The 118,364-nt window shown below is 43.5% G+C and overlaps 1 protein-coding gene across 1 annotated transcript; it reads left to right on the forward strand.

Annotated features, from left to right (window-relative positions):
• Positions 1-960: 960 nt before the first annotated feature.
• On the forward strand, positions 961-99,553 carry LOC121623035 (chemokine-like protein TAFA-1). The gene is made up of 5 exons (XM_041960160.1): positions 961-1,049; positions 3,452-3,588; positions 86,652-86,792; positions 98,046-98,170; positions 99,494-99,553. The coding sequence occupies exons 2-5, from the start codon at positions 3,465-3,467 to the stop codon at positions 99,518-99,520; spliced, it is 417 nt and encodes a 138-aa protein (XP_041816094.1). The 5' UTR covers positions 961-1,049; positions 3,452-3,464; the 3' UTR covers positions 99,521-99,553.
• Positions 99,554-118,364: the final 18,811 nt, after the last annotated feature.

The raw sequence follows: 118,364 nt of genomic DNA on the forward strand, positions 1-118,364 counted from the left end.
CCACGAAAACAGGTAGAGAGAGCACAGCCGGCTCGTAATGGATAATATGGTGATTGCAGGGCTGTGATGAGGCACTCTGCCTTCTATTAAAAGTGCTGCGCTCGGAGCACATTTCACTTTCAACCCTCAAATGCTGGAAGGCGATGACTAAAAGAGGCACATTCAGTCATCCTCCCTTCACACCCTCTCCAACTCTCTCTCTCTCACACACACACGATGAACTCAGACACACTGAAAGTGAGCTGAGGGCTATGCTCGTGCGTGTCTCCTGACGTTCTGGATGGGAGGTTGGGATGTAGGGGTGGGGGGGTTAATAAAACATGCTTCATTTGCTGATGAAGTCTTGATGCAGAAGTGGGCAGTCTTGCTTTAAGACATGTGATCTGACTCTGACTCTCTCTCTCTCTCTCTCTCTCTCTCTCTCTCTCTCTCTCTATCCAGCTGGGCTACATTGTAACACACACACACGCACGCTTACTCGCGCACACTCGCTCTGCCTCTCTGACACAGACTCTCTACTTAGCGCGCTGGAGAGAGGACTGAGGCTCACACTATCAGCACAGCTTCTCAATGGGGGGACGCAGCCAAGAGCAGACAGAGCAGTCATTCCACTGGAGCCTTCCGCTGCGCGCGTGAGAAGGACACGACAAGTGAGGAGGAGGAGGAGGAGGGGGGGTAAATTAGCTCCCTGTCACCACAACATAGAGGAGTCCTACTGACGGAGAAGACGCACGGGCGTGAGGAGGGACAGGACAGGAGATCTGCTCGTCTGTGGCTGACACAGCAGTGACATGATCAGCCTCCCGTCCCTCAAATCCCGGCCAGCTTGTGACTTAGACCCCCGGGTGTTTTGCGTTTGGTGACTGTGGTGCCACAGTTGCGTCTTAGTCCCTTTTGCGCTGTGTTCGGCTTACCTGCTGCTGGAATTTCAGGCGGGAACCCCTGGCTTCAAAGTATGGATGGATTTAAGACGGAGGAGTGAGTCTGCTGGGCAGGCAGGCAGGCGGTGATTCTGACTGAGCTCTTTTCCTCCTGAACGCACCGCTCAGGTAAGGGTGTGGGACTTTCGAGGAATGCCTCTGGTGTTCTGGGACGGGGTGGGTGGGTGTTGATTTCCTGAGACAAGCGTGTATTGGGGTGCTCAGAAAATACTGATCGTTGAATAATGTGGAGTAAACATGAAATGTCTGGGCTCTCATCGTATGCAAGTAGAGAAATAAGAAGAAAAATGGCTCCCATTAAAAACCTAATATTACACTTCCTTTTGACCAACATGTTCTGTAAGTTTCAAACATGTTTTCATGGGGCGCATGTGTTGCATTTCTCTTATAAAAACCACCAGCAGGATTCCGCGCACAGGCTGAAACCCACACTTGAAGTACGTGTTTTTAGTGCAGTTCTGTTGAGATGCATTCACGAGACAGGAGCCGGCATCATCTCGATCATCCCGCGTGGCTGACTCCTGTTCTGTGACAGTGGGACTCGCGTTTTGGGAGTCATCACTGAAGTTGTCGCCGCAGGAAACAAAGCGAGCGTAATTTTCTGAGATGAGCGTTGCGCGCAGGTGCATCAGTCGCTCTGCGCCTGCAGGTGTGTCTGCTTTCTGTTCCTCGACCGCATCTCACGATGGACTCGCCAATTACGCACAGAGGAGCTGTCGTCCCTCGTTGTATGTGCCACTGCAAAGCAGAGCAAACTGCTCTCTTTTTGGATGGACATTTATGTAATAAAAAGCTCTGTTGCGCCGTGAAAATAAGGCTGCGCGGCTACTGTAAGAGTTTGGTTCAGTTTTCTTGAGAGCTGCTTTCCCTTCCCCTGAACTTCCCTTTAAATGATGCCCATGCTTGTTCGTTTTGCTCCCAAGTCCGCCGTGCGTCTTCAGCTCTGGCAAAAGCGCTGCTGGTGAGAACCACATTTTATTTTCTGCAAGAATAGCTCCCGATAACCGGGAGGAACTCGGAGTCTCTATGCAATATGCAGTTAACCACGCGAGCGCAACGATCCTTTTGAATATGCAGCCAGATTGGCGAGCAGAAATATTGTGTGGTTAAAAAAAGAAGTGGAAAACATACCCATGGGACCTGTTCACATTTCCACAAAACCGGGGATTATGCTGGATTTAGTGCAGGGGTGGGGATTTAACAATCTGCTGTTCATAATTATATGCTTAATTTTTTTTTGCTGAATGTTAAGCAGCCTCAATGTCACTGAGGGCGCAGAACACGCGGGCAACATTTAGTAGCCTAATGGCTTTAATCTCAGACGCACATCAAAACACACAAGTGGTCTAGTTGGAGGAAGCAAGCAAGCAAGCAAGCAGTGGCTTTGGTGCTGGATCAGGCCTGCTTTCATGCCACTTTGTTCAGGCATTTGAAACATTTATGTCTATGCTACAGACTCCTTATTTAAATGTGAAACTTCGCTGGTTTGAAGCTCACATTGAAGAGGCTCCCTGGGGCTCCTAGTCTTTATATTCTCTTGTGTATGAAGATATGGCAGAATCAAACATTAAAGGACTATTAGATTGACACTGCTACATTAGAGCATCAGATTCAAGCCCCCACCTCAGTGGAAAATGACAAATGTAAAACAGCCTGCGATAGAAATATATTCCTCTTGAAGCTAATGATCAGACCAAGGGCTGTTCATTTTTTTCCACACATACATCAACAGTCTGGCTGAAGAGGACGTGTTCAGCAGGGAGCCTAAACGCGCTAAGCCACGGTTTGGTTTGGAGGAGGTGGGATGATGCTTTTCTCTCCCACTTCAGGGTCCTGAATGGAGAGAGGCGCTAATAACACCTGGAAAGGAGGAGAGCCTCATTATTCAATGAGGGCTAAGGCGTGTCTCCATATGCTGGCCCTCAGCAGCCATTAGGCAGTCGCTGAACAGATCTGCACGAGGGCTGTTTGTGCTTCGAAACACAGACTTTTCTACATTTCTAGAATATTCAATCAAGGCTTCGCTGTTGCTGTAAAGACTAGACTCATTATACAATTATTAGGGTTTGACAAAGAGATTGCAGCAGGTTTTTCTGCTTGTGCGTGTCATTATTTATACCGGAGTGCTAAATCTTTTTTCAGACTATGGCAGGTTTGGACCAGACAGATATGGACAAGGTTAACTTGATGTTTGATTATTTGTTGGAGTCTCTAGTCTGCAGGGTTTTTCCTTGAAACCTTGATCTCCTCTTTTTCTTCTCATCGTTATTATAAGAAAATACCCATGCACACACCCTTTGGATAAATCATACTAATAGATGTGTTGGTCTAAATCCTTCAAGGTGATATCAGTGCATCAGAAGATATGTCTGTACCTTTATTTGTCCCTTTTGTTTGGCACATTGAAGTGAACACAACCTTTGCATTGCAGATATGTATGCATACATGCCGTAATACAACTCTGTCCCTGTTTTCCTGTTGTTCCTCCCCCGCTGTGTGCCGTCCTGCAGACTCGGCCTTACCATGTCCTGGTTGTTGGCCATGTGGATTAGCTTCGGCTTCCTGCTGTTGTGCCAGGCCACGCTCTACCAGACCATCCAGCAGCACCACGTGGCCCGTCCCGGTCGCACCGACATCCTCACCCTGGGTACGTGCACCTCTTTGTCAGCCATCGGCTCCGCAGCACAGCGTTGCCCTCGCGATGGGGCAGGAGTTCTCGTCTTTAGCTGTTTGAAAGCAACAGCAAGAAGCTGCTGCAGTATGTCAGAACGATTTGCCACGGTGCCGTACTGTAACATGATGATTCACTGTGCTCACAGTCATACAGGATGAGCAAAGAGGAAGACTGCTAATGGTGCTTCTAATTACAGGTCACATACTTATATTTATTCCTACACAAATCTGTCTCCCCGTATACATTTTGTGCTATTAATAGAAAAAAAAATGTAGATTGTACTTCTTGTTAGACTCTTCTTTTTAAATCTGAACATGGAAACCCTGTTACACAAAGAGCATCTTCAAACACTGGGAGTTCAGTGGTGGGGGAGATGATTCTTGACTACTACACCCTGAATCTTGCTGGCAGAGTGTTACGAGTAGGACAAGCTGTAGGCAAAAATCCCCATTACTGCGCTGGTAGCCAAGGGAGCTTTGATCACTGTGGCTTAGATGGAAATGACAATTATGTTTCCCTCTTTTGCACTGGAAACGTTTGGCAATTAAGCCCGACGCCTTGTGCACTGTAGGGGCAAAAGGGGAGGGTAGACGCCGAGGCGGATCTAATTCTCTGATTATGGAAAAGCTTACCAACATTGCTTATGGTGTATGTGGGGGTGTTACAGGGAAGGCAAAGGTTTTTTAGAGCAAAGCAAAGGCTTTCTTTAAGCTTCTAACAATGAGTGTGACTCCCATGCTGAACCCTCACAGAGAGTGTGGCTCTCTCCAGAAGCCAAGCGGCTGTTAAACATTGATGCTATCTTCTGCTTGGTTCCCTTTGTGTGTGTGTTGCATTGCCAGACAAAAAGGCAGTAATTGAAGCACAGCAAGAGGAAGAAAAAAAAAAAAACAGCATTGAATTCTCCATGCTTGTGTTGAGCATTTGTGACTTTAAGCAGTTGGAGAATTGGCTTACTTTTACTGTGGAACAGCTGACACATGAAGATCCCGGCTATGATAGATAGAAAGTTCTCAAAGTATCCCGGTCCCATTAATTGGAACAAGAGGGTGAGGGATGAGCGACAGAGAGCTCTGAATGAATTTTTAAAGGCTGGCTTCCAGTTTTCTGTTGTTTTTTTTTTTTCTTTTTGACTGGTTGGCAAGTCGAGCTTGGTGCCAAAGATGTACAAGGAAGTGCAAGGCTCAGTAAGTGTCTCTTGAATAATGCAGTGGTCTCAAAGGGGAAGAAGGGAAAAAAATTAGAACCCCCCCCCCCCACCACCACCACCACCACCAACACAACCATATCCAGGGGAATCATTCAGGCAAAGGATAGTTATGGTTGTGAGTTCTCTGGAAGGCTTCCTGTCACACACATCAGCTCACACACTCCCTGCATACAGCACTGAGCACGGTGTGGACATGGACGCGCTCACACATTCACACACCATCTTCCATTTTTTGACCATTATGGTGTGGCATTTTAACGGGTCCTCTGGAGCTGCGTTCAGGCCGGAGAGGATGCAAGCTTGCACCGCAGAGGCGCATGACAAACTCGCACTCTGTCGATTTGACCCGATCCCTGATCTCCTTTACATTATGAGACTGATGTAGACGCTCAATTTTGAATAACGTCGCCCTGAGGTAACCAAAAGGGAGATGTTGTACAGGACTCGCCAGCGTTCACACTGTTATTTCAACACAAGCACTCTCCAGAGAACTTTTAAAATCAAACAAACTGTGATGGATGACAGTCATAATTGGTGCTGACAATCATAATCTGAGGGCATGTTGTGATGTTTTACTGTCCTAATCAGCAGGCTTCCCAGGGATAATGGTCTATCACAACTGGCCACTCGAAGAGAACATATCTCCGCCTGTTTTTCCTCTGCTGCTCGGCAACTGTACAATTTACTGTATATCATGTTTTTTTAAGAGGATTAAACTGACATCAATCTTACTCAGCCGTGGAGTGGCGTTAACCGATCTACCCAGAACTGCTCTCTCAGAATTGAAATGCTATGATGAATATTTGAATTAGAATTGATTTTATAATTTGAGAAGCTCTCTGGTTTCATTGAGGCCAGAACCCTCAGATATAAATAGATATGGCTATGTAGGACGGAGCAAAAAAGAGATGTCTTGCCTTGAAAAATCCATTGGCTTTCATGCTATGCTGTTTAATCAAGTAATATTTCTGTGTTTCTAAAGGACGAGGAAAAGATGTGTGATATACCGTCTGCCATATGGAAAATGAAGTTGTAAAATGGTTTCGTTAATGAAGCGTGAGAAGTACAGGATTCAAACTGATTGATAGCAATTCTGTTTCATCTTAGACGCACACATGCCGTCCATTTGCTGAGATTATCGATTCTTTGGTGCTGTTGTCTTTTGGACAGTCATAAACTGGGTCTTGAAGTGAAACAGGGGGTTGGTATTTTGTAAGAAACCATGTCCTGAAATAAATTCTCGTGGGTCTTGGCATGCAGCCCGGCTGACTGTCTGAGAGTGCTACAAAAACTCACTAACCGTCCGACATAGACAAAGATACGCAGACAAGGGGCCGTGTGGGTATCTGAGGAGGGGAAGTGAAGGTCACGTTGAGCTAGGTGCAGATGGGATCCTCCGGCCTGTTGAAGCATCCAACAATGTTTGAGAAATCATCTTATCTGCCATCTGCAACAGCGAGCTGACAGCGCACACCAAAAAAAAAAGGGTGACTGCTGAGATAAAGTTTCAAGATTGCATATATTTATTTCTTCCGAATGTTTCTGCGACATATCGGCACAGTCACCGCCGAGGCGGAGATTGAGTAACGAGTTGCCTGACTGCTCCGTCACCTGCTCAGGAAGCTGCGGCGCTCTCTTTCCCATGAGCCCCTGCTCCACGCTGCCTCCTCTGCGTCCTGCTAGTGCCGCTGAAGATTGATGGTGGCCTGATTCTGGGCAGCCAATTCTGGTCTCTCAAGAAATAATCCACTACATTGACAGATGAGCTGAATGTGACATGACACACACAAGCCCGGCTCTGCACCCCCCCCCCCCCAACCTGCCGACACAGCGAGCTCTTGCCAAGATTGCTGCTGCACAAACCAAGCTACTCCTGACAGCACATAGTATTGGACTCCATCACAAGTCAGTAAAAGTGTGACCAATTTCCATCAGCAGTGCATTGCTGGCAGCAGCGGTTGTAGCTCCGGCGTCTTCTAAAGTTAAACTGAAAGTGCTCCCTAATGCGCCGTCTGCTCAGTGTGCTTTCATTAAGTCACGCTGAGCAGGTATTGCATTTATTTACCCTTGTTTAGATGAGGCATGCATACAGTAGTCATGCTATGTATCAACACCCAGAGGGGCAGTCTGAATAGAACAACACTTAAGCTGCTGCTTTGCTTTATTATGACTCTGACAGGGCAGTTTAAGAGAGTCTCAGATCTAATAGCACACCATGATTCTTCTTCCAGGTGCAGCTGTAAAACTAACTCCACCAGCCTGTTACTCTTTGATAGCAGTCTCTTGCTGACGTTTTGTTGGACCGTCAGCCAAGATGACAAAGCAGTGCAGTGTATATTACACTATTACAGAACCGTACCTCATATATGATTAAACCCCTTATTATACAAGTTGCCTGCTGTTCTTTTGATGGAATAACGGAATCAAAAGGTGAAATGATTCAGCTGTGAGAGGCATGCTGAAGAAGCTACAGCATGCGTTTTCCCCGTTGATTTGAAATGTCTTGATGATTATGATCCGAAGGTATTCCAATGAGTGGACCGCTCGGTGCGTCGTAGTGCTCTCTGTGTGGAAAACACGTAATTGCTTTGATAAGCCGAGATGCATCGCACGGTCAAAAAAGAGCAACAGCGTGATCATAGGCAAGTTTGGTAAATTAAGAAATGCATCCACGGCTTTAAGAGCACAACCTGTCAAAACACTGTAGCGCCCAGCTTTAGCTTTATGTATCTGTTGAAGCTCCTTTTTAACTTGAGATCTGAGGTTTGGGGTTTTCTGGGGAGAGGAAAGTCTGACAAGATACAGGGTGCTGAAATAAAGCTTGAACTTGATTTAGGATAGCTGTCTTTTGGTAAATGAGGACGGGGCAGAAGTCTGAGAGCTATACATACACTCAGTATGAATTGATTATTTTTTTTTTCCTATTTTTCTTTCTTTCCATTTCCGAACGGATGGCTGCTTCAGAAGATTGATGATTTTTCTGTCAGTGTTTGGGGATGTAAGAAATTAGCTTCACTGGCTCACAAGCTGAACGCACACACCGTTTTCAGCTCATTTCCATACTTGTTTCCTCATTGCAATAGCTCACCGTTAGCAGGGGAAACACAAAAGTGAAGGTGCACCTTTTTTTTTTTTTTTCCCTTGCGCAGTCATCTTCAAAGTGTAATCTTGCTGCTTCACTTCATCTGTGGGGGTGTTAGCGGCTTCATGGACGGAGGATCCATCCACACTGACAGGAGCGGCTTTCCATATAGGCTCTCTGGGTTTTTGTTTTGCCATTAAATCAGCTTTATTTACATCCCCGTTAAACTGTGGGGACTAATTAGAGTCAGAACTGATGATGAAAGAAAATTCAATTAAACTACAGTCACTTGAATGGATGATGCCTGAGTCACGTAAGTGGATGAAAAGCAATTGTTTGATCTGGCTGGCAGCATTGGCTAACGTGGAAATACGGCAGCATACGGTGCAAACCACAAAACACACACACACACACACACACAGGCAGTCATTACTGTCCATGGTTTGTGGAATAACCTTTTAAGTGGTTGCAGTAGACATGTTTTCCACCATGCTAGCTTCTTTTACCAAATATTCACTCTTGCGTGCATCATGCAAAGCCACCTCTTTAAGAGCCAAATGAAACCAGAGGGTGATGAAAATCATACATTATTTATGACACAAATTTAATTGCAAACATTCATTTTTTTGAACATGGCATCTGCAAATCCTGCCTTTTGCCAACAGAGGAACTAAAATCCTATAATGTACCTCCACGTGGGATTATAATTGCTTTGAAAACTGTGGGCTTAGGTAGGGAGCTCATCAGCGCTTTGCGATCCCGCTTTCTATCACACAGCATGCCCTTCGAGGTAATGAAAGCAACCTTTCTAAAAACTAGGCAATAACTGCCTGATCATTCAGGTGCCGAGCAGCACTCTCTCCGCGCCTGGCCTCCTCCCCCAGCTCTCCATCCTCTTGTCCCCCACCCCCGCCTCCCATCTCCTCGTCTCTATCGGCCCCTCAGACGATTTGTCATGGATCAGATGAGACAATTTGTCATGGATTAGTGCACTTAAATGTCTGTGTGATAGTGGAAGCAGTCACTGGAAAAGCTTAGGAATCCTATTACACTGCGTTTTATGGCTGGCGAGAGGGGAGGGAAGAGTGGAGGTTGAATTGGCACTTTCTGCAGCCTGTGTGCCAATTCTTGATTTTTTCCTCCACACACAATCAGATATTCACTTATAGGTGAGCTCCACCGATTTGTCTAAACTGGGAAAGTGGACCAGAAGCTACATATTCTTTCTTGCTTCACCACTTGCTGCATATGCTGCTGCTTAATTCATCGTTTCGTGGTGAGTCCAGCTATGCTGTTGTTAATAGGCCTACTGTCAAGCTTTCTGCTCTCGCACATCTTGTACAGTAACAGCGGCAGATGCACCATTAAAAATCCGTAGCCATTTTTGAAACGAAATAAAAATTGTATTTCTAACTGACTATCTTGGATTTTGTTGTCTCACTTTTTAAGTTGAATGAAATTAAATGATTTGTTTTAAAACAAGAACCCTGTGAGGGACTGTTAAATGTTGTTAGTCTAGTATTAGCATTTTAGCATTTTGGGATGTTCCAGTCCTGAACAGGCATTCTTCCAACGTTGCCTGAAACCCCATAAAATATTAGTTGCTGACACGTCCTGGCTTTTGGAAATAACCCAAGGTTGCTACTGTAGGTGGTAAGCTAGTTAGCCAGGCATGCTAACGTCTGCTGCCTGCGTCAGAGCAGACAAACACACAGTTTAGTTAGTTCAGACTCATGCCTTTGCTCTTCTCTTCTGGCCTTTGAAAAAACACCGCTACCCAGTGGTGCACAGTATAGCTTTAGATTAGATTAGAGGCCTTAAGGCTTGACAGGCCTGTCCTGTCTGGTTATGGTCTAAGCTGTGATTAGGATGTTATTCAATTAGGAATGTGGATGTTCAATTAGGATTGCACCTCAGAAGGTGCTTGAGTCAATTAGGATGTTACTTGCCTTTTGAGGCTGCTACAGCGCAAACTTTCCCCCTACTGTACCTTCTAATTTCACCGCATTAGTGATTCATTTGTAGTTAAATGTGAGCCGCCTGTATCTCGAGTGCCACTTACAGCTATGAATGAGTCGCTGTGAAATAATCTATGTTTCTCTCATATTCTGCATCTGCAAACAGATTCTGATTCACCTGTGGCAACGTTGCCATGTCATTAGTATTTATTTGCTCAGCGGTCTTTCTCATTTCAAGCCTTTAGCGGCATATACTCCGGTGCATTCTCTCCCGCCTTGAGTGAGATTAGATGGTAGCAGATTAGATCCTGTTCTTCACTGATGTCAAATGATTGTCTCAGACACAGGGTACAGGTGCTATTTAACACAGGTGGCTCATTCCCCCAGTTATTTCCAATAAATGGAGGAATGCGAAGATAGACACAGCAGTCACACAGTGCAGACAAATCATCTGTCTAGCAACACCTCGGGATTCACGTCTGTGTCTCACAGTAAGTCTATTTCCAGCTGTCTGTTTTAAATAGTTCTGCTTGTGTACTTCTTTCTCTCAGGTTTTATTCACTCCAGCCCCTCGCAGAACATCCATTTTATTTATACGAAACAGAGCCGCAGAAAAGTTACTTCATCATAAATCATTATCATCTCTATTCACACAATATCTTCTGCAGCTTCTCCATCACCTCTAGGCCCCTCAAGCCCCTCATGTAGCGTCTCGCTGAAGTGAAATAGCTTGCTTATGTTAATGGGGCAAGGAGACACACTGCCAGGTAATTGTGATGCAGCAGAGCTACTTCATGGCATCATTTAGAACTACTGCGGGGGACAAATGTTGCTCGTTGAGTGTTTTGTTTGCAGAGGATTCACTTTGCCCCAGAAACTCATTTACCCAGTGGCAGTCAAATTAAGTTGTCTTAACCATACTACTAATTTACTTTCTAAAACACTTTTTTTGCAATCAATTTTGTGTAAGACTTTAGGGAGACATATAGAACAGATCATTTTCATTGATCTTTAGTCACAATTCACCACATGTGAACAGACATCCAGCAGAATCCAAACATAACTTGCTGACACTTATTGTCTTAACCATGCTGCTCATTACAAAAGCACCAAGAGCAAGTGAATATTTTAGCCATGTTGTTCTCTTCTCTGGCTTCACTTTTGTGGAGAAAGACAGAACCATTGTTTCTGAATTTCAGCTTTTGCCTCGGGATTGATCAGTTCCTTCTTCTCTGACGTTTTAGCCTCTGAAATAGAGTTAAAAATCTGTACGGCTATGATAAATATATGTATATTAAGAGTGGATCTTGTGACTCCTTGCATGTGAAAGGGGTTGCTCGTAGTGACAAACCCACAGACAATTGTTACCCAATTACCCAGTTTTACAGCCAATAGCTATGTGCATAGTAAACATAGTGGAGTATTTAAAAGTTAAAGGGTCACATATTTCTTAAGGAGTTGGTGGAGAACAAAAACAGAGCTAAAAGGACTCCAAATGAATGCTAATGTTGCTCCATATCTGCTGGATAAGCATTGTGTTTGCAGCTCATTCCCACGGTGGCCAGGTGTAAGGGCTGTGTCTTTTTTTCTCCCTTACCCCTCTAAATGTACACGCACCTCACTTACATGCACTCGGAAAATGTGCGAAAACCACCTCCTCTTTGCACCTTCTGTCTTTCAGGATTGTTTTCACACTCCCAATAACGTGAATTTTGAGAGCCATATATTCAATTTGTTGCCAAGGTGACTTGCTTTCTGAGCTCGGCCCAGTGGCTCATTCATTTGAGCGCTGACAGGGGACAAAAATTGATTATGGGGTTTGGAATTATGGAAACAGAAATCCTCTTGCTTGAATATGTCCCCACTTGTCAAAGGAATGATTGAAAGTCTGTCTAAATTTTCCACCGCGGGTGCTCTGTCAGCATTAGCTCAGGTCTATTTGTCTTGTCTGATGTGTCTGAATGAATCCATGTGGCTGCTGTGCCGAGGCAGGACCGCATTGTCTTATCACAGCTTTATCTGACAGCAGCCGTCTAATAATGGAACTTGAGATGTCACAGTTAACTGTTCGTCACTGCTATACCGAACGCGACACACGTGATGGACACAGTCAAACACCTGACTAAACAGGCAGAAAATCTTGTTTGGTTTTCACAATATTGTGTATCTTACATTAAATGTGTCAGTCACTTGTACTGTAAGAGAACGGTTCCAGACTGTTTAAAATGTAGGGGACAATTAGTGTCCACTGGCCCTGCAATGTATCTTCATTTGCCACAGTATCTCCAGCACATGTCAGGTTCACTGAACATAGCTCGATGCCCTCATACCTTCCTGTCCGGCGCCTGCTGGCCAGCAGAGTGAGAGAATGAAGGATGAGGTGGCACCTGCATGTGTCTGTCTGTAGCCTAATGACCCAGAGGAGCTCTCTCTCTCTCTCAGACACACACACACTGTCTCTCATTTCACTTTTATGCTCTTTATCTTAGTTGTTCTCCGGACACCTCCTCTGCCTATCAGCCGCGCAGCTCATCTGCCTCGGGTCTTATCCTAATCTTATTCTCTTACTCACATTCTCCTCTATACATCAGTTTCCTCTGTGGCCTTGCCAAAAAAGACACGTTTAACTTCAATTATCCTGGGAAACTGAGCAAAGCTGGCAGCGCGTATTTGCAAGGAAATATTATTTAGAACCTCAGGCAGCCAGGCAGGCTGTGTAGGATTTCCTCTTCCTCGTCTCGCATCCCAGAGGTTTAAGTGGTAGGAGCTCCTGCGCTTTTCCAACAAAAAGACCTTTTGACCTGCTTTCTGTAAGTTTTGTGAGTTGAGTTTAAATGAGGATTAACGCCCGCTCTAAGGAACTTGTTCAACCCTTTCCCTGAAGGCACCGGCAAAAGTATGAGGATGGCATACATGTGTACAAAATAAGAGTGTTATTGGAACTGAGCTGACAGGACTGAATACCTTTCCACATGCCGTCTTTGATCATAACATCTTTTCCTCGTCCTTGTGGATTTCAGTCGTCTCCGAGGCATAAACTGCGAAGCACACATGCATGCTAAATAAAGAGCGCTGGAACTGTACTGATGTATAACTGGATCCCTCACCTCATCTTTTATCATAATATTTTCTTCTCTGTCCTTGTGGAGTTGAATCGAGGCCCGTGAGCTTAAGCTCCTTCATGAAAGACAAACAAAAACATCACTTTTTATAATCTCGCCACTGAGCTTTTACATTTTGTACGATATTGGGGCTAAATCAGAGCACAAAATTATTTCATCCCTCGCATCCACACAGGGGAGGTGTGGGGAGCTGCAACGGCATGTCTGTGGGCAACATAAGGCCCAAAAGCAAACTGTGCAGGTTAACATATACAAATGTAAAAGCAGGAAAATCAATGCACCGGATATTCATGTTTGCTGCTGTTTAATATTTTACCTGTTTTATGCTTTAAAAATGATTTCCTCAGACAAGCTAAATGCTGCTTTTTTTCTTCTGTTCTGACAAGCCCCTTGCTTTCCCATTGACGGCCTACGTTCCCGCGAATGTGTGTGTGACTTGGGCGTCAGCGTGTAATGAAAAGTCTACTCAGAGCTGAGCCAATGCGCTCTGCTCTCCTCGGGATCAAGGGCTTTAGTTTCGCTCTGAGCAGATGCAAGGAAGCACAGTAACAGTGTGATGTATCGCTGAGCAGAGAAGATGTACCTCTGGCTCACTTACTGTATATTAGCTTTTAGTATTACATTCCACCTCTTCCCCTGTTTTGCTGAGTGCGAGCCTCGCATAGAGCTGCTGCTGCTCACATCCCGACACGACTCCCCCTCTTTTCTTAGGTGCAATCAAAGCCGAAGTCTTTGATTTAACCATGAATAAAATACAGAAATGTTTTGTGATACATTCACTGGAGTCTTGCAAGCTTCTTTTTTTTCTCTTTTTTTTTTTGCAGAATGCATGTCAGGCAGAGAGCTGGCAGACAGAAGAAACTGGCTCCGTCTCAGCCCTCCTATTAGTCACAGTCACCGGCATTATTCATTCACTATTTTTACCACTTATGTCACAGTTCCACACCTTCATCTTCCGCCTGATTTGTGGGATGGATATGCTCACACATGCTATCCCTATTCCTATATATGATGGAGCGTCACCTTAACGTAAAGCGTGGCTTCAGCGGGAGTTGTTGGGATACAGAGGAAGTGTGTGCACCCTGTCAGGGAAGTCACACCAGCTGTCTGTGCAGCAGCATGTTGCTGAAGTGATGTTATTACAGTTTTGGATGATTCACATGAGAGGGCAGGCAGGCAGACAGCATCGCATTTTGTTTTTTTTCTCGACTCTTCAGCAAATGAGAAATGTCACCCACAGCTGCAGCTGGGGCAGGCTTGAGGGGGCACACATTCAAGAGCTTTAACTATTTGTTCGCCTGGCCTGATGCAGTTGGATGTGTACACTGGAGGGTGGAGGAATACGTACTGAGAAGGAACACAAAGGAGAAGAAGAGGGAGGGCAGGGCGGTGAAGAGGATGGAAACCGCTGAACAAGGTTCACTAGATGCTGGAAATATGAGTTTGGAGAATATCTGTTACTGACAGCTTTCTCTCTGCTCTGACAACGTGACAGCCACCCCACCAAAGTTTATAATGCTGTGTGTGTGTGTGTGTGTGTGTGTGTGTGTGTGTGTGTGTGTTGTGTTTGTGCATGGAACTTTTTGTGCCTTCACTTTAGATGTGCAAATGGAAAAGGTATCATTTCCACTCAAGCACCTTCTGAGGTGCAATTGTGTCAAATTTACAATCTTGAACCTTCTGTTAGATTGTACCTCAGCCTTTTGATAACTTGGTGTTAGATTTGTGTTTTACAGCTTCCAGTCCACAAAATACTGCCAGACATCCGTACTTTTGTTGGCTGAAGTGTCACAGTAGCATGCCACTTACTTCGGTTTGTGTCTAGTTTACATTACAGCGCGCATCGTGCTCTTATCTAATGCTGTGTCATTACTTTTATTGGCTTATCTTAAATTGCTTTTACAGGACAAACTTTACAATGTCAAATCAATCTTGAAATTAACTGCTGTTCGGCCTCACAAAGGGATGAATAAAGGGATGTGGGAATAAAGTTTATGGCAGCATGTTTGAGAAGGGTTATTGCTTGTGGAGACTATGTCCTCCTATGAGATACAGTGTACAGTGTAACACAATTACTAAAGATGTCAATGGTAACAGTGTACAGTTTCGATCTGCTCGGACCCCAGCATTACGGCCAGGGTGGGCTCTGATTAATCTAATCTGATGTTCCACTGTCTGTCTTATTCATTTTTTATTATTGGACTTCTTCTTTTCAATCAGAGAAACGCAGTTAGGGAGTTACTACTGTATATAATGTATACAGTAGTTATATACTACTGTATATAATGTATACAGTAGTAACATTTAATCAGACCTTATGCAAACACCACCAGGAATAATGCAGGTGTTAGAGCCAAACTTGCAAATGTTCAGCTGAAAACATGAGTCGATCAATCGATAAGTGGATCGACAGACAATTAACCAGCAACTGATTCGATAAACAGTTAATTGTTTTGATAATTTGTCAAGAAACACTGCATTTCATGGGCCTTGCTCCTCAAAATGTGAGAATAAATCGGATCGGATAAATCAGATAAATGAAGAAACTTGAACTTCTCACCTCGGGCTCTGGGAAATTAATAAGATTGTTGTTGTTTGCTATATTTGATATTCATACACAAAACTATGAATGAATTAATCAGGAAAATAATCAGTAGGTTAATTGACAATGAAAATCATTAATTGCAACCCTAATTGGCCTTTAGAAGTAGTGACAGAAGTAACTGTTTTTACACTTTAATATGAAATGCACACCTCCTTTCAACCTTTCTGTCACTGCTTGAGTCTTTTTAAGTGTGAAGAATCTCAACCATCCATCCAAGTATGTGACACGCTAACCTATTGAGCCAGACATTTGATTGTATCAGTGTTCCTAAAGGATGGGAATCATCTTCTCAGTGTCAAAAAGTCAACGGTTTCTAAGATAAATATTTCACCTACCGCCGCCAGAACAGGAGGAAGATGCCTGTAATTAACTTGAGCACCACTTCAGCGCTGAATCAATGAGGGGAGATTTTCTGCAGCCTGAGGAGATGAAAGCGCCACAGTTGTGCCGAACAGATGTTATCCAACACCAGCGCTGGAGATGCAGTGTGCTAATGTTAGTAGTATTGGTGATATTGGAGGGTGAGTACGAGCCCCTCGTAAGGTCTTACAGGCTCTCGTGAACATGCCATCTCATCCTGAGGTGAATTGGATGAGAGGCGGGTACAGATCTCGTAAGCCCCCTCTCGGAGCCACGGCTCTCTCTGCAAGGGCACTTGTAATGGGTGTCTTACACATGGGACAGCAGCGATAAAACACCCTCACATTCCTTTTCATGAGGAAAAGGGGATTATGTAGTCTTAGAGGAGGAATGCGACTATCAAACTGTGCATGTGAAAGACACAAATCAACACTAAATAAAATGTAGGCTCGTATTAGTAATAGTGTAAAACATAGGAATCACAAGGTAATGACTAATCTTGCCAATCTCGTATTATTAGCCAGGGAGAATGCCTGTGCCTATGCTTTGTGTGCGAGAGTGAAGACAATTAGATTTCTGTTTTCTGTGAATGTGTGGATCCCGTTCAGGCCTCGCTGCCAGTTGGAAGAGGCAGCAATGCATTTGAACAGTGAGAAAATTTGGCCGATCAATCTCGAGTCCCCTGTCCAACGACTAGACCACCATCGGTCATCATTTACCCGTTACATCTCATTCCCAGCAAGATGCTAGATGCGGTTTCCTCAGGACATTTGCATGTCTGGCTGGATTCACCTGTTTGTGTGCTCATGAACAAGAGCGAGGAAAGAGAATGAGCTCATGTGTATGTAAAAGAACAAGCTCGGATGTGTCTGTCTGGGCCAGCCAACCAGCTCGCCGCGGCGCTGTCGCTGAAGCCTGTCCAGACAGATGGCCGGTCCATTTGATCAGGGAGATGCTGTAATGACGGGCCAGGAGCGGCTGAGAGAGGCTGTTATTTGGTCTTCATGAGCAGGTCATACATCCCGTCTGCCAAGCAGCGAAAAACTTTAACCTTTTTTAAAAGCTTACCTTCTTTTCCCCCTCTGCTCCACTGATGTGTCGGCTGATGTGCCAGATCGTTAGCGAGACTTTCTCAGAGCTCGCATTGTTCATCAGTGTTTGCACGTAGGCACGTCAGTGTGTCCACACTTTAAAGGCGCTAGTCGATGGTGGTGTCATGTAATCTTTTTACTGTTATCCACAAGACCTGTATGAGACTAAAATCAGCATGAATTTATGTAGACATTTGTCTGTTTCGCCACAATATGATGCAAGTCATGGCCCTATGCCATGATGGGAATGCCATTAGTTCTGCAGGTTTATGTCCATAAAACACAGCATTGTAAAATTTTTAATTTTGACCTGATGATGGAGCTGCATGAAACCTTCAGTGATGAAAATAAATGTGTGCACCAAATTTCATGTGATGCATCCAATAGTGATGAGGTAGATATTCACTAACTTCACTAAAAACCCAAAATGTAAACCTCGTGGTGGCGCAACATGCAAAGTGAGAGGATCACCTACAGTAAGCCAGTTGAATGCATACTCTGGAGACTGTTGGTACAAAATTTAATGGCAATCCATCCAATATTTTAAAAAGATTTCAGTCTGGACCAAAGCGGTGGACTGACTGACACTGCCGTAGACCCACACAGATAAAAAAAAAAATATTAGAAGACAATAAAATAGTCATATTTCTTGTGAGATGGCCAGTTTAAATTGTTGCCAAACATCTCTGTGACTGTTGGCCAGATATTACTGAACATGCTCAAAGACGTGGTTTTCTGTTTATACTGCTGAAAAGAATGGACCATGCTGGGAGTAGTCATTGTAATACAGAAACAGACTGTGGCTCTTCAGAGAATGCATACTGCCTCGGTCTTTATGGAATTTCTCGACAATAAGAAAATGATAAATAACGCCAGGCTTATCCTTCAGATATGGGGCCATACTACTGTATGTGCTACAATAGGGAGCTCATGATGAGCTCCAACCTATGGCTGTGACTGACAAACAGATTTAAAGAGAACAATTCATTTCTCTGTAAAAGTGAGATGTCAGCTATAGTGTTGTCTGCCAATGTCACCCAAACAAGCTCGTTCTCACTGTTTTCCAGCTTATACAGATGGTGTCCTGCTGCTTTTAAAGGTTTTAGATTTTAATGGGAGCAGCTTTGTGCTGCAATGTCAAAACAGTTTGCAGTACTTCAGCCCAACACAGAACATAGTCTATGATAGGTTCACAGAGCGCTAATTTTCCTTGTACACACATTTGATGTTGGATGTAAGGCGACATCTTAAGCTCGCAGTGTGTGTAATTTTGCTGTGAACACTGCGATTGTCTCCCCTTCTTTTCCTCTCGGTTACATGTCACGGGGCGGAGACATTTTCAGGATCACATTCGGCCCTTATCTCGTCACACTTGCAAATCCATTTTTAAAAGGTTAGGCGTTAATGGCAAGAATCCCCTCCTTCTTTCCTCGTCCTCGGCCTCCCACTTCTCAGATATGAGATTGCACATTTCACCCTGAGCAGCAGACAGAAACTAATCCGCGGTCCATGTGAGATATTAGGCCTATGCTCGCCGTGTGGCTGACAGCTCTGCAGGGCCAAGTTGTGATATTGGGCATTAAAGAGGGCACTGTAAAAATCCAGCTGCACTTAGGCACTGAACCACACACAGATGCATGCGCACGCACACCCCAGCACACTTCTTTTTGCACCATCCATATGCTTTCACAAAAAATGTTTCATCCTGAAAAACTATATAGGGTGATTTAATGTATAGCAAATGTTAGATAGCAAGATAGGCACTGGGCCTATCAGAGCAAGTGTAAGTGTCCCATTAAGTGCCCTACAGCTTGCACTTTCTTTCTGAATCAGTGGATCCTAAGTGGAGAAATTAATATTTAATGCCTTTGGTAGAGTGCTACAGACACTTCCTGGGTGATTGCATCAAAGTCACAGCAGGATTGACAGTATCAGACCCACCTTTTGACTTGGCTTTTTCAGCAGTTGGCTTATCTTAAAACTGGAGATGTGTTTAGAACCAGCGTTCCCTTTGTTTTCAGTGTGCGCACACATACACTGCATATATTTACTTTACACTTGCATGCCCGCTTTTCTTCATATATGTGAGAGGCGTGCTGTGAAAGATGAACACTTTTGTTACACAGAATATTTGGGCTTGTTGAAAGTTAAGCTACTTAGTCCTGGAAACAAACACTTAAGTGCCTGCTTTCAATAGTTCTGCATTCAGCAATATTCACAGTTTGAGTTGTAATGAGTGAAAGAAGGGTCATGCTGATAGGAAACGTTACCAATGAACCAGAGTAGAAATATTTAGGAAAACTGTTTGAAACAGGAATTAATTCCAGTTGTTTGTAATTAATATTATTCATCAGGCGGTGTAGAAATCCACGGGAAGTGTGGGCAGTTTTTCCATTGGCTTGTACTTTACAACACTAACAATGGCAGCAGTTTCAAACACATCCGCAGTGCTTGAATATGAGTAACTACTGTTTACTCTGTTTAGATGAAAGACAGACTGGACTGCAGTTTTAAGAGCCAGGGGGGCATTTACTCAGCATTCATCATGGGTGTCCAATTCATTAGCTTCTAGTGCTTTATAAGGGTACGATAAATCTCAGATCTGAATTTTAACATCAAGGTTTTAGGCTTGTTATTAATTACCACCACATGATTTGGATCAGTCTGAGCCCAAAATTTCCGTGGTGTGAATAAATCAGCGGAGGGTCTTGAAGCGTGGCACGTCTTTGCGTTGGCTGAGGGCGTGAGCGCCTCATGACTCCACGTGTCGATGTGTGCTTTCTGTGGTAAACCACCCAGCGGGGTCTGACGCTGATTTATTTATTTTTTCTAATCCTTCTGCCATGTTTTTAGTCTGACTTGGAAGCAAACAAGGCTTGTTGACTTGTCTCAACAGAAACGGCAAAAATTCAAAATTGAAGCACGCACTCGTTGTTTTTTCCGTCTCAGTATTTTTCCCCTCATCACTTGCTATACTCAAGCATAGATCAGTTCTTGAGCTTAGATTAGAAGCTGCTCGCCAGATCATACATGATCATATTAGCGACACAACACAAGTTTTGACGTCTGTGGACATGTTTCTTTGAGGCCCCATCATTCAGTACCACATTGATGAGATTAAAGTGTCTTTTGTCTCAATAAAGAACAGCATGCTCCCTGCACAGCCCTGTGTACAGCGCAGAATAGATGCCAGTTGATAGACAGCCAATTTTCTATTGTGCTTCTTACAGCCGTGAGCCCTGGACCACGTTAATGAGTTACTGTATGTGTGCCTGAGACACACGCCAACACCGAGCCAAAGCTATTCACGGAGTTGCAAAGGCGTGTGGGGAGTGGGGGCTGTCAGTTTGTGTGCTTAGACCCTCCATTCACACCAGTGTGCTGGTCTAAATCCAATTCATCAGCCCTTAATGGACTGCACAAATTGTCTCTCTAGGATCTTAACTCAAGGAGTGGAGGGGCTAAACAGGAGTGGAGCGAGTGCATATGGTGCATAGTGTTGAGCACAGCATAAAGGGTTATGGCTGCAGAATTAATCATTAATATGTAAGAACATCAAAGTTTTTCTATCTGTAATTCAATTTAAATTTTGTTGGGGTTTTTTTTTCCAGAAAGAAGGGAGATCCAGGCAGAAGAATTACCGGCTTAGAAATCAAACACTCTCTCTGGATTCCCTCTCTGTCTCTGGATCACACTGAGCAGCAATACAAAATCAATTAGCGTCAAGTCTTTTCCTCAAGTGCTGAAAGTCTCAAAAAAGGTGTGTCTGCAGTGTGCTACTGTCACACCTTCCGCTGCAATCACAGTTTGCAAGGGTTGAACGAATGTGTGCACCGTGCCTGAGTGTCACTGCGCGCATTTCCAGCGTGCATGCACCTGCAACTCAAATTATAGATGGCGTGTTTCAGTCGCAATGAGGATCTGTCACAGAGCGATGCCCGTTGGCTGGTGGATTCAGCTGTGAGCGGTGTTTTGGAGGCGTGAGAGCTATCCTTCCTCCTAAAATCCATTTGCTCCCTCAATTTCCCTGCGTTTGAACACGATCACACAGCTCACAGGGCTCAACAGCAGCAGCAACAACAACAACACTGGTAAATTGTCAGTCATTTACTCAGGGGCAGCGACACTTCGCTCACATCATGCCTTTGATCCCATTTGTGAATGGCGTGTAGTTATGTATGTGTTTATGAGCATCATAGACAGCAAAAAAAAAAAGTTGTACAAAAAAATTCAGCCCAGGGTTCTCCTGAAAAGGCCAATATTATCAGGGCTTTTGCAAACAGGAGCATTCATTGTAGAAATGCACCTTTAACCCTTTCACCCCCACTGTTTTATTTTTTGTTTCTCAGCTCGGTTGGTCTGCACTCTATCCAGCAGTCAAATTACCACCCATCAGGCTTGTTTCACCAAAACCGATTACTTAGTACAATTTGGAAAGGAGAGTGGCACAGGTGGTAGACTGTCTCACTTTATCTCTTTTACTTGTTTTAAATGGAAAGGTGAGCCGGAGAGAATGAACCCATCTGCACCAAAATGATTCATCAGCCCTTCCTCATGGTTGATAACGCCCCTCAACAATCTGGGAACGCAAACGGTCCCGCAGCCACTGCTGCTACAGCATCACCTGTGTCAGACAGCGTGCAGCCGAATCCGGCCTGCACCACCTGTCAACACTCCAGCTCAGTGACGAAGCTTTTTCTGTCTTGAGAAAACACCTCAGCCCTTATTAGACTCTTGGATAATTATATATTGTATATTTCTCAGTTGTTGTGAACTTCCAGCTGCCTTGCTGTAGGCTCAGTGAGTTTTTCCTCTTTAAAGTGATGGAGCCTTCGCTGCTTTGAATGAGGAACTTCTCTCCTCACCCCCCCCTTCTCTTCGCTGCGCTCTTACATGCGGCTCTCCTGACCTTACTTCACGCTCCGCTTGGCAGGAACACTTAAAGACTTCCCTCCATCCATATACTCCCTCTCCCTCTCTCACACCTTCCCTCTCCCCAGCCGTGACACAACCGAGGGGATCGACTCTTCATGATTATTTAATATCTCCCACATCTTGGGTCTCCGTGGCCGAGGTGAAGAGTGTTTTGTGTGATCAATGTTTTCCAGGCTCTACATCGTGTTTTAATCACGATATCATCTCCCTGCTCCGGCCTGCCGAGACACATGTGCCCTCTCCTTTTCGCTTTCCCTCTATCACCTTTTGTCTTGCACTCCACCCCCCACCTCCTCCTCTCTGGAGTGTGAGCATGTTATTTAAGTCTTCTCTGTGAGAGGACTCCCCAGGGCAAAGGTAGGGAGAAGGTGCGTGGTGCGAAAAGAAGGAGAGCTTTGACTCAGAGGTCGGTTGCGTGATGCGGAGTGGAGGGTAAGGACAGGGCAATGCACATTGATCGAGCCGAGCAAATCCTGTCCAGAAATATAAATCATGGCCGTATCACAACTTCAGCTTTATTTAACCTTGTGGATTTATTTGTCATTCTGTGACACACCCTAAAGGAGACTTTGACACCTGTGAACAAAGGCATGTGGTTCCGGATGCTAAAATAAATGACGTAAGTGTGAGATTTGAGTTTATGTCACAGTATGCTGCTGCAACACCTCACTTAAGGTGCAAGGCTGTCAAATTAGCTCTGTGCCAACAATTCTGTGGCGTATAAAACAAACAAACTTTGCTCCAAATCATATCATAAAGCATGGTGCTGCATTGGAAGCTCAAGCTAAAACTCCTCTGTAGATTTTTGTTTCTCCCCTTTTCCTGCAGTAATAGTAGTAGCTTAGATTTTTGCTTTTTGCGGATTCTCTTTGAGGTAAATATTGTCATTTTAGGGATCAGAGTGGCAAATCGTGTACTGTACAGTCTATCAGAGGCTTTTTACCTCTCCGGGTCTCTTCGTGCTTTGGTGTGGGTTGGATCAAAAGCGCAGATCAGATCAGAAGGATGCCAGAGCAGGCCTGAACCTGCACCGCAAAGGTCACGGTCCACTCCATTATTCATCAGGTTCCCATGCTAAAGCCTGGGGAGTGTTAAGAAAGAGAAGAGGCGGGAGAGAGATATCGAGAGATTGATTTAGAGAGGCATCCCTCTTTCTATATGTCTCCTCCCACAGAGACCCCTGCCAAAAGTCCTCCTTCACTATTCCAAAAGGCTCAGCTCTTCTGTGGATAAGGAGCAAAGGGTGGAGGCAAAATGAAGGAGGGAGCAGCAGAAAGAGGACTCCCTTCTTGTGTGGCCCAACCTGCTATCCCTTCTTTTTATTTAGCCACCTCTCCAGTCTCCCACCCTGCGAGATCACAGACCAAAACAGAAAGACGCCCTTCATCTCCCCAAATATGACACCCACAATGGCACCTTGATGTCAGCAGCTCCCATCGCTGTTTGCTCCGAGAACCTCGACCACTGATGAGTCGAGTTTCCAAGAACAGAGGGAATATTAATTTTGAAGGCTTCCCTGAAATGCTCCAGCCTCCCCCCCGTAACCTGCAGCATCAGCAGCAGCTCAGCACCCAACGATCATCGTGTCATCTCGCCCCTTTCAGCATACCTGTTATTCTCTGTAAAGGATCGAAAGAGATGAAAACACAAAGCTGGGATGAGGTGAAGAACGAACAAAAAAACGTTCACTCTTTCTCTGTAATATCTAAATACATCTGGGGCCCTTTTTGTACATTCTGTTCAGTTATTGTATTCCCCGCGGAGCATATGTGCTGTAGCTGTTCCGGGTTGTTTTATTCATTCATTTTTTCTGCAGCGACATGGGCTTAGCGCTGGCCGTCAGCAGAGCTCTCTCTAAACAGTGACCCCCACAATACAGCCTCTCTAGAAACCCTGACGTCCTCGCAACCCAGGGGAATGTTTCAGGAAAGAGGTGAGATCTATAACTGTGCACATATCACTTTCTTCTCCCCGTCCGCCCCCGCGATCCCTCCTATCCCGTCAACACGCGTGCACACACACACACACACCACCTCCGCAGAACAATGAGAGAATCCTGTGATCCCCTGTTGTGCAAAAAAAAAAAAAAAGCTCACTGCTCCACTCAACTTTTTTTTTTTTTTTTTTTTTTTAATAGCAGCATACAGTATCAGCAGAATTACTGCGGCTCGGCTTCGACGCTGCTGCAGCCTTGCTAGAGTGTGTCAAGCCCAGAGGGGTTTATGGCTTTGATCTAACGCACAATAACCAGTGTGTTAGGGGGGGGAAAGTGTGCATACGTGCGCACACGCCCGTACGCAAATGAGCACGCTCGCCCGCAAACGCTCGTACGAACACGCACACACACCTCTGCAGGCACAAACACACACATCCCCTTTGATATAGTTCCAGGCTTTTAGTGGGTGATTAGGAGAGGCGACCCAGCTAAGGTCTAGAGTGATAGGAGGAAGCAGGAGTCTGCTGCTCTTTAGTTAGAGGAAACCAATACTCTGTCTGTAGATAGAGGAGTAATTATGCTCAAGGGTTGAGGGGAGAGAGGAGAGAGCATTTCGGAGTAGAAGCCAATGAGGGGAGGAGGATTAGGGTGAGGGTGGGAGAGGAAGACTGTGCTGGGGGGTTGATTTCAGATTCCCCACTGTGTCACCCCAGACAGCAATTAGAATTCCTCCAGAGGGAGGGGAGAGGAGAGTTTATTGTATATATATGTACGTGTGTGTGTGTGTGTTAGAGGCTAAGAATATGTGTATTTACATTATGGTGCAGGGTGCGCTTGCAGCACTGAAGTCATCCAGTGCTGCATAAATGCAGACGGGGTTGCTGCTGCGGTGCATGCACGCATGTGTGTGAGTGTGCGCACGCCTGTTTACTGAATCCACTCCGACACTTGTTGGTGGTCTTAGGGCTATGAAATATTAATGCCCCCTCTCTCTTAATGATTCATAAATTGTATTCCAATACTCGCCACTCTGCTTCTCCTCGCAACTTTCCACTCCCTATAATTGGACCGTTGGCTTGGTTAAAAAAAAAAAAAAAAAAGTGTGAGAGATGAGTGTGGAGCATGAGGTGAAAATCAAGTTTTCCTCCCTGCTCACACATTTCAGCAAGCCACATGCAAGTGCTGAGGGATAATAATGTCAGTAAATAGTATTCATGAACAAATGCTCTCCCAGGGAATGTGTTTTTAGCATTCACACCAGCACTGAGCCGCGCTGTGTGTTTGGCTGGGAAACCGCAGCAGACTGCCAGTGACACCTTACAAAGTATCAGCTTTAGCAGACAGGAAACGAGGGAATGCCTTATTTACTGTAATAAACCCTCCATTATCGGCAGGACGTTCATATCTTTTTCTCTCTCTCCCTCTCTCTCTCTCTCTCTCCTCACATGAAGATATGCCGAGGCTTCACTCTAATGTGTGCTAATCTAAAAGAAACACATTCGCATTATGTTTGTTTTATTTATTTATTACCCGGCATCGATCTGAGCCGCGAAATCACCACTCAGGACTAAATGAAAAGAAAATAAGCTTTGCACTCTATAGCTTCTTTATCTGCCGTTTCTCTCGGTCCCAAAGCCTTTACCTTGCTCTCTTTTTGATTCAATAACACTTTGTAAGATGGGCACATTAACATTAGGATGGGAGAAAATCTCCAGCGGGATGAGATTGGCTGCTTTCGATGCTCTTTCTCACCACCTCACTGTGTCTTTAACTCTCTCATACACCTAAACACACACACGCACACACTCACACAAGGGCATAAGTGGCTCATCTGCAGGACCAGTTGGATATCTGCTTACAATAAGAGGTGAAGTAATAAAAGGTGGACCGCTACTTATTTGCCTGTCTCATTGTAACTCATAGAGGTGATTGGCCTTCGATGATGACATGTCTACGCTCAGTGAGGCTGTGCATTTGTGCTTTAGATGAGCTTCAACGTAATCTCCCTCATTACGCACACACACACACACACACACACAAACACACACACGTAATGAGGGATAATCTGCTAAGGCTTTTGTTACAGGTGGGTTGCCATTCTTGCACAAGCAGAAGAATCAAACAAACATAAATTTGGCATGACAAAACAGATGACTGTGACTTGCACAACTGCAGAGCCCCTTGTGGATTAGATGCAAGGGCACATATAAAGTCTCACACGTGTATGTTCAGTCACGCTCACCTTAGTTCAAGGATTCGTCAGGAATTATCAGTACGGCTGTAATTCCCCCCTGTATGGCTCTCATGAATAGAGAATGCAGTGAATATTGCTGATCGTGAATCATTTACATACTAGAATCTAAATGGAGTCTCATCATCCATGTCTCTGATATATCAGAGACATGGAATGCAGCTGCATCTAATTGTGATTTTTGGAAAAAGGGAGCAACTGAACAATGGGCTTTAGGATTTAGCAAGAAGCACTCAATAAACCAGGGCCAAGTGGCTCCTCAATCACCACCCAAGCCCTACTGACTACAGCAAAGGTCAGTTCCTCTGAGAATCCATCGAAATAAGTGGTCCTAGACACCTTTGCTGGTGGCAGGAGCCTCTGTTTTCTCTCTGCCCGAACCCACACTGACCAATGACTAATGAAGATTGATCCAGTATATTATGGGCATAACAACTTCCAGGAGCTAATAAATCCAGCCAGTGCTGTTGTACAGACAGACAGAGACAAAGGGACAGAAAGACAGCTAGGAAAAGAGAAAAATGTGTGGGTAAAGAGAGCAGTAGGGTTGCTGATGCACCCTTTCCCCCGCCTCATGCAGCAGATGTTTTCCTTCAGGATGGCATGGAGCTATGTGGGCCAGAGGCCAGGACTGGGGTGATGTGTGATGTAAGACCGTGATAGTACTCGCTCCAGGGTTGGAAATGCAATAAATTTCCCAAAGAAAAAAAATAGCGGAAAGAAACAATGACATGTACTGGCATGTGGCATCCGCACACATGATCGCTATAACGAGCGCATCACCAGTCTATCATCACGCTACACATCAGCGAAGGCGGAGTAGCCTCCCCCACGACAAGGCTGAGTGGCCACTGTAGGTGATGTAAAAGTAACTACTAACATTGCACATTAAACATACAGCAGAAAGGGGAAGTTAAAGGTCCAGTGTGGAGGATTTAAGGGCACCTAGTGGCGAGGTTGCGCATTGCAACCAACCAAATACCCCTCGCCTTACCCCTCCCTTTCCTGGCGTGTAAGAAAAACATGTTGGATGAGGACCCGCCCCCTCTGTAGATATAAAGAGCTTACTCTAAGGTAACGGAAACACATAGTTCTTATTTTCAGGTGATTATATGCAAATGAAAAATGAATTCTCTCCAGCACTGGGCACGGACACAAACACGCGCTCACAAAAATATTCTTCATTTACACAGTATTGTCTTTTTTAAACTTTATTTGATTATAATTATTTTTAATGAGGCTAACAGAACAGAGTCTGGCAAAGAGAGGGAATGGGTAGCTAGCAGGGAAAGCTTTTTATCACTGGGACAAAAGTAAAGGTTGGCTGGCCACCAGCGTGATGCAACATAGTGACACTTTTATCATCCGTCCTTACGTAAGCTCTTCCTGAATACAGTAGGTACAGTGCTGTTGTACTTTTCTTTTCTTTCTTTCTTTTTTTGCACTGCCACACAAAGAAACTCAACCACACCAAGGGTACAGCACTGAGAACATGCAAGTCATTAACTACCCCCATGTTTCCCATCATTTCCTCCCAAAATGAGACACAATACATTCTGAGGCGTGCAACCACCTCCCTTCTTTTCCATCCAAGTGATGTATTAGGGCCAGCAGCAACCCCGCCCCCTCACTTCGTCTTTTCACCCACTCTGGGGTATGTTGTGATGGGTGGAGACATGCGGCGCTCAATGCCCCCGGGCTCCTCCACATCTGGAGCCTGCCACTGCCGCTCTGTTCCAGCAGGCTTGCGAACTGCACTGATGACCACCACAGGCCACCCCTCATCCCGTGTCCCTGTCACTCCCAGCTCCTCTGGGTGGGTGGGGGTACACCTCCGCCAGCTGACATGGATGCTGAGCATGTTTATGTATCTGCTGATTCTCATAATGTTCCACTTCATTTACGTGCCAGGCCAGACAGTGGTAGACCACCGTAATTCGACTTGTCTTGCACTCTGACTTGCCTGTCTGCTACATTTCTGTACTGCCAGCACAGGCGTTGACTGAGCATTGTCTGAGCATTGTCTGTTTATTCGCTCGCCTCGGGCTGTAAATGCTTCCCTAACGTTCCTGTCGCTTCCTCCCACTTCCACCCGTGTCAATATGTCATATTTATAGCATGCGCCGCACAGCATAATAGCAAGTGCTAGCTTTTGATTAGGTTGATGTGTCACGGTAATCCACTTTGATGCGACGTATAGAGGGGGAACCGAAAGTCTGGTCCATGTTTAAGGTAGCAGAGGAGAGCAGAGAGGGAAGGAGAGGTGAGGGGCAGGGAGGAGTGGAAACCCTCCTATATAATAGTGAGGGATGGTTCTGTGACGCAGCCCTACAGAGAGAGATAGCCCTCCATCTCACTTATCTCCTGTTTGCTCAATTTCCTCTGTGTGCCACAGTGCACCTGGGGTCTGGCTGTAGCCTCCCAATGCTCCTCAGCGGCAGCCCCCGCGAGATAATAGCCAATCCCGCTCTCCCCACTCCCAAATCAGGCAGGGCCAAAAGACCTTGTGCTTTGTTTAAGATGTCCAATGAACAAACCCGTGTCCCTGTGGCAGCAAGCCATTACAAAACCAGACAGACTTATATCAGACTCCTTTTTGCTCTGCTAATAGTGCAGAGGAAAAAAAAAAAAACGAAAGCTCTTTGGTCTCAGACAGAGGTCGTGTCAACTAAAAGGGGCTATTTGGCTATTGTGTGCTACAGGATGATTACTCAGTTGATGATAAAGAAAAGTATTCCACTATGATTACCTCTGAGTCGTCACCTCAAATCAGAGCCTTACTTACAGCATGAATGGCTGCTAATAGGCGTGGATTGTGTGAGCGACACGCCGCACTGATAACAGCAATAGCAAAGCACCCTGCGTACAGCGGTGCAGAGCTGCCACTAGTGCTTTGATGTCCTCTACCATTATCTTCCCACCCGACACCTTGTCGTCCTTTTGTTTGTTGAAGGAGTCAGATGCAGTTATCAGATGCTCGCGGCTGTGTCAATCACTCTCCTGTCTCCTAGACACCGATTCCACTTTCAACATGAACGTCATTTCTGTCGTTATTAAAAACACAACAGCTGCCTTTGATGAAAGGTAGTCATGCTTCTCATTCGAGCCTTTCAAATTCATGCGACTGCTGCAGACCTCTAAGTTTGCAAAAGACTACAGAAAATAGCTGGTAATTGGATATTTTTTGTAGCATTTATATCCAGAACGTTTGTGAACTGCTGAACTGATGAAAGCGTGAATTCTGAATTAGTTTCCTTTCTTGAAATGTTCAGAAAGCAGTTTTGTCACATTGGATCTATGTTTGCAGCGCTGGCCTGGATCTTTTTATTGGTAGATATAAAATGCTGATGCCCGTTGTGCCTGTTGGCGTTCCCGTGGGGAACCGGGCTGATACTGTGTGTAGACAGATCTGTACTTTACAGTGTCCGGGAGTGTCTCAGCCTCACTGCAGCAAAGATGTGCCAAACAGTTACAGCATACAGTAACATCCCAAGGGTGCGCTCTTTCTGGTCAAAGAGGAAAAGAACCGCAGGTGAATCGTTAGGAAATCCAAACCCTCAAAAACCCAAGCACAAATCAATGAGCAGAGCTGCCTGTAAGGAGCGCGCAAACCCAACAGCCTTCGACTTCCCGATTGCCGCACTATCAACATTTCATGTTGATGTGACGGGATCAGCGGCGCGCTGGGAAAACCGCTTGGGCCCCGTCCGTCATGGTCGAGACATACGAGCTGCTAAGGCCCCTTAGAGATGAAAACACAGATATTACCTCCACGCGCTCAGGCACACAGTCCCACAAACAGTCATGCTCGCTCACACATATTATGAGCAACAGAGCTATCAGAGCTTGTAAGCTGCAAATCCATTTGATATGAGAGATCCGAACAGAACAACAGGATAATCAGCAACACCCCGATACGCAGCTCCTCTTTCACTGCTCGACAGCACTTCCACATTTTCTTCCCCTGCTCCTTAGTTGTCTACAATAAGCCTCACTCTAAAGGAATCCAATCTTAATATGTAGCATACTTGTGAGGGCTTTTAATGTCTCCTGTTTCTGCACTCTAAAATGCCAAATCATTGCTAACCTACTTAACCCAGCACCTCCGGAAAGGATGAGAGATTACAGCAGACTTTTATCCCTCTAGTAAAAAACCACACTTGCCAGGGAGAGGATCGGGTGAGGTGGTTCTTTCTTAATAGGCCCCTCTCTAAGTAATGCTCTTAAATGATAGATTAAACAAGGAGACACTTGGTGGTACAGAGGGTGTTGGGGAGATCCAAGAGATCCGTGATTGAAATCAGAATTAGAGACACATGATGGGAGGGAGAGGGAGACAAGGCGGAGTAGGAAATGCTGAGCGGAGTCTCAACACAGGATTCATTCAACGCACGGACTCTAAATAATGTATGTTCAGACACACAAACCCCCCATAATGTTAACTGAAATGCTTTAACACACGCGGCTCTCTTGCTGATCAGTTGCTGTTTATGGGATGAACCAACGGGCCAATTGAGAGCTCACTGCTTATTTAAGAAAGATAACAGATGTGAAGAATATGTTAAGTGTAATTTCCCCAAAAGTCAGACACCACTCTGTGCGCAGTTGATGTGCGGTGTATCACCGGTGCATACTGAGCCAGCAAGATGCAGAGGTGTGATTGAAGATGAAAGAGAGAATGTGAATATTTGTGAGTTAAATGAGGCGGAGAGCAAAATTCATTTTCGACTGCCCTTTAGATCATGATTTATGACAAATATTGCTTAAAAAAAGTTCATGTTCCTAATTTAGATTTGATAGGTATGGAGCCTCAATGGAACACTTTTTTTCAGATGTTTCTGCATTCTCAGAATATCCCACTGAAGCATGGGATATGAGGAGCAACATATGATAAATAAATTCCTCAGACTCTATTCTACATGGATTCCAGACTATTGGTTTATGAAGCGGATCAAATATACAGTGTCTGGCACTAATGCATGCAGATGTAGTTTTTGTCTTGTTTGGCTCTGTGTATTGTGTCTTGTGCTTGGAGGGGGGGGGTTGTGTTTGTGTGTCTGTATTTTTGTGGTATTTCCACCGTGGGATATCTCCTGGAGCGTTATTTGTGGGAGGTTTATGTTTCCGGTCGGATGATGTTGATGTGTTGTGCTGTTAGATGGCGGTGGGTCGGCGCGCCGGGATGTTCGGTTTGTTGTTAGTTAATGTGTCTGATTAATTCCGTGGGGGACGGGTCATGTAAATGACCAGACACAAAAATAAATTATTCATTCATTCATTCATTCAGGCAGGTTGGGTATAATGGGAGACAGTTTAAGCCTTTTATGGTACAGTGGATGTGGTTCTTTAAAAGTAAGGCTTCAGTTTCAGAGTTGTCTCTGGAGAGCTGCCATTAGGAAGGAAGCGAAAGGAGGTTGTGAGTTAGACACAATCAAACCAGGGATAATAAAGAAACAGATGGTGCTAGGCTGCCTGTTTACACTACTAGTCTTAACTGCTGAGACATTAAACACACCCACACTGGTATACTCACAATCACTCACATTAGCATGACTCAGACAAGAGAATTGGGCAATGTCAAGAGAAAGTCAAGAATGCTTGTTAGCGTTAATGGAATGTCTGGCGCCATTGTAAAATGCGGCAGCCTATCATTTAATGCTTTTCTTCCTGCCGCTGCTGAGACTCAGCTCAGAGATGCTGCCGTCACCGCCTCTCGTATCTTTTATGACAGCCGCGAGGTGTAAGTTAACTTTTCCAATTGACGAGAGGCACTTAGCATCGATGTGTGCATGCTGGTTTGTTTACTCGCGAGCGGGCATGCTGTGCTCGCTCTCACGTGATGCCGCACGTTGGTGGTGTGTGTGTGCAGATGCATTTTCATGTTAAATGTACTTATTTGCATACTCGCACATGCATCCTTTGTAACTGCGTCTTTTCGGCGCAGGACTCTGGTTACGAACACTTCCCCCCAACCTCCGAACGCGTGTTCAGTTCAGTTCAGTTCAGTCGGCGATACTCTGTTTGTCTGCGCCTCCCAGCTCATTAGTCTCAGTCTCTTTTGCCTCACAAGTACCGTTATCTTAGAGATGAGCAAACACACAAATAGTGACTCATCCACATGTAATTATGTCAGATTATTGTAACATTACAGTTATTGCATTTGATCTCCAGCCTCCTCCTCGTCATATGCAATCTATACAAAACCCCCATAACTGTCCTCCCACTATCACTTCTAGAAGGCATGTGCTCCAACATGTTATATACAATTAGATATAATTGGTGCTGTTTCATGAAGACCTTCTCCTCTCGAGCAGCCTGATGATTACTTATTGAGATATACATCTCTTGCATCGCCCCGCCACTGTGCCTGAGTGTCACAATTTATTAGTCAGCCGAGTAGTCACACTGACTATCCTCATACTCAAAAATGCACATGTAACTCTCGATTATCCAGAGAGGATACTGTGAATTTTCTGATTATGCTCCATTCCATTATGCTGCGAGGAGCCCTGTCAGAAACGAGGAAGCTCACGTGTTATTTGCTTTTAAAGTGTTGTCCAGGGCGGATTATAAGAGCGAAAAATTATTGGACACCATGGTGAAACAGAAAACCTGATGATGAAAAGAGAGACAGGACAGAGGAAATAAAGAGACCAGGGTTGGTAGAGTGGACTCTATAAATGTTTCAGAACAACTGATATTGATATTGATCAAAAGCTTCCTCGCCGATGTCAGATAAAAGTCAGCAGTGGTTCTGGGTTTCGACGCGAACCGTCCTGCACGTGTCACCTACTTCAGACCCTACACATATTCAGCATCAACACTATGAATGCTCAACATCTAATGTAGTGTTCAACACAACTGCACCTGTGTGCTGGGTAAGGAGCTAACAACATGTCACCTTTTATACCTCTTGAAAAAATGTAAAAACACCCTGACTTCGCTCTGCTTTTGTATTAATGGGCTCAGTTAAAAATAATACTTTGGCAAACAAAAGTGTTATTACTCCCTACTATGGTTTTTAAAAGGACATATGTGCCTCAGAGGGCAGACTGCAGCTTTTGTGATAGTTAAAAACGAAAATCTATTAGACAGCCAGGCCTTGGAAGTGTAATTAGGCAGCTACCTGGCAAAATTCTCTCTGATGCCAAAGTTTTCAAAGCCCACCCTGCTTCAAAGCAAAGGACCCCTGAAGAAAGGAATCAATTAATTCATTATTTATTATTTACTGACTATACACTGGGATAAACAAAATCTTTTTTAAGCACCTAATGCAACCTCTAAGCTAGGCTCCTCGGAGAGTAAACAATGGCTGGTTTTAGCCTTCCATTGCCGCATCCAGTCTCTGCATTTCTTTGCCATTGTGTTTTCTGCTCGCTGCACTCTGTATGCTAGTTAGGTAAAAGCAATGTGTTGCAAAGCAAAGGACATTTTCAGCCGCTCGCAATTATATGATTTAGCCATGTGAATGTGAGAAGAAGAGTGGATTGGAGGGAGACAGGTGAAAAGCGTAAATGAGTGACTGAGACTTGCCGCCATAGTAACAAATGGCAGCTTTGACTCTGACTCACCTTTGGGCAAGGGCCTGGCGGCCATTGGGTGATGCTAATGTTGAGTGACACAGCAGCCCATTGGCTAATAGGAGCTAAACAAAGCATCCCCCTCACACACTTAGTGACCGGGCTGAAGCCAAAATCTTTCTGTGTCTCAGCTTGCATCCTCTGTCACACAAATATTTATAATTCCATAAAGAATCTCATTTGATGGGGCATGCATTGCAGCACATCGCAGCTTTGCGATAAATTAGTTTTTCTGTCTTAATATTTTCAAACCTATCTGTGCATAAATGTTACAGTGGCAAACTCTATGTGCAAATAATGAGGTGGCTTAATGTGATTATTGTGATGTCAACATGATGAATGTGTTTTTGTTTAAGTTTAGAAATATTAGATGTTCCACTAGCCATCTTAAATGTCTGTTCTATTAGAACATAACACAATAGATTAGAACAATACGGGAAATAACGAGAGGAAAAAACAAAACCACAAAATGATACAGAGGCAGAGCATTGAGCCAGTGTCATCTAGGGTGAGGCAAACTTTGCCTTCTGACTTTGCAATAAGTAAAGTGAAGTCTTTTAACTCAATCAGCCCTCTCTCAGCGCATATTTGTTAGTCTGTTTGAAGATTCAGCTGAATTAAGTCATATGCAACAAGCAGCAAGCAAGTGTGTTTAAGACTTAAGGCACATACACAGTACTGAGACTCCCCTGATCACTTTCCGTGCAGAGCGGATGAGGCTATGCAGGAGATTTGCACGTATGGCTGTGTCCGTCCGTGGGGAACTCCTTTCATTTCACACTGTAATTCAATGATTGACTGCACATGGAAATCGCATGAGTGCTATATGGAGTATGAGCACGCCTTCACAAATGTGTGTTCTGAAGCCAGCAGGCTCTGACATGATTTTTATCAGCTCGCACAGTAGAGGAGCTGCAGCAGCAGACACTGAGGAGTAAATCACTCCGCGCAGATGATTCACAGATCATAGATTAAGTATTCAACATCTCAGGGTGAGTGCTGTTATTGTAAATAATGACCCTATCAACCTCCCGCGTTATGCACAAAACCTGTTCTTCAAACATTACAGCATGACCAGTGTTGTTATTCAACATCAGTGCTGCTGTCACGCTGCCTCGCCAGAAGTAAAGCCTCCTTTGACAGCTGTGCCCTTATTGCCTAACACTTAATTAGCGAGAATCTTTTGTCTGCCGTCTGATTTCAGCAGCTATTGAGCAGTGAATATTTTCAGAGGAGCATCCTTGGACTTGCGCAAACACTGCACAACTACCCCAAGAGGTCTTCACCCAATGAATTGGCAAGCTAGAATCAGAGCAGGGTCCAGTGTCACACAACTTGAATGTGAAAGTGTGAAAATAATAGTTACTCTTTATTTAAGTGACCCTGAACATTAGACAACTTCTCATCCTTCCAGCATCACTTGTTATAATTGTTGCTCTTAGATGCTGGGAACCATGCAATGCTATGCAATGCTGCGGATTCTATGCACAAGGGTTGAGGGTTGCTATGGAGACAGCTATCTGGACTACCTAAGTTATGATTTATCAAAACACCCTCAGGTATGTAGCCTAGATACTTGAGGCTCTCAGAGAAAGAAAGTCGGCCACACAAAGCATGGGGTCAGTCAGGAATGTGTGTCTGTCACTGACACAATGATGGTTTTAAAGTCGGCTTTTGAGACACTTTGCATCGCGGGAATCGAAATGAAGACGACATCTTGGCTTTTGTGAGCCGCGCAGCTCGCCATGTTCTTGGCGTGTACATGCTCAGCTGGCTGAGTTATGCCAGCAGTGTGAAATCAGAGCAATAATAGGAGCAAAATCAGTCACGACTTTCCGAGTTTGAGTCGGCTCAGGGGCTGTAACCCAAGTGAACTGGAATCATTACGACCTCTTGAACCTGGCTCAGCAGAAATAAAGCTCCGTGCTCAGAGCTGAGGGAAAGGAGGTCAGGGGCCAAATGGTGGCTGGGGAGCGGGTCAGTGATTACAGTAAGAGGCCCGGGCCGCTCATCGATCCCTCGGCTCAGGGTAGAGCCGGGTGAGCGACTGGTGCTCTCGCAGACACTCAGAGACCAAAATGGAGCTGATGCGAGGAAACAGGAAGAGATGGGGGCCAAGGAGAGGCCAGGGACACTGAGAAGCAGAGGCACGCACTATGAAGCCTTTCCAAATGAGAGCAGGAAGGGCCGTGTCAGCGAGTGTTGTGTAGAGACAACACGAAATGTGTGAAGTGAACCTGAACTGAGCACCCCTGGAGAAATGCTCTGTTCTTGGTGTAGTGGTAAACTCAAAAAATAACTTCAGTGTATTCAGTTTGCCTCTCAGAGTATTTGTGTGCAGATGCACAACCTAGAAACATAAGATCTACCTTGACACGCAAAATACTTTTGACTGCACCAAAACTTTAATTACTTTCAAACACGGCTGTGATTATCTAGCTTGCAACCATTTCTTACTGAGAATCAGGGACTAATGTAGTCCAGTAATCACAGTGAGTAGGGCTTATTGAAAAGCTAATTGCCTATTAGGCTCAACTTGTTGCCTTGTATTTTCCTACCCCAGTTATGAGGCTGAGGACTAAAGGGCTTGAGAAAAACGCGAGGCGATGTTTTCAAACTTCAGAGAGAAGCTGTCAAGCTGTAATGGAAAATGCCAAGTTCTGCAATGACGGTTTTACACAGCCAGAGCAACAGAAAATATTTATAAACTTCGAGTCATTCCATCACGCTCTGCCTGTGTGAAAAGACTGTAATAGAACAAAAGTACTTTCTAAAAATGTTAATATTAAAAAAAAACATCAGTATTGCATAATATGCATTTGAATTTACATACAAATACATTAAAAAGCAGTCCATGTGAAATATGCTGGTAGTTAAGAAGAATTTGTTGTATTTAAGCTATTTTTTTGCGTTCAGTTGGCTTTCTCATACTGGCTCATTCTGCAGGACAAACAGGTTTACACCGTCTATACATGCTAAAAGAAAGAGCAAAGTTCTAGTGAGAAGCACACACATACGCACACAAAGTGGACAATCTCATCAAATTGTCCGCCCACTCCCTCAGCCAGTTCCACTTCTTCTCTGCACTGTTATTTTGTTTTCTGAGCCCTCTTCATCCGAGTCCCCAAGCAGCCCTCACAGTCATTTTACCCCCGCTGAGTTAATCAGAGGTGGAGGCTACAGCAGCATGCCTGCGGAGTATACACCAGTGATCGCCAGATCCGGCCTGCCAGAGCCTCCCATCCACCCGCAGAATATGAATGAATTCAGAAATAGTCCCCAGTGGAAGAGGCCCAGTCTGTCCTGACAGTGATCATGCATTAGCTTGGTAACCCCTGGCGACGAGCCAAAAAAAAGTCCCCAATTCCTGGTTCACCTGTTCTACAGAACCAAGCCATTCTCCAGCTCCATCCACTCTGCTCTGTGGACCCACCGTCAAACTCCCAGGCTGCACATTCCCTGGAGCCGGCAGCATTAAGCTCCTCTAGTGGACAGACACAAGAGGCGTCACATGGGTTTATTTTCTGTTGTACTAAGTCTCAAAGTGAGTAGTTTTGTGCGCTCCTGGGATCCTGAAGAGGCCTTTTGTTGAGATAAGGACTCATTCATTGGTAGCTGAACTCTGGGTTTTGTATTGAGTGCTGACTGCCTACTTGGAGGTCTGAGAGCATTTTCTACTTAAGTATCTGGTTATTATTATGGATTTTCCATGGTTTTTAGGAGTCTGTTCACACTGAAAGAGGCTCATAAAAATTACATTAATTTTGTAACAAAGTGAAAATATTAAACAATAATTGGCTAATTAGGCCTAAATAAATTGAAAGTTTAGCCCCCACAGTGTCTCCTTCTGGCACTTTGACAAATCTAGTTGAGGACCACTGGTATATACTATACTCTGTCTAAACACACACATGCAGCACACACACACATACACACACACACACACACACACACACACACACACACACACACACACACGCTGCACCTGTACTTGAATAGGGTGTAATCAGGCTGCTTGGCTCTCTCCTGGTGTGAGTAGAAGAGAAGACTGGACCAGGCAGCACTGATGGTGGCCTGAGTGGTAATCACTTCCCAATGGTACTAAAGGGGCCCATTCAGGCCTCGGCTCATGGCCCCTACACCCCACTGCCGGATACATATTATACCCCCCAACCACATCCATCATAAAAATGCAAATTGATGTATTTCGTGCTTCATTCAGCTCTTTTTTATTTTCATCTCACATGCGGGGAGATCTCTGCTATTTGTTTCGGTGTCACTTGAGGACAAGTGAAGCGATTCCCGAAATTGTCGATTACCATGCCTGTCGAATGATGGTGTTTAAAAACAGCAACTACCAATGTTTCATCCCAGTGTTCACAGAAAGCAACACGAGTTTGAGCCAGAGCCACCCCCAACTGAATGCTCATGGGGATACTAAATATAGAAACCATTTTCCATATTTCTTTTCATCAACACCACGGCCATTGCCCGGCATATCATTTTCTCATCATGTAAATTGGCAGAAACTTGTACCAATTGCGTTGTTCATGTATTTGGCAGATACAGCCTGTTCACTTAATGCGACAATGTCACAAAGCTAACGGGAGGTTTTTGCTTGTTTATTTGACTTCAGTGCATATGTAGCGGAAACTGAAATGTGTGAAAGTGAGAGAAGTTTGGAAGTGTGATTTGATCTGCTGATGCATATTTATGAACTTAATGGTGCAGTGGCATGTGAAGAGTGGAAGAGAATACAACTTCCTGAGTCTAAATTAAAATGGAGACAATATGTCCTGCTGGGTAAAAACTGTCTTTGTGATGAGAATATGAACAAAACTGCAAAAGATCCAACTTGAACAATTATTATAAACCACACAAGTCCGCTGCCCCTCATTGTTTCTGGGTGGGAGATACTCTAACTTTTAAATCTGTAAATAATTCATGCTTCGGCTTCAACAATATCCAAAATACTTATATATTCATTTTGTGGAAAGAAGACAAACTCCAGCCAAAGTGCCAGAGGCAGTGAAAAGTGTTTGTATGCACAGTGTGGATACTGTTAAGAAAATATAAATAAAGAAGAGGCTGATGAAAATAGTATGATAGGCATAAAAATGCAATAAGAAGAGGAGTGTAGGTGCTGTTGGCAGGATGTGGCAGAGTGCAGGAGGATAGAAAAAGGCATTGAGGTGGTAGCAACAGAAACTCTTAGCTTTCTAATGCATCAGATCTATTGCCACTAGCTGCTCCGCTGCTGTCACCATCACTTGTCTTTAAACCTTTAAGGAGGGCAAATGTGGCCAAGAAAATCTGGGGGATACACCTCAGAACACACACACAAGTTTTTTTGCTCTCTGAAAGCTTTGAGGTTGCATGCTTCGGCCACTCTTTTTAAGAAAAGAGCACTAAATGTTATAAAGATAAGGCAAACGTATCACTAGGGATGAGCTGCAGCTGCGCTTTAATAATGGTTCAGTCAGTTCAAACCTGGGTCGTGTGCTGTAGTGTGGGAACAGCATGGCCACCTGCTGAACATTCACAAATCTGCGCTTTAATGGCGGTTTTCATGTCTCATTTTCATACATTTTATATGTTTTGACTTGATTTGTTGATATTGGAAAAGCGGTGCTGGTCGAGAATGCTTCCTGAAGTCAAAGAAGCAATAACACAGCTCAGAATGCTGTGTTACAAATAAAGTCATGCACTTACTCAAGTGCATGACTATAAATAAAGCATCAAGCAGCATAAAATGGAAATATTTATCAAACACCGCAGATTTGTACTTAAGTAGTTACACTCTGGCAACAAGGTGACACCACCTTTTCTTATTAGCTTTACTACACCTAAGCATTCTGTGAAATAAAGCTTCATCAACTGATGTGCCTGACAAATTTTTAATCAGATTTTTTTTCCTCATCTAACAATTGATTCGGATGCTAATTGAGTGGCAATTTGCTGCTAATTATTTCACAGAAATGAAATTTAAGAAATGAATTTACTCTGATTAATTATGTCTTTGGTGTGATGGGCTGTACCAGCAGGATGATTGAAAGAATATGTGGTATATCAGGTACGTCGTAAGTGATAGGTAAATGATAGAAAAGTAAAAATGGGTGACAGATGTTTCATTTTCATCAAGAAATCTTAAACAATAAGTAACTGTGTCATCATCATAAGTAACTGTGTCATCATCCGCTGACATCACTCCGGAGTGACTGCTGTGTCAGTTTCAGATATCTGAGATAACTGACGCTCAGTAGAACACTTGCAGAAGTTGTCTGTAACTTTTTCAGTCGGGCACAGGTTTTTGATATCTAAAGATGTCAATAGCATAAATAGTGAAAGCCCTTTGACCAAGAACAAAATTTTATTCAGACTCACATCTTGGACTACTTTGCTATTCCCCACAGCAGCACACTTTTTACAAATGTTTGTGAGTTTCAAAAAATGCAGGATCAAAATCTTAAGTGAGATTTTTTTTTCCCCAGCAACTTTTTTTCACCTTTTTTTTTTGACATGGGTAAAGTTGCCACAAACATCCAGACTTTCGGTTCTAGAAATTCCAGCGTAGAAAGGCACTTGTGTGTGCTTAAGGGGAGAAAAAAATGTCTCCAGGCATATTTTTGTGAGGTGAATGATAAATGTTGCCCACAGGAAACAATAGAGTTGCATAGTGAGCAGAAATTACACTTAAATTCAAGCAAACTTATGTCTCTCTTCCTGGTGGGGGGGGGGCTAGGCACTCGTCTGACACTTAATCCACAGTGATATGTGTGCCTTTCAACATATTTCCACTCCTGCATGGCTCTCCTGATCACCTCCAGCTAAAAGGCTTGTGGAACTGTCTTTCATATGTGACCATAAAGGCGAGCAGCACGTCCCTCTCCACGTCTTCACTCTTAATTACTTGTGATCGCTCGCCTCATTTCTAAGAGCATCTATTCGCAGCACCGCAGCTTGACAACGACAACAACACAGATGATGCTCTTATTGCAGGGATGGAGGAGAGAGGGAGGGGGAGGCGTGTGAGCGTGTATGTGGTATGTCAAGTCAAATTGTTTTTACATTTCATCTTGTTGGCTCCTTATCTATTCAGCTGTTTATCTGCATCTCTGCTGGGGTATGTGCAAGCTCCTGGCGTGCGTCTCCGTGTGTGTTTGTGTGGAGCAACTGCCAAAGTAAGGAGGCAGACAGCTTGCTGTGTCGAGGGCTGTGGGGGGATTGTTCAAACCCCAGTCAGCGGGGGATTGTGTGTGAAATACAGATGTTAGGAATGGCTCGACTGTTTGCCTATAGTTATCACTGCTCTTTGGCTAAGACAAGAACAGTCTTGGGTTTTGACTTGACAAGGGAGAAACAGAATGATAAATTGTCCCACCAGCTTTCATCCAATCCGCCGCCCCCACCCTTCTCCATGCACCTCCGCCCCGCCCTGCTGTAGATAGAAAGAAAAAAACAACAGATTACAAAGTAATACACAGGCAGCGACACAATGAGGAGAGGAGATAGGAGTCCCCACCCTCTTGTCTCACCAGCTGCCACACAGGAAAACAGGACATGTGTTAATAAGGCAAAAAGAGAGTTACAAATGCTTTTGTGTTGTTGTTGTTTATTTTAAATGAGTGATTTCTGGGGGCTGGGTTGGGAGAAAACAGCGAGATTGACATTTAGAAACAAAGAAAGTTCAGCACAGTTATGTGTATATAGCTAAAAATCTGCATGTGTCATGATGAAATTAAGACATTACAGTTATGCAGAGTGGAGTGCTGTGTAAAATAATCATGCATTCTGAGATTTAGGCTCCTTGTGATAATGATTTTTACAACACTTGTTTTCCACTAGTGTTGCATATGCATACTAATTAGCCAGAAGAAGAAAAAAGTCAACTATCTGCTCTCCCCCGCCGAACGCTGACGATGGGCAGTTTGGCTACAGCAGTAATTAAGTCCAGTTGCTCAGCAAAGTAACATGTAGTGTTCCCCTGTAAATGAGGTGTTTTTTAAAGAAAAGGCTACACACAAACAACACACATTAAGTTCAGACACATCTTTAGCAGATATGTCACCGTTGCAGCAGTTTGTGTGGCCCCTGTGCAGGCTGACGCTGCATAAAAGAGGAGATAACAAAACAAAACAAACATGTTTGGGAGTAAAAATAGCATAGAACAGAAAGCCTGTTGGCTAATTAAAGGACTGGCACGTAACAAGAACAAAGTTAGCTGTTAGTCTGAAGGTGGGAATGTCTATGCGCTAATTAATCTGCAGAGACCAGGACATGGCGTTAGCCAGGGCTGCTCATACTGTTAGTCCATGCATTATCAGGCAGGCCTATATTAACATATGCAGATGCTCTTATAATGTGCCAAACTTTCCGAATAAAGTAACAGTTAATAAACTCTGTGTGAAAATTGGACATATTCCTGAGACCTTTAACCCTGTAATATACCATAACCCCCGCATGTACAGCACACTGTACAGTCCTAGCCATTCCCCTCCCACTCACACAAACACGTAGCTGCCAACCCACCATCCACCTACCCAAAGGAAAAGGAAAAGATCTACATTTCTCCAGCCTGAGCTGCAGGAGCACTCTGGCTGATGTGTAACATTAATTTCCCATGATGTCAGTCAGCATTCATCAGCGTTAAACTTTATCATACCCACAAGATGACCGTCCGGGACAGACGTGGGAAGCCACCGGAGGGGCTATGTGAGCTGATGACTGTCCCCTTTGCTCCGGTGGCAGAACACCCCCACCCCGCTCTGAACTGAAAAAAATAGAGGAAGAAGAAAAGGTGAAACTTATACATTTTAATATCTTCTGCCTGGATGCCTCTCCCTAGCTGCATGGTCATGTTTCCCAGAATGCCTTCACTGGCTTTCCAATTACAGTAGAGAACCAAACAGGAGAACAAAAGTGTGTGATGGAAACACACACTGCCTGGGTGTGTGCGGGTGAATGACTTGGTGTGGGTGTGTGTCTTGGCTGCGTGGTCAGTGCTATATCCAGGTTTCTCGGTGCAGTATTTAGATACACTGTTATATAAAAGCCTTGCGTTATGTAAATTGGAACAGTTGATATTTAAACTGGGATCCTCTTACAGCATGCACCATTGTTTTAACACACGATGTAAAGAGCGGAAAGATGGTTGTAAATGTGTGCATTTGGCCTCTGTGTGTGAGGTTGGTGCGAGCGCGTTAAGGCCTCGACCACTGCTCTTCATTGCTCGCAAGAAAACGCGATGCGTCAGAATATTCAACTGATGTTCGGCGTGTGTGATGAAGCATGCGAGCTGGCTGCCGCTTTGCAGCGAGAACACTCTCTTCCAGGCTCAATCATGGCCGGCTTTATTCCTTTGCAGAGGAGTTGGGGCTACAGTGACACAGAATTTGACCTCGTGCTGTAGGTAGCCGATAGCTCCCGCAGGAACGGGCCAAGGAATCATTAACCAATAGCGATGGGGTGGATGGAACTTAAGATGCTGTCTGCAGAGCTTAGCAGCTTCCTCTCCTCACAGCCTTGGTGGGCAGAGCAGTGTTTCCATCCATCATGCATCACCTTTCCATGATAGCATAGCTTCCAGCCAGCTAGTTTTACATTATGTATTGTGAGCCAAGTGGTCTTATGCAGGCTTACTGCCACTAAAGGAACAGCCAGCGCCTCTCTTACTAAAAGGATTTTTTTTTTGTCTGTCTCACTTGTTTGCCTTTTTGCATTTCTATGGAGAGGAAGAGGCTTTTAATGTAGCACATGCTCTTGGTACAGAGAGAAAGACCTTCACTTTTCTACTTTATCATTGGCTCAACTAATCCTATTGGCCATGGCTAGACAGGAGCAGAAACATGTCTGTGTTATCTTACAGTGTTTTGAGCTCTAAACTTCAATGATTTCTTTCTGGCTTGTGGAGGAGAGTGTGCTTTCATCTACCCCAGTGATAGTATTGGTTTATTAAGAGCCTTGAATAATCCTTGAAATCATTCCCAAGTGCCCTGTCCCCCAAAAATGGGAGGACGGTAAAAAATGTAAAAAGTTACTCTTTTTTTCAGTTGCTGGATTTTGTGTTACTCTCAGTTCACAGTCAAAAAACTACCAATGAGCGATACATAGTGGAGAAAAACTCTATTTGTTTCAGGCTGCTGTCAACAAACTATGCTATGGCACAGAGGAAAAGAAAAGAATCTCACACAGTTTCAGCGAATGACTCAGTAAAACGTGCTTCACCACGCAGCGTATAAATATTCAGTCGTCGTGCACTCCCCATAGGGATCTATGTGGACTATCAATATGATGGATTAGTCTTTGCCTACTGGAGAAAAAAAATAATTACTCAAAGTAATAATTACACCAGCCCCATGCTGAATTGCACAACGCTCAGCCAGTAGATAAGATTTCGTTTTGCTGAAGTGAATAACATACAACTTGAAGGACAAGCAGAGTCAGCAGACTTCACAGGTTATATGGAGCTTGGGTTAACCCCCAATCCTTACCCGATTCTACCGAAAACATCGGATTTCGGATCGCCTTTAGAATATCCAAGAAACTAGCCAATCACAGGACTCCTCAGAGTACACATCAACGCCCCGGCCTCCGGTTTCCCCATCTCCCTGCTGAAGTGGATGGTTTCCATGGCTGTGCGGCAGCAAACGCTACCAACGCAAATCATCTTTCCTGTAATTAGAGCCGGATCTTTTGCATCAGCCCTTAATTTCAGTCAAAGCTGTCAGCAGGCAGTTACTGCTGTTAGATAAGTGAGTAAAAAATGTGAGTGATTTCTGATTGCTGTGCCACGTCCTCCAGCGCATTCCTCTGGCGAGCTGTTGGACTGCCGTGCCTGTTAACGGTCACCTGGCTTGTGTTTTCATGCAGTGCACAAACAGCTCTGTTGTTGCATGTTCATGGAATCACTGAAGTCAACACCACTAGCAGATTCAGCACTTTAAGAAAAGCTTTAATGGTACAGAAAGCGATTTGATTGGGACTTTCCAGCTGGGGTTGGCTGGTGCTTTGGACCTGTGTACATCCTGTGTGTTCAGGTATGCACGCATGCAAGTTCATTGTATGGTGGAGATAAGTCTGTAGCTGGGGAAGACACAAGCAGTGCTCCAGTAATTAATTTATCACTGAGTGACAGTTAAGCTGTGGGGCAGAAGCTCGCCTGTCCTTGATAAACAGATAGGAGTTGATTTATGCAGAAGTCCAGGGCATGTGCGTTTATCTGTGTGTGCTTCTCTGTCTGCTTGCTTCATTTTGGCTGACATGCATGTGTGCGTGTTTATACATAATGCAGTCACTGCAGTTGCTGCCTCAAGCTGTGTTTTTATTTATATTCGTAAGGGCTTCGGAGTCTTCCGAAAGTTGTTTCATAGTGAGGAGATCCATCAAGCAGGAAAAACAACAGAGGAGCAGAGGTCAATTGAGAGCGCGGTGCAAACAATGGTTGCTGAATTATTGAGTCCTTCCTGTCCCATCAGCCATTTGTCCCAGGCCTAATGGGTTTCTTTCTCTAAAAGGCGATGTGAGATTTGTTTTTTTCTGAGGTAAAGAAAAGGCAAAACTGGGCTTTCCTTCTAAAGACAGCAGCGTCCTACCTCAGGTTGTTTAAAAAAAAAAAAAAGCTGCATTCAAAATCAGCTCTTTCACTTTCTCTTTGGATTACCACATTTCTTCAGTCTAATTACATTCACATTTTGACTGCATCATTTATTCAGAGTAACAGTGCCTGATGTGGTCTGATACAGCCCCCGTGGTGCACGAGCAGGAGGGAGAGGGTGTTTTCGATACACACTCACGTACACACAGATATGTATTGAAAAAGAGGCATTGACTGACCAGCTGTCTGGCTGGTGCTGTCTGCAGCCATAGAGGAATCTGTCTGCCGGCTTCTTCGATTAATCCACACTTCCCCGGGCTGCTTAGATTTAACTCTCATCAGTCGATATGAGCTCAGCGCACACAAACATACACGGCACTGCACGCACGCATCAGAAACGTGTCCAGCGACACAGACGGGCAGCTGGTAGACACACAGTCAGACGCACACACACACAGCCTTCACACCTTTCCGGAGCATGTGTGCACTCCTGTGGCTTTTATTGGGTGGGCCGCCATCCAGCCATGAGTTCAGGAATCCGGTCTGTCAGCTTGCAGTCAGGACTCGGCAGGTGTCTCCTCAGCACAAAAGCGAAGTCAAGGGCCAATAAAGAACCACAGCAGGAGAACTTGGAGAACTCTGGGCCAAATCAATAGCAAGACCATGTATTCTCCCCGCACTAGCAGCAAGATCTTCTTAATCACGTAAAAACTCGCCCGCTCCTCGCTCATGGCGGTGCGTTCATACACACCTCCGCCGCAGCGACATGGAAGTGACACGCCGTGGGCTGCAAATGTCTTCCCGTCAGCCTGTACGCTCGCCCAAAACTACAGCCGTTGTCCCCCCCGTTTCTGTTTTGGCGTGATTGCTGTCAGGTCATTCAAATCAGCAGATGGAAAAAGGAGCCCTTTTTTCCTGCGCTTGTTTTTCCCCAGTTTTAGCTGCTCATCTGAGTCGCTCAACCGGTAATATTTTATCTGGTAGCATGCAATGTTCTCAAATGGAAAGCAAGTGTTTAAAGTCTTGTGGGCTGAATGCCAACTTGCAAAATCTGCAGTTCTTCCATGACTGGAAGTGAATGGAATAGCTGCATCCAAATATGCTGAGGACTCAGTTGACTGGATGAAGCTTGAGTGACTCACTGTGAAGTCAGATGCACTCAGGCGTGCGGTTACTCTGCTGATGAAAATAACTCATTTAGCTCGCTGCTCGTTAACTCAGAGTTAATGCGGAAGTTAAATTGAGGCTGGACTCGTAGTACAATGAACTCTCACCTCTGAGGACAAGGCATCAAATAAATCATACAGTAACAATGGCTTTAAATTAGACATGGAGTTATATAACCTCTCTCATAGTCAACCAGCAATCAGAGGGCTAGCTAAGGTTTTACATGACAGTACATTTGGAAATCTAAAATGAGAATCAGGGTGCTAAATGTGCATCCAGCGTATATGGCTACTGATTGATTTCTCCTCCTTTTTCAGTGGTTTATTTTTACACAAGCTCAAAGACTGATTTTGTTTCATGGCATAAACATTGCATGAATTCATTAAACCTGTTCCTAACTTAATAGGCAGTATATAACAGCACATTTGCCTCTTACTCTGGTTTTTGTTGCACTTTGGAAAAACAATTTTGCAGCCTTTTATTGAGGTTATCTCCCTCCCCCACAGCTTTTACATCTCACACATTAGTTTGGTTTACCATGGCTGCAAATGTATTTTCTCTGCCCGTTTCTTTATTTACTCTCAAGGGGTACATGCACTCAGATATTGGTGTTGTATGCATGCGCACATACGCCCTCAGACTTCAAAGACGCATGCTGGCAGCAGCAATCAGCAGAGCAGAACATGTTAAGCAAGTATAGGGCCCCCCTATAGATTCCTGTAAAAACCTGCATGGGGTTTTAGCACAGCAGAGCCCTATTTACACCTCGACGTGTACAGTCCGAGCGGTCAGCAGTCAGTCTCAGCCCAGAGCACAGTTAGTTAAGACAGTCAGACCCTGCGTGGTCACTCTGTGTAGATACATAAGCAATGAATGATACAGTGTTTTATTATAAACGTACTCATAATACATACACGATAGTACAAAAGAATAGTCTTTTAATGCCTTTAGGTTTAGAATACAGTGGGTCCCTGATACTAGCACTGATGTCCATATGCCATATCTGCCCCCCCCAACAGAAATATTTGGCCCCAGTGTGAGGAAAACATGCAAGCTGGGGTCACCGTGCTTCATTCTACACCAGGCTGTTGTGCATTGCGCTTAAATGATGCGTAATAACTTCACCAGAAGAATAGCACAAATAAATAACATAATCCACTTTATTTCAATAAATCGCATTTTAATTTCACAGCTTCAGCCTGTTTAAATAATGAGAATAGATTGATGTCTCGACAGTTCTTTAATTCAGCCGTAAATGAAGCAGACCACTTTCTATCACATGTGGAGAATCTATCAAGAACTTATCATTGCAACTCTGAAAAGACATATTGTGTATATGAGTCATTTTTACCAAATGAGTATTAACATAAGCTGCTGTAGCTCTGTTAGCCAAGATTTGTCAATGGAAGAAATGACATCCGTTTCCACTGGCCCTTAGCTGCTGTTGACTGACTGACCCAGGGTCTGACCAGTTACTGACCCCTGACAGAGGCTAACTTATGTTTAAACATGCACATAGACGTGTATGCAGAGTGGTGGCAGTCACAGTTTCATTTCATTACTCTCAAACAGGCAGCAGACTGCAGCATTGGTGCACGTTTCTGCAGCAAACTTACTGGTTTTTGCAGCAAACTAACTGGTCTTCATGAAGGTCAGACAGTGACCTTCATGAAGACCACTTAGCTTAACTGCCACTTAGGTTTCATACTGCGGTTCAGTAGACTAAAAACATTTGTTCACGGTTTAGCACACAGCAAGAGCCTGAAAATAGCTGAGTGGAGGATCAATTTTGAATCGAGAATCAATTCTAAATCGGATCGGGACACCAAGCAGCAGAGTCAAGCTGTGAGACTCTCATGTTTCTAGCCCTTGATTGAAGCGCTGGTTGATTCTTGTTTCCGCTAAAAATATAGCTGAACGTCTGCTTTTCAACACGTTTTGCAGACAACAGATTTAAAGAAGCATCCAAATGAATTATTTGTTGGATTAACTAAACACTGGAAAAGGCTGCAGTCAATTTTAAATATATTTTTACTGTTCAGTTTTAGGCTAGAAATAATTTAGTGGAATTGTTATTAGTATAGTGCTCCATTGTTTCATTGATAGGGATCTACATTATTCCTAAATCATGAGATGTTTGACACTCTTTTGTCTCTACATCAGTGTCTGGAACACTGCGACACCTCCCTGCTAACATTTCCAGTGTCAGCTCCACCCTTTAAGTTTAGAACTGCTTGTTAAAGAAAGTAAGCAGCTTGCTAGCTGGCTGCGCACATAACATCCCAGAAAGCTTTAGTTCCTAAATTTAATGCATTGTAGCATTTATATTTCATATTTCATATACAGTATTTATAGATGAGGAAACACTTTGTGGATATGAGCGAAGAACTTCTTAAATGTCTCTTCCTAGAATACAGAGGGGGGGAAGAAAACGGGGACTCCCCGGGTGGGTTCTGTTTAACACATCATTTAACTGAGAAATTGTGTTTCAACATATCTCAGCAGCTATTAGTGAGGATTTGCCAGCAGTTGCAAGAAGTTTTGGTACGCCGGCATTACAGCCACATAGCTATCTGCCGTTATCACTACTTGGGATCCACCAGAGCCCGAACAATTACAAGGGCCCGTGTTCTTGTGAATATGTGTCACATTAAATTTGCTCTGACAGGAAGGAAGGAGGGAAGTGAGGACAGAAATGCTGTAGGGATTAATGTTGAGCTCGGAAGCCCATTTCTTCAAGGCATTAGCTGCCTGCTGGAGCGCTGAGGGCCTGACAGGGAACTATGACACAGCGCGTTGAGCCATTTGGGAGTGTTACAGCTGAACACACACACGTTTTCTAGGCCCCCAAGTGTGTGTGAGTGTAAGCTGCCGCGCAGATCACACACCTAACCCTTGTACCTCAGAGAGAACAGGTAGCTCTAAAGTACCCAGAGGAGCGCTGCGTGTCGACACACGTGGCCGATTACAGTAGCGGTACCGTGTAGGACACGCCGTCGAAAGTTGAATTTTCAATCTGAAAACAAAATGCAGCACATTTATTATCATAACAGAGTATGAAATTTTTATAAATGGGAGAAGACATATTGTCAACAGGACCCCGGGCCACCAAACATAGAGGAAAAGTAGTTGATAAATGATGCACAAACGCATACATCTACCCACACCCGTCTGAGTTGTATGTAAATAAGTTTGGCCTACAGGTTTGGACTATTTGAAGGGACGGAGCTCTAAAAACAGGCCGGAGGATTTCAGATTGGTGCTTTAATGGTGTGACCTTTGAGTGAGTTGAATACATGCAGACAGCAGCGTGGAGCCTGATGAATAGCTTGGGTCTTTTCCCAGCTGGGAGAGCAGATGCTGAGAGGAGAAACAGAACATGTTTTTCTATCCTCCTGCACTCTCTTTTTCTCTCTGCTTCTAATCTTATACAGCGGTGGAGACGTGGGGAGGGGGCGGGTGGGCGGTTGGGGGGGGGGCTCAGGAGATGACACACTATTAACTCTCCTGGCGTTAATCTTAATGCCTGATGCTAGAGGACTATACACAATCCATTTTAATGCAATTAGCACTTGCCAGGAAGGATGAGTTATTCAATGGGAGCATAATTGCATCCCCAAGTTTTTACACTGGTTCATTCCAGGGATGTAATTACTTTCATACATGGTTTAACACATGACGCCACTGACGTAACAGTATGTACACACACTGAGGCACTCATGCAGACGAGCACGCAGTCGTATGAAATTAAGTTGACATGCAATACATCACGTAATTTTAGCTGATTATTCAAAGGAGAAAAGTAGAATTGGCCAGCATCAGGTTTCATCAGTGTTGGCATCCACACAGAATTCCCCAGCAGCAGAGCCAGACGCAGCGCGTGTGGAGATTGATGGGCTGGCTTTGGAAGTGTCACCCTGAGGGGCACAACTGTGTCTTCCTGCTGTCCTACAAAGCCATCTAGCTGTTTTATATTAAAATCGGGATGACAAAAGCTCCAAACATTACCCTTTTATATTTCGGAGGAAGATAAAGTGGGGTGCAAAATACACATGCTGGCATTTTTCTTCCTCAGTGTGTTTACTCCTTCCTCTCTTGTGCCATCATCACTCTTTTTGGCTTTAAAAGTCTGCTTTGTCTAATATATTTCCAAGGGAGTTGGCAACACAATCCTTAAAACATGCCCCCACCGCACCCAGCCCCTCTTCCCGTGAGTCTAATGTATATGTTCTCCTTTTTCCCCTTTCAAAGTGGTTAATTGAGTAATTTTTTGAGAAACGAAAAGTTTCAAATGAAACTGTAGCACGATTAGTTCAGGTTCGAAGCTGCTTTCTCAGGGCTGATTTCTCTCTCCCTAAAGGATAATAGACTTTGAAAACATGAGGACATTGCAAGATGATGACATCTAGTTGAGAGCTATTGCACAGATACAAAGCAAAAAGGAGTGGTTGCTCAAAAGTTGATAAATTCTCTTGCTGCTCACCGTGAATAGCTTTAACACTAAGTCCCTGTTCCCTTTCCCTCATACTGTAATATATTACACAGAAGGCAAAGAAAGAAGGCATACAGCATTGTCACTGCAAGGCCACTGCTTAACCAGTGATTACTGTGTAAATAAAAGTTCTGTGTAATGGGGAGGTACGCACAATGAGCTGCCGCGAGGGAGATTGTTCTTCTGCTCTAAGTCTATAAATAATGGAAATGAAAGGGAACTAGGCCTTGAAATGATGTGGAGTGGCTGTGGGCAGCCCACGGGCCCCTGTCAGAGCTAGGGGGAAGCAGGCCCTATGTCCACCCACAACTTCAACAACAGTCCCAGGCCTCCGGTTAAATTTGGCAACAGTGCAGCCATTTAAAATGAGGGGGTTGATCAATTGTTATGCAACTGTTTCTCTTCTCCTACCATTGTGTTTTATTGAGCTAATACACGGCTGTGGAAAGAGACTAGAAGAACTTTCTTTCAAAAGCTTGGAGTATTTTTTCTTTTGGCATCCAGGAGCCACATTTGGCATGATGCATGATTGTCATTAAATCTTGATTACACTAACACTTTAAAAAAAAAAAAAAAAAAGCACAAGATCCTAAAGTTACTCAAACAGCCTTCCCCCAGGTCCTGAAGAGGATGTTTGCACTCAAACCCCAATTCTCTGACACGGCACTGTCGAAGGTCAGGCCCTCAGTCGTCCTGTGATCAACCGTGTGCCCTTCATGGCGGCTCCATCCCTTGTCCCCAGCTGAGGTCAGCGACAGCAGCAGGAGCAGCATGTCCAGATGCACTGACCCCTCCTCTGTGCAGCAAATCGCTGACAAGCTGCTTTTTACGGCAAACTCAACATATTTCTTGCTTGAGACCCTTAGAGGGCTTTTCCCCCAACCCCTGCAGCACACATGACCTTGACGGCAGAAACCGGAGTCTCTCTGGTATACAGACAGATGTCAGAGCTGTCATGGCAGAACTGCGGGCGGAGGTCACTGATGATGAGGTGGATGCGCACCAAAACCCCAAAGCATGTGAAGCACAGTGTGACTGACACCTGCATACCTTCAACCTTCAGGTAGCTGGATCCTCCATCCCACACACAGACATGCCCTTTCCTGCCATGCACCACACACATTTCATGCGGGTGGCTATTATGTCTTGGCACTGGAGCATCAGATGTCTGCTGTTGGATTCAGGTCAAAACCTACAGCGGACCCTGCATACAGCATATGACCGTGCACGCGTAGACACCTCAGCAACCTGACAGTGCCTCATTGCCTTAATCCGAAATTCCCGCAAGCCATTATACCATCTTACTTGCTGACCTGCTCTTAGAGCCACCTCTCAATGGATGCCATGTGTGCACACGCAGTAAGTGTGCGCTAATACTATATGTGTTAGCATGGAAACATTTTCCCTGCCTATTATTTCTTCGGCTGCCGTTGTATTTCACACCGAACATGAGGAGAAAAATTTACATGGCTGCTAGTGTGATTCTACATAATAACCCTCACCGTAACCCACTTCACTGGAGAAAACTGACGCGCAGCCAGAGCTAGTGTATCTATTATCGTGCTCTCGCCATGCTCAGGCACATCTCGTGATGCAGACATCCCGCCAACTCATTTATAAATGATCTGAGAGTATGATACAGCCTTAGGAAAAAAAAAAAAAAAAAAACGTGTAGCTGTCTAAGTGAATTTCACTGACACGGTGCTTTATATAGAGCAGACTGGACTTCAGAGTGGTGAGAGCGAGAGAGTGAATTCCGTTTGGTGTCAAACTCCACTGTTGCACCTTCAGGCTACAGTTGTGGACACACAAGGTCCCACTGTGACATCCCTTTCAGTGACTTGGTGCTGCAGTATTTACCATTCTGTTCCAGCACACTGTGGAAAACGCAGCTTTTCCAGTCATTGTCTCCCTCGCCTGGCCTGCGACATTCAGCTTTTCCTGAAGATGATGAAAGTACATTGTTGGGAGTTAACTTTCTCTATTGTCCTATAAATCTTTCATTCTAGTAGCTGTGTTAATTTACGGCAGCACGTCTGCATAATGATAATGCTCTTAGCACCAGCTATCTCTAGAGGAACTTTGTGGAAGTGGAGCGCTCTACTTTTGTTTTTCTCGACATGTCCCAGAGAGGCATGTTGAGAATGTGACAGTGGCATCACTTGTAAAACTGCTAACCCACAACTCCAGCTTCGGCAACTATATTAATAAACAAGCTGATACACACATTAATAGATCGAATGTACCAGAATAGAACAGAAAGACAAAACGATGAGCATGGAAGCGGAAACAAGACAAGCTCCAAGACTCCGATGGAAATATGCTGGTGAAGCATCACAGCTCTGTACTTTTCCATCACCACTGCAATGAACTAGCATTAGTCTTATTTTTTAACTACAGGGTACCTGTTTTATTATCGACGGGTATGTATGATGATACTGAGCAATAATCATGACATTTGGGTGGAACTTGTACACACTAGTTGCAATTCAATTACTGGCTACTCAACATTAGCAATATAGAGTACAGTGAGGAGAAGTCTGGATGTTTCAAGGAAGATGGACTGATGAGTTCTGCATCACTTAATAAATAATTGTGATTTTTTTTTTTTCAAAAAGACCTTATGGCCAGACAGGCAAACTACATTGTTCCTTCATAATTAATACATTGTTAATTTATAGCTAAGGTTTACACTCTCAGTGGTCAAATTTTTGAAATGTTTGAATTCATTAGCAAGCACTGCAGAAAACACTAGTATCATCCAGTAAAATGTTTGATCTTCTAAGTACTTCATTATCCAGTCATAACAATATTTATATATTCTCTGTATTCAGGGATATATAACATATATAATAGGGGAATGTATTATAAGACCAATCATACAACAAGACTTATGAGCAGGTGTGTGTATGTGTGTGTGCAAAGCAAGATGTGAAATGATGGAATAAGGAGGACACCAAGGGGTTCCTGTGCTATTATTGCAGGGCACAGTATGACCATAGCATAAATTACCACATGTACATCAAGTACACCACCCTGTGATTGCAACAAGGGGAGAACTACCACCACAAACACAGTCTCAAGTCTATTTGCCTCAAATAAAAAGAAGAACAAAACAGTGAGAAATAAATTAACCACACAGTTTGCTGTCAGATGAGCATATTAACCATATAAATGTGTTGTGATTCATTCAATTTATCTTGCCTTATTTGTATTTATTTCCTGGGAAAAAAGGAGGCTATGCACAGAGCTGAAAAATAGGAAGCTGTATGGTCAAACACAACTGCCAGAGAGAGGACTTTTAACATTTTAACAACTTCTGTTAACCTCTCTTTCAGCTTATTATAGAATAATTGCCACAGCAATGTAGCTGTAGGGTTGTAGGTATAATTTCTTTTAACCATGCATTCACATGATGGCTGCCTCGTGTGTCCTGCGTCTGTTTGAAGCATCACTTGTGCACTTCCTCAGAGGACAACGCTTCAATCACTCAAGATGAGATACACATATGAACGATGGGGCAGTGTAGGTGTAGAAGGAACATGGTAGCAGATGTCGGTTGCTAGAAAGCAAAGGGTGATGGCAAGCCGCTCTGCTGAACTGACTAATTAGTGTGTTGTGCGGTGGACATTTGAAAGTACTGCTGATGCTGCCCTTCATCAGTTTCTCGTATTGGCAGAATGAGAGAGACATATACTAACCGTTGTCACAAAGTACGCAGTGGCCTAACACACCATCTATGCTGTCACCACTCAGAATGAACAATATAGTGATGGTTTTGTGTCGCCATGTTTTTATGGTTTGAGTTCTCTGGTGTGTCTTCTAGTGGTATCCCTCATTCCTTTAAGGGTCTGTAACAGACAATGATAATAATGCCATGAAAATCTCACACCATTGCAACCCTAATCCAGTAATCCAAATCTATCTTTATTATACTTCAGGTAATCACAGTACTCTTATCCTACTCCCTTACATACCCTATAGGCATGAAATCAAAGGAAACTTACATTTCCATTCAAAGGAATTCAATTCTTGAAATGGTTAGGTATAAATGCAAAATCAATTGAATCCTGCATTAGTAACAAACAAGTATAAAAGAAAATACATTTGATGGAAGAAAATATAATTTGCCTCAATAATAATTGGCTCAATGCTATATCAGTCCACTTAAACCTGGAAATATACTAACTTGCTTTAAACTTAGTCCTCTGAGTCTTTCTCAACCCATGTGTCGCTTTAGTAGGAATCCAAAGGGGTCATTTCATTGGCTTTAATTAAGAAATGAAATGCTGGCCAGCAAAAACAAAAGTGTATATACAGTATAGACAGCTCTATATAGAAAACCATGGATGTGGGTATTTTGGCTGCAATACTTAGGAAGGTCCAGGAGGTTGTGTGGCAGCAGCTGTCAGCTCCTCTCCAGTCGCCTCGGGACAACAACAACAGTCACTCTTCATCAAAAATCCACCTCAAAGCTAGCAGGAGAATATCACACATGCAGGCTATTTGAGGCTAGTGAGTGCAGAGAGTGGGCAACTGGCTCTCTCAGCTACAAGCATCTGAGCATGTTTTTTAGCTCAACAAACAGCAGCACTGTGCTCTAGGTTTAAGACACTTGACAAACTATAACTTGCTGTTGATTAAATGCAAGACTCACTAAAATAAGGGACTCAAACTATGCCATCTAAATAAAATGATATAGTCATGAATAAAATTCCATCACATTTAAGTAATGCAGAAATCCTCACCCCATCTTCTCTGAAATGTCCAGTTTTATGCTCATAATGTAGCCTGCTCTGTAATAGTAATAAAATTATACCCATTCTAATAACTGCAGTGTGAATTCTCTCTAACTGCCTCCCAAAAGTCCAGATTATTGCAATAATTTGGACTGCGATAATAGAATACCCCGGAATAGAATATTAATATACCAGAATACCAAGTACCACAACTGTCCATCTCACCTTTCCAGTTCTTTTACAATTTACAATTCAGTTACCGCTCCTGAACTCTGCATTAGAACCTCCATCTGCTCTCTGGAGATAATCACTGGTGAACTCTCTAAATCTGTCAATGGCAATTAGTCGCAGCATCCCTTCAGTTAAGAGCTAGCTGATAACTGGTCCCTTTCCTGTATCATGCAAAGTTGTTCAACTCCTCCTTAAACAAGGCTGCACAGTGTCCCTGATGAAAACAGCAGGAACCGCAAATCGCCAATACTATCTGCCGTCTGAAACACAGTGATAGGAGATATAGCAATGCTTGAAAGCTTACAGCCACACTTCATCTCTCATCATCATCAGTAGCAGTTTAGAACTGTCCTCTTTGTATAGCTATATTCTTGTTATTGTGGTTAAATGCTTTTGTTTGAATAAGACATGATACTAATTCTCATAATGAATGGCTTTGTGTCTTTATTCTCTGTTGGTGTGTGCTATTCATTTTTACGCCAGACCATTCTGTTTCCCTAAACCTACGCAAGCCATTTTTGTGTCTAAACCCAAGACAATCTTGTCATATCATTGCAGATCTATAGCAGCGAACAGTGATTTGGGATGATTTTGGAATGCACTGACAAATTATGTTGTCCTGCTGGCAGGGCGTCAGGTCAGAGATGCTTCTGTGTGTCACTGTAAAAGTCGTGGACAGCCGAGGTATTCTGTGGTTTAATTTGAGGGAGTTGTTGGGGTGTGTCTGTTGGAGTGGAACAGCTCTACCATGAAATGAACTACAATGATGAGAATGCATGTTTCAGTGGCTCGGCGTGGTGCCGGCATGTCAGCAGACGGGAAGGAACATACCCTGGCACCAAAGCATATTGGAGCCATTTACAGTTAAGGTCATTCTAAATTTGCAAACTTCTCTACAACCTGCTTGCTCTGAGTTTCAGTCAAGCTGTCCTCTGTTCATTTTTGACGAGGCGACGTACCCCTGGGTAAAGCCAGGCGCATTAACCTTGCCCATCCTCCTGGAGCATCTGCTGCGTGGTACCCTCCATCAACACTGCACTTCCACCAGCGGTGCTACAGGCCCTCTGTCACACCTCGGCCTCACAACTCCGGGCTGAAGATGGATGGGCGTGAGCCCCAGTGCCCAGGTGAACTGCAATGGGCTCCCTCTTCCATGGTGCTGCTAGCTGCCAGCCCACCAGCTGACCTGGCTGGAGCTGACAGCTAGCTGGCCCAGACGCAAAGCTGGATTAGGCAGGAGAGAGCGGCCAGCACCCTTCTGGTAGTAGGACAACAAACCTTTTGACAATCACTCAGCAGGTCTGAGTTAACTCAAGCCCGCCTACCACAACTACTGACAGTGTAAACTTGAGCAGGCTGGCATACATAGTTTGTGTAAACAGTTACTTTAAATACCCAAGGTGACTCCAAGGTGGTGGTGGCCTACTGCTGTCTGAGGGGAGATGCTGGATAATGAGCTGGCGTGATTGATCAGAGGCTGTCAAGGGACATCAGCTGGAGTCCTGCCAGTAATTCTCACCAGTCAGCATGGGACCACCATCAGAGGGCAGCTGCGCTCGGACACAAGCTGCAGGGATGTCCCGCACCACGCTGCTCTCTGCATCGGACCTCCGGAGCAAGAGGATTGACGAAATCCCACATACTGTTTTTGTTTTTGTTTTTGCTTTTCTTTTTCGGTTTGTTTTCAACGGCCAGTCTAGAACTGATTGTCACAACATTTCGGCTGAGATGTGTTCAGATACTTTAGTGTTAGTGTCAGTGATGGTGTACGTCGTGGCAGTGTTATGTTTTGCATTTTGCTGAATAACTTTATGATGTGGTAATTGCATGGAGCCACAGATAATAACAGCTGTGGAGACTGTTTGAGGGGAAACACATTTTTCTTTTGTTAGCTTGATGCTGCCTTCTTTTTGCGGCATTTAGTTTTTCCTCTGTTGTTTTCACACTTTTCTTGTGGGTGTCTCTCAGGAGTCTGTGTTCATAGGAACAGTAAGATTGCTTCTAAACGGACTGCTGGTCTCTCTTGGTAGGAGATAGAGTAGCCATTATTCAGGGCCTGGCCTCTTCCCAGCTTGCCTGGTCACCCATCCCCAGCTGAGTGACAATGAGGCTGGGCAGCAGAGGAATCTCAGGGAGGCGAATATGACAGGGAGCAAGCGGCTGTGAATATGGATGGAGGTGCTGCCGGAGAGGTGTAGGTGGTGTTTGGTGGGAGAGGAGGAGGAGGAGAGCCGCAGAAGCCCGGATCCAGGGACCGCTGCTCGGCTGTCAGGGAGGTGGCAGAGCGGACAGCCTGCCTCTGTGCTGAGCTCTCCCCGCTCAAGAGCCCAGTAACGCTTAAACACCATGGAACATCCAGAAACGTTGCTGCTCAGTGACTGCTCAGCACAGGACTACTCATCTGAGGCGCGACTTAGCCCCGGGGCTCAGCAGAGTGCAGTGTAACTAATACAGGAGATGATAAATAAATGTGGCCACCACCAATTTCGAAACTCAAATAAGAATCCTTGCCCTCGCATTGAATATTTAGATTAGATATTTTTCTCATTAAAAATCATTGTCCTATGGGTTCCATTTACTGCTGTAACCCACCAGAAAAGCACATCGTGCTAATGATTCATTTCCCTTTTGAAAATGAATAAAACACTGCCTTGATTCCAATCATATTGATGAAAAGGTTCAGGGCTGGTGACGTGGGTTTACTTATAATTCATGTCTCACAACCTTTGGCTGCCTTGTGGACATTATAGATATACTGTCAGTTTGTTGAGCAAACTGACAATATATCTGGGACCTGTAGTTGGTCTGAACTCCCAAGAATCCAGCAGAAAACCCAGCAATTATTGCCACAAGTGACGTAGCTCAGTAAGGAGTCCTTCCTTCAAGGGAAACTGACTGGGCTCAGTTCACATGGAGCTGATACTGTATACCAAGTGTGTGAGTGCATCCGTGGGTTCACTGAAGGGTTTCTTTGCTTCGCTGTATGTTGCTTTTCTTCTGAAAGGTTAATTGAATCTATTGACCCCAGAAATGCTTCTTTTTTTCCAATCAGGAAAAAAACATAGTAGACTCACTTCCAGCAAAGAGCAAAAACAGAGAAAACTCCAAGTAATATACCAACATTTTCTAGACAAGCTAGTGTGGCATTTAGTGTATCTAGTGTGGTGTGTGATGTGTCTATCTCCTCTATTTGTCAAACACACAGTTTTGCAAAGATCTGCATGCACCTAACTGTGTGTACAGCAAGTAGAAACATTTCTGTGGTCACATTGGGTTTCTCTGAATTATGCTCCACTCATCCCTCCCATCGATCAGCACCTCTGTGTGACGGCAGGAAATCACATCATATTACTAGCCCTTCGCTAATGTCGTTAGCGGATATTGTTCTGAGGCGAAGTGTGGACTTGCCCAATGTGATTAGGCCCTATGATGAATTTGCCCTGTTGTTTGGAGACCGTTAACTGACTAGAATGATTGACCTGAACCAAGAGCCTTCTGGGCATTTATTGATGTTCCCCGAGTGTTATTCCCTTAATGACTGCACTCTGATCATTGGCAGCTTTATGGTTTGAGAGAAGCCAAGTCGAGTTAGCAAAGTTGGACTAAATGGAGTTTTAGAGGTTTATCGGCCACAAAGCAGGGTTAGTGTGCGCACATGAGGTTTGGCAGCGTTTTCCGGAGCTGGTGTGTTTATCCCCTGGATTGCTGTTTTACTGAATGTTTGTGATAACTGTAAGGGCTTTCAGGCATAGGTGAAAGAGAGCCAGGTGCCTGTAGGGCTCAGTTTTTGTGCTACTGAGTATGTTAGCTCTCTCCCGAGGTGAGGCCTGGCAGTTTTAGCTAAGACAGAGTGGTCATCATGGTACACCATGTGTCCTCTAGGTTTATTTTCAGCAGCCTCAAGAGGTACAAGGAAGAGGAGAAGTCAGAGGGTTGAGAATTAGGGTTTCTGAGAGTGAGGAGAGAGAAAAGGATGTTTTTTGGCTTACTAGAAATAAACAGCATTTCATCTTCCAGCATATGATGTTGTGTATGCGTCTATGCACGTGGCCTTGGAATAGCCTATGCCCTGCATGGGTTGAAATATAGTCTGTCAATCAGTGAGAACTCAAACAGTCAGACCCTTACCTGTTAAATTGACTCCCACAGGCCATTTTGGCAGAGAGCTGGGGAATGTGGAAAAACTTACAGCAGAACCGCAGCAACACTTCCGAACAGGAGATGAGTAGCAAGCGTATCGCCTGCTGACCTACTCACCTGAGTACAGTCTGCCCAGCCAGGAGTGGTTCAACAACAGGGTGCATGGCAAAATGACCACAGGAGGCATTCAAGCGTCTTAGTTTCTCAGCAACTGAACCATTTACTCTGGTTTCATGCTGGTACGAGTCTGGCCGTGGACATCTGTTGCATTCTAAATCTCTTTCTGAACTTGTTTCCTGTTATTTCTCTTCTGTCATTTCCCTCACAAAGTCAAAAGATGCCCCAAAACACTTGCTTTTACAGCTCATTTAAAACAACATTAACATTTATTGTTCCTGCTGCCGGTTTTATCAGCCTTTGTCGGTGGACACGGGGAACTGTTTGATGCTACTCTTATGTTTTCATCAGTTTGATTTTTTGACTACTACAGTCCACTGTTGATTAGGAGCCAGATAAAAGCTCAGTTCATTCCATCTCACATATTCCAATCCACGGGGCATGTCTGCACGTATGAAAGGTTTTACACTGCAATCTCCACGTGCATAACACTGTCAAAAGGAAGTCTTATGAGAATGTGTGGATGAAAGGTGGTAAAGCCTCACTTATCATCTGTAGTACTACATTCTTTATGGTAGCAATAATAATGTCTGAGGTCCTCTGAATCCATATTTTAAACATTCATTTATTGATTTTTCATCATGTAACACATTGTACATGAATAACCCCCCCCCACACACACACACACACTGAACAAAAAATTGCACCATTTATACAAAATAATAATTCTATCACTTAAAAAGATTTACAATAAAAAGAAAAAATGATTAAAAAAATAAATAGTATAGTCATGAACATAGCAGAGTACAGCACACATTCCTCACAAAAGATTTATAATTTTCACTTTCGCTTCACACTTCCATTGTTTCTTCAATGTCACCATTCTTAAATATAAATATATAATATATAAATATCTTCCAGATGTTATGAAACTCAGAGGCAACCATTTTTTAATTCATTAGTTAATTTTATTTTATTTTATTTTTTGTCGAACAGTGATAACTGGTGACTTACAGCGTAAGGTTTGATGTCTCTTGCTAACACAGTACCTTTACAGTGTGCACGTGTGACAGCTGCTTGCTGCCATAGATAGCTAATGCCACGTGTATCTCATACCCCCTTTCCTTCAATGCTAAAAGCCTTGCTTTTTAGCATAAAAGACAAAGTGGAAATGGGGGCGGTGGCTTATTGTCAGCTGAAAATTTTAGATTTACTCTTTCACTTACAGTATAATATTTTTGCAATTATTGCTTTTGTTGCAAGTAGTCTTATAAAAGCAACAAACCCCGTGTCCTGGTCCTTCTGTACCTAGGCAACAGCAAAAAAGCTGCACTCTTCTGCAACATGGCACAGAGCATGAAAAAAAGAAACATGCCATGCTTTTGTTCCTTCAATATTAGGCCATATCCTTTCGAAGCCATCTTCATTTTCTGTAATCTGCAGCCCTGCTAAGAGCTCTAACCCTCCTTTATAGTCAACAAAGCCAGTGCTCAATAATGCCCACATCCTGTCATTATTATACTCTACTTAAAGTTTTATTGCATATAGAATTATCTTTTTTTTTTCAAATTATTTGGTATATTCCAAGGTTAATGGAACACTTTTTACATGCATGGAAAATAAGAAAGAGGGTGTCCAAATTCTAAGATATATCAAGGTTCATAACATACGCTATAGTGGGCTATACAACAAACTCTTTCTCTACTGTCGTGCATATTTGTAGGTTACACAAACCCCAGAAAGAGTGTGTGCGGTGGATAACAGCCCTCATGTTTCAAGCTGTTTTAGTCCATATCCAGGTAAATTTGTCACATAGCCAACACCTTTTGTCTGAGAACACTGCCCCCACGCCTCTCAGAGCGCGCCTGGCCCATTAGTTCCATGTAAGCCTGCCTGTTACACGCACGCACGCGCACACCGACCCTGTACACAACCCCCACACAACATCCCAGATGTGTCGTTGCTCACCAGCAGGGGAAAGAAGGCCGATGGTGCCGCATGTTGATTTGAAAACAGCCACTCGCCACGCGTGCAACTGCCCACACTGTGAAATAAGCTCCTGCCTTCAGGTATAGATGTTTAAGGTGGCACATTTTTCCTGTATAGTGGGAAAAAGAAACAAGCACACTGAACATGCATGCGTTCAATATTGTGTACAAAAAATAACTGTGATGAAAGCCTTTTCTCTCAATGAGAGAACTGAATACAAGCCATTAAAGTGCAGAGACAAATGATTATTTATCACTTCTATTCTCAGTGTCTAAATGTGCATTAATGAACACTGTGGAATTCCAGACACAGACCAGTGTTGCAAATATCATTGAATATGATGGATGTTATATATTCATGAATACACTTCACAAATGGTTAATGCATGCGTGCTTAATGATGTTATTTGATTACAGTGTATCATAGATGCTGTCATTTTGCTTATATCCCATGTTCCATTAAACAGAAATCTTCAGAGACTCATATACAGAGTGTTTTTTGCATTTTGCTCTGTCGCTTCCAGTTGTTGCACACACAGCAGGAAGATTATGGCTACTTTAACAATGTAGGGATTGGAGAATCCATGAATACTTAAGTGTCTGGTAAAAATGATGTAATGGTGATGTAAGTCACTGAAAGCCATTATTCAGAACAGTTAAACCTGAACCATTTTTTCTGCTCCAATTCACCTTAGCATCCTTATGGTCTTCAATGGTGCCTGTACACAGAGCATAGTGAGTGTGAGGTTTAATGGGCGCTCCTCTCTGTTTGAGTCAAGAATGTTTGAGTGGTTCAGCTTTAAAAACGAAAAGCAAACTGTTGGGACTTGCTCATTCTATACGATGGACCAGGACAAGGGCCTTTGGTATTCACTTTGAATGTCTGTTCGACACTGACGCCAGCCTTTCAACCGTTGGAATAAAACATGGTAGATCCCTCGCGCAGTAGCCCTGAGCTCCACCATACGTTTGCATACAAGGATCTGAGCCTTAGTGGAGCTGACAATATCACTTCATGACTCACTGTACGCACAGTGGCAATCCTTTGATCCCCATCACTTTGAGTGTTGGATGTGAGACACACAACATACGTACACACACACACACACACACACACACACACACACACACACACAACGGGAGGCATTTGGCCCCTACCACAGGGGATGCTGATGCACTCAATGGCAGTGGTGGAAAGTACTAAGTGCATTTACTCATGTAATGTGCTTGTACAATTTTGAGGTACTTGTACTTTACTTGAGTGTATCCACTTTCTGCTACTTCCTACATCTACTGCAGTACAATTCAGAGGCAAATGTTGCACTTTTTACTCCATCTACATTTATTTGATAATGTTCGTGACCAGTTACTGTGCAGATTCATTATTCTGTCATTGATAATATAAAACATTATCATAAAAATATTAAAATTAGCCCGCAACATTAAAGTGATATACATAATATTGAATCCATTATTATCATCCAATACTTTACTTTTTTTTCTGAAATGCATTCTGCATTCTCATACTTTTGGTACTTTACTGTGTTTTAACTTTCTGAGTAGAATTTTGACTTCAGTTATAACTGAGTATTTGGTATTGCTACTTTTACTTATATAATAGATGTGACGCTTCCTCCAGCACAGCTCAAAAGAGCCAATTAGAACAGGAAGCATTTAGTGATTCATGCAACATTTGACACATCCCAGTGGATCTCCCCTTCCCATTCTCTCTTTCTCTCTCCTTCTCTCTGTTCCCTTTCTTTCAGTCAGTCCCTCTGCGTATGCATATGTCTCTTACAGGCAGATGAGAATGAGACTCCTCCATCCTGTTCAACTCCATTAAGCAGCCAGTGTGCCTCAGTTCACCACAAATCATAATCTGCTCATGGTGAGAGGAACTATTCAGCATGGATGGGACTTGACGCCACAGAGTCACATTGAGTTTAAGTGAGGGAGTGGGTGGGTGTGTGTGTGTGTGTGTGTCTAAGAGAGAGAGAGAGTCAAACTGAATTATATGGATGTCACATCTAACACACATCATACCTACACTCATGTCACCTCTACCAAACATGTATCGCTATCACTATCTCGCTGCAGATGTGACATTTCTTGGCACATGGCTGACTGCTTTTTCAATCTTTTCCAGCCGTAACTCCTAACGTGGAGTGCATCGGGGTTTCTTCTCACCTCAGCAGGGGTTGGAGAGGGGGGTCAGATCAAGGCCTCTCCCTGTGCAGACCCAACAGTGGGACACAGCAAGACTTGTCAGCCACCGCTGCAGCGTGGTACACTGATGAATCTTGACCAGATTCAGATACGTGTCGTGCATACGTGTCTCTATTCCCCACATCTCCCAACTCAATAAGATGGATCTATTGCTGTGCTGCTTTAGTCTAAAGTGTTCATGAGGTTTCTCAGTTCTTGGAAGCTTATCCTGTGATAAGCTTCCAAGAACTGCTGCTAACAACACTTGAGTGATTGACAGAGAGAATAACAATGTACAGAAGACAGGAATTGAAGGAAATATCGAAGCCAAAGAGCTTTCTCTTTACCCTCTTTCTCTCCTCCACCCTCTCTAAGGCCATTATTAGCATGCGTGAGTCTTCTGTTCCTCAGTGCTCTTGGAGAGGCTCTCACTCAGCCAGTTCATATTTAGTCTACTGAATGAAACATTCATAACTCAGGTATGTGGTCTTAAAAACAATGAGTGCCGCTGCTTCCGAAAGGCCTGCATCAATCACGAGCCTGGACAAGCCAAGCATGAGATAAAAACAAGCGCCCTCATCAAAGCGATTTGCGCTCACCTCGGCGGTGGCGTGGGGGTCACGGGTACAGCGGTTCCGCGGTGGGATCCACAGCAACTAACAACCTCATTTGCATTTTCGGGGACCACCCATGTCTCTGTGGGATTATTATTTTTGCCTTTCGGCTGGTTTATCTCTTAAACACACAGAGCCCTACAGTAGTGCAGCTTCATGTTAGCTCTGCCCAGTTTATTTTCAGACTTCAGCCTCCCTCGGTTGTGTAACCTACCTCTCAGCCCGTGCTATTTTTCTAAATACATTAGTGCTGAATTATGGGTTTGCATCATGTAATTACTGAAGAAGTGCCCACAGAAAAGACTCTCCCAAGAGACTCAACTGTTGTTATTGTTGTTATTATTATCATCATTAGTGCTATCAGCTTGTCTGCAGAATAAATATTCCGGCTCTCAATTGTAGGACAATTGCTGATTAATCCGGTACAAACAACGCCTTGCAATTTGTGCCTCAAGAACAAGCACAAAGAGTTCCTCGGCGCAGAAACCCCCTCTATCTCATTCCACATCGGCCTTTCTCCCACTCTCCCTCGTCCTCTCCAACACTGTTGAATTTCTAATTACACCACTAACAGGAGGAAAAGGGAGCACCCTGAGATGTTCTGACCCACCCAGCAATAAACCTCTATGGGATACTAACAAGAACCCCCCACCCCCACCTCTCCTCCGTTCTCCGTCATCTCCCTGCTGCTCGCACTTGCAGTTGGACTCCAACTATTTGCTTTGATTATATTAAATGGTGCATTTCCAATTTGCAGTCCAATTGAGACCCTGTCAGACCCCCTACCTCTTTAAATTTCACACCCCTGCGGGTTTCCGTGCATGAGTAGGAAGAAGCTACACACAGGAAACATGCAGAGTGGATACATGCTGAAACTGACGCTTTCAGTAAGTGGTGAGCAGTAGCCTACATCTCGCTGCATGCCTTTCCTCTCTCCCTTTCTCCCCCGTCTCTCTTTCAGTTTGGAAATATCAAAGACAGCTGCCACATATTTAAGCATGTGGTCCAGGTGCTGTTTGGTTGTCTGAAGGCTCCCCAGTGCTGGAGAGGAGGCAGAGCCTTAAGGTCTCCTCTGCCAATAAAGAAAGGGAACAGGTGAAAACAGAAAGAGGAAATTAGTAACAGTCTGCTCAGTCACACACACGCACTGGCAATTGCCGTGTCCCAGAAGAATACACACATCCTCCAAATTGTTTGGCTTAAAAACACAATGTTGAACAAAGTGAAGCAAAACAGGGGTTATATTGTTCACACTGGAAACCGTTTGGTAACGTGCCAGCCGGTGTACCCAGCAGAGCTCTTCCTCCAATGAAAACGTGTTCCAAATGAGAGCTGGTGCACAGCTTCAATCAGAACTGAGGCGAAGGACGATGTAAAAATAGTGTTGGCAGTCAGCAAAATTCAATTCAATATGTGCATACCGAGTTTGCACTTTTTTTAAAGTCTGTCTTTATATAACCACGTTTCCTGCATTTTAAAGAAGCAATTGCTTGCTGTAATTATTCCTCTTCTCTGTACCGGCCATGCAGTGATCCCTCTATAATGCGACCAGTTATCTTTCAAAGTTGCATTTCCTTGACTGCCATAGACAGTCTCATATTACCTTCAGCTATACTTCACAATGCATTTTTCTGCTGAATTGGGACAGTGGACTTTGCGTCTTATTTCTTACTGTCAGATTGGGAATATCCTTAACAACACTGAGGTCGTCTCCTCTGTATCCACTTCTGTGTATTTGGTGCCTTTAAATCCACTAAATAAATATATATATATATATATATATATATATTGGTCTCTTGGGAGCAGCTGAAACAAGCTGTGAACATATTGCAGTTATATGGTATGTGCCTACACATCCAGAGAGAGAGAGCAACGTTAGGCCACCTTGTGAATGTAAGTTCTTTTTGCTTGGTTTTTGGTCTTCAGCAAATCCTGAGGGAAAAGTATTGAGAATTCGTTAGAGCGTGGTTTAGACCATCGTGCAGGGGCAGGAAATTCACAGAAAATATTAACTGAACAGTAAAATGAATCGATATAATGTGGGGGATGCAACGGGGGGGATGCTTGATGTATTTGTAAAATCCTGTCTCGAGCCATGTTTGTCATACGAACAGTATAACATGAGAGTGTTGTATCAGGACAAACCTAACCTCTCCTTTCAAGCTGGCGGATAACGTATTATCTTTACCTTGCAAAAATCATTAATATGCATGTTTTCATATACACAGTATGCGTCATAAATAAATGCACCCACCTTGTGTCGGCTGTTATTTTCAGAGAGAAAATCTAAAATCTTAGTCAGCATCACTGACCGTCGTTATTTTCCTGTCTCCATGCGGGTTGCATTCATGATGCAGGCGGATGTCACCTTAGAACGAGCGTAGGTGTTCAAGTGTAGGTGTTATCGAAAGAGGAGAGAGAGAGAAGCAGCCCGGGTCCAGTTGTGACAAAAGTGAGTCAGGCAATAGAAATGGGGCTGGTTGCTGCCTTCTCTCCTTCCTCCTCCTCCTCCTCCTCCTCTCTCTGTAACTCTGGGGGGATTTAGTTATTGTGTATATTCTCTCCTGTTTGGCAGGTAGTTTTGCCTGATAAATGAGCCGCATTTGAATCGAACAAAGAGAGCAGAGGAAATTGCATTCAACAGTAAAAAAGTTTCCTTAACCTTCTCTTCTTTCCACTCTCACTCCTTTATTTTTCTTTTTTTTCTTTTTTTTTTCTTTTTTGCTTCTCCTTCTTTGACACTCACAGTTGAGCGGGATGTATGACAGTGTTTGGTGGCACTACTAGAGCCAGGAAGAGTGTAGGGGGGCATCTTTATGTCTGGCAAAATGGAAATGTTGAGAACTGGCACTCACATACTGTACCTGCTCTCAATAGAAGAGAGCTGTGAAAGCCCTGTTCCCACCAATGCCAGCAGCGGGCTCATTTTCTCACTGAGATGAAGAAAAAAGAAATGTCTTTCAACCCGCATCCGCTCCTCTATGCTGAGAACAAGGGAAGCTTTCAGTTTAAGTGGAGTATTCAGGAGACAGAGCGAGTGAGGGAGAAACAGACAGGGAGGAAAAGGGAAAGTGGGCTTGGTTTGGGAGCCATTTTATCGCTCATTGTGTTGTGAGACTGTCCCACTGCTCGGGCTCAGTGATGCCAACTGCTCAGAGGAGAGCGTCCTGCTGAGCGCTGTCTATTGGCTGCCGCTCTGGGAAGATTTGAGGCAACATAAAATGGGCAATTTTACATAACGCTAACCTCATTTCTGCTGGGGAAATTTTCTAAACTTCTCAGCCCCGTGTTGAAGTCAAGCCCTCCAGACAAACTGCCTTTTGCAGCCTTTTGAACGTTTCTGCTAATGTGGCTCAGCGCCTCTGGACCGAGCTGGAGATAAAAGTACATTGTCAAAACCGCCACTTGATAGGTTTTCAATTGCTTTGACATAGGGCATTGTAATTGAATCAGTGTCACCACGGCAGGTGACCTCCCGTTGTGAAAATTATGTTTTGAATAATGACTCAAACAATAGTCGCTCCAACTGTGTTGTGACCCCGCTCCCTTTGTGCTGCACATGTGAGCACTTCTTGCCCCAAATTCTTTTTATTTTTCTTTTGTTCACCACAGTTTTCTGCAGGGAGGAGTCACCTGGACATTGTCCTGCCTAAAAACAAGCTTAAATGTTTCTCTAACACGTGTGTTTGTGTGAAAGTAAGCCTTTGTGTGTAACTGTGTGTGTGTGTGCATGTGTGTGTGTGCTAATTGCCCCAGTGAAAGACCGATTTCTTTGCAGCCAGAGCTCATCCCTGCAACATGACCCCTAAGTCAGAACTAAAAAGGGTCACCAACAAGAGACCTTCATTATGCCACAGCCCAGTGCAAATCAACCACACAGACACACTCCTCTGTTTCAAAAAAAATAAAAAAGCGTCTCTGAAAAGGTTAGAAGGGGCCCCGTCCGCCCGTCTCCGAGCCGTCCTTTTTCAAGGTGAGCTCCCCAGCGCCATCATAATTGAAAATTAAGTATTTGCTGCGGTATAATTAAATGGTGACTTTTGAACTCAAACGAGACCTCAGACGCATATTAAGAGATTAGGGGGCTCGTATCTATTCGCACACACGTGCTCCCACGCACACATGCACAGTCAAACAGGCACAGATGCTGTGACAGGGTAACAAACGGTGACAGCTCAATTATCACCCTGCCTAAGTCGTTAAAGCACAGCCTCCTACATCACCTTTCGATTTCTACAGCCCATAAGTTCAGGGCATATCTCATTTATTTTTAATTAATTATCAGATAGCACCATAAAGGTGGCGGTAATGATGAGGGAGAGGGCTGGACAGCTCTTCAGGGGCTAATTCAGGGCGCTTAATATGTGAACTTTTAGTTTTGGGTGAGGGGGAATCAAAAAGTTGTTTCTCTTCTGAAAGAGATATCTGTTTAAAATGCTATTTTTGGCGACGTGGACAAACAGTTTAATCAACACCGTGGATACTTTCACAAGCTTTCATCCAGCAGACAAGCGCACAAAGGGTCCCTGCACAGCAGCTTAATTGAAACGGATTAGTCAGGGTAAGGTTTCTGGACCATCTTTTGAAAGTGCCGTTCACCATGTAATATTATTTTCATTTACTGACCACTGGCTACCTAATGTCTCACTTCCAATTATCTCACTCTGCAGAAAACTGTGAAATACTATTATAAATTTCACTATTATACATTCCTAATGAGTCATAAATTAAAGTGGAGAGTATTTTGATATGTGGAACAGAGAGAAAAATGCCAAGGGCCTTTTTCCCATTCGACAAATGGAATCATCAATGGAGTTTGGTTAGTATAAATCTTTTGGCAGTGTTAATATAAATATGATTAATGATTATTGATGTAGGCATTTTCACTCATAGAGAATTATCCATTGGTATGATAGCGCTCAATTAAATTCCCTGAAATTCATTCCATTTCTCTTCAGATTTCAGATTTGCAAAGATCAATGTATGGACGTAATAAATACTGTACACTCACTGATATGTTCTATTATCTCTGCTATTTATGTAGCATTTTAAGTTTTGTGGGTCAACTGGCAGATGGACTTCGGCATCACTTAACTGGGATTAGCACAAAACCATAAAACTCACACCAATGCCTTACACAAAGTGGGAGGGGATTGTTATGTGTGATGCTTTGAGCTCAGCAGTGGTTTAAATTGATTAGCACGCAGTGTCTCCTACTTAGCCAGAGTGGAGGTCCGCATTTAAAGAAATCACAACAGCTCTTAATCTTGGCCCTGAACGAGGGCAGAGCATAGGCAATCAATAGCATTAGAATGTAGTTCTTACTCCCACTTATCTTGGTCTCACTCTGTAACAGAAGGAGAGGAGAGAACAGGAGCCTTGAAAAAAGCTCAGTGCATAATTCAAGAAAATGTCAGCAAGCTATATGGTGATGTCTGGAAACGTGCTTCGGCCCACGGCTGCTCAGGGAACGCTTAACGCAGCACAGGACCGGCCGTTCAGCCGAGTATCCCAACTGGCTTCAGCCAGAGTGAATCTTTTGATATCAACCGGATTTTTGACTTTTTTTTTCTCCCTTCAGCTCAGCCTTATTCACTGACTGCATGGGAAATATTTCAATGACATATTACACTTCATTTTGTATCTCTCGCCTCTGTCCACTGCTGTATATAACTGCCCGCGCACCAGGGATAAATCACTTCCCAGCCAGCTTATTACATGAAATGAAGGAATTCATCATGGTGACAGTTGGCCGTTGCGAGGCGTTCACTGTGATTTATCTGAGAGAAATTGATTGATTCATTAACACTGAGTGAACAGTGCTTTGCTGTGGGGGCGCACCTTGCCGCATGCCGCTGCGCGTGTTGATGGAACACGTCTTCAGTGTGGAGGTCTTAGCCGGGCACCCTCCCGTCGCAGGATACAGGGGCTTCTATGTCGCCAGCTCAGCTCATTACCTGGCCGGTGGTGTCAGTGGCCCGGAGCTGGAAGCAGGCACTCTGTGGCAAAGAACAGAGCATTCCTAATTAGTTCATCCATATGCCTCCCGACATAATGTAGAACGCCTCATAATACGACAAGGTGCTCTGATTTAACAGAGCAAAGTGCACAGGCCTGCATAACTTCTGGCAGCGCGGCTGATGCACTGACAGTTGTGCATATGACCGTTATGAATGTCTTGTACAGTACAGCATACGCTCTGATCAATAGTCTGAAGCTTCACTCGACGGAGCTGAGAACTTTCTATGTGGTTAACTTTCGATGTCTCTATGTTAAGCACTTTCAGCAGAAAACTTTGTGCCGCTTCCACGGCTGCAGTATTTCTTAAGTGCATGACAAGAATGATGTGTTGAACAGTGTATAAGAACAGATTTTATTTCATGGTGGCAAATTTTTGTCTTTTTCATGCCTCCCTGTTGTCTCTCCTCATTATGTCAGTGTTGCAGGAAGCACGAGTCCCTCCTTCTTTTTAATTGCATTAGTGAGAAAAATCTAATGGTTTCCCTAAGGTTTTGATCAGAGGTAGTGATAATGATTAAAGAGTTTTTCAGGGGCCTTCTTTGCAGCCAGATTGTGCATCAATAGTGCGATTGAAAGTCTTCAGGTGTTCCAGCAGGGCTGACCCATATTCCTGTTTATCCTCCTAAAAGGGGAGCAAATGAATGCTGTGGAAAAGTTTTGTCAAACTGTGTCCTCTAAGAAAAGTTTTAGTTAAATGTTGTGACAAGGTCAGTGAGAGACCTAGTCTTGAAGAGGATGGGAGAAAAAAGGGATGTGCCTTGTGATGAGTTATATGAGGAGACACAACAGTATGGCGAGCTTGCTGGCTGGCAACCTGTTCCATCTGTCTTTTTATCCGACTTCCTGTTCCTCCGTCTCTTTTCATCCTTTTCATCTGCTTCTCTCATAGAACTCCAGCTGAGGATTATTTTTATTAAAGATTAATCTATTGATTACTTTTAGTAATAGTAATAAGTCACTTCATTGATTAATTGTTGGAACTAAAAACTTTCAAAAAATAATGGCATATTGATCCAGATACAAAATTCCAAAATCATCTTATTTATGATCTTTATTTCCATGTATTTGTAACTCGTTGAGCAATATGAAAAATAGAAAACCAGCAAATGTTCAGGTGTTTTTAGCCATGCTAGCAGTGTGACTGAAGATATGGCAATGTCAGCCGGTCGGCTGGTTCACCGCTTTGGTTCAGCCTGACCCTGAAACTGATGAATTTACCTTCGGCCTCAGCTGTACTGTTTAAAGTGCTAATCAGCAAACTCTCAGCCAGTCACATCTCTGGTCTCATCGCTCTGAAACAGCTGTGGCAATCAGGGGGAAGCATGATGGCAACAGCTCAACAAATGAAGAAACAATTCTTCAAGGAATCAAATTGTTGTCTGGATGGTGCAGAGCGGCACGACAACAATTTACCAGCCAGAGGCAGAGAGCGCTTTTGTTTTTATCTCGTTTTTACAGGGATGACAGAAATAAGGTAGAAAAATATTGATCAAGCTGGTCAAAGGCATCTACTGGTCGGAGAATGATTCATTAAAAGGTTTATTACATTAAAACACTTTCCCGCATTTCGGCAGGTTTGGTCGTCAAGTATTTACTTTACTTTCATTGATAAAATCACCAAAACAGAAACAGTGCTTGACACCAAAATATCACGCCGGCAGGCAAAGAGGACATACAGGAGAAAACCAAACGGCCAGAGAGTCACCCCACTGCGAAAACAGGGCCCTTAGTCTTGTTACTTAAACTCTCTTGTCAGCGTGTTCTTCCCTCCCATCGGTTCACCTGTAAAAGATGCTGCTGTGCTGCAATGCGTGGAGAGTAAGCCCTGCACAATCAGAGTGAGACCCTCGAGGGTTCTCAGGGTAGAAACTAGACCCGAGAATCACAATATGCCTCTCACCCTGTTCCTCCGTCTTATCACAGTCCTCCAGCTGATGCCAACAGAGGTGTTAAGGCCAGAGAGGGCGTGCCAGACTCCCCTCATGATGTCAACAAAAAGCTGCACTATTCTCAGAAGGCCACATGCCAAATTTGAAGGTGATTAATTAAATTCCAAACAGAGCAGGCGGGTCTGAAGACATTTCTATCTTGAATGGAGCTGGCATACGTCGCAGCCACAGCAACTCTGAGAATGAAAGATAGGAAAACCTTTAAAACACACTTAACCAAGCTGCCACTGAATGCCGCTGAATGAGCGTGTCTGGTTAAAAGATACAGCAGTTAACTGTTGCAAAATGCCATCAGATGTGAAAATGGATAAATAATGGAGCTCTTCCAGAAAAGTCTGCGGAGACAAACATAGGAGTGTCATAGAACAGTAACTACTGGGGATTTACTCTCCTCTCGATCAACCATCTGTTGCTGAGCCTCGAGAGCTGCAATCTAATTTAATTTGTGTGCTAGAAACAGCTGGCAAATATCGTTATTGCGTTTTCCTCCGTTTAGAGTACATAGGTGTTGACAGATCAGAGCAGTAATGTGAAAATTAATGTACAAATGGATGTACACACACATCGTGTTTTTTCTTTGCTGCGTTGTTGCCTGCATCGCGTCTCAGTGCAAGTTTTTTTTAAGCCATTGCAACAGCTGCCAGCCAGTGGGGCCACTGAGCCTCGATGAACTCTGGTCAGCGACCTGGGTAATACATGGTGCGATGTGCCCACCTTCAACACGTCACAGTTCAGTCCGGTCAGGTGCTACACCTGTCTCGTACACTCCACTGGTGGAGATGCCTTTAATGAGAGAGACACATGAGAAGGCGAGGCAGGCGGTGGGAAAAGTGAAATAGAGACGTTCGAAGACAAGTATTAGAGTGAAAGATAGCGTTTCAGTTTTTGTGTGTGTGTGTGTGTGTGTGTGTGTGTGTGTGTGGGTGCGTGTGGGTGTGTGTGCGTGCGCACGCATGTGTGAGACACAGAGAAGAGCTGGTGAGTCTCTAACAAGCGGCTTCATCAGAGTGAGGAATGAGCTGCCAAGCAGGATCTTTCTTTTGACCTACCTTGGAGAGAGCGATGGATGGATGAACGGACAGATGGGTGGATGGATGGATGGATGGATGGATGGATGGATGGATGGATGGATGGAAGGAGACAGAACGGAGAGAAATAGGGAGAGCCTCTACTGAAGTGCTTTGCAGAGGCTCCTTTCTTCATTGCCTGTCAAGGTAGCTCGTCTGTCTGCCAGGAGACAATCACTTATCTCCCAGCTCTGATCCCGCAGTCACGACTTGGAGCACCACCGGTACACAGGCAATGACCAGGGAAATGATGCAGTGCATATGATGGATAAAGAGGATACACACGGTGACTGCTGCTTTTGGCACCATACCAGGCATATCACTCCCCAAGTTGATGGGCTTGGAGGTGGGGGTGGGGGGGCATTTTTGAAAGTACAATCTGAGGATGAAAGGTAGCTATCAGCATGGGAAAGTAGTTAAGGTGGACCTTTAAGGACCTGAAAATTGTGTTTAACCTTATTTTCTCCTGGATAAAATATTCACTAAATGTCAACACAATTCAGTTTTTCCAATATATTTATTTTTCTTTGAAGAGAGATTTTCTCTGGTTGTTTTCTTGCTCTCTCCCGCCTCGTCTCTCTCTCTCTCCCCCTCGCCCTCCATCGCACAGCTCGCTGCATGCATTGCTCTTGCATTAGTATGCACACTGAGTTCAGTCACACTTTGATGTGCAGCCACATGATTTCACAGTCCACCCTGGTGGCACAGATCAAATTTACAGGTATGTAGAGGCACGACTGATGAGGAGATTCAGGTTTTCATTTCATTTCTGCTTAAGGGTCTCACCGTTACGAGACAATATAATGCCCATGGTACATGCCCCGTGTGTGAATATTGGGTGTTAATGTTGATACAAGGCTCTAAAAATTCAATCATTTGGTCGTTTTGTCACCATAACTTATGAGAAGCAAGTAACAGAAAAATGCTCGGGCAAGTGTTTGAATCATTTAATTCATTCTGTCGGCGTTTCCTCACCAGTGAGTCCTCGTCTGAGAGAGAGTGACCTTGAGAATCAGCGCGGGCACGAGTTCAAAACAACGTCATGATTCTAATCTTTATAATTAATGGGTACAAGAGCCTGTGTCATTCATTACCACTGATATTTAATCTCGTAGATGGGGGATAGTTTCTGTGACTGAATCATGGCATATTTCAGTTCATGATTGATGCCTCTCTGCAGAGGATTGCGATGGAAGACGAAGTAATCACTCTCAGTCAAAAAAAGGAAGGAGTGAAAGTTGGGGCTTTTTCTCGTTCGCAGAGCTCCAGCTTTCAGCAAGTCAATTCAGAGTGTTCCCAATGTTACGATGTTTGATAAGAAGCCACGGGAAGCTTAAAAACCTTTGATTGCAGTATTATCTCTGCACACAGAGAAAACATGCGATTCGCACAAAAAAACGCTCTCAGTAAACACGGAGTATTGATTCAAAGAGATGTCAAAAGTGGGGAAAGTTTGTTGTTGTCTTCAGCTCTGCGGGGATGTCAGATGGCAGCTTGTTAATGATAAACTCATCAATCACTTTCCTAATGAATCATCTCACATCTCATTGCTGCAGTACGTGGTTCATTTTTCTCTGTTGTGGCCTCAACAATAGAAACAGATGAGACTGAGACTCCTCTCCCACTCGTGTTACCACATCAAGATGTTATCTCCAGCTTAAGAGCTTATCAAGCCGACAGTAATGATATTGAGTGACTGAATTGTGTGTTTTGATGGATATCGCTGTGAGTAATCTGATGCCAAATTGTGTACCAGTTCTCATATTGTTCCGATTTTAGAGCTGCAAATAACCACGCTCCGCTTCTCCTCTCATTCTTACCCCCACTGATCGGCCCCCCCACCCGTCCCTCGTCTGTCTTACAGTCATTTGTCATAGCTGTGATTCTCTCCCACAGGTACGACATGGAGAGATAGGTTGAAAACCGATTTTAGTGCTCTGTGACACAAAAATAGATTATCATTGTCCGATGTCTGTTTGGTCCCCAGTTAATCTGTTGCACATTGTGTACTGCGCTGTATTTTCAATCGTCTCCATTATGCTCTGTGATAGAAGCTGTCTTTAAAGCGATGTGCGATGCTTTATGAGGCGGATAATTATCTTCCACAGTAAAGAAACACCACCGAGGATGGTGAGAATTAACAGTGAAAACTCTTCATCGAATCATTTTCCACACAGTCATTGACTAGAATTACATTTAATCATGTGTTGGGAAAATATGGATGGAGTCCCATATTTGCTGGAAACTTGTGGCCCCGAAAGTTTGTACTACGTGTCGTCCAAACACTGAAGGTGGGTGGAAATTCAATTCAAATACCTGGCAAGTCAAGATGCTCACATTCATGCTACAATCATATCAAAAATCTATCGAATCATGATGGCAAAATGTCTGATGGTTGACAAAGTTAGACAACCTCACGTCATAAATCATCCTTCTCAATATATCCTGCGTAGGAAAAAACACAAGAGTTACACCAGTTTGAGAGTACAATCAACCCTGTCTCCTTGCAGTTATGTTTATATACAACTAATTTGCATCCACAATTACAATGTACTACTTTCCCACAATTACAATGTAATTGTGGATGCAAAGTAGCTGCAAATTAGCGCAGGACTGTGACACCAGAATCCAGGGTTCATGCCCAGCCTCCAGGCTGTGGTCAGGTGTAGACAACAACAGCACTTTGGTTAAGGTGACAGAAATATTGTGATTTTGGTTAACGTTAATAAAAAACAGGAGGTTGCCAGGAAACATTTTACTGATATAATCAGTATCAACATTTTCGCCACTTGCCAGGTTAGTTAATTAACAACAATCCCTCATAATGTTAAGACAAAACGTAATTTGGTCTCAAAACATGTTTGCTGTTGCTGATTAGTGATATAAAAGTGTAATTTCTAGGACACAGGGAACAACATCTAATAGGCAGATATGAAAAAAAAATGGCTGTTGCCTGATCATCTTAAATAAAACATCCTCCGTCATGATGAATTATAGCTTTTTATGACCGCTTCATGCTCCTGTCGTCCTCGTAGTCCACATCGCGCTCTTGTCCTTGCCGCAACCGAGAGCAAGGTCAGCCTCTAAATGCCACATCTGACATCGTTACTCTGCATTGTCAAACAGGAGCTAAGTGTTTAGCGTATTGATTTTCCTTGGGAAAGTGATCAATGCTCTGCCATACAATTATCATCTCAAGAACGTGTCATTTAAAAGCCAATATCCGTTTTAATTAGGTGTTTCATGGGAAATTCTTTGTCATGTTCATGTCACGCCAGAGCTAAACAGGCAGTGAATCACAGAACACGAGCAAGAGCTGCAAGCTTTCATTAACAGTCCCTGGACATGTTTAGAGCATGCAGTGGGAGAGACAAAGCACGCTGAGCATGCTGGGAACCAGACTGCTTTGGCTCAACCAGTAGTGTGGCAAGGCAGACTCACTTTCCACAGCTTTCTAACCACATTTGCACCAACAGCCTGGAGTTGTGTTTGCACAGCGCATGTATAGCTAGTGCAGTTAAAATGCTGTTTGTGCATGCAAGTGTTTACAATACAATAAATTAATGAATTAATTTATGAATAAATGAGGGAGAACATTAACAGACACACGGTGAGATGTAGACAACTTGCCTTAATGCTAAAAGGCGGCATAAAACATGCAAACATTCCAGTGAGAGGGATTTGAGCCTATTAACATTTATTGCATATGGGGCCCAATAATTCAAAACCACGCAGCTCCCTGATTGCTCAGCTTTACAGAAAGTTGGCAGATTATTTTCAAGGCAAAGTGCCCTTTCTCTGCATACACTACTTTGGGAATTTTTGCATGCAGCCATAATTTGATGTTAAGTGCCTTCCGATGCATTATGCATATTGGATAATGCATTGTGTGTAATCCAGGCAGCCCTCGCCTGAACCTAGAGCCACATGTCGTTCCAGACCCCGCACGCCGAAGCCGCGGTATGGCGTGAGCGCTGGTTGAGACAGCGACCGCGTTCCCAGCATCACACCTCCTCCACCGTGTCATTCCGTGTCACACAACATTCAAAATAGACCTCCGACCAGACAGAAGCTCTAATGTGTCGTGCTCAACAAGCAGCATTTTCTAACTTTTATTTTTAGTCATTTTCAGAACATTTGCCGTCTTTCTTTTTTTCTCAGAAGAGGTGACCTGAAAGTCCCGGCCTGCATTCAGGCCGTTTTTCAGGGCTCACAGCATTCAATTGTTTTCTACCGAGGAACGTCACTGTTTGAAGGCTGCTCCACGGTGCCGCTCAAAAAGGCAGTTTTGTGATTTTGAATGGACAATTTAGTTTCTCATTTCGCCATCCGACTCTCATTTAGAGCGAGCACTGACCTGTGTCATATGGACATTGGATAGAGGTCAGGCACCACCAACTGGACTGCAGGGTGCGGTAAAACACAGAGAGGTGTGGTTGCACCTGCTCGCATGGATCCGACGGTTGTATTGGTTTGTAATGACACACAGCAGAAAAGAGGAATAAAGGAAGAAACAAGAAGTCATAAATAGAGGTTTGCTGACTCTATGTAATGTTCCTCTTTATATGACTCTGACAGCATATAGTAAATTCTGTACAATAGTGTTTCTGGCACGGCACTACACTATTCCTGGCTTCACCCTCCTGTCATGGAAATATAGAAGCGGGATGTGAGTAAAAGGACACGAGCCATCTCTCCCCTTTCCTGCAGCTTTTTATTTTGATGCCACATTTAAAATGCAATGAAGTCCTTCTCCATCCAAAATAAAACTGCCATGCGCATAAAAGAGTATCCAACAAAGTTCTCCTTACACCTGAAAGACCACAGAAGTAGGTTACATCCTGCATATATTTACAATAATCACCCCCCTTTTTCCATTCGTCTCTAAGGTAACTTCTGAGAACTTTTAATGTGTTTTCTCCAAAGCGGTGGGGGTTTTTTTGTTGCTTTTTTTTACCTGACAGCCATTAGTTTTCATTGCCTTTCTGAACAACCGTGCGGGTAATAAAAGCTTGAATTGACATTTAAGCTATAATGGTTGTCAGCAGCCCCTGTAGCGCCCCTCCCCTCACTGGGCTTGAGCTTGGCAGTGGGTCTTCTCGCAGTGGGTCCATGACACGGAGAGTTATATATGCCAGGGCATTACAGAACCCGTCTTAATCCAGTTTGTCACGCTGCTCCCTCTGGACTGGGGTAATTTCATGGTGCTGAACTGGTATTGATAGAGCCTTGGTAAATGAGGCGCGCAGCAATCGTTAACTTTAATAACCATAAAGATGTGAGCATTGGAGTCATACAGGCAACCCAGAGGAAACCCATACAGGTGATTAAGAATTGACCAGGGCCGTGGCCAGCAGCACCTTGCATCTCTTATTTGTGCTAATGGAATTACCTGTTAAAAACGTCAAGACTATTACCACCAAGGTTGTAATTGCTGCACCACACTTTTCCCATTCAGTAAACTGAAGGCTTTTTCCATGTCTGAACCCATGAAGAAAGCCTGTTAAAAGCAAGGGGCGTAGTAAGATCTTTCTTTCCCTTTCTGTTTTTTTTCCCTGGCTTTCTTCTCATTCATCAGACCCATTCATAGTGGGGTTCTGTAAGTGCGCCCCAGTGTAGAGCAGTATTCAGTATTCTGTGAGACTATAGACAGATTCAGAAATAAGCCATACCAGCAGAGGGGAAAAAAAACAACATTGATTCTCGTGACTCCAGTATAGCTGGGTCAGTGGTTCCTGTCAGTCAGCTTGAGCTCCATCTTTCTCCCCCTTCCCCTCCCCCGCTCCCCCTCCCTCCCTCAGGTTTGTCGTAGCTCCAGGCGCTACTATAGCTGCTATGTCCACTTGTTTGTCTACTCCCGTTACTGTGGGTGATGCTGCCTCGGGAGGAAAGTGAAATCCAGGCCACAGAAGGGTCAGTGAAAAACCGGCCTGAAGCCGTCACACTGGCTGAGGTCAGACAGACCATACGGATCACTGCAACAGGATGCTGATGGGCACTAAATAAATGGTGAATCCACTCCAGCTCTGATGCATCAGCGGCGCATGGGTCAAAAGGTGTTTAGATTGGATAAACATTGGTTAAACAATGGTTAACAATGCCTGAGATTAATTTGTTTGCTATTCTTGGACACAGTCTGCACTGTAAAATGTCCCAAAGCTAGCAAATCCTCCCACTTCTTCTTTAGATGCGTTTAGTGGCGAATGGTGCAAGCTCCTCTGGTAGCCCTCTCCTTGAGGCTACCTCTTTATTATTCATTAGCGAGAGTTAGCTCTCTGGGAAAGGGCTTCAGAGTGAGAAGAAGTGGCTGGGGCTCAAGCCTTAGTGGGCGATTTACTCTCAAAGGCCAGGAGAACTTCAGCGCTGCAGAAAAGTAGTCCGTGTCCAAACCACAAGAGGAACGGTATCTTTTCATGCTCTCGCCAACAAAAGGACTCTTTCTAATGTGCAATACGCACAGTCAGTGACATACATGACAGCACAGCTCTAATGTGGCATACACAGAAACATGCACTATGCATGCAATCACTTCTCTCTCCGTCTCTCTCTCTCTCTCTCTCTCTCTGGCGACTTCACACATCTCCTTCGTACTCCACGAGGTGTGATTCGGGGAGCATTAGGAGTGATATACTCCATCATGGAAATATAGCAGTGAGGTCTAATTCTACTCCTCCCAGGGATTTCTCTTCACACACTATTCATTTTAACTAGTCCTGTTACAGAAGTAGAGGGATTTGAGCAGTAAATGAGGGTTGTGTAATTTCAGATAAAATATATAAACCGTATCAGTTGCCAAGAGGAAGGACATGAAAAGTCGTTCTTTGGCACTGCCTCCAAGGCCTCCATTTGGAATCCACTCGACGGCGCTTTGTAGCGTGTTTAAACATTATCCTAAGTAATCAGGGGGAGTGTTCATGAAGTTCCAACTTGATGTTTAAGTAATGAAAAGCTAAAGTCTGATGAGAATCATTAAACATATATGCAGTGGGACAGCTGGCCCACAGCCACTTTGATGCCTTCTTGAAACAGATCATTAATATCCTCCTCTCTCCCCCTCACCCCCACCCGCACCCCCAAACATGAAAAGCATAAAGCTAATCGGGGCAAACAGAATAGAGCCTTTTTTTAAATTCTGACATATCTGACGACTTCTCAATCAGATTCACTTTATCATGTTTAAAACTGTGCATCTCAAGCCATAAAAAGGGTCATTTCCCATCATGCATGGTTCCACTGAAAGAAAAGTTGACAGAAGAAAAAAATCTCAATAAACAAGCTGCTGCTTAATAAAACTTTGCGGTGGTTCACATTGACTTTTCTGGCGCACAGTACAAAGTAACTTTATTCACTTGTAAAGAGGCATTTGGCTGCTGTGAGAGTCTCAGTTTGTCTTCCAATTGTGCATCATTTTCTGCAATAATTTGAAATGCATCCCTCTCTGCTTCTTAAAAAAAAAAGAATCAAGAGTCACATTTACATTTCTTAGCTCTACACATGTCTACATTTATTTACTGACAATGGGAAGCATAAGCAATTCCTGTTGCCACCTGGGATGTAAATTGACAATTAGAGATACTCAGACAGTGGATAGTTGTCAGTTACACAGACGCACTGGGGAACAACAACAAGCCCACAGAAAAGGAGGAATTGTGAAAGAAGATGGACTGTGTTGATGCAGCAGCTGCGTGTACGAGAAAACAAAACAGGCACTCCAGCGTGCAGAAGGAAACGGCTCATTTTCACCCGAGTGTGCACTGATTAAGTTGTTATGACGAGTCCTTGAGAGGCTTAAGTTTCCCCGGCTGCTGTGTCGCTTCCCTCGGCCATATGTCATTACTTAATAACTGTAGCAGTGAGAGGAGCAGTGTGAGAGAGGGAGAGAGGAGGTGACAGAAATGCTCGCTGATGGTGAGCCAGTGATTACTGCTCTCGGCCACTCTGCAAAGAATATAGTCATTGAAGCCGGAGCTGAGTCGAGGTGCAGTGGGAAAATTTTGTTTTTGTTTTGCTTTGTTTTCGCGCGGTGACATGTCACGAGCACCTGCTCGGTGTCAAAAAATTGCCAGATGCAGCGAGATCAGAAGGAAATCAGCTGCCAGGAGAGTACGTTCTTTGTCACTCAGTAGATAAAAAGAAACTGTCACTTTCATTCCTGCGAGCCTGGAGTCTTTGGTTGAATAAACTGTCACGGGTTTGTTGCTGTGACCTTGAGTGTATGCACAGAAATGATGCAGCCCGTCATCAGTGGTGCGCTGTCGCTCTCGGTGACCCATCTATCTACAGCGGCAAAACGCAAGCCTTCAGAAACTCTTGTAGGTTAAACTGAGCTAACGCAACACTTTTAGGGCTGACTAAATCGAAAAGTCACACTGCAGACTGACTTACAGACAGTTTTGCAACCTTGAGGCTACAAACAACCCATAATGCAACACTCTGTAGGAACCTGTGTTCACAGCGGAACTCACTCAATAGGCAATTGTGTAGTCCTTGAATATCTTACAATCTTAACTTTTTTAAATGTAATTTCCAGAAAATATATAATCTTATATTACAGCCAACATGGTGCATTCACTGCATGTAAGTGTAAAAGGTTATGTATATATAGCTGTTTTCAAAGTATCCCTGCTCTCAGAGCTCCGCAGGAAAATATTCTGATATGAAGTATGGCTTTTTGTATGGAGCCCCCATTCCCTCTCCCCCTATCTATCTCCACGTTTTACAACCGTATACCTCATTAACAGCTCCTAATTGGCCGTTGGGCTATAAGCTGAAAACAATGAAGCATCGATTTCCTTAAACATAATCACCTCGTCCAGTCATTTAATGGCTGCTGTCACTGTGGGCCGCCAAGAGAAAAATGACCAGTCAGTGGTCCCATCGATGCCCTTCACCTCCCCTCACCAAAGGCTAGAGTGCACAGCCACCCACTCCATCTTAGCAGGTTGGTTTAACCCCTTTAGCCGCCTGACAGGCTCCAAGCACTACATCCATCACAACCTGTCTCAAGTCGTTGTAATCTCACATCGCGCTTTAATGCGTGCACGGCTACTGTTGTGCACTTGAGCGTTTCAGCAGAACATGCATACGATGGAACACCACAAAATATTATAACACACAAACAAGCTGATATGGGCGCAGACACCAGCTCAGACACAGATAATGGATGGTCATTTAGCCCACCAACTACCTGAATGGGATTATGTCGAGTCCAAGTGGCCATGTGTCGTCTAAGTGGCTCTCGTGACTGGCCCAGTAGAGTCATCGTGAAGCCATTTACACTGCTCTCTGCTCCACATACCAGATGGTTCATAGTGATCACGCCTAATGTCCACCTGGCTGATGGCTGGACTTCGCCCCACGGCTGATACACACACGAGCATGTATTTAGGTACGCCCGTGTGTGTGTGAGTGTGTGTTTGGGATGATCAAGAATTCTCACGGCAACAATTATAATAATCATCGTGATAATCAAAATAATATGTTCTGTCCAAATTGTTTGTATTCAGCCAGAAGTCTAAAAGTAAATAGTTCCATCCCTTGTACAATAAATCATTGAATGCGTCTTAAGGCCAACAATCAGTAGAAAGTTAGAGAATTAAACTGGCAGTGACTCAAGACTTGCTTGATCTACTGTAGGTTGCAATTATTTTGTTTTTGTTTTCAGTTATTATTTCAGGAGAAATCTTCATTTGCAATGTAGATGTAATTTCATTTAATGCTTTCTCAGTTCTGTTGGGGCACGTTCACGCCTCATGCTGAAACAGCTGTCAAGGTGAATCCTCCCAGCTCCTGTCCAATGTTAAAGTTATATCACACAGCCCCTGTGTGTTGGGTCTCCTCTTAAACTACAGCAAGTCTACAGCCATCAACCCGATTCATGGTTCATTTATTGCTCAGTCATGTCTTCAAATGGTTTAGACTTCTTCCTTCAGCGGAGGACTTTTGAATCAGCTGACTGGCGTCTCAGTTTTATTCATGTTTTTTTTGTTTGTTTGTTTGTTTGTTCACGTTCGTGCACATGCATCACTGGCTCATCGCTGCTTCTCATCCGCTGATTCCCTCATGCCATCGCTCCTTGCTGCCACAACGTCCCTCCAACATCCCAGTCTCCTTTATGTCACTGAAGCTTGGTCAAATGGTTGATTTGTGGACTTCAGTGTCTTTGACTAAATTGGGGAAAAACAGTTTTGAATATTTGATACACAAATGTGTTTCTCTAACCCACCCTTATCAGATTCGAGGCATCACATTTTTATTCATTGTGTTTTTCACTGCAGTATATAAGACCTGGTCCTGCACGTCTATGGAAACAGCACAAGCGAGAAACAGGGAGAACTGATGTGCATTGTCTGTACTTCTAATGCCTTAAATCATTAAAAAAAAACATGCAGTCTGAATGAAATCATTGATAATTTTATTTGTATTTTTCAAGTGCCCACATGTGTTACCAATACAGGTAATTCAAGCTATCCCAGTGAGGAGCACAAAATTGAATGTTTTTTTACAGGATCTGGTTAGTGCAAAATTATTTTGTTTTTTTTCTTTTTTGGACAAGTTTCAAATGAGCGAGAATAAAAGAGTAGAATAAAATGATTTTGATGAAATGTCTCTATTTTAAGCTCAGACTTGCTTATTTTGCCTGACGGAAGCGTTCATCGCACATGAGTCATTCAAGGAAATTTGAAACTCTGCTGGTAATTTTTATGTTTTCAAATGGTGTAATTTTGATTTTTTTTTCTTTCTTTTTTTCAAGTACAACATGCCTTTTAAACCAACCTGTGCGGCTCTGAGGGATCTGAGGGTTAAGGCCCACTGAGCAAATTACTTCAAAAGTCACAGATCAGAACAAGTCACATCACATTCAAACAACAATATCATGAATATGATAGGGGTTGCCTTTTGTTGTCCCTTGTCAGATGTTCGCTGACTACACCTCTGTAGTGCCAACCTGCAAATAAGGCAAAGATGCTAGCCAAGGGGACTCAAACCAATTCAGTATTCTGTGATGCAATGCAAAGTCCTCACTTATTCAGAGATCTGCTTTGACTTGAAAGGAAGTCTGCAGGTCAGGAAGCTGTCAGTAAAATATTCAAGAAGCCAACACATTGTAGGGTTTGGGGTTTTAGCACACTCAAGGGATTTTTCTCCTCACTTTTATAGTCTGTGTTCTGCCTCCTCCTGGCCAGAAATATCTAACAACAAGAGCTGAGAGAGTGACATTAATACTGCACGACAGCACGGTCCGGCAGGACTGCAAATGTTTGCCTTTTAATCCAGGACTCGGCGGCCTTTGGTCTGGCCACGGCAGACGTTGATGGGAATGGGAGAAGAAAACTGTTGCCAAACTTGTCGAGGCTGCTGGGAGCTCAGTTCCGTAATTCATGACCCGAGCCATTTCAAACATTTGCACAGCCAACCCAGCTAGAGAAACACACACCGGCTGTTGTCATGCCAGTGGAAGCAAATGCATCTTCTCACCGTAGCACGGTGTTTGCTTTAAAACCTGTTACAGACGAGTGAAATAAGGCTAAAACAAGATGGAACGTGGCATTTGGTTGTTTCCCCTTCTTTTTGCTCTCTATCCATTCTGTGGATTGGAGAGGATTGGCTCAACCCTGCTCCTCTCCTCTCCTCTGTCCGGGGATGAGCTCCAGTTTAATTGTTGGACGCTGGTGTCTGTTGCGGTGGCTGTCAAGGGAAGATAAAGAGTTTTTCCTGGGGCGTAAGGAAAGGGGCGAGCTGTGATGGAGGGCCTCTCTCCTGCAGCTCCGCTGGCTGCATTAGCCCCACGCTTTATAATTGTGTGAAGGGGGCACTTCCAGTGGCTCCCTCATTACTCACTGGCATGGCCAGTCCCTGGCAGCCAGACACACCTTGTCCTCTAGCTCTCTCTCTCCCTGCCTGTCTCGCTCATTTCAGGATGTCCCTCAGCTCCATCACCTCCTCTCATTCCCCTGGGCAATCCTCCCTATTGTTATTTTGACCCAGCACCGCCGTTGGCGCATATCGCCTTCTCTTTTCACAGAATTTGTTTGACACCCTCCTTTGTCAGACCGGGACCTATTGTGCAGCATTTGCTCTGGCTGATGTCGCCTATGCATTGGGCTTAATGCTTTAGCGTAGTATAGCTGTATTGGCTCAGTCATGGGACTCAACGCTGACAGGTTCATCTCTTTTTTATCATATTGACAACATATGGAAGATATCAAGGATGCAAAGGCAGGCACATTAAGACATAACAAGTGCACGATGTGATCTTCATCATGACTTGATTGGTATGGAGTGAGGACAGCCATCACTGAGTGAGAGGCAATTAGATGACATAATTGAGATGCCTTGAGGGCCAATTTGTTACACATACTTACAGTGGAAGTGCCCAATGATTGTACTGCAGCATGCCTGACATGGTATGATGTGAGGTCATTTCATTCACATTGCTTATTGGATTTTCGATGTTGATAAAAACCACATGTATAGTCAGGACCTCTCTATGCCTCAGTTCATTTTCAGCGACATGTTTCCTATCAGTCTCTCCCATGTGCTGACCCTGTACCACTGTGTCTGTGTCTGTATCTGTCTGCAGAGGGAGGTACGTGTGAGGTGATTGCTGCCCACCGATGCTGTAACAAGAATCGTATCGAGGAGCGCTCTCAGACAGTCAAGTGCTCCTGTTTACCAGGGAAAGTGGCCGGGACGACACGCAACAAACCCTCCTGTGTGGATGGTGAGGAAGTGTTTTAACACTGTGCATTAATTAATGAAGGCTGTTGTGAGAGAAAAAGTCCTCGTCTGTTTGATACCTGTTGTAGCCTACGCAGCCCAGCATCCCTGGAGATTATGTGTGAATTACATCCAACATCAACATGACAAAATTCAGTGCCAACGCAGGAAACAGTGTGCCCAATGCAGAGAAGTGGAAAGCAACAGTACTGTGGTCGGGTTGGCTGATGGGCAGCATTTTTCACTTTCATGCTGGCCTCTTGTCACAGACCTGTAATTGGCATTAATGATTTTCTTAACTGTAACACTAACCGTACCTAACCATGAAAGCAAGAATTTTAAATACACTGATGCTGGATTTAAAAATAAAATTAGGATTTATGTTTGCAAAATCATCCAATATTGATGTTCTTTTCTGCCAATGAGATTGTTTTTTTTACAGGAGTCAGTGAAAATACATGGCTGAAGCTTCTTTCTACTTACACACAACACTTAGAAACTGTGTAATTCCAGTATGGAAAATAGTATTCACATCATTCGACAATACATAGAAGTGACACTGTCATAAAAAAAATAGGATAGAACATTTTGTCAACATAATTATATAGCAATATAAAATAATCTAATTATGTAATTTGGATTAAATTCCATTAAATCATACTGAAATTCTGAAAATTTTGCAAGATGACGTTTACATGGAATTAAGGAAAGAAACCTGAGAAGACATTTTGTGTCTAAGCACATTGGAGGTCCCTCCATGTTTCTGCTGAATTCAGCCACTTGATACTGTAATATTACTCTGACTAAATATGCATAATTGAATTATCACTTAAGAGATTTCTCAGTGACTCATCCTGCCAAACTGCAGTTGTATACATGACTTGTGCAGAGGGCAATTCAAAGGCAGTGGTGGAAGAAGGATTCAGAGTAAATTACTGTGTTAAAATCCTACATTCAAACTCATACCTAAAAAAAGGTACAAATTATTTCCATCAAAGTATACTGAGCACTAAGTAATCATCATACAGAAGGCTTTTTTCAGAATAATATGTAATATTACTGGATTATAATGAATCTACAACATAGTTATTATAGTTGTCAAAAGTGTAGTGAAGTAGAACTAGAAAGTAGCATAAAATGGACTAAGTACTTCAAAATTGACCTCAAGTACATATTTAAATAAATGTACTAAATTGCATTCCACTACTGTTCAGAGGTCAGATTATCATCAGGCCTGAATACATTATTTTAAAAATACTTACCATTCACATGCTTGAACCTCGAGTGGTTTCTGAGCGTTTTTTGCTCCTGTCACATTTTCGCTCAGTGTGGCTCATTTTCCCGACAGTATATACTGTCAACATAGTGTCGGTCCTGCACCTCTATGGAAACAGACAATCGTGGCTCGCAGGATGGAGAACTCTAAATGTTTTTTTGTGCTGTATAACACAGTTATAATGCCATAAAAAAGAAAGCATGCAAGTTGAATTTCATTGATAATTTATTTTACAAAAATGACTGTACACAATATTTTGTTCACAAGCATTAAGAAAAAAATTGTAATAATATGACATATATACATGTCTACAACCGTACAAATGATCTCTTTTCTTCACCTCCTGCAGTTCATGTAACCGTCGGTTTCAGTGTAGTTATTCCAGGCTTCCCATTTGCATTTAGGATTGCAAAAGGTCATGTTTTTTACAGGATCTGGTTCGCGCAAGCATTGTATTTTTGGCAAAATTTGAATTGAGACATGCTGAATATTTTACAGTTTGATTATTTTTTCCTGACAGAAGTCATTCGCAGCACATGATTCATTCAAGGACCGTCAGAAAGTATAAAATCCAACGATCATTTCTGTTTTTACAGTTTCTGGCTAGGATGAATGGTGTAATTTTGTTTCTTCAGTAGAAAAAAACATGCCTTTTAAACCCGGCGGTGGGTTGTGGGGTTCAGAAAGTTAATAAACACCTCTGACAATGACCTGCACCATATTCCAATGTACTGTCTCTCTCTCTGTGATTTTTCTAATAATAAAAATACATTGAACCATTAAGAACCCAGTAGTGCTATGCTGCTGGGCATCATGGGAGATAGAGGATGAACCACTTGGGCTGTTGAACACCTGAGTAGGGAGCACGTTGCAGATCACATTGCCTAAGGCAGCTCAGGCTGATGGAAATGAATAATAAACACAAGTCAGGGAAGCTCCAGGCTAGTGCACCTGAATTACCTCAACTGAGAAAAACAATCAGGCAGAGGCAGCAGCATGAAAAAAAAAAAAAAAAAAAAAAGCTGACAGGAAGTTACAAACAAGCCTACTGGGACAGAACTGCGATGCCCCCTTCACTCCACATAGCTCATTTATTGCTCTTCAGTCTCGATCTCTTCACCCCTACCTTCAGCAGAGATCAAAGTCATCTCTCTGTCTGCCCTCTCGCAAAGAAATGACACCAAAATATCTTCATTATGAGACATGTTACATGAAGGGCTAGACAGGCTCGCTCAGCGGGTTTCACAGGGTTGGTTAGCCGCAGCTGAAACTCAAGAAGATCCTACAACATGAATTAGCTATGAGCCAAAGATGACACTAAAGAGCTTTCTCTTGGTTTGCTGAAAAATTACCCAAAACTCTGAATTTTTAGTCCTTGAGACATTTTTGTTCAAGAAACATATGTTCACCCTGTGGTTAGAGGCATCTCCTGAATGAAACATTCACAGAGCTGGCCTTGAGATGCAGCTTTTTTAACCGAGCGTGTTGTCCTTGTACGGAGAGAAAGACAACTAGACGATGTCTGCACCAGGCAGACAAGAGACTTTGGAATCCTTTTATATTCATTCAGATTGTGTCTTTTTCACTAAACGTGGCCTAGACAGACCTGATACAGTCCCTGAAAACCTTAACGTCAGACTCAGACATTTACTTGCTTGCGGTAGAAATTGTACAAAGATATACAAATTAACAAGCAGAAAACTGAATTGCACACTCTGGAGAATGGAGGTGGAGAAGTAGGAGATGCTGTTAACGCTTCATGCCTCTGTGCTTCAGGCTCCCGCGGTGAGAGAGTCCTTGCTGTTAGCGTATTGATTAACACGCACTTATAGAGAGAGTGGTGGTAAAAATGGAAATGACAAGTCACTGAGAAGCAGGCTTCAGTATCGAGCACCACTGCGCCACACTTAAAGAGTGAAGATGGCCTCACCTCTTAATAATTTTTATTACCTTTATTTGGGGCCTTCGCCTCCTCTCTTGGATAATTTTCACCTGCTTGAAAGTGAGTCAAGCTGTTTGTTTTTTATTTAACACTGAAACCACCACGGGATAAAGGCTGAAGGGCAGACAAAATAATTGTATGATTATTCATAAGAGCTCATTTGTAGTCGGAAGTGTCACGCATTGCAAACACGCCATTTAATTAAAGGATCTTTTTTTTCTAAGTGTGAATAATAAAGGGACACAGGAGCTGGGGGGGCACCCTGTTCAAGGGTTTTGATTATCTAGGAAAGCTACACCTGAAAGTTGCAAGTGTTTGTCAGCTGGGTCCTGCAGGCTGCCGTTGCACTACGTGAGGGATTAGAGACTCGTGGAGTCAGTGGTCGGTCCCCTCAGCAGCACACCGGCCTGGCCCAGATGGAGCTTTCTCCCCAGGTCCCGGCGTTATTAATGTTCCGTCCAGATGAGGAACGATGCTGCAGCTCAGCTCATCCCGCCACCCCCTGGGGGACACCTGCCGCCACTGTACCATACGCAGGTTATGTTCTCGCCAAAAAATAAATAAATAAATTAAATTAAATGTATGAAGAATAGCCAGTGCTCTGATAGAACAGATCAAAAATACATCTTCAGAGGTCGTTTTGTTTGGACACACATACGGAGCCTAGAGGAATGAGCGCTCCTTTATCTTTGGCCAAATTTGCAGAAACAGGCAGTCTCCCTGATGTGCTGTATTATCAGTCATTAGCATCAAACCGCAGCATCAAAGCACACAGTGAAGATCAGTCCCATTGTCGACTGTTTACCACCTCGTGAGTACGGGCCACATGGGGTTGTTTGAGCAGCGATTGGTAACTGTTTGGGTTGTTATTAATGTACGGGGATGTGACGACAGCTTGCGTCGGAAGGTGTCACGCTCTGTGGGGGTCTGCTGTCAGATTATCCCCGTAGTGGGAATTGATTATTAGCTTTGACAAGGAGAACTATGTCCCAGTTATGTCAGGGGCAACGAGGCTCTTAGTGAAGAACATCCCTTTTAACAAGTCAAGCACTCATACAGTATCTCTCCAGCCTCGCCGGGCCCATCACATGCACTCAGATTAGCCGCTCATCACTGCACCACTGCCTTTATCCCAGTGCATGAGACATGTAAGCCTTCAGCCATGGTATGGACACACACACACACATATACATATGAACTCATTTACTCAACACATGCATGCAGATACCCTAATATACACACATGCAACCACTTTGTGTTGTCATGTAGCTGCTGTAGCAAGAAAGACGCACGCAGATGCCCGCTCGCTGCTGATCACTGATGGGGAATGAACCCTTCTGTTTGGCTGCAGGCGCGTATAGCTGAGCATGACAGGTTGTCATGGTACATTTGAGATACATCCAGGGGGGAGACACATGGATGCTACTGGAGGGGAGGGACAAGGAGCATTGCAGTTCCTCCACGTACATTAATGGTCAAACGGAGGCAAGCGGAGGATCACTGGCGTGCGAGAGCGAGACGCAGTTTGACACGGCCTTTAAAGCATATAGTCTCATTACGAGGAGGGCTACCATTGTCATCAGCAAGAATATCAAACTAAACGCTTCCTTATTGGTATCCTATCTTGTCAATAAATGTGTTTTTTGAGAGTTTATTCATGGCTTGCTTGCATGGATAGTGAAGTTCACACTGCTGACACCCAAGAACAGCCAATCGAACTCCTCATCCTCCTACTATAAAGCCTCTGCCCCTCACAGTCCTCTCTCAAGGCTCATACTGTTGAATAGCCATCTGCTACCATATGTGGTTGGCCAGAGACAAACCTGCTGCAGATACGGCCTGAGGGTATGGGCAAAAGGAGCACGTTGTACTGTACAACAGAAAAAAAAACTCCTTTCTCTAACTGACGGACACACACCAATGCAGAGATAAGGAGATACTAAGAAACTGAAATCCTCCTGGGTCAAAAAAGATGTTTGTGCCTTTGCGGAAGTTGAAGATAATGATTGTGAGGCTAGTTTTCTCCTCCAACTTTGTCACACATCCCACCGAGCTCTCACACTGTTGAGGATGTGATTAAACTCCACCTTTAACCTCGCCAGGAGAGGATCTGACCCTAAGCTGGAGCTGAAAGGTCTCCTTAGTTTTCTTTTTCTCTGTCTCTTTCTCTCTTTTTAAGTTAACATCATATTTCCTCTCTGCTCTCAGCACTGGAGTAACAACTCCGTGGTTGTGCTCAGAGAGAAGTAAAGAAACTTAAGGCAGATCTGTGTCAGCTGTGTGGGAGATACATTTTCAGAAATTGTTTTTGTACTCACATAAAGGAAAGGAAATAACTACACAACAAAAGGAGTCATTGTTTTTCCATTAATAGGCACGCACGCACACACCTACTCACACACACACACTAACTCACACAGCCCCGCTTGCACAGAGTCACTCACTTACCGAAGCTCAAAATGCACACAGACACGATGTATGTACGAATATATATATATGCATGTATGCATACTCCACATGCCAGTATTTTGCATCAACCCAAATAGATGTTGCTGTTTTACCTGAATGAATATGGGATCATGCAAAGTAGGAAGTCCTTTCTGTGGCATTTCTAAGAATTAATTTGAATTCAAAATCCAGGCTTTAATTAAATCAAATGAACACAGGAATTCTTCTTCAAGTCTTGCGGGTGCCGGGGAGCCCATTACAAATTCCAAAATTCAGAAAAAGCGTGTGATTAGAAGGCCAAGCGATATTTTCTGAATAGCTAATCAAACCCCAGTTTTCTCTTCTGATAGGGGCAAAGATTAATGCAGAATAATGAGTCAGTGAGGCCGACCTCGGGTTCAGGGGTCCAAGTCTCAGTCCCGCTGTAATTATACACTTGCTTCATTTGCCTCATGCTCCTGCGACCCTTTCAATACTTTACTGCTGTTTCGCCATGCTTGCACTTATACCTCTGTCTCATTAAGATGGAAATGTGTTTTTTTTAGCAAGTAGTTCACTCTATCTCTTTTTGTGCATGATTATCTGAATGAATGACTGATTGATTGGCTGTTTTGTTTGGGTAATAACTGAGTAATCATCACACATGCAGAGCACTGAGGCAAAGTGATCAGGTAAAGGCAACGAGATGAAGGACATTCTGGTGGAGATGGATTGACCTGAATGTGTGTGTAAAAGAAGTGAAGCTGGCTGTTTACCGTTATCAGGAAGCATCGACCCTGCACCCCAAACTGTAAATTTAACCCAAGTAACTGGCACAAGGATTTAAAGCCTAATTGCTTTCTGCCCCAGATCTCGACTGGAGGCAACTAATCTAAGTGACTCACCGAAAAACAGACACTCCAGCTGACATCACTGGAAAGGCATCGTTTTGCTATGATTAATTTAAGTCCAGGGAGTGCTGTGCAGACCACAAACATTAACTATTCGTTAAGCGCACAGACACGTATTCAGATTTTGACACAGACAGAAATCAATTCTCCTCCTCATCCGTCAAGGTGTTCAAACATTCTGCTACCTGGCAGGGACGTGTCAGCGAGTTCAATCCATCACACAGCCCGCTCACCAGTGATCTGACAGATGCACTTGTAACAGGTCCACCGCTTCATGTTTTTCAGTCAATTCAAGTCCCAATCTCGGTTGTTTGTCCATCAAAGCTAAAGACTCCAGCCTGCTACACGGCCAACATCTACAATCCAACTCCCTTTCAGTCCTTGTTTGCTGATTATTCCAAGCCCATCTGTCATCTTTGACAGTGTGCAGCAGCTACGCTGTGGTAACATGTGAGGAACGTGTTAATTGGTGCTGGTGCTTTAAATCATACTGAAGGGTTTCAGCTTGTAAACAGATGGATTTGAAAATTAATAGTCGGCCCAAGAGGGAGAGTTGGGTCAGTGGTGAATTGAAGTCCCCCCCCCCCCCTCCTCTCGCTCTCCACAGAAGACACAGAGGAGGAGTAAAGTTTGCTGATGTTGGAACAAAGGTTATACCCTCCATGCTGACGGCTGCACTGGGAGTAGTTAAAGTAAAACGACTGTTGGAGGTCAGTGGTCACCAGAGAGTGATGCATGGATCCCGGCCCAGACATGGCTCTTCTCCAGTGGTCAAGGTCATAGCCAGATGTCCTGGACCGGTTACAGCCACAGACATGAAGTGTGTGTGTGTGTGTGTGTGTGTGTGTGTGTGTGTGTTTTATCCTCCTGGCCCTCAGACCAGACATGTCATTTACAGTGTGTTGCCGGGTTTTCTTAAATGGACCTGCTGTCTTCCACATGTCCCAGCTGAAATAGATTTCCAAGGCAAAGATCAAATTTGAACATGAATATTTATAAGATGTATTTCATAGTCACTGCTCATTAAAGTTTTACTCTCCTTTTAGTACAAGATGGGAAGCTGTCAAGATATTAATTAGGGTTATGCAAAAGTGTATTTTTTAAAGATGGTGGATTATCCACATCATCTGCTCTGCACTCTGGAATAAGTTTAATAATTATAAAGTGTGTTTAAAGCCATGAAGACATGCTATCTTTCTTAAGTTTAGGAATGTAAAAATCCATATTTTAAGACATGTAAAAATGCATGACGTGTTTTTTTTTCATAAATTCTTCTCCTTCCAGCTTGCTGAAAAAACACATTCGATGTATATCCAAATATTTCCTCTTTCAAAAGTTTAATTGCTTGACACAAGATGTCTCCAGCTTCACTGAAAAGTCCATTTCCTGTGTAATCTGCACTGAAGGTTCCAAGTTTCCACTTCACATTAGTCTAAGTCGCAGTGAGATATGTCACAAAATCATCATCTGACTCCAAAATCACGCCTGAAACTTTCCCCCCCAGCAGACTTTTGTTCCTATTATCCTGAACAGTGAAGGTTAAACACCCAGGTGAAGTAACAATTGGCAAAACACATTATTATTAGTAGTAGTAGTAGTAGTAGTAATAGTAGTAGTATAGTAGTAGTATTAGTTTTTTATTACTTTAAGCGTAATAAAATAGCTCTAATGTCTTATCTCACACTCACAGGCTTTGATGTGCATTAACAAAGGTTTTTTATACTGCAAAATCTGAGTGCAAGAGGGTCCTTTCATGCATAAAGGCTTTCTATACATACAGCAGAGAGCCTGAGTGAAAAATAGAAATAAGCATAGAAAACATGAATCTCAGGGGAAGCCTTCGATGCCACAGACCTGAGAATAAAGCAGACAGACAGAGAAGGTGAAAGGAGAAGGCAAAAAGGTTTGAAACACAAGTGGAAACACAAAGGTCCTTTGTTCACAAGATCGTTTTTCGTCCAATTTCATTCAACACATTGTTACTAACTACTGAGCGACCGTACTGCTGACATGAGCCGCTGGTTTAAATAAAACTCACAGACAAAAACACTGCTAACAACATGGAACACATATTATATTATTTCAATGGCCAGAACGCAACATAATACCATGTTGGTGGTCAAAAGAAAGAATAAAAATCAATAATCCAGCTCGAGGAGTTGACTACTGAATGGCTATTGACTATTGATAACGCTGCACAGGAATTTCATATTGGTCGCAGAAATAAAAAATAGGCAGGAAAGACAGAAAGGCAAGAAAACACAGTGAAAAACTGAACAGGCTCATGCAATGCAGCCATTTTCTAGAATCCCCTTGTATAAATTATCCATGCTTTGTGCGCACACATTTCAGGGCACAGAGGGTGAGGTGAATTTAGGTCTGTGAAGTACAGTAAATATCATTCACCTTTCATGCAAACCGGCTCTCGTGTTTCAGCAGCTCACGTGAGGCAGCGTTTTAATCCCCTCGCTTTTCCTGCTTTCTCTCGGCTTCTATTTGAAGGAATTGATTTTTGCTTTGCAGGTATTACTTCGCCATTTTCAATTGCAAGTGGGTTCTGCATTCACATCGCTGAATATAAATCCTCCTCGGTTGGTGGTATAATGAAAAACAACTCCATTCCCCCTCGCTCTGTAGCGAGAAGCAAGGGCTAAACAGAGTGGCAGCACATCATCATCGCTCAGTAGAACTGATTAAACACATCTCTACAAGCCTCGTCATAATTTGCCATTTAACGAAGACTTCCTGCATAGTGATGCACCTAAAATGCAGCTGAATGTAAACATGATTAAGGATGTGAAATGGATATTTAGCCAACGGATGAAGACAGAGGGAGAAAAAGCAAGATAGAGGGAGCACAGTGGATGATGGCCCAACATGTGGTAATTAGTGGATGAGGTAAACAGCCATGGGGGGAGCCAAAGGGCAGGTTCACAGCCTGTTAGTGGATGCTCTGATTCTGGCGTCGAGCATCCTCAGGGCTCATGGAGAGAAAAGTCAGGAAACGCGGCAAGTTCACTGAGCAGCAGTGGGGTGTTACTCTGGGCCCAGGCTCTTTCTGGTATATATTTGCTGGTGTGTGCGTGCGTGTGTGCGTGTGTGTCCGTCCACACAGAACGGCGGCACGCTCTGTGCTGTGAGGGACTGCACTTCCTCCATCAGTTGGAGACGGCATGTTGCTCATACTCACAATTGATTGGCGGTTGGCCTGTAACCTTGGCAACACAGGCTGGAGGGGAAATACTATTTTTCCAAATGGTTCAAAACATGGGTTTGGAAAATGAAATGATACTGGTTTAACTCACTGCATTCACCCAGTCATCTGACCTTCACATTTCTCTCTGTGTCAGCACGATAAAAGGAAAGAGGCTGCTCTGAGAAAACACGCTACACGCTGAGGAGACGGTGGCGGCTCGTCTGAAAACCCGCTTAAAACTTTTGTCACGTCACATTCGCTGTCAGAAACCTCATACGGAGGACTGTGAAAAACAAAAAAGTTCTTCACACATCATGGTTAATAAATGAATCAGAGCTTGACTTTGAAAGAATGGTTCAGATGTTTGTGCTGTGATTTAATTCAAACAGATCCCACTGCCAGACACCTGGATTTCACAAAGAGAACGAACGCCCGAAAGGTTCAGGAAGTGAAATATGAGAGATAAAATAATTTCGCTGCAGTGATTTTCAGTTTGTTTGATGTAAATAATGCTAGAAGTAATGCAGGTGTTCATCTCAAATACATCTGCTGTGTAGAGATGTGGAAGAGCGTGGAGGCACATTTTCTCATGTGATTAATTGAACATATGGACTGCGGGAAGTTAATTAGATAACCAAAGTCTATTTATATGTAGACCTTTTACATGATGTACTGAAGATATCTAAAGGGACAAATCACTTCATAAGAGGTGTTTTTTTTATTATTATCATCTGACATGTAAAACATCAGATTTTTTCAGATGCACACCACACACACACAGACACACACAGACATGTGCAGAGACAGAGGAAAGGAGGGAGGGAGATCTTGATGGGAGGATGAAAACATATTTGTTTTTGTCAGATAGCTGGAGGAAGAATTCAGTCGATGTTAATGAGAGGCAATTAGTTTTGATTAAAAATGAGATTGCTCCCCTACATGCAATGTAGCTATATCAAAACAAAATAATGATTAATTTCTGTTGGTATAAGACATTATTGTCAACAGCAAAAGTACCCAAGCAGCAACGATACAATTGCTCTGAGGCCGGAGAGGAGGAAAAACATTCATTTAGGGAGTCGGCTGGATGTTCCCCTGGAGTTGCTCGTAATAAAATGTGTGGGTGCTTTTGTGCATGTGCACATATACAAGTGCGCCTGTGTAGAATATGTGCACAAAATGTGTTTGCGTGGGAGGTTTCTGCATATGTTCCACTTTTTGGATCGTTCTTTATTAGTTGCATGTTATTAATTCTTTTACTTTTAACACTCATTTAAGGTTATTTTATAATTACGCCCCCTAACTGCTTTTTTCTATTTTTATCTGCTGAATTCAGTGCTTTTCTTTACATTCTCCTTCTTCCACTTCTTTCTTTTTTGTCAGTATTACAAACATTTGCGTTGGCATCTGTTTCGGGTGCATGCATATGTAAATGTGTGTGTACACATGTGCCCGAGTGATAAACTAACTTGTTTTCGCTGTGTATCTGTGCTCACCTCCCCCAGCGTCCATTGTAATTGGGAAATGGTGGTGTGAGATGGAGCCGTGTCTGGAGGGAGAAGAGTGTAAGACTCTGCCTGACAACTCTGGATGGATGTGCTCGTCTGGGAACAAAATCAAGACCACAAGAGTGAGACCTCACACACATTCACACACACTTAAGCACAAATGTAATGCACCTGCATGCACAGACCCGCATTCGCAATGCACAGCTGCACACGCACAAGTACAGCTCATTCATATTCCGGTTCTGTATGTACTGTATATGCATCTTTAACCCGGGCATACACACGCTTGCACCCATATACATACGTACACACCAGCACGCTGACACCGTTCGTATACAGTATACACCCAAATGCCAGGGTGGAGGAAATCAGCAGAACTAACAAGGAGCCGTGTTTGAAAACTTTGATTAAATGCTTTAAGCGTCTCTGCCAACTGCCTGCTTCATTTTCAATTAATCTGCTGTCATTAAACAGTCAAACATGCGTGGTGTCAAAGCTGCAGGTAAAAAGGATGTACACAAATCACACTTTATTGAGAATACAGAAAGCGCAGCACATCTGTGCCCTCTGTATAACAAGGTGGATTCTGTTTGGTGTAAGCAACCTATCTAAGGGCCCGTAGTAGTAAAGAAGAAACATAAAGCAGGCAGTAAACAAACAGGTGGGCTCTGCCTCAGGCCACACTCCTCTCAGAGATAAAGTTAACGGCCACTCTGCTTCTCCGCCGCCTTTCGGCTCCGTAAACCGACTGCGAATGCGGCATGCAAAAATAATGAAGGGAGTTAAGTCCTCGAAGCCAGCAGTCCAGCTCTCTGTGACAGGTTGATCACCCGATTTGTATTCATTTAATTGACTCGCCCCCCCACCTGCTCGCGATCAGCAAACCTTCGTCTCCTCTTACTGCTTGGTGACAATGACTTTGAATAGAAGCAGAGACTAATGCGATGGTGGGGAATGAGGCAACAGCCAGTGAAGGTTAGACCACACGGGGCTTCCCAAGGTTGTTCCGCAGATTTATATGCCAGCAGACAGACATAAAGCTTTCACTGGGGCCCTTCACAGCCACCACAGGCCCAAAATGTTCAGAAAGAAGTTGATGGAATGGGGTCTTGCCATCCTGTCAAGGTAAGGTTTAGTGCTTGGTTACCTCTAAAGAATGCATCTCTAATTCTCAGTTCAGCCCTTTGCACAATTTGAAATAAGTACTTAAAATCATGAGTGTCTTTATGTAACTTTAAAGAAATTATTCTCTTTAAATACATTAATCAAGATTGTACATTTCTGCACACCGATGGAGAACCACCATTAATACATATATCTATGAGTAAAATGGCTTTGGTCTCATATTATCAAAACCGTAAGAGAAGAGGGCCAAAAGGTCAGGCCTGAAGCTGCTTTTCTACCCAATACACACGTGTCCTTTTTTCTTGACCCTCTCTTTGCAGAACACCCAGCCATACTCCCCTTTTTAGCTTCCGGAAGCAAAATGCAGAGGATGCGTCAACAGAAATTGAGCTGCATTCTTGCTTCTGTAAAGGTTAGTCTTTCTCTCAAGCTGTTGTTTGTTTTTGTTTTCCCGTCTCTCTCTCTCACATCACTGTAATGCACTTGAGTGTCGGGCGGCAGGAGTGGGACCAACTCATGTTCAATGACTTCTCATTAACCCAAATATTCAGTGCGAAATAATCAAGTGTGTGTTTACATGCTGTGCATGATTAGGCAGGCGTGACACAAATACTGAACGCACCGCCACCCACTGTAAATATTTATCACCCGGCACAGCCAGTGCACGCTCAAATAAAATGGAAGTTGCTGCATTTTCATTTAAACGATGGCACGCACATCCCTAAAACGTGTCAGTCCGTGCATAGATGGGTAAAAATGCTAAAACACTGCAGCAGCACAATCATGGCGTACTGTAGTAACACACAGGCACACAGAGCCAGGTCCACCCCGGAGCAGAGCCCTGCTGCCTGTGAACAGTGTGTAATGGCAGGATCAGTCCCTCTTCCTTTCATCGCCTCCTTTGTTCCATGTCCTGTTTTTGCTATCAGCCGCTGTGTGGGTTTGATTACAGTGCTTACACTGGTCTGCCAATCCCATTAGTCACTAATCTGTGACATGCTACTTGCTCCTCTCTGTGTGCGCTCCTAGTCGTGTATGAAGGCCCATGTTTGATGTGTTTGATATGTCTGTGTCTGTGTGTTTACGCTCACGTGTGTGCACGAGACCCCCGGGCAAAGCCTCTTCCCTTTTCCGTCGTGTGGCTTCTTATCAGAGGCCACTTGATACCCTGATCCACCTCTGAGGGTCTTGTTGAAGCAGCTATCAGCACACAGCATAGCCCACAGGCTACATGAAAGGCCTTTTATCCTGCACTCTGCTCTCTTTTTTAATCAACATTCCTCATTCACCTGCCTCTCAGGCCAAATTGCCTCATTTGTATTTGGGCTCTAACAAGCCAGCAAGCCCACAACACGGCATTGTTTTTTCGTTTCTTTTTTTTTCTTTTTTGTTGAATTCACAGCCATTTTATTTCACCTGCAGGTTTTCATTTTGCTCTGAAAAGTGTCAGCGAGACGCGATGAGGCCGGCACACGCGCACACGTCGTCCACCCGCACACAGACTTCATCACCATCTTTCATCAAAATTGGCATGAACAGTAAGAAGCCAAGCAACGCCAGTGCCTGACGTCCATGTTTCTTCTTTTCTTTCTTTATGTCTTTCAGAGAGGGAGCCCTTCATTGCCTGTTCTGTAGCAGCAGACAAGTCAGGCCCTTTTGTTTGTGGAAGTCACAGTGAGAGCGAGGAGGGGGAGCACCTTCCAAAACACTCGCCCACCATAGATCTGCATTACCCGCTCCACTCGCTAAACAGATCAATCCATTTCTGCTCCCTCCAAACAATTATACACCTTAAGAGAGACAGGCAGAATGAGAGGGGCTGTAATGAAAACATCTTTGCTCCCACTCGTTCTTCTCTCCTGCTTTTGATGATAGTGAAAAGACTTCATTCAGCTTCATTCATTTGATATCCTCACTGTTAGTTTGCTAGGCTGGATATGAACTTGTCATCAGCATCAGGCACGAGTGTCATACATACGCAATACAACCCTCAGCGGACATTCAATGAATTTTAATGACTTTTTAGTGATTGCACACTATAGCATAACCACTCATGTGCAGGAGTTGCTTTAACTGTATAGGGCCACAGCATGTCCTCTATGGAGTATGTAATTGTTCAGGTTAGTGAGTGCTAATCATTGAACTGAAGTGGATACACCACCGTCTTTCACACTTTACAGCGTGTGTCCCCTCCAACTAGTCCAACATGATTTACGTGCTGTTCAGAGGCTCGCATGCCTCTTATTAAAAGGAGCGGAGGGCACTTTTTCAAGCAAAATAACACACTGTGACAGGATGTAGCCCATCTGTGAGACAGTTTCAGAGCAAAAGTGACCTGCCAGCAGATGCATCACCATCTGATTTGTCAAATCCTGAGACCGCTCTCTGCAGTCGATCAAAATGAACTCCAAGCGGCCATGCCACATACAGTTCAACCTCACCGAGAAATCATCTGTTCCACCTCTGTGCTTGACAACACTTCTCCTCCTCCTTCAGTCCTGCATAATGTCATCATGAAGACAAACATGAAGCCATGCACAAACGATAAACAGCGTTCCAATTGGGATCAATTATAAAATACTGTAAAACGTACGAGGTTGAAAGCAGACAGATGCAGTCCAAGCTGTCAAGAATGGCCAGATTGTCATCCTTATGACATTTTGATACAGGTTTCAGGTGGAGGAGTTCATTCCAAGTGCTACTGATTAATTTATATCTTTTTTTCTTTGCTTTTTCCATTGTCAATGTCACATTAAATGGATCTTGATGTATTTTGTTGTCTGGAGTCTTCTGTTTTTAGAGGGTGCTCTTTAGTGCTGTTTGAAGAGGTTTCTCAGCTGGCATGATTGATTTGTTCTGCACTAAACGAGAAAGGGGGAAAGGGTAGGCTGTGTTTGCACTAAATTCTTTCGCTAAGGCAATTGTCCTTGGCTCCTTTTACTAACTGAAGTCTGAGTAAATTGCAATTTAATGTGGCCAGCAAATTAGAATGCAGACGGCTTAGTTGCCAGCAAAGATGGGATAGGCAGGAAATCCTTGAGCAATCCGCTGCTACCTGCTGCACTGTTCATTTGAAGAGACAGAGGACAAAAAAGAACAGAGGACACTTTTAGCCACACACACACACACACATGCATATGGGTTGAAATGACAGCATTTGCATACCACCCCTGTTCTCCCGCTAACAAACCTCTGGTGGATTTTGTCTGAGAAGGAGAGTGAGCCGTAATGTGTAACCTGTTACTGCTCTTGTTCTGCCAGAGGTCAGACTCTGCTCCAACATTTTTGATATGTCATCGCACAGTAGATGATACAGATGCAAATGTTGGACAGATGAGCCCACAGGATTACTGTGTTTCAGGATCATGGGGGGAAAAGGACCAAAGCTGTACAGAGAAAGACAGTGTGACAACACCTGGAGCAGGTATCAACATGTTCAGTCTGAGGCTTTGAAGCTATTTAGAGGGACAGCTGCGGCACAATACCTAAATAGGTGAGATGCAGCCAGAAAGGGATCAAAATACAAACAATTATAGACAATTAGAGGACACATGTCCCAGATATTTTCATTTAAATTCAAGTAAGTGCAGAAGCTCTTGTCCTTCCCTGATCCGCACCTGGACCTGGGTCTAAACCAAAAAATAATGCTGCTCCTTGACACATGATCTAACTTTACTCATTTATTCTTTGACATCTTTTACAAGGTTTTTAGATGCTAGCTTAGGGGCCTTGTGGCTAACTGACAGAACTAAATACATCCACCCACCTTGATGAAGGTGAAAAGGCAGAGCTGCAAATGACTCTTGATTCAAGAAGTCAAGTTTCATTAAAAAGTGGTGAAACAGTTTCACCCCATTGTCAGAGTTTTGCAAAGAAACTGGGTTTTGACCTAAATGCCTTGCTAAAATTAAGACTTTTGACAGTGAATCAAATTATTCTGTGAAATCAAACGCTGTCATGATATAACTGTGTTTTCAGACATACTCAAAGCTCATGCTAAATTAAACCAAACACATAAAGCCTGAGAGTCCCCTCCTCTGATGATCTCAAAATAATACACATTACGGTAGGTGAATACAGGTGCACACAATCCTCTCCTCAGAAAATGTTTAATGAAATCATTTGGCTTTGTCCGACACACTGGAGCTCTGAGACTCTCGAAGTGCTCCAGCTCGCAGAGTCCCAAGCAGCGCTCTCCACAATCAAGTCCACACACCTGGCTACCACCTGCCAAGCCTGCTGGAAATGTCATGGCTGTATTTCTTAGTTGAACAGGATTATGGGATTTCTAATTGGTCCCACAGCATGCAGGGGACTTCAGGTTTCTGCACGGCACAATCTTGAAGCTGTAAAATAACTGGAAAATGTGATGAAAGTGAGGTATAGAAATATTCTGGAAAACATGCTTTTGTTGCGCAGACAGTCATAAGAGGGCAAGGAACTCAGCTGCTTCAGACATCGTGCACACAGTTTTTATTGAGCTTCAGGTTGAGCAGGATGCTGAAAAGCAGGACATTCAATAGCAGTCTCAAGGTTGCACAATGTACCACTGAAACGTGTACAGGTCTGCAACTGAGGGCTGAATAAGAGTCCCTGAACCAGAGTCACGGAGAGGCAGCTCAGACTCCACAGCGGGTGCCCTGATCCCATTTAGCAATGCCAAAGACATTTTCTTTGGTGGGAGGAAAATCCTCAGCTCTGATTGGCTGGCTTGGTGTGAAGGTGCAAAGCTGGGGGTGTAGGGGATGTGGCTAAAGTGGTCTGAGATAAAGTAAAAAATATGCCAGAGAGTCAATTTGTGAAGCAGACATACACAGCATGGAAACACACCAGGGTTGTTTTTTAGTGCTGATATATCCAGGTATACCTATAAAAGCCAAACACACCTCCATTTCCAGCGCTGTCTCCACTCATAAGCTGTCTGTTTTTAGTAGCAGCGGGAACCAGGAGGTGAGACGGGGCTGTACAAAGCCTCCACAGTTCAAAAGACTCCCCTTGTTTTTGAAACACGCGAACGGAGCAATTCCTCTGGGTCTAATCCTCGCACACTTGTATGCCTTTGTTCTATCTAAGTGTATGTGTGTTTTCTCTCCTCTCCTCTTCCTCCTCTGTGTTGCAGATTCATCCCAGGACCTAACAGAGAGCTCCCATTGCAGGGCTGCGTGCCAGGCTCTTCCCCTCATCTCCCCTCTCCCTTCCCACCGAACGGACTAAAACTATTACATCCACGGCTACTGACTGGATTACCTGGGACCACAGAAAGGATATCCACCCAGATAAAACAGCTTTGCTCGTGTGGTGCCAAGGATTTGAAACCAGACTAATCCCCTGTTTGATCAATGAGCCCCATGTTGGTGACTCTCCTCTTCCACACAGCTGCGGTCAGTTTCCGACCTCCTCGCTCTCTGTTTTCCTCACTCTGTATACCCCCTCAAAAACTGAAACAGCTTAGCAGGGGCTATTTAGAGGTTGTTAAAACATTATTTGATAGACATTCGCCCTGCTTGAAGGTAAACCGGATGAGGAGCTCACATGGACCTGAGCATAAAAAAACGGAACTGGGGCCACAAGAAGGGAAATTATCTTGATATCCTTTTATTTTTGTGTGGAAGGCATTTGTATTTGACCCGCTGCCCCTGCAGGACAGCCCTGCTGTGACCGCACGGGGGAGATTTCGGTGGACAAACATTGGATTTTCAACGACGGACACGGATCGCAGCCTTTAATAAGTTAAGGAAGAATCTTTGAGAGGCTTTAGAGTCCATCATGGCCTCACCTTCATTCTTCATGATGGACATTTTGACTTTTATTGGAGGGCATGCCCGGTGTAAATTCATGAGCACTTCTATTCTTTGTATGTAAGATAATTTGTGTATATAAATACATAACATGTAAGATGACAGATCCAAGAAGCTGAATAACGCAGTATATTTAAGACTCTATTAGCCACCTGGTGGAATATTGATCAGCCACTGAATATAATACTTGTCCAGAGGCTGTTGTCCCAACAGGCTGCTGTGTGTATAGGACTGCTTTGCAGGACACCCTTGCATTGGGAAAAGCCTCGACAGAGGCATAAAAATAAGTATCGGTCACTTATGTCTTTCAGCAACGTTCTTGGTTAGGCCAGAAAATGCTTGTAGTTTCTGTAAAGATGAGGAAAACACTGTATAGAACTGCCTCACAAAAGACAGCAGCACTAACAACGACCCCTGAGCTTTCCACTCTGATACAGCAGGGACATGGAGCAGCGGCAGGAAGACTCGGACCATAATCGGACAGTTAGTCATGGTTGACTGTGTTTCTTGTGTAGATCTCCCTCTCACACGCACCAGAGAGAGATGATTTATTCAAAATGACAGTGAGAAAGTATTAGTCACACTGGAGAAACATACAGTTATCCCCCAGTAGATAAAAGTACATTACAGGACAGCCTTATGAGAAATAAAAGCGGTTTTCTATACTGATATGCTGTCTCTCATTCCTTGGTATTGCGACCGATACTTTGAAAAATGTTCCTCTTGTGACAATTTGATATGTTGTAATATGTGGGTGGAGGATCTTGTCAGAGTTTGATTTATATGATATGTTAACACTGTGAAGATTTTTGCTTGACTAAACAAGCAATCAACAACTGCACAAGGCAATGTGAAAATGACTCACGGGCAGAGGAGCACACACACACACACACACACACACATGCAGCGAACACGCAAACGAATCTGTGATGCTTCATTTGTACAATTCCCTCGGTGGCAGAGAGGATTTATCAGAACAGCACATTCAATTCATTCACGCAATTAGAATAAAGATTTCCAATATCGTGCCAGGCAAAATTCCAGATGATTTTCAATATCAGCCTCTTCTCTTGGCTGGTATGAGATTCTTTTCTTCTCCCAGCGGACGCACTAGTGTACATTCATCATTTAGGAATTTGGCTAGTTTCATGGAGCCCGGCGCCTCGCTGAGCAGTCACAGAAGGTATGAAAAAGACAGACACATCAATCTCCCACTGGTCTTGCCAGAATCATGAAGGAATATGCAAAGGGAGAGAGAGCGAGAGCGTGTTTTTTCCTCCTCAATGAGCCGTTGCCTTCTTTGTTTTCTCATATCTAATAGGATTCACTGTCCTGCAGTCTTCTTGAGCTTACGCGAAAGGAAATGAGTCAGGGAAAGAGTTTGTGTACGAAAAGTGTCTCTGGGTGTTTTTTTTTTCTGCTGCTGTAAATGAGTACATCTGAGTGTTTGTGTGCATTTGTCTGTTTTGCCACGCTGCTGTGTGTATTTTTAGAGGGGGTACCAAGAGTCTGTGAGACAGACATCCCGCGACGGCACACTGTGAAGATTATCCTCAAATTCAGTGCTTGTGTTCAAAATCAAGGGATTTCTCCCTCCCTACTTATGCAAGTTCTAAGTGGATTTTTGCTTAAAAGGTGCTTGGGGATCAGAAATGGAAGAAGTGCTTTTTCTCATTCTCTTTTATGCACTCCTTAGCTCCATCCAGAAATGATGGAGTCGTGCTGTGGAGGGAGGTCCTGCTCCATTTTAGGCAGAGCAGAAAGGAACACAGCATGAATAGATAACAGGGGCCGGGTCCTCCTCCCTCTCCGCGGTGCTGCGCAATCTCAGGAGAGAGACATCCATCAAGTCCTGCCGACCTCCCACCGAGACACAGAGACAGCCATGTCCACATCACGCTCGACGGCTAATCAACGCCTGACAGCAAGGACAACCTTTTTCATACAGCCAAGACGTGCGCAGAAGACACCGGACAGTGTTGTTTAGAAAACTTGCAGTAGTAACTTCCAAGGGTATCTCAAGTAAAACACAAACTTTCGCCCTGCGTGGGAGTTAAATGCTCGGCCGCTTTTAGGAGTTTTCACCAGGAGCCTCTAATCCTCTTTGACACCACTTCCTGCCTTTGCACTTTATCACACTCATATTCTTTAATAATATTGCATAGCAACCTATAATTTGTGGAAAGGGTGCACACTCTACCTGTGGGGGCTTTGCGGCCTATAATTATAGTCATTATGGGCATGAGTCACTGTGAGTGTCGCCTTTACAATGAACATCCACTGGAGCTGGACAACTAAGAGCGTAAAACCATTAGTGGCACTAAAACTTAAAGTCTCGATGCTGGCTGTTCAGCGACTTCAGGCATTATTACCCGAGGTCTATTTTGCCATGAAAAGTGATGATGTCAGACAGTCTTGTGTTACAGTCAGTTGTTGAATAAACATTTTCATCCCTGGGCAGAAGAAAGAGGAAATGTCATTATAGGCAGTCAGTGATGAAGAGGGTGTGATCCTTTTCGAGACTACATCATCATAAAAGATCAAAATGTTTGTACGAAACAACCGTATTTTATTGTACAGTCTGTAAAACCAAACAGCAAACAACACATAGTGAAACACACCAGTGCCCTGCTGCAATGGCTTTGTTTATAACAAATGAACACGCAGTCTGATGGGTACACAATACATCACTGTCATAGTCCCATGACACTGCGCCATGCCCGCCAACCACCAATACACTTGTCAGCGAAATGACTTGCCAGTTTATGATTGTCAGCAGCTGCCATAATGGCAATTTATTTATCTGCTGCTTTGCCGTTTTCCTCGCCTTATTTCCCCTCATGTTTCAGCCCAAAGTGTAGCAACCGGGCCTGACCAGGGGCGCCGGCGTCGTCCCAGACCAGCCTTCCTGGGAGATTTCAAACGTCACACCTCCCCATTAAACAGAGAGCATTTTTCATAGCAGCGTCTCCACACAGCTGGACAGACGTCAGAACACAGGCTCTCAATTGTTTGCCACTTGAGACTGAATGACCGGGAGCTGGATTTGGAAAAGAGAGGGTACAGGTAGAGAAAGGAACTAATACATTGTTCTGAGCCTGAGGGGAGCATGCAAGTGTGCTATCTTTTTTCCACCCTCCAACTACACATCTCACACATTATGTACAAAAGAAATACAGAAATGTGCAGGAACATGTTCCCAGTCGTTCATTTTCATGACCTTTTCATGGTGGAACACAGGGGGTGCAGAAGCCTCTGTGGTCACCGTAGACAGGGCGAACAGTCTGCTGCTGAATGAGGACACAGAGCACACCTTGCAGGCTTAGAAAGCACTTACACGTGAAAATTTTGGATTTCACGTCTGAAAACTAAGAAGGACACGTGAGTGTCTGTTTCCACATATACTGGCTGACCACGGAGTAAAATCCCCAGTGCAACGCAATCCAATGTAACAAAAAACACCTCTACTGTTGCATTGCATTACATCATCAAGTTTTTTTGTTTTCTGGTGGGTGGGTCTCTGTCTATCTATCTATCTATCTATCTATCTATCTATCTATCTATCTATCTATCTATCTATCTATCTATCTGGAATTAGAGCAAGCTGGAAAAATATTTTCTCCTATTAGTATTACCAAATGTGTTATGTGCAGCAGTTATGTTTTTAATAAGCAGGAAAATATGTATTTTTATTTTTTTATTTTTTTATGGAGGTCAGATGAAACTTCATGTTGTCTGTCCAAGTTTGTATGGAGAGTTCACATCAGCAGCTTGGCCTGCCTGCCAGAGACAAAGCACCGTGCGGTCGGTCCAACCCTGCCCACACACAGTGCGCTGCTGTGAACTTAAAGTTTGGACGGTGGAAGGGAAAACTACAGCATTTGTCTTGCCTACACACTGTGTGGAAAGTTTTGCCATGTCACTGGGTTCATTCAATATCTCTTTCTCTCACTGTTAAGTTACCTGCATGAGTTATTCTGAAACGTGAGGTTTTAACCAATAGTCCTGTTTAATAACACTTTCAATATAAATCTAAGCATAAATCTGTAGAACAGGTTTTACCGCAGTACACCTGCAGTTCACATTTTATCTGACGACTGATGAGTCTCACATGACACGCCTTGGGATTTAGCAATTTCACTCGTCAAGTGTATCTGGCTTTTTTCTACTTGTAAAGAAAAGAAAAAAAAATGACCAAAACGCTATGGAGCTCACATAATTCTACAAAGTTTAATGAATTTAAACTCTCACCTTTTTCACTCAAAAACTGTTAAGATGAGGCATTCATCTTAACCGTATTTGTAGCCATTCATTTCGCGGCTCTGTCTCATCTGCATTACACCCCTCACTCCTCAAGGACTTCTCACTAAAAGTCTTCACCATTCTGTGGCCTTTGAAACCGGATCACTGTCCTCTGTCATTAAAACATACCACACAACAGCGAGCATCAAACCATAACCACAGAAATTCATAAAAACCTTAGATTTGCATTTACATCATTAAAAACACTGCAAACCCACAGTACACTTATTCATTTTTAACACAGTTCAGAAATCTAGAACAGAAAATGGACAATGCCTTGAGACGACGCAGTTTTAAATCTAAATAATGTAAGATTTGGAAAAATTGTATATTCCATCTCATGCCAGACACCACTTGAGAGGTGATGAATGCAAAACCGATCCTGAATTGGCCCTTTTGCTCTTAGACAGGTGCAATACAGAGAACGTTGAAAACTTTAGCTTTCACAACAAAATTACCAAACAAATGAATCTGCTCATTGTAGTGCTAGGTGTACTAAAACAAAGTTTACTTTGTTTCACCATCATCATTTTACGGTTGTTAATCTTACGTAGCTACAAATAGATATTATACCTCATTGCTCTGCATCCTGCAAACAGCTATATTTAGAAAAATACTCAAAAACAAAAAACCAGCCACATGAAATAAGATTTTTTGTCCGTTGTCTGTTTTTGTCCACAGGGGCTGCCAAACTCAACACAAAATGACATGTCCTTAAGGTTGCTTTAAATAGCGGTGTTGCATTGCACTACCTGTGTCTTTAATCTACGTATAAATTCATTAATGGCATATTAGCTCACTGATGCAGAGGAGTTAGAAAAAGCTCTCAGCAGAGCCTTTTTTCTGGGTTAATGGTAAAGGTGATCGTCTAATGGGTGCAGGATGCAGCCACTTTTCCCAATTCCACCCTCAGCCAATGAGCTGCTGCGTTCCCTGGTATGCAAATGGGAAGCACAAGGGCAGCAGGGATTGTGAAGGACACACTCTTTGGACCAGGAGGAGACAGAGCCACCCTGGAGGGCCAAGCATGCCTCATTTAGATTCAACACTATCATTTCACTTAGGCAGGTGAAATCTAAGTGCCATGCTTGCACTCTCCACAGTGCCAAGAACACAAGCAAGTATTCCTTGCATAGAGACAGTTGTGTGTGACCTGAAGTCATTTTCCAAGTCTTGTTGAGGCTATCACACCAGAATTTAATCTGAATTACCATAATGTGCTATTCAGGCCCTAAATGCATATAACTCACAGCAGCCTACACTGTTTAGCAAATCACCATAACCTAGCAACAAGCATACAGACACACAAGCACGCAGAAGAGCAGAACACCTCCCTTTATCTAAGTAGCCAGTCTAGCAAACCCTGCTGCTAGAATGGAATGTTAACATGAGCATGGTGCAGAAATCAATTTAGATGTTATTCCCATGACAGTGCCTGGGTATGACTGTCCAGCGTATTTCTGTTTTGTATTACCTTGCCCATCTTGTTTTTCCCCAAGCTATCATCCCAAATAGAATGGTGTCTGTGTCTCACGGCGATGGCCATTGATCCACATTGGAAGTGAGATGCTACTGCCTGGGCCATCAGCGCAATGCATTGTATTCGTCAGGCCGCATTGATGAGTGCAAATAGACAGATAGACCGCACAAAAAGTCCCGCTGCAACACATGGCTGTGTTAAGAAGCTGCTGCTACAGTATGCATCACGACACATTTTAAGGACTGCAAATTACCCATGTCATTAAATAGTGTTGCAACAGTTCTATGCATAACCTGTTCCTTCTTACTATAACACATTAACATCAAGCATGGTATTCTGTTTGATGTCAAATAATGCATCAGTGTGGAGGACTGCACCATAATATGCTATGTTTTGATATAATATATGACGACAGCAGAAAACATGGTCAAATTTAAATGCTACTAATGCCTTAACAATTAGTATGTACTGTATAAGCATAGGAATGCATCGGAAGTCAATGTGAAACACCCACAGTGCTTAACAAAGAGGACCCTGTTGACTCTCTGTCCCTTATGGTTCTTTTTGAGAGAAGCCATTGACAGCCTTCTGGGTGGATGCTGTCCACCAGGACATCTCAGTATTTTCTCATATATTTTCATGTTCCATGTAGACTTGTACCACGTGTACATTCACAACTAGTTCAAGGCTGACAAGTGGAAACCAAGTGACTTATGTAGCTGGATCATTTTTCTGTAATAGCTTTTCTATTAGCTGTCGCACTGTTAACTTCTAATCATGTTTTATTTTTATTTTTTTTATTTTAAAGAAAATGATGCATCAAAAGCAGAAGCACTTGCTCTTTACATTCAGTTGGGTTCAACATGATGCTCCAGGTGTTGTGAAGTTAATTTCATTTGTCTGGTCACCAGGGCTTCACACACCCATGATGTATTCCTGAGTCAAAGACACTGACGCATCACCTTTATGTTTTTGCATGTGTCACTAAAAGCATCATAAAGTTCCACGTCACTGTGGCCCGGATATGGCCGGGGGGGGGCAACTTTCGATTATCTGCTCCTTGGTGATTGCCTAGAGTGTGCTTCGTGATTATATAAAATGCAATTACAGCAGCAGCAGCTATGCTTCACTGAAGCCATCTAGTACGTGTGAAAGCAGGTCTGTGTGTTTAACATGGAGCAATTTTCAGCAAAGGTTTCGTGTGAAAGATTCAACTGCAGTGAAACTGTGATCCCCAGATAAGGTACCTTGCGGGCCGGTATGGGGATGCCCCCTGCCACCGCTCTCATTTCACATTACACTTGCACTGCATTTTCCTGAACAGCTCGGAGCAAAACTATTTAAACTCGCTCCCCAAATGAGCAACTTAGTAAATGAATGCCTGGCCCGTGTCATCGATTAAACAGCACAGTCTTTCTCCTATGATTCATAGGCAGGGTGTGTGCACTCAGCCACATAATCTCTCTTTTTCATTTCAGCACCTCCAGAATTGCCTTCTAAACACAAATAATGACAGTGGCAGCAAAGCTCTGCAAGCCTATCCGTGAGCTCATGTGAAATGTGTTGATCATTTGGCTGATTCATAATTTTCCGCTACCCGGAAGCACAGTTCTGTGCTGCAGCAGTCAGATATTAGTTTTACTGCATGCTAAATAGTTTTATATTGATATCAGCCAGGCTACATATTAGAGACAATTAAATTACACCCTTTAAAGATGCCGTGGTACACTAAAAAGTGAGAGATAGTGGATTGTCCAATTTACAAATATGCAGTGTACACAAGTCATTTCTATTTCTTTTTCAAACATACTTCAGTCTAGTAGAACTCATAAACCCCTTCTTATTCCTGTAAAATTGGCCTATCCAAGGCATCGTGAACCCAAAGTAAACTGAAAGCTGTTCTTGAGCCATTTGGAACATGTGAATGGTTTTGGTTTCTTTTGAAAGGAAACAGTCTGAAGTTTTATCCCTGACAGTCAGAATTACTGCAGAAGTGCTACAGGCTTTGAGTAGTAGATGTTTGAACACACTAAAGTAGAAGGTTTTTAGTTCCACCTGCATGTTATTGTGCAAATAGATGTCTGCAGATGGCTATATCTGGGCCTTATTAACTGGACACAATGGGTCCACAGCATGAAGCCTTACCTTAGTCCAAGTTCAATAAACACTGTCAACAATAGCACAGAAAATTTATACTTTAAGAATGTTTTTCTAATGGTATGTGTAGGCATTCTCCGAAAAAAGGTTTTTTATTATATTTTACTAATATTGGGTAAATAATGCATTTTTAGACCATCTAGACTCATATTTTGGGTACTATACACTGATTTTTAGCTATATATCTTTATATTAAGGACTTTTACTATATTTATCATACTCTTTGCACTGAATTCCTTGATTTGGCTGTAAATTACCCACTGAAGCAGCATATCCTCGTTTTCAGTGAGTTTCAGTGGCTATACAAAGCACCAGTCATCTGCAAAGTCGTTAAAAGGTGGCTCGATTTTTGTACTAAAGAAGAGAACGACATCTGCACTTTTACTGTTGTTGACTGTGGAGGTCAAATGGAAGATACTAATTGGTCACGTGAGGTGTGAACTGAAAGGTCAGAGTACATAACATATCACCTATGCAGTTCATGCTGACGTGGTGATATGAGGAAACGTGGAAGATTAGCATGTCTGCCAGCTACTTGGAAATGGTGAAAACAGCTTTCGGGTTGATTATTTTGGACTAAATATTTTAGTGGATTCTGGACTCTGCCTATGGTTGTTTGTTTGTTGTTGGCATTGATGATACCTGCTGTTGTGATTGTATCTTCAAATGTTTTGCACCAGTTGAATCACAAGACTCTTAGCTTTTCAACAAAGTATAGCATGAGTATAAATTTAAATATAGCAGTTGTGTACATCGGCACTCTGAGTATTTCACACTCTGACAGCCCGCAGACGGACTGTGGAGTGTTAAAGTGTTTTAACCTTTGGGAATATAAAGTTTTCTGGTCTCAGTCATGTTGAGATGCATGAAAGAAGCTATGTTTTGTATAAAATGTAAAGCCCCGCCTCCTGAGAACAGACTCATGATGACAGATCTCTAGCACTTTCTCCACAGTTAAGAAACTACCTTTTATAACCTTATCTGTGAACACTAATGTTTCACAAAATGTGTGAAAAAGATGTTCTTTTGCAGTTTTTCTCTCTCCTCAGCGACATGTGTTAGCTTCGTTTCTCCCGTGTGACAAGAAGAGGCTAACAGTCAGTCACAATCGGCAGTGAGTGTTTCATTTCAGGTGACAGCAGTAGTTCATTTTATATGACATTTCCCAATGTTAGCATTTGTTTTTGTTTTTTTTATTTCATTTCTTTTTTTTTTTTCAAGAGTAAACCTCATTTGAATGTGAATGTATCAGATTGCAGATGGATTTTGGCCTCCATGTCTTGGAGTCACTGTAGCCATGCTATTGAGGGATCAGTTTACAGACTGTATGGTGCTTAAATGCACCAACAACTCTTTCATCCTGCGTATGGCATGCACGTGTGTCCCATGTCATGTTCAGGAAAATGATGTTTATTCCTGTGGCTACCTTCGGAAGTCTCAGTCTGAAGTTCAGACCCTGTCCCCTCTGTGCACATTCCTGACTATATCTTAATCTATATCTTAATTGTTAAATGCAGCCATTTTTAATATTCAGTATGTATTTGTGTATTTTATTTGATCTTCTTGCATTTTATTTTGTGCATTCCAAAAGTTACAAATCATGAGGCCACCATCCATGGATCTATTAAGGCGATGACAGTGGGAATGCATGTAATCACAGACCTTTTTGCCAGCACATAAACCAGCAGACATCAGGAATGTCCTCAACGCCAAGATGGAGCTGCAAGTTTTGAACAACTGCAGCTGCCACTTTATTTGAACCTATATTGCCTCCTGTTTTCCAGTACACATTTAAAGCACTCCAGAAGGTTGTCCTGGTACTGGAAAGCAAATCAAAGTCTGAGAGGAAAGAGTTTGCATCGTGAATTATGGACATTATTGCTCCTTCCACTGCATCATTGACTCAACGGTTATTCATTCAAAAAGCTTTGGACATGTACTTAAGCCCATCTCACATGGAGTTGGACTGTGCTTGTCATTGTTGCTCTATATTGTTTGACGTGTAGTGTTTCTTCTGTTCATGGTTTTGTATATTTTCCTGCTTGCTTTTGATAAAACTAGTGTTTTTGTTAAAGGCTCTTACAAAGACATTAATTGCCCAGTGACATGATGAAATGATATGAATTAAGTACAAGCTTTACATTACAGTACTTCATCATTAACTGTGGATTTTGATGTGAAACTATTAGTATTTGTCCAATGTCTAAGCTGTACAGTATTCTTTGATCAAATAGAGATGTTTTTGTGCAAGAAATGTGTTTCTTGCTTATTGCCATTTTTGCTTTCAAAAATGTAATCAAAAAAGTAAATGTTGTACTGAAAGGATTTGGCAAGAGCAGCCATACTGATGCACAAAATACTTTAATTACAAATCAGATCCTATCTATATCATAGAACTAATAAACAACACATGCCAGAGCTTTACGATTCAATGGAGTGAGACCTTCTTGAGCACATTAGGCTGACTGAACATGAAAATCCTGCATACACAATACATGAGGAAGTCGTGTTAGTTTAACACACAGTAACTGAATGTACTAAACATAATAAAAGACCTTTAGGTTGACTTGAAAAAGACATGTTAATTTACTATATTGTACTGGAATAATATGTATAATATGTGCAACCACCATATTTCTTTCATATTAATCCAACAGTTTTTTCAGTGTACTTTTAAGAACATGACATTTTGTAACACCTCACAAAAGTCTGTAAAAGACTGTATTTGCCTTTTTTTCATATCCAGACAGGTCGCCTATTATTCAAATCTAGCTATAAGACACCATATAATATTTCTGCCACAATTCATTTTCCTTAATGTAGCAAAAAAAAAAAAAAAAAAGAGAGAGACCGACTACAGTAATCAATAACTCCTGATAGCACTAATTCAAACTTCACACAATGATGTAATGCCAGTTTCAGCCATGGTGTGCAGTGTGGCGTGTATCTTCCCTGGCCTATCCCCGACTCTCTGTTGTGGAGCAAATGAAAGAACTGAAAACCTTCCACCTGAACCTCCCCCCATCTTTATTACATTAATCACACTTGCCTATATTAAATGAAATCCATTTAAATACCCCTGGTTGCACAAATAATTTGTGTAGCTAGGTTGAAAGAGTTGGGAGTCAAAGGCGGCATAATTAGACGGGATGATTCTGAAACCTAATACAAGATGTAATTAAGGAAATTAATAAGGTGCCAGCCCCCTTTCACTGGGTGCTCCGCCTGATGATTAATCACAGCCTGGGCTAATTTGATTTGTGACAAGGAAAGGGATGACTTGGTAAGTCAGTTAGGAGAGCCCAGTTCGACAGCATATGACATTAATAAAACATGAATAGTGGAGGCTCAGAGAGGAACAAAAATCCACTTGCGATCTACATGAAGCGATCAGATTAAAGAAGTCTTAGGATAGATAGCCTTGTCACAAAGTCACTGACAGGGGAGTGACTGGAATTTAATCAATGCCTCTGATGTTACATTATTGCCATCGGTGAATAAATGGACTCTACAGCTTTATAAATCAACAAGTGTTGACCAGAATATTCTCTCGTGGAGGTGAAGATGAGGTAAAAACCGAACTAGACTGCAGACATAATGTGAACATTTCAGAAGCTCAGAACAGTATGTGACAGATACAGGCAGTAATAGAGTAAGAGACGGAGGCAGGACATTAATCTCTGCACCACCAGAGTGGAGGATGGGTGGTGGAACACTGTGTCAGCGACACAAAGAGCCTGGCCCACGGCTCAAAAGGTCACAAATGCTCGGACATCCACAAGCATGGGAATTAAGGTTTATAAAGACAGGTTGGCCCTCTCCACTGTCTACTGCTACGCTGCTATTGCAATATTCAAACTGATTTGTCCTATATAGGGGCAGGTAAGTGGGAGGGGACAGGGGAGGTGTTTATATTGTTACTGTGTTTAATTCACTCATGCAGAGGGTAGGCATAATAACAGCAACACCTGCATATTATCATGCAATCCTACAGCTTTGCATTAAATTCTGTCCTTGAAAAGCACATATTTGTTTTCAAACTTCAGCCCCTGTGCCTCAGAGATGTTGAGTCTATCACAGATAGAGATGTTGGGGTTTATGGTAATATTTGAGGCCATAGGACAGTATGTGTTGGTGTTACCGTACAGATGTCCGTGTTACTGGGTCTATTCAGCACAGTATCATAGCAGTGTGTGACGTAATCACAAACTGGAATTTTGTAGGATTCGTCTACATGGACACAAATGTTCCATCTCAGCATGACTTTCTAACTAATAAGGACAAATGTATAAAAAGTGTGTGGGGAGGTAGCTGCAGGATTTTCACAAACGAGACCGGCATTTGTCTACTACGTGAAACCAACAGTCATTGTTGATTGTTTTAAAGAAGTAGTTACAGGAACACACATAAAAACACCAAGCACATTAACACGCTCTCTCCCAGGAGCCTCCAGACTACTGCCATTCTTGCCAAACCACAAGTCCCCCCTTTGGTTAATCTCCCAGGTTGACAGAGTTGTGGTCTGACACTGCACAGGGGGAGCCAACCCTCCGTGGACTGCAGCGAGACCAGCCGCAGAATGAGAAATAGTCAACAGCCATTAGAACCAAGTCCCTGAAGACTCTGGTGGCTCGGGGAGATTGCCGTACACACTCACCGCTGTGATCCAGTGCAGATGCTGCTAATTGAGCTGTCATAAGCGGAGAGTGTTATGCACAGCAACACCAGCTCTTTATCCATTTCACACATAGGATGTCACATATGTGCTGACACATGCCTACGGTGCATTGAAGTCTCATATTCATAGGTATTTATAGCAGGGACATTTACTGTATCAAGGTTGAATCAAAGCCTTCTGTGATCCAGAGATGGAACGTGCTCATTGTATTCCAGAAACAGAGCTTTTGCAGAAGTGAACCGAAAAACCTGAAAAATAATTGAAACGAAAAGGAGGGAATCATGTCACATTTGTGGTCAATATTAGTACATTCAGTAGATTTACAGTACAGACATACATGTACATGCAATAGATACACAGTGCAACCTCACAAGCAGATGAGTTTTCCACACATGTAGTATCTGCACTTTATGGTGCCTTGTACACGGACTTGAAAAACTGTGTCTACAAGTGCATATTTGAGCAGTTAAGCTGCTAAAGAAAATGTTGTTGCCTTACAAAGCCAGACCACATCTTGTGTTTCCCGTGGATTCAAGTGTGGCACACATGCACTGAAGGAGTGATTTGGCCCAGTCAAGTACCTACTAGAGCATTCAGCAAACTGTTGGGAGTGTTTGCATAGTGGTAAACATCATGGCCCTTTGAAACATCATTTACATCTACTGAAACTTGTGCGTAAGGAAAATGAAACTCGATTTTACAACAGCATAGCCCGTTTCCAGTCTCTAGCTATTCATAAACTGACTTCAGTGGACATGTGACATGTAAGAAGTATT

This window comes from Chelmon rostratus, chromosome 2 (genome assembly GCF_017976325.1).
Source record: "Chelmon rostratus isolate fCheRos1 chromosome 2, fCheRos1.pri, whole genome shotgun sequence".
NCBI lineage: Eukaryota > Metazoa > Chordata > Actinopteri > Chaetodontiformes > Chaetodontidae > Chelmon > Chelmon rostratus.

What these genes read in the sequence shown, in the direction of transcription:
- LOC121623035 (XM_041960160.1), top strand. Translation starts at nt 3,465, where the DNA reads ATGTCCTGGTTGTTGGCCATGTGGATTAGCTTCGGCTTCCTGCTGTTG. An exon ending in CACCGACATCCTCACCCTGG is followed by an intron (nt 3,589 to 86,651) that starts GTACGTGCACCT and finishes ATCTGTCTGCAG; the next exon opens with AGGGAGGTACGTGTGAGGTG. An exon ending in CAAACCCTCCTGTGTGGATG is followed by an intron (nt 86,793 to 98,045) that starts GTGAGGAAGTGT and finishes CACCTCCCCCAG; the next exon opens with CGTCCATTGTAATTGGGAAA.